The sequence below is a fragment of the Tauraco erythrolophus genome, chromosome 4 (assembly GCF_009769465.1).
Source record: "Tauraco erythrolophus isolate bTauEry1 chromosome 4, bTauEry1.pri, whole genome shotgun sequence".
Classification (NCBI taxonomy): domain Eukaryota; kingdom Metazoa; phylum Chordata; class Aves; order Musophagiformes; family Musophagidae; genus Tauraco; species Tauraco erythrolophus.
This window is the reverse complement of record NC_141468.1, coordinates 29849638-29993816: the sequence shown is the minus strand read 5'-3', so window position 1 is coordinate 29993816 and position 144179 is coordinate 29849638. Positions and strand designations below refer to the sequence as shown.

Genomic DNA, 144179 nt, shown 5'->3' with positions numbered 1-144179 from the left:
GATGAAGAATTGAAGGACTGAAAATGTGTTTTTTGAGTGTTTAATTCAAATCCATTTCTTTTTCACAGTGCTTTTCAGACTATTTAATACTCTAGAAAAAGCATTGCTCAGAGAGTGTTCAAACTGGAGTACACAGCACCCATGGACGACTCACAAATAACCGTGCATTCTTGACAGGACCCATAAAGAATTTCTCAGAAATAATGCCTGTGGGAGGAGAAATAAACATAATATTGTCAAAGAAACAATCAATCATTTTAGTTAGAAGTTCTGATGTCAGTCCTTGAAGTATCACTTTCAAGGAGAATATTCCAAAATCAAAGATCACAGCAGCTACAAGTTCAAGTGCTTCTCATGGTCTCCAGGTATATTCGTTCCTCTCATCTCAGTGTCTATGACCCTCAAGCTCCAGTGCGTGCAGACAAATAAAATTGTTTTCAGAATCAAATAATTCAGTGACCTCATTCTGATCATTACTTTCATAGACTCCCATATTTGAAACAGCTTGACATTTTTTATTGCTGACCTGATTTCTACTCCTCCATTGCAGGCCCAAATGATTCATATAGAAGGGAAGTACTTGCTCTTTCTTCTGTCAGGAAAATATCTTATCTGATTGTAGCTGTAAATCAGATCAAATCTGACAAAACTAAATCAGTTGGCAAGAACAGTTTCCTGGTTAGGATTAAAAAAAAATAAATTAAAAGAACAAAATTAACAAATCAGTGCTATAAAGTCATTGCTAAGATTTGTTGGATACTATACACAGCCTATAGAGAGATCATGCTGGGCCGGCTGTATGTTGCACCTCACATTTGAACATTAAGGTAGTAAGGTTAAAACAATCTGCTTTATGCTGATTCAGGCTGGACTTCAGAAAGTGCTAAACTAGCACTTTTATCTTCAAGCAATCCTTGATAAGACCTTTATTGCATAAGCAAACAAAGCAGTTAAAAAGTCTCAGAAGAGCAGTAGCTGTACATGCTGGCAGGAAGAACAATGATATGTATTTTCTTTCTTTCCTTATGCAGAGTACCAAAAAGTTCCTCTTTTGTGGAAAATCTGAGGTTTTAATTGGGATAGAATAAAATACTTAACAAGAGACAGTGACTTTGCCTCAAGATATTCTGCAGACCCAAAAGGGCAAATAAGGATCTTCTTCTATCAAAAACAGTTTCACTGCAACAACTATGCTTTGGATTTTTTTTTCCACTGTGCCAAGTCGCAAGTTCAACCAGTTTGCTGTACTATCTCACAGTAGGTCCTTGTGATCCAGCAACTTCTCAGCTACTATCCTCCCAGTGAATATCTCTATTTCATATTACCTTCATTTCACGTTATTTTGCATTTTTCTGTTTTGATTCTCACTTATATGAACTTATTTTCACTGCATATTATCAACCTCCCATATTATTTTTCTGTCCTCACAGTTACTTGCAACACATCTTAATTTTATGTAATTTCCAGATGTGAAGTCTTGTTAATATCTTTTAGAAGACTAAAAAAACTAAACAGAACAATTTTATAGCCTATACCTATAAAATAAAGCTCCAGGTTGATCAAACAACTCCATACTTATGGTAATGAAATCAAAGAGCAGAATGAAACCTCCTGAGTCTCAAATCCAACATATAGAAGGCAACAGGTTCAGATTAACCAAAGTAACTTCAGATCCAGGAGCATTTTGATCTAAGCAAGGGTCTTAGAATATCCACCATTACCACCTCTTTGACACATCCTGGTGAAACAGTCATTTCACTGCCCAAGCACCAACCAGCAAAGATTTCTATCTCCAGCCCAGCCAAACTGAAAGAGCTTTCCAAAGGCAAGTGGGCAGCTTCAGAGTGCTGGTTGTATACAGATGCAGTAATCAGCTCCCATCCATGTACTAAATAAAGCAGCCCCCAACTGAAGAAAGAGGTAAACAAGAGACTGGTTTTGAGCTTAGTTACATTAATAGTGCCTTATCACACCAGTAATTGTTGGCATATGCTTTTCAGAAAACAAGGTTATTACATATGGCTTTACAAAGAATTGAAAAGAGAAAAAAGGATGTTTCATTCTGAGACTGTAAATTGATTGTAAAATATTCAGCCAATAATCAACCTTTATATACTGTGGCTGTTTTACTTAACATACTATGATAATAAATATCTTTAGCTCAACTTGATACAAATATGTCTTTCCTTTTGGAAATAAAAAATAACAAAGCAAATTAAAACTATCCCACAGAAGCACAGTCATGTTTGAACATCAATTTGACAGGTACTATAATTTCCCTATTAAGGGACATTGAATATCATACAGGAGTATACTGCTGGAATACTGCAAGAATTCTTCACAGGAGTCATCTGAAAAAGAAAAGTTTTAATACAAGTCAGAGAAGATATTGGAAGATGGACCCAGGCTGATGAATTTCACTGATGCTCCAAAACCGTGACCTTGACTTCTTTCCGTTTAACACACATCTATTATCACTAAACTAGTAACAAGTAGAACTGAAATCAGGATGAGACAGGAGAGTTATCTCTGTAACAGATTTACTCTAAGCAGTGCTATGTCATCCACATACATTTGTATGCGAGTGACAAGAACCGAAGCATGTTCAGTTCTAATCTATGCCTTCCTTACTATTTTATGTCTAGGGAAAAGATGACAGAGGTGTGCACTACAGCCTTTCCAGGTCTCTCTGTAATAGAAGCCATGAATGCAAAAGATGACACACATTTTATTAATCTTCTTTCAACACCTTCTTTCATAACGTATTCAGAGCTTTGCTTTTCCATATTTAAATAGGAAAAAATGGTTTGGACAGTGAAGAAAGAAGGGAGGGGAGAAAGCTTTTCATTCTTTACACAGAGATTTTTTTCTTCTTGTTGTGCCTGATAGTGTTACCAAGAGAGAAATTCATAAAAAGACATAAGCATTTGCTTCTTCTGTAGCATATCTCACTACTGAAGGAATATGCCTTTGACTTAGTTAATCTTCATCCTCGCAATGCTCACCACTGAGGGCTACTGAGGTTTTTACAGTATTATATATATATACATGCATCCCATTTCTTATTACCAGAAATTTGAACCTTGTGTTAAACCTCATTTTTGAACCTGACATAGAACAACAGGGCACACAATAACTCGATAGGCTTTGCTGTTCCAATCCTTAAAAGCCAGGCAGAAAATGACAGGATCTCTCCATGAAGGATGTCTTGCTGCAGAAGGCAGAAACATCTTGTAGACAAAGCTGTTCCTTCTGAACACAACTGGTGATCTACTTTGTCCACTCTAAGACAAAATTCGAAGATAAATGCCCATCCAGATCGTCACAGACTGCTCCAGGAATTTGGCAATAGTTATCTGAGAGATTCTGCTTTCCCCTTCAGAAATAAAGCTCTCATCCTACAAATAGAGGCTTGCAGGCCCTGGAAACAGAGTTCTTAAGGAATCATGAAAGATCCTGTGAATTCATTCACAATAATTGTAGAAATAAAGATTTATTGGTTTTTAGAACAAAGCACAGACTTTTTAAATTCAACTGTCCTTAATCAACACATTATTTTACACAAGTAGGCATCTGCAGCTGAGTAATGCACACAGACACACACACAAACCTATCATCAGCTTCAAGACTGAGGAAAAAAAGAATAACAGAATTTGGGGGGCTTTGCCTCTTTTTAAAGAGCTAAAAGAAATGCTCAGAGGCTTATGATCCATAGGTGCCTAGACAGATCAATAGAAGTTTTACAGAATCTAGGAGAGAGACTTCTTGTCTAGTTAGACAGTATCTCTGGTGCTTTCTCTTCTTCTTGCAAGACTGGGACAAAAACATCATTTAAAACAACACCAAAATTCGTTGCAGTGCAGAACATGATAGTACTTGCAGCTGATCATACTTCTAGTTGCTTTTTAAAATACAGATCTTGGAAAGAAAAAGGAAATGTTAGCTCTGATGAAAAGTAACAGTTTGAGGTTCTCCCTTGTAATTTGTCTTTCTGAAACTGGCTAAATGTTGCTGAGGATTGAAAGCTTATAAAAATTCAATTTTTTGCATGGCTTGTGGGAATAAGTTACCATTCCCAATCACATTTCTTCATAAAGTAGGTACATGGTAAAATTAATATGTTGCAAATGAAATCTGGTAATGTTTAGATTACATTTTAAGGGAAACAAAAAGTGAATAAGCAGGGAGATAACTTCTAGTGTCTCAAGCCTTTGCAAATTAACACTAAAGCATATTTTTGGAAGATTATTTGGGAAGCGTGCTCTTCTGCAAGAACTTCACCTAAGATTAAGAATCACTGCTGCGCACCTTTCGAGGTCCCTAACCATAGACATGAAGGGAAATATCCTTTTAAGTCACTAAAAATACTGTTCAAAGAGAAAAATCATACAACATCTCTGTACTAGCAACTGTTTTTTGCTTATAATATTCATAATAATAAGGAATTTTAGACTGACAATCCCAGAAGACAATCTGCTGAATCTATTCAGTCTTTTCCCAGCAGTTCAGACAAAGAGCAAAAGTATTGTAAAATGTTTTCTTTTTCTTTCCCTCCCTTCCTCTCTCTTTCTCTTCCACCATCCCTTCCCCTTTTCATCCCTCCTTTCCATTTCTCTCTCCTTCTTTCCTTCCTTTCTTCTTCACCTTGAATGTACAGAAAGATGTTGTGGACCCGACACGAAAGATGGCAGGACTCAAGGGAGAATCCTGGCTCCACTTTAAAAGACACATTTACATCAGTCTGGAGCACTTTGCTCTAGCATCTCTTGGATTTCCGAATAAAAGGAGAGTTGATGACTCTGAAATGTAGTTTAAAAATATGCATCTGCATTTGCAAGCATCAGGAAGGACCAGAAGGCAAAGCTGATCACATATCCTCTAGATATATGCAATATCATAGAATCATAGAATGATTAGGGTTGGAAGGGACCTCAAAGATCATCTAGTTCCAACCCTCCATGGTAGGGGGGTTGGAACTAGATGACTCCCTCCACTACACCAGGTTGCTTAAAGCCTCATCCGACCTGGCCTTGAACACTTCCAGGGATGGGGCATCCACATCTTCTCCAGGCAACTTGTTCCGGTGCCTCACCACCCTCTGAGTGAAAAATTTCTTCCTTATATCTAATCTAAATCTATCCTCTTTCAGTTTCAAGCCATTGCCACTTGTCTTATGACTATATATCCTTGTAAAAAGTCTCTCTCCAGTTTTCTTGTAGGCCCCCTTTAGGTACTGCAAGACTGCTATAAGACCACCCCGGAGCCTTCTCTTGTCCAGGTGGAATAACCCCAACTCTCTCAGCCTGTCTTCATAGGAGAGGTGTTCCAGCCCTCAGATCATCTTTGTGGCCCTCCTCTGAGGAGGACATGAAAATCAGAGAAGAACTTCCCTGGGGCACTCAGGTGTCAGGACAGCTTCTGAGCACACTGTCCCTCAGACACAACATCTTTCCCAGAAGAAACACTATGTCAAGATTCTTGCACACAGTTTCCAGATTCTTTGGTTAGAGAGAAAACTAGGTTTAGAGTCCTATCTGATCGGCATTAGGTTTATAAGACCTTTCCTAAAATAATCATTTCCCTGGCATAAGGATAAGTCACTACAGAGTCATATTCCAACAGATACATGGAGATTTTTGGGCCACAAATCGTAAGACTGGTATCATACCACGTGCATCTAATAACTCACTGTTTAGAAGCAGAACGGAGCAAGACTAATTATCTTATAATACTGAACAGTTGATATAAATACTATTCCACTACATCAAAGGTGAATTCATGCAGCAGTTAAGTATACAAATGACTTCTAATAAAGTGGTAATTTTTCTGTACTGTATAAATGCAATCATATTAAACTCAAATCAGTGAAATGTTAATTCCTTTTTTAATGAGCTCCTTTCCAATTTCTGATTTTTTAAGCAACTTTCAGCTGGGTTGTTTAAATATAGTTAATAAGATGAAAAGAGTGTATTTTAATTAACTCAGACAAAATATTCCATTGTATATATGTGAGTTTTTAAGGCAGTGTGAAATAAGATTAGAATTCAGGTTTTACTTTGTTTCTTCTCCTTGTGAGCTCTGAACTTTGAACATAGCAACCTGAGGTGTGGAGAAAAGGTGTTGTATCCCCCTCTCTGAAACTTGTGTTTCTGGGGAAAGCTCTTAGTTTTCGTTTTGGACATGACTGTTGTATTATTGACCAGAACATATTCTTCTTTCTGATCCATGAGAAAACAAACTGATTGAAACTCTTAAGCCTGGTTATCCCATAAAATCTAAATGGGTCATTATGAGCTTCTGCGTTGACTCTGATGTTATGCAAAAGGACAGGAAATTATTTTTGAGGCCCCTTTAAGGCCTGTGTCCTAATTCATAGATACTCTGAATAAAATTGATTTCCCCAAAGCTTAGGAAAAATAACTTCTACCCTACTCACCTCCACCTATTTGCTGACTGCAAGCCTGACTGAAAGCTGGCCAGAATCAGTGGAAATCTTGAAGCTGATTTCAGTGGAATATGCTATTAGGGTCCTTGAATGTGTAATCATATGACCATTACCAATTTAGTAATTAAAAAAAACACGCTTATCAATTCCCATTCTGTAGACTCAAAAATGCCTTTTCTAATATGCCGTTCAGATCAGGCCTCTGAAGGATATTTACTCTTGACTTGCGCCGGCGTAATTGATCTCTGGAACGGGTCCACTACAGAAATAGAGAGAGTAGTAGCTCACTCTTTGTGGTTGGCAGGTTACTGCTGTTGCCAACCATCGGAGAATTCATCAGAGAGAATAAAATTGGGGTATCAGAGAGAGCTGACGGTGTGCAGTGTCTTACTATCTTTTACCCAGCACAATTCAGCTGAAGAATTATTCAAACTAAACTGCAATACATTAGAGCGAAAACTTATTTTTCCACACTCTTGATTTTCTCATGCCATTTGTGTATTAAGATTTAGGATCACTGATTCAATTAAGCTATAGCTTTTATTCATATTTTGCAGCTGTTGGACCTGAATTTGAAGTCCTCCCTGGTCACCAGTTAGAGAGTTTTAATGATTGGGAGTTTGAATGAAGGTCATTATATCATATCCCACGTTACATGCAGGTAATAAAATTCTTTTCCTGCTTTGATTTTAATTGAATACAATCTTTCAAGTGAAACACGATATCAGAAAGGCTTGCTTTGTCTAGATAGCAAAGTAAACGTGGCCTATTATTTGTCAATTTTATTGTCGTTAAATGCTTCCTTGTTACAGAAACTCAACATTGTTTCATTTTCATGCTCTCCAGTAACAGGTCAAAATGTTTTGGAAAATCTTCAAAACTTGGAACAGCTTGCCTGCAAGATGAGAGTCAGGACTCATGCTTTCTTTACACAGCAACTTAACTTTGCAAGCCAGGAAACCTCAGTATTTTCATTGACTCTCAGCTTCCCTCTCTCCTTCAACCCTCATAAAACGCTTTGGTTTAAAAACTACCTTTCAGTCCACAATGTTAGTATTCGCCTGGTTTAGATTCTCAACTAATTCTGAACAGAGGGATATCTCACGCGACACCAGTGCCACAATGACACCACTTTTTGCAGAAATCCTAACAATCGTGATAAGAAGCCCCTTAGAAACGGCTCCTTCTGCTGCCACAGCCAGTTGGCCCCCAGCATCTGATCCCCAGCAGCGCTCTGGCGGAGCACTTGGGTGGCAATCTGGAGCAGGCAAGCAGGTGGGATACCGTGCTCCCAGAGCATCTGCAAAGTATTTGTCAATCAGATCTTTTGTTACCTAATACTTTTAGCTAAAGCTCAAGGATTGACAGCTCTGAACCTAAGCCTATAACTTAGGTAATTCCACATCCACTTGATGAATAATGATGCAGAGCTCCTTGTTTATTTGCTTATTCTGAAATCAGATCTTGCTTATTCTGTGCCCCTTTCTAGTCCTGATATATAACTAATTGTTGGCAGATGTGGCAAGTATCTAGGGCCAAGATATATTTGTTTGCACAGTCTGATTTTTGCGTCTTAACCAGTATCAGGCAATTGCAGCTGGTTTTTATCAAGACTCTGTACACTGTAGACGGTCCACCTGGCAAAACAAGATTTGCCCATGTGATCTCCATATAAAAACTTTAAATACAGGAGTTCTACTCACACAATATTTAAAATTTCTGAAAATGCCTAGTTAAATTAACAAATTGCAGTGAAATGCTAATCAGTGTTTATACATGTTAAAATTGCCCTGTGGTTCATATACAATAGCGTGACAGTCCTATTTGTTAATTTTGAGTTAAAATCTGAACCATATAATAAGAGTGCTAATTCTCTTAGATGGTCTTTCCTTTTTACAAGCTAGCCAGTGTCTACATTTAATCATCTTGTTTGAAACAAAGCAGAAAGCTAGCATTTGTTTAATGTTTGGAGGCAAAGGAAAAACAACAGGAGCAGAAGCAGAAAACAGCATGAATCCAGTTTAGCTAACTAATATCAACACTTCTGTCTTTTCTTATGAGGATCTCACTCCTTCAATATGCCCAGATGTCAAATTCTTCTTTGTGAGCTGTTTTTATGACCTTCTTCAATTTTTAAAAACAAATAAAGGATTAACGTTTGAGGTAACTTATTTACTTTAAGCTATAAATTCTCTGAGCCACAGTAGTACTTGTGTTTTCAACTTCTCATGCTTTTCTATCAGTGGACAAATGTAGTTGACTTATTTCCATCCATCCAAAAATATTTTAGGAGAGTAACACTGTGGAAGATTGTTTATTTGAAGTGGTAGTGAATAATCTGCAAACTCTGGGGCTACATGGTACTCTTCCCTAATAAAGTAGAAAACCTGTACTCATTTGTTTTCTGTGTTTACTCCACCACTGTCAAAAGCAAATCTGAGAAAAGATACAGCTGTTTATGATTTTATCGGCTCATAGGGTGGAAATCCTTCAAGCTAATATGACTGAAAACTAGGTAATTTCTCCTGGTTTTACTAAAACCTATAATTTCACTGATAGTTTCCAAACTCCCAAATGAATTAAAATACCAGAAGCAGGGTCCCAAAATCACAGAAGCAAATAAAACTGTGGAATTAATGAAATATTTTCTTTTTTTTTATCTTGCATCTTTGGTTCAGAGAACAGTCAATATTTCTAATTTCATGCTGGAAAGTCCTTCCCTTCCCTTCCCTTCCCTTCCCTTCCCTTCCCTTCCCTTCCCTTCCCTTCCCTTCCCTTCCCTTCCCTTCCCTTCCCTTCCCTTCCCTTCCCTTCCCTTCCCTTCCCTTCCCTTCCCTTCCCTTCCCTTCCCTTCCCTTCCCTTCCCTTCCCTTCCCTTCCCTTCCCTTCCCTTCCCTTCCCTTCCCTTCCCTTCCCTTCCCTTCCCTTCCCTTCCCTTCCCTTCCCTTCCCTTCCCTTCCCTTCCCTTCCCTTCCCTTCCCTTCCCTTCCCTTCCCTTCCCTTCCCTTCCCTTCCCTTCCCTTCCCTTCCCTTCCCTTCCCTTCCCTATTTGGAGGGGAAAAAAAATTGAATACTCATGGTAAAATCAGAAAACAGATCTTTTACCAGTATATTCCGTACATTTGACAACACCACAATGTGAAAGAAACACTATGGAAATGTCATAGGGTGGAGATCAGGTAGAAAAGTAATGAAAAACAGCTAACAATTTGAACTCTTTTTCAGTTCACAACTCTTCTTCACTGATTACAATACCTGTGTTATTTTCCCTCAACATTAAAGCATCACATAAAAATTGTGTTATTTTAGACTTGAGTAACTTCCTACAGATCCCACTAGGTAGGTCTGGCGTGCATCAGGGAATTGTGATTTCTGTGGCTGAGCTAGGTCCCTGTAGACCAGGACTCATATTAGTGTGACAAAAGAAGGAAGAGTTACCTTCTGCTGAGTCTAGTCGTATAGTCTAACACACAGGTGTTTGCCATCTGCATGCCAGAAAGGACAACCAAGGCAGTCCAAAGGCCACAGTCCCAAAACACTATAGAATTTGTCTTTGTGGTGTTTCCATCATATCATTCCTAAGGTAAAGAAGGTCTCTGTTCTCTCCGCTCCACTTGGCCACAGAGCAAGCAGAGGGCTTTCCCAGTGACCACCCGGAGACAGCTGGCAGCATGGATCTGTCTGGGGAGACAGAGGATCCTTCATTGTGGCTCTGGGACATCTGCAGCTCCTCTGCTTGGTGAACCCGACTTCTCTGCCTTTGGGTTGCCCTGCACTTAGTAGAGCAGCTCTGCACAACATGTACTTTGCCCTTCACATCCCTTTCTGTTGTAGAACATCCCATCTTCCCTGAAACTGCAGTAAGTGCTGCTGAGCTGTGGACTGAGCCTTTCTTCTATTGCACAGTTACAGCTAAAAAGCTGATCTGACATGATCTGCCAGTTCACTTCGATGTCAAGCCCATAGCAAGGGAAGAAATGTTCTGAAATATATGCTTGCAAGGAAAGATGTTTGTCAACCCGATTCCAGTAAGATATACTTTTTGAATTCACTGTTCTTTTTGAATATGATGTGCTTTACGCCTAATTTCAGTTGTCTGAAGAAAAGGGGAGAAGTGCGCTCCTCCTGGAGGCCTGAACACATTTGGCATGTTTATGTGCATAAGCTCTTCACCCCTGGGTGGCTTAGCATGTCTGCCCAGGAGTACTTATTATAAGATGATACACTGGTCTCTGTTTCTAAACCATTAAGTATGATTGTAGGACCACAGCATGTATCTTCACTTTTAATGGATATGCCCCATATATTTCAGCATGGTTTAGAGAATTTCCTCCTTCTCTGTGACTGAAAAATGAACTTGGCTCACTCTTTTCTAGAAGAAAATAATACAGGACCTCAGTAATTAAGTGTCTGACCTAGTGAATTCTTTTTTCTTTCGTGTTTTGTCCACAGTCCATGAAAAATTGATGCTCTCTCAGGTAACATGCTTCTTTTTATCTACATGCAACACATTGATCCCCTTCCAATTTGGAGTGAGCTTGTTCATTCCACTATCATTCCCGAGGTAACAAATGATATTTTCATAGGCATGGTTAGTAATCAATATACACAAGGTACTGTCATTGATCTGAGTAAGACCCTTGATCTAGAAAATCACCAATTATAGCTATTTAAAATATATTCTGCTGGATTAGGTGGAATCCAGAGAAAAACACTGTCTAGGCATTTTGCATAATGGTGTTAAAACTAGAGTGAAATCATTTCATTAGATGGTAATTATACACTGAACTTTAGGCTTTTACCATCTTTAAAAAGAGCTCTCTGAATAGTATGATATATGTCTTGAATTTTACTTATATGTGTACAATTATTGTAGCAAGATACAGAAACCTACATAGAATGTAGTCTAAATTTGTTTCTAACATTTTTTAATTTCTACTTAGTACAAATAATTGAATTTAAATGTCGATATAATTTGGTATATTACGACCTCCTGTACTGAGAAGCGACGGCTTTTGTTTTGAGCTCGAGCCTCCCACACCACTCTGCATTCTGTGTACTCTAGCTGCAGCTATCCTGCAGACACATGAGCTCCTTAGACCTGCAGGGCTCAGGAAAATAAGACTAGACAACATGTATTTCCATAACCCTATACAGCAACACAAGTTATGATAAATCAGCTGCAAGTATTTAACCATATAATTCACACTCACTTTAAAGATCCTTTGCCCTGCCAAAGACGTTTAAAGGGGCTTAAATATAGCAGTGAATCAAGCCCGGTGACCAGCTGTAGCTTGGTATTTCCAAGCTTTTATCAGTTTTCACCACAGCTTTCATGTTATTTTTAGAAACTGGCTGGAGTCAGAACTCTAGCCTGAAGTTGTCTGGGTTTGCAGGGACTGATTTGGCTCCGTTCTCATAGTGGTTACAACTAAATGCATGCCTCTGATTCTGCTCAGGCATTCATCCTACCTTTCTCATCTCCCATAGGCTGCACACATTCTGTACCCACAGACTTGGTTCCAGAAAGGTTGGTAGTCCCCATTTCATTTACCATTTACAGAAGATGCTTTCTCCTGTTTAGCCAATAAATGGCTGCAAGTTTGGACAACGCCTCTGTGATCTGTATAGATCTATACAGCTGGAATATCCACACAGAGTATCCCTCACACATGTTTCAGTACAAAAGAAAGGCGCTTTTAGATTTCAGGGTTATAAAGGGACCACAAAAAACCACACAGCAGCTCGCAAGACAACGAAGGATCTCTTTGAAAAGAGGGAGACGGAAGTTGCAGGGGAACGGGCAAGTAGTTTTGCAGCCTTAACCGCAGGAAAGGAAATATTTTCCCTTTTCAGCATTGCAACAAAAATTCCTACGCAAAAGCCCAGCAACAGGGGCTTTTTGCAAGCAGGGGAATTCGCATATTCTCTCCCTTGAGCATTGTAATAATTCATTACTAGGAAGTGGCCACTGCTGACCACGAGAGCAGTGGTCTGACTGTGAAGCATGGCCAAGGGAACAAGGAGGGTGTAAGAGTCTGAGAACTACCATTCCCATGGGACACTCCAAATGTGAAGCAGATTGATGTTGCCCAAAACAAGCACTTTTTTCTGGCTGACAAACTAGAAACAGTTTTTCAGATCAAAAAGTCAAAATACTTTCATGAAAAAGCTGATAATTTAGGCAAATCTTTTTCTGCTGTAAGGGATTTTTTTATATATTTCCATGGGATTTTTTTGAAAGAAAGCAGGTAAAAATAGCAGAAATTATTCTGCATGCTCTGCATCTTTCAACTATCTTGGATTGTCCAATGACAGATGCTACCTCTCCCATTTGTTTTGCCTCTGTTATAGTCTTGAACTATTACAGATAAAACGGCAAATAGCACAACAGAGAAAGTTAAACTCCACTTCTTAACTTAGACATGGGTGCAAAATCTAGATTGGGCTGAACGAGGCCTAAAAGTTTCCATCCCAGAGCACAATGTAGGGGCTGAGAAAACAAGAGGTATACTTGGACTGCATGTGGAAATGACGTGCATATCATAGAGATGGTGCTGAATGTTTACGCAGGACAAAAAGTCTTCTTAGGAAAATCTGCATGAACGTTATCGAAAGTGTTTTTTCTAGTTTAGTCTCACCATATCTGAATAAATTAAATGTAACCACCAATTAATTCAAAACTCACAAGTTAACCTATCTCTAGAGATTGTCTGCAGCATGTCAGACTTAATTGTTTAGGGACATTGCTACCCAAACAGCTCAGACTCCAAGATGTTGACTTTCACTTTCTTCATCTCAAAGCTGTTGATAGATGCATTTGTTCTGCTGAAAATCGCTGACATGTGTTTGACCTGCCTTTACTACTAGCGAGTTTATTAACATTTTCTGTAATTACATTGCCACCAGTGCACTTCCATTAGCAGTGGGCAGGAGGTGCGAGTGGGCAGCTGGCAGATCGGCATCCCGCTCTACCAGGGCTGGAACATGCTGGGGCTATAGCACTAAGCTGAAATATGCTAATGCTCCCAGTTGCTAGTTAGGTTGGTTGGGGTTTCACTGGTGTGAGAGGGTGATTAAAAGAAACTTTAGAAGGCACTTTTAACAAAAATGCTGATGCACAAAAGGCCTTGGCCTCTGGCTCCAAAGCAGGGTATTAGCAAGACCGATCAAGATCTCCAGAGTTTTACTACATTGCAGTCTGCTTAGGCAGAAGATCTAATCTCTGAGTTTCCTTGACCTTCTGATCTTTTACCTCAAGTGAAAGTCTGTGTTCCATTTTAGAAATGTAAACATTATTAGTGCATATATGAAAGACCACCTCTGCTATACAATGGAAGGTAAATAAATCCAGAAGAAAAGACCAAGGCCTAGGCTGAACCAGCTGCATGTGATGCGAGCAACCAAGTTACTAGAAAGAAAAAAAGAAAGTCTTTATTGGGTTATATAAAAACAAAGGATGGAGAATGTTAAACTAAGAAAATTGAATAGTTCAAAAATGTTTTATAGAATTTAACCTAGATACTGCTTTCAAAAACCTCAACTGCTGACTTCATATGTAAATATATGTACAAACTCTACAGTTTTTATACATATATATAATCATGTGATTGACCTGTCCTATATTAATAAATTTATTGGTATTTCTTACTGCTTCATAGCCCATCAATACATCACCACTAGTTTGGTGGGAAGTACATATATGTGTACATGCATCTATTTAGCTATCTGGATGTCTGTTTACTGTAATGTAAATCTAATGATTGATCTATTTTTCTAATAGCTTTTATTTCTTTACTCCTAAATGCAGACGAGTGTGCAAATTCTGCTCAAACTCCACAAAAATAAATAAATAAATAAATAAATAAATAAAACTAAATTCTTAAATGGGAATATCTAGTACCCCAAACAATGGGAAAGCACAGACTCCCAGAGGAACTACACCATCAGGGTACGGGGTCCTCACACATGCCACTCACAGAGAGCAGCTGTCCCCATCATCCTACACCTGGAAGGAGACATTTAAGGAGAAAAACCAAAGGTGTCTTATCTCAATTTCCATGCAGGCAGCACACTTCCATCTGTCCAGTGCAGACATGTCAGCAATGCGTTGCTGTTTTCTTCTCCTCCACATACATCTACCATTCCCAGAGGTCTGAACGAGTTGACGTGAGGTGGTAAAACCGGCCCTTGTCTGGAGAACCTACTGTGCTGGCTGTGCCTCTTCCCATGATGGTGAGGAGTCCTCACTGTTCACAGCTGCAGTTCTTACGCTGGTGGAGGCTAAGTCGTCGCTGAGCTCAGCTCTGCCAGCCGGCCGGAATAGTCTGGATTTAAGCCAGAAAGAAAAGAGTGATTGAAGTATCCATGATTTTTCACACGTAACAGCTCTTCCTAAGTACTTTTCAATTCTCATTTTTCTGATGCTCATCTCTAGTTGCATTGCACTTATAATACCGAATTGTACTTATAATACCGATTGACTTTTGAGTAACGCTGACTCCCAGCCATTGTGTTAAAAAGTACCTACATGTTTATACTATACTTATCACCATAACTGCATGGTGACAATATCCCAAGTCACAGTCTATTCTACCAGTTTGGCCAAATTCCTCAGCTTAGATTTAATGCACCAGTTTCTTATGGATTTACAGGATTCTTTTTTCAGTTATGCTGGGAAACACTGGGAAACATGCAGAATATTGTAAATACTAAGAACCCACTAAGGCACCTAAGGTGAGTGACTCACTGCAGATAGTACACATAGTGCACAGAACTTGCTCATTGCCACTTAATATATTTCCGAATGTATCATTCTACTGTTATTTCAATTTCTGTAAGAATTGTTTAGGTTCAAGTAGCATTTGTATATTTAATTATGTCACATATCCTTGGTGCTTTTAGATTCAAAACTAATTAGACAACATATTTCACCAGGGTATCTTTCCTCCACCATACAAAGCTCTGTTAATAAAAGGCATCAGCTTGGGAATCTGAGAATGGAAAACTTGTTTTGGATTGAGTTTCTAACTTTTTTCACTTGAGAAATGTTAGCAAATTGCCAGCTGAAGTATGGATTTGAAGAATAGGAAAACTGACACAGTGGCCATCTAAGCTTATTTATTAGTTTCAGCTCTGTTGTGGAGGAGGCAAAAATAGCAACGCTGCTCTGTAAATGCAAAAGATTGCCAGCCAGGTAAAGACAGAGCATTTCTCTTTCCAAAAAGGTTAGCTTCACAAAATATTTCACTCTTACGAGTCTTCTCCGGTCACTGGCAATAGCCAGAAATGTTGTGTGTCTTGCATGTTGTATTAATGAAGCCAAAAGCTTTGTGTGTAGAGCAGTGTGTGCTCTGAAATAGTTGGAAAGCTTAGCCCTGATACCCTGTGGTGCCAGTCGAAAGTGGGGGGAGGAAAGGCAGGCCGCTCTCCAGTTTTAAAACCTGGAAATGTTTTCCTGAAGTAGTGTATGGAATAAACTACTTACAATAAAGGACTATAATACGGCAGGAGTTTTCACTGATAGAGGAATGTGTGTAAGACACCTTGACACAAAAAATAAATCAGCTTTGGCTTCAATTATTAAGTGCTAAAAGTAACGTTCTCAAATAGAAAAGGGTGGACTTCCTGCTTTTTAATGATAAATATGTATGAAAAAAGGAGTGTCACCATGGAAACCAAAGTCTTGCCATAGTTTTTCACACAGGCAAATGTTATAATGGAAACTTGTGTTCATTGCAAAAACAAACAGCTCGAGACTGAGTCAAAGGTAATATTACAGCATTGTCAGCTTCGTCAGCCTGAGTGCCTTTGCAGTTCATTTTCTTTTATCCAAGTCTTCCTGTGTTTCCCATCTGGATTACACTGTCATACTTCAACCTGCTGTCTAAGGTGAAAAGTTTAATATTTTTCTAGTTCAATAAAAAAAAAAAAACCTTTAATAAAGATGAAAGGAAGATAAGCATCCAAAAATGTTTCTCTTCACCTGTATTTAATCATAATGACAAAAACTACTTAAATCAGTTTTAAATATTAAACAAACAACAAAAAAATGAAGTAAAATTAGGGCAGTAATCCTACGGGCATTGTTCTTCATGAGTTTAAGTTCATAAATAACTTCACTATTGTGACTAGTGCCTTTGTAATCAAGGAGATGTTTGCGTGAGCGTTCATTAGCAAGCTCAGCACTTCCATGTATGAGTACAGAAAATACATAGGAACTCACAGATGTCGTTAAATAACATAATATACCAAGAAGGAGAAAATATGAGCAAATGGGACTGCTAACACACAAAAAACACATCCTAAAATGCTGGCAAGGTTTATGACCTCCTGTTCAGTACATTTGTCCCACTGAAAAATTCAGTCTCTTCAGTAAACAGAGATGATAAAGCATGTGCTAATTTGGAAGTAGTGTACTGGAGTGGATGCCTTTCAGCATGTCTCATTTGCCAAGACTATATGCCAATTTGCCAAAACACTTTACCACAGCTGGGCAGCATAATGTTGCTACATCTCACTTTCTCGAAGTCAAATCAAGAACCCGTTGCCCACAGGCAAGAAACACTGTTCTCCCAAGGAGTCCCTTTGGTTTTAACAGAACTCATTGTGTGAATGAATAACCACAGAGGAATGTGAGCAAGAGGCTCAAAATCTGGCCGCTGAATCACCTCTCTGCAAGCCAAGTGGACAGCCTGGGTAAGTAAGGGCCACTGCTGTCTGTGGCATCATTCCCTACCCTATGAACCCACATGTTACAGGACTCTCCAAATATCTTTATGATAACTTGGCTGACTTTCTCTTATCAACTAGTCTATTTCTTCAATACAGCATACGAGTTCTTTGGATTATTATGGGCTATTATTTAAATGCATATTTAAATTTCTGTAGACAGGAGATTTTTTAACCTCACTAGACTACAACTGCTCCATTAAATCTGTTTCAGCAGTTCATGTCTATTTGGCTGCTGCACATACAGAACAATCTGTGAGCAGTTATGAAATTTATTATTTTTAAAATTAGGTTGTGGGTGTATGTGTGTATGAATGACCAGTTAGAAAATATATTAGTTATCTGGCATTTTCAAAATAGCCCTCAACACTTCTCTGCCTTTTAAAGACTAATGACCTGCAAAATTTAATTTAAAAATATTTTTTTAAGTTTCATAAGCTAAAAAAAGCTTCTAATATCACACCATTCCTAGATCTTTCATTTATGTGACATAATAACAGCTGAAACAATTTTCTTCCATTTTTCCTTAAGATCAGCAGCATCTGAACTAAGATTCTATGGTTTCATCTGAGAGAAAACTTCAGCCTTGTACCTACACAATATGCCTAACCCTAATTTTATGCACTGTGTTGTCCCATTGCAGCAAGGGCTACTGAAACAGAGAAAACCACAGTACTACTTTTAGAGCCACACTTAACTTTGCTATCAGGACTACTCTTAGCAGTCAAGTTAAACATGTGTGCTTCCAGGACCTGGGTCTGAGTCTTTTTTACAGGACTGGACTCCTAATGGTTTCATCATAAAAATCTGAATCAAGGAGTTATAAATGAAAAATACGACATAAATGTACCCGGAGTGGCACAAATGGCATCATCATAGTAATCACACTAGAGACTTTCAGGGAGCAAAACAATATAAAATAATTCAAATCTTTCTACTGAGGAAAGAAAAAAAAGAGTTAATTGAATAAAGTACTTCAGAGGATTGTAGCCCACTTATGTTTTCATTTAAATACACATTAAGATTTTTCTAAAAAGGCCAAAGACAGTTTTTGTAACACCACATATGGATGTCGGCAGCGTATGTAAAATGGAAAGAGAACAGTTCATTCTCGTTAGGTTTAGTGCCATATTTTTCTAGGTAAGATCAGCTGTAATAGTGGTATTTCATTGTGATTTTGAACCATTAATTTGCTCAATAAAAAATGCTGGATTTTTAATAAATGGAAACCTCCAAATACATGCATGTTCATGGTCAAGTGCCAAGCATGATTTAAAGAAGGCTATTGTAAGTCTACTTTTATTGTTCTTCATAGACCACCAGGATCAAATAGCGTGTGGCCTACAAAGCAATTAGGCATTTACAAAGGTTTCTCTGCTGCAATAGCATGCTCAGAAACAAAAGAAAATCTGATTTGTAAACAGCAAATACTCAAGGCAGAAATCTGTGCTACAATTCTGCGCTCTTTATAGTCCATAAAAATAGATGAAGATTTTTCATGTGAAAATGAGAGTGGTTATTGAAATTTTCTTCAGGTCATGTAACAGTGGAAATTGTGTACTTGATGATTTTATCTTGTAGAGTGATGAATACCTGGTCCTTCTGCCAGCTGATGACAGCAGGAAAGTTTCATCTCCCTTCCTTGCACTTCTCCCCAAGTTCCAACATCAGGCAAAGCAATCTGAAGCCCAAATGCCACTTTCCTCCAGTCGACCCGTGTGGCTGCACAGAGGAATACGTGCTGCTTCTCCAAAGGCTGAATGAGTGCATGTCATTCACCCTGTCACTCCTGAATCTGGTGGTCTTGGCTCTCCCTGCTGACCAGTTGATGCCTGGCTAGAGCAGGCACCGTGGACGTCTCTTGTCCGTTTTCCCTGCGTGGCTTTACCAGCAGCAGAGCTGCTCTACAGCCCCCCCTGCAGCCTCACTGCACCCCTGGGAGAGCAGCCCTTCCCTGAACCAAGGGCCATATTCTTCTGGTGGTACAAGCAGCAAATAAGGCCTTTAACATAGACTCTGAAGGGCCATCAAAAACTACTGTAGACACACTTTGCCTCAGGCATTGCTACTAGTAGCACCCTTATTCCTTACCATTGTCCTCCATCAGTGCTAAAGACACAGTCTTGTCTCACTGGAGGAATTTCCCTATAAAGTGTTCTTATTAACAGCGAGGCGAGGGGCATCCAGGTAAATCCATACACTCCTAATGCCTTGTCAGAAATAGTCTTTAAGGTGACATCTGAGGGCTGTACAGAGAGGAACAAACCTTCATGAGAACTTGGGCAGCCCGTGCTTCCTATTACTCTCAGTTAAATAGAGGAACTTTAGTGTTTCTTGTAAACACAGACTTGGAAATACAAAATCAAGTAACAGCAATTCAAATTGAAAATCCAGTCTAGCCAGTCAGGAATCTGCTCCACCATACATATTCTTTAAAGGCTATATCCGTGTACAGGCTGAAAGGACTGTTAGGGTCAGAATACATATTATTAAGGTACCATAGTCTGACGAATGGAATCAAGCTGAAAAATACATGTGGCTTTAAATTATTTGTTTATATTCCTCTGAATTTAACAGAAAGTAAAAATTTAACAGGCAGAATTATAGCTAGTATAAATCTGTACAGCTTCAGTGACTGTTCTGATTTATATCAACTGGGGATCTGGCCCACACTATTGCATCGTCAAGGAAAACATTCTGTATTTGCTTGATTACTATACCAAATGCATTTTTTATTATTTAAAACCGAATCTTTCCTTTCCTTTCCTTTTTTCCTTTCCTTTCCTTTTTTCCTTTCCTTTCCTTTTTCCTTTCCTTTCCTTTTTCCTTTCCTTTCCTTTTTCCTTTCCTTTCCTTTTTCCCTTTCCTTTCCTTTTTCCTTTCCTTTCCTTTTTTCCTTTCCTTTCCTTTTTTTCCTTTCCTTTCCTTTTTTCCTTTCCTTTCCTTTCCTTTCTTTCCTTTCTTTCCTTTCCTTTCTTTCCTTTCCTTTCCTTTCCTTTCCTTTCCTTTCCTTTCCTTTCCTTTCCTTTCCTTTCCTTTCCTTTCCTTTCCTTTCCTTTCCTTTCCTTTCCTTTCCTTTCCTTTCCTTTCCTTTCCTTTCCTTTCCTTTCCTTTCCTTTCCTTTCCTTTCCTTTCCTTTCCTTTCCTTTCCTTTCCTTTCCTTTCCCCTTTCCTTTTCCCTCTCCTCTTTTCCTTTCCCTCTCCTCTTTTTTTTTACCTCTCTCATCCTCTCCTCTCCTCTCCTCTCCTCTCCTCTCGTTCCTTGTTGAAAATTTCCAGAAACACAAAATGCAACTTGTAAATAATTTTTGGCTTGGCAAGCTCTCATGTGCACTAACGGTTTACATATTGTTCTGATTAAGCAAGCTAAACATGGTACTAAATATGCAGACGTGTTTCAACTCATGATGACAGCTTGTGTATGATTTACAGCAGTGGCTGCTAAAGGCAATTGTCCTGGTTCAATATTCCTATTTATTTATGCCAGCATTTTGCTGTAAACAAAGCCATTTATGTATCAGATGGATACTGACAGAGAGGTTTTTGAAAGCTCAGCCCCAACAAATCTGCAGACGTACATCCACCCTTTAAATAAGTATTCTGGTATTCTTTAGACTTTTTTGGGTTGAAATCAAACTGGAGAGAGATGTTTCTATGGAAATTCAGAGGTTGTTTTTTGTCTGATTCTCTTTCCTCATAAACAGAAATTTAATGCCAACCCAACAGACTGGTAATATCCCAAACATGAACACAATGCAAATGTGACAGGTAAAGAGTCCCCATAGTACAATTCATATGGGGAAAGAACCCATCTCCAAATATTTCCTTTAAGTCAGAATTAATATTATGGTGATAATTTTGTTTCCTTAGACTCATAGTGGATCTCAGCAACTGTAAGTAAGGTTCCCTTACTACCTAAACAGACCTATACATAAAATGACTGATACTTGGTATGGCCTGGTGAAGTAGGGTTACAGACGAAGTTCAAAAGCCTTATAATCTGCTGTGAATCTGTAACTATGTGACCAGAAGGCAATTTTCTGTTTTGCATAGGCAGAATGGGTACCTTTCATTAACAATGAGTGCCAATGAAAAAAATCTACCTTAGTGAGAAAATTCATGATACTTTCAGCAAATGGGATGAAAATAGACTCTCTCTCTTTCTCTCTCTCACAAGGTCTCCGTGGATATTGGATCCTGGACCTTTGGTGGTTACACAGGAACTATTACACCTAGAGTTCCCCAGGCAAAGGAGTTACTATACACATAGGCTTTTCCCTTTTCTAGGCTGGCAATTGTAAAGCTTAACCTATCTTTCAATAAGAAAGTCACTGATGGATACCTGACCTGATTCTGCCAAGCCAGTGTCAAGACTAGCAACTCTACCACTTTGTAGAGCAGTGAGTAAGCTACCAGCTTGGATCAGAAAGCACAGGACTCTACCAAAGACCAAACTGAAGCCTCTGGAATTAATCTCTCTGCATCAAAATATAAGGATGTTTTCCTCTACCCAATATTAATATCTTTTGAGCTTTTTAATATGCAAACTTCTTTCTGTCCTCTTTTATTTTACAAGACGAAAACCTGTCTCCAGAGCACACATATTCTCCACAGCATCTTGGGAGGGGTCCTTCCTCCTACTTTGGGTAAAATGACCTTCTTGTGGTGCACGGTAGCCTTCTCCTCGGAAGCTATCCTCGGCCACTGGATTTTCTGACAATTGCCACCTTCCCCAGAAATCTCCACCAAAACCATTGTGGGGTCTAACATGCAGAGAAACATCTTCCCCAAAGAAGTAACATAGAATAACTATTTGGTCAGCTCTGCTGCTAAAGAACATCACCTATAAACCTCTCAAGCTGATCATGTATTTTTGTCCTACGTGAATGTGAAAAAAAAAAAAAACAACCAAAAAAAAACCCCTGCAAATCACAGGAGTAAGCTAATTGAAAGCTGTAGCTACTACTGACACCAGGTGAGGGGTCTGCAGAACAAGGACACTTCCAGAGATAATACAATCCTTTCTCATTTTCCTAATTTATAGTAATAGCCAAGCCAGAGTCCAGGAAAAGATGAACTAAAAATATTGGGGTCATGGGTCTATTTAATGCAGCAGTTAGCAGCAATGGATTTACGGGAGAAACTAAGGGGCACATACTCTGGGTCATGAGCTGAAGAAAACACTGCTCTCTCTGTATCACCATTACAGCTGTATCCAGCTCTGGCTAAGGATGTGGCAGCCCTTCCCCACCACTTTTCCACAAGTTTTGGGGAAACTGGGATGTTTCCCCAAACAGACGAGGCAAGGGCTCTCAGCCTTAGCTGTCACTTTGCAGTCCCTACTCTGAAGCAGTGCTGAGGCTCCTTTGTCCCAGGAGATGGGTAGGAGCTACACAGCTTATTGGGCAGACACTTGTACTTAATGCATTTCTTACCCCTGACATATGTCAAAGGCGGCGTAGCCCAGTGGATACACTGCGAGTCGGGAAAACTGGGTTCTGCGTATGACCACTCTGTCTCTCTGGATTCGTTCCCTCTCCGTTCAGTACAAATGGATAATGAATTTGGTCTGTGTTTCCCCTTCTGTAAGCCCTAGCAGTAATGACAGCCCTGAGGCTACAATGATCCGTATGGAACTACTGTAAAGGATGGAGAAATTAACTGCATTGAATGTCTACCAGGATTTCAAAACAAAAATGGCCTCTTCGAGCAGAAGGAGAGGATGAAGAAGATTTCTTATCCCCACCTTCCTTCTACATAATGGAAAGACATTTGCAGTCAGTGGGCTCAGAGGACCATGCAGCCTTCTCAGTCTCCCAAGATTTACACTAGGCAGGGAAGGAGGGACTTCCCTCTCCACACTGAGTCAAGAAGATGCTCACTGCTTGCAGCAAGCTCTGAGTTTAGTGATCTCGTTCTCCTACAGGCTAGTGATTTTAACCTCAGCGTTGTCCTCTCTGCCTTCAAAAACCTATTTCTTTCTTCACTTGAACAACAGAATTTCAACATAAAAGCTGTCGGCTGCACAATCGCCATTCCCCTCTGCAGAGGTAAAACAACGGTGTCTCATCAGGTGCTGGCAGCTTCAGTAAAGTAGGCCAATAGTCTCACAATAATTATCAATCTATCTTAGCGTAGCCAGGGTGGTCTGGCTCTGCATAAACCTTGTAGTAGGAGTACCATGGTCCAAAGTTTGGTCTATTAAACATTTAAACAACATAATTATACTCAGAATTACGACTGCATGATTTTCTGCTACCTAGCTCCTGCACAGCTTTATGTGCTTAGGCAAACTGAGTGCCAAGAGGCAAAATTGGGCAGGCAGCATTCTGCACCCACTCTGGAAAGGTGGGAACAGTGAGGGAGATGGAAGTGGAAAATCAGGTCCTTTAAAATCTTTAGGAGAAAGATTTTTTCTTACTGAACAAGTAATTTGGAATCATAAAAGGAATACTGAGAAGATCTTTACTTTTTAAGACACTGAGTGTGATCTCAGAGGCCTGTACATAAGCAGTAACTGCACTGAGATTTCCAGCTACACTAGAGTGAAAGCACTGTAAGTGAAATCAGAACCCGGACCTGCACTATCATTTTAATAATCGCAATAAGGTATTGTGCGGAGTACGTATTCGTGTTGTAACTCTACTTCGGAGTTTGTTAGTAGGAAATAGACTTCAGCTTGAATTCTTCCAGCACAGCCCGAATGGTGTGATTATTGCCCCATAATATTCACTTACAGTGCCTTCTTGCCCAATTTACAGTAATTTTTGCTACAGCATCTTTTTCCATAACTTTCTGGCTTTTTTCCTTCTCCTAATTTTGGCCAGGTTGTATCATCCTACTGCTACTAATTGAAACCCCTTTGTTTCCCCTCTCTCCATTTAACAGGGGAATCTTCTCCCTTATTCTGACTTCCTTCAGCATGATATTGGCATTGATCTCCTGCAATATGTTCTTCTTTACCTCCTATATGCAACTCCCTGTGCTAAGAAGATGCTCTCCACCTGTCTTCCTCCACTGTCCCTGGAAACTGGAAAGTTTTTCCTACCCCATGGATATTTCTTTTGCCTTCTAGCTGATATCAGTGTGGTTCTTCAAACATGGTTTGCCTTCTTTATGGGGATGTGGTTCTGTTTGCATTTTGTTCTATTTTCTTCCTGTCCTTTGCTTTTATTAATCAGAAGAATGTTACTTTACATAAGTTGGATGATGTGTTTCATCTGTGGAACAAGTATAAGGGAAGAAACATTGTACAGTAAGAACATGGTAAACAATCAAGTTTGATGAGGTTATTTCACAACAAGGTAAATAAGATGATTACCACAGTTAGTATCCCATTTTTATTAAAAGAAAAATGCATGACAAAGTAGAAGTAGTTATACAGTAGTACACTATAACTTTACTGTCAAGTCATTTGTGAAAATATGCCTTTTATTTTTCCCCAAAAGGAAATAGAAATGAATGTAAAAGGGTTCACATTTGCAATTACGGGATCTAAGTATATATACCAGATCCTAGGTGTCCTCAGGAGAGTCTGAAGTATCACGCTGCCTGCCTTTCAATAGTAAGGCGCTTTTTAAGGTAGCGTATTGTTTTATCTGGTCAAATTTTCAACCTTTTGGAAGTCAAGGTGAAAGCTCAAACTTCTTTGCTAAAGTATATCCATTGTGTATTAAATATCCAGGATGATTCATTCAGTCAAGCCAACATCTACTCATCAGCAGGAGAACAAGCTAAGGAGGCATTATATCTTTCTCTAGCACACCACTTAAAGCGAAGCATTCCAATCTAAAAGGCAGAATTGTTCCTTTGAGGAAAATAATTAACGAGCGCGGGAGCGGCAAAGCTGTAACGAGAGAGACCTCTAGTGGCGCGAGCGCCGCGCCCTGCCCGGCCACGGCCTTATGTCCGCGCACCGCGCCGCGCACAGCCGCGCACCGCGCACCGCGCCGCGCACCTCGCACCGCACCGCGCACCGCACCGCGCACCGCACCGCGCACAGCACCGCCGCGCACCGCCTGGCGCGCCCCGGTCCGCCCGCCGCCCCGCGCCGCCCCGCGCCGCCCCGCGCCGCCCCGCGCCGCCCCGCGCCGCTCCCCGCCGCGCCCCGCGCCCCGATCCGCCCGCCGCGCCCCGCGCCCCGCCGCGCCCCGGTCCGCCCGCCGCGCCCCGCCGCTCAGCCCGGCGCTCGCCCCCGGGCGAAGGGCGAGCTGCGGAGCAGGGGCGGCGGGGCAAGGGGCCGCGGTTCTCTGCGGGGTCAGCCGCCGGCATCTTGCTTGCTCCTGCCGCGGGACGGTTCGGCTGAACGGGCAAAAACGCCTTTCGCTCCGTTCCGGGCTGTGATCGACCGTGTTGGGCAGTGGCGCGCTGGGGGATGAGGTGTTAAAAATTAAAAATGTTGCTGTAACTCTCGAGTGACTTTGTTTGTTTGTTTGTTTGTTTGTTTATTTATTTATTGCGAAATACCTCAAGGTACAGCAAATTGGTTTTGTTTTTCTGCGCCTGTGTGTTGAGCCCTCTTAGACTTACTTCAGTGAGTAATTTGGGAAAACAGAGGGTTCCATGACGCAATTCACGTTCTTACTCACTAACACGAGCCTACCCTCTGCTGTCGTACCTTAATAATTCAGTAAATTAACGCCCTCTTACTTTACTTGATTAGGGGAAAGATCTTGCTTATTTTTTTTAATTTCTGTTTCATCTTAGTGGCTCGAATGGCAACTATTTGTCTCAAGCCCTTTGCAGCTACAATCACTATTCAAAGCCTCATCTCACAGAGTCTTCTTTCTTCCTGGATGTAGTGTTACTGCCAGCGGTCCCGTTGGTATCACGGCTGTTAGCAGAGTCCTGTCCACAGGACAGCTCAACCATCATGCCCGACGCAAAGAGCTTGCACGATTAGGCCCAAAGTGTGTGAAATCTAGCAAAAAAATAAATAATAATCCCAACTATTTTCTATTTTAATAAGCAGATTCAAAATATGCAGGGGCAGAGAGAGGGGAGACATGCAGTGTGTATTAAGTGCAGGTTATCAAAAAGAAACTGTCTCTGGATTATGTACAGTTTCACTTGACTGAAGCTTCATGGAAGATTAAGCTTCTTTTGTTCTCTGTGCTGTTTCACATAGATCAGTTGATGATGTGCAGAATAATTTTAACCACATATTAAACAGTGGTTAATCTAAGATAAGGAGATGAGCAAATATGAATAGTGAATAGTGTTTTTAGTGTTAATGCTAATTAGAGATGGAGCAAGCAGTTCATCAGAAATTTGAAACTCTGTGCAGGGTTCTCAAAAAATACCTGTATAAAGATAAAGCCTGTTTACTATCGCAATATTTACCAGCCAGCCTACTGTGTCGTACACATAATTTATAAAGGAATCAATCGCTCCTCTCTAAATTATGAGTACAATGGCACCGAAGTGACTGACTTCTGGAACTGCTGCAGACGTGGAAAATAAAATAGGCAGAAAGTGTTAAAATTCAGGACATTGTGTCAAAGAGTTTTGAGTATTAAACTAGCTGGGTAGTATTTTTAACAGGAGAGGGAGGTGGAGTTCTGGGGTTCTGCCACACATAAAAATAACACATTGTATTCTCCCTAAATTATGGCATTTCCAAAATATTACGCTTCAGACTTTTGCTGGCCCCACAGGAGACCTTTTCAGTGCCTTTTCTCTTGTAAAGATTTAATTGATCTCTTTTGAGCCTAGGAGAGATCTAATATTTTGCAGATCTATTTTTATTTTCAGCTTTTGCCTTAATCCCCTTCATACACCTTTAATTTCTTCATTTGAATTAATTAAGCTCTCCTCAGATGTATGAAGATGATGAGATTTCTCAACCCCATTCATCACAGAGGTTATTCACAGTTCTTTCAGGAATTTTACCAACAGTTCTCAGCAGTTTGCAGCCAAAACCTGTTTGTTACTTGTGTGTAAGTTTTTCAGCACGCCCATGAATCGGAAGAAGGCCACTTTGGAATTTGCAGTGGTAGCATTTATCTTTTTCAATAGACTCTGTTAGCACAAAATTTGTTCATATTGCTTTGTTTTCTAGTGACAATAGGACATCACTGGGGAAAGGAGTAAGTACATAGTAGTTTAAGTAAGCAATGACATTACTAAAACAGGGATTAAAAGCTTGATTCCTTCTTTCTCAATTTATCTTTTTTTTTCATTTTACTTTTTTTTTCTTATTTCTTGTTTTCTTTTTCTTTTTGGAAGATAAAAGACAAGTTAACGGTATGGGTGATATACTATATTATCTCTTCTCAGCCATCTGCTTTTGTGCTCCGGTAAATTTTACTCTTACATGGTGCATCCTCATTTTTCCTACCTCGTACTTCAGACATTTATTGCACGAAAACAAGCCTTATCAATCAGTTCCTTGAATATATTGCTGATGGCAGAAGAACTGTGGGGTCTGCTTTAGTGAATAACTTCATCGTCTTTGCCTCAACATCTCTGATCAGATAGGTGTCTGGGTTGCTTTTCCCACGTAGCTGTACTCCTCTCTAAATATTATTTAGACTGTTGCTGGAAGTGGTCTGCTGCAGAAATGTTTTTGGCACTGCAATCTTTGTGCATAAAATATCTGCTGATCTTTTAAATATGAAAAGATTCATTGCTAGTTCTGCAAAAAGGTAAAAAAAATAAAGAAGAATTGTACCGTATTAGGAACGAGTAGGAAGAAAATAGTTAAGCAAATGTATTTACCAATCATTTCTATAAAGAGAGACACATGGTTTCAATTTTCTTATTGAAATTGAATTATTGGTTTAGGACAGGTTGGCAGAGTAAAACCATTTCATTTGTAGCCATCAAATACTCTCTCCCTTTCCTTTTAATGTCTTCAATGTATCTGGCAAGTTCAGGGATTGTTTTCTGGAATCAGGGGATCACAAACTACAGGATCCTCTCACTGTGATATTTTTTTTTCTCACTTTTTATTTTTTATTTTCTGGTAATACAAACAGATAGGACTTTGTAAACTTAAAACGTCAGAGAAGTCTTTTCTCTACTTTTTGAGTATACTTGTCTTAAATGTCTGTACAGGCAAACAAACTCTGTTCCTATATCGCTTACAGGAGAGGAATATGTTTTTGTTGGGAATTAGGTTACATCATGCCTTACCACATACCTCATCATTACTTGAATAATCAGGGAAAATACCTAGGAAACGTTTTTATCCATTTTACCACTATTACAAATCACCAGATGCAAATATTCCAGTGTAAATATGAAAGAATATCTCAGTAATCATTGAATTTATGGTAGCACTACTGAGCACAGTTTCTCTTTAAACTTCTGAGCAACATTTTGTGGCATTCACAAACCTCTTCTCGTCCGTCTCCCAGGTCTGTATGTACCTCACATGCTTGCATCATAGTAGTGAGATGTTTGCTTGCAAGATATCCGTAGCTGATGTTTCTGAAGCTATTGCTGTTCAGCTTCAGTACAGCCTCTTCAGCACCTGACTCAAATGAAGTCGGTTTTCCTTGAACCCTTCTCCTTGAAGGGTGACAACCAGCAACTGAGTTGTGGTTGCATCCAACTTTGCAAACAAGGTTGTGACCACACACAGAGTTTCTTTGCATGAACATAAACAAAACTGCTGAAGTCCTGGAAATCCTCAGCCACTCAGAGCATCAAATCCTGTTAAAACCCATCCAGCACCATCCACTTATTCCCTCTCCTCCACTTCACTCACCAGTGCCAATTTGGCGTGTATCTTTAGCATGCATCGAAGCTGCACCAGGTACACTCAGACAAGAAGACCGTACACAGTAATTAAAAGAGCAGTGCTCTGGGGGCTCTTATGGAATGTCTGAACCCTAATGCCACTTGATCTGAAAGAGAAGCCTGATCTGAGGTCTTTCGTTGTCAAAGAAACTGGGCTGCTCCTATTGCTATAATATTATCTACAGCTGAATTTTTTTAGCAATGTCTCCTACTTGAAATGATTTCATGTCCTACTAGAAAAAAAAAAACAAACCCAAACCAAACAAACCCAAAATCCCAAAGTCAATTGGGACAAGATCGATGCCTTATTTAAAGTGCTCCTCAGTGACACAGACAGAAGAAATGCTATGCCTAACATTAGACAAGGCAAAAAAAGTATTTCAAAGCCAGATCTCTTACCCTTGGGTGATTGCCTGAGCCACTCTTTTGCTGAGGAGGGCTTAGCGGTTATATCTTTTTCTGAATTTTCACCTAAATGACATCATGCCAAGGAAGAATCAATGGCTATGAGAAGATCAAAATAAAAATGCATTACTCAGGCACACTGAAAAAATGGGAGTTATGCCCTTTTTCTGGCAGATTCCTCTGGTGTTGGTCAGTTGGTCCCTAGTTCCCTACCCTGAGATGCTTAATTCCCCCTCATCTTGGTATAGTGAGTTTGAGCTGGAGGTCCCGCACACCACGTTGTGAAGCCCTGTGCTGGGTCCCAAGTCAAGGTGCCCTAGCCTTCTAGAGAGGGAATAAACAATGCGAGGAGGCAAGCGGAGAGATCCTAAAGAAAGAAGAGAAAGGACATTTAATGAGAATGAACAAATAGTGACAGTTGAAAAAGACTTCCCAGTCTGGGCCAACATATCCCACAAAAGGAAAAGATCTGGCAAAGTTATTACCACACCGGGGTGCAGTGAGCACCATGACTTTATTACCTTACTTTCTTGACTCATCACAACAAATGACATCACAGAGCTGGTATCTAAGTGCCAGGATACAAAAATAAAGTTTTTTATGAAAATAAACAAAAGAGAGCTAGGAGGAAAATAAGATCATGGCTCACAAACATTAGATCGAAGTCTGAAGAGCAGTTTTTTTCAAATGGCTTTATTAATGCCATTCCTTAATGTCTATATGAATAGCTTTTTGTTCATAAACCAGAGAGTGACTGATTAATAAGTTTCACTAGGGAGCAGGAACAACATCATCACATCTTGGCAAACAATCATTGCCATGAAAGAAATGCTGTACAGGTGAGGTAAAATCTGTGTGAAAGGAAAATTGGCTGAAATATGTTTTGATAATCCATATAAAACTTGGGAATTACAAATACCACTGCAGAAACCAGGACTGTGAAATAATTTCCAAATGAACAAAAGCTAGGAACACATTTGTGACCGATTAAGCTCTGTGATTGGTTCTAATATATGTTATCATTTTCCCAGGTAGCTTTAAAAGTATGAAAAGATGAACAAAATGACCATTTCATAATAACATACTTCCTTAGCGTGATGGCTGCCATTTATTATTTATTTCATCAAATACTTCATTAACTCAATGAATGCTTCCAACTTCCAAAAATAACAGGGTTAAAATCTTTTAGACAAAGGATCTGAGAACAAAAGTGAGAGCAAGTCCATTGAAAGTGGGAGAGAAAAATCAAAGAAGAGAGGGATGTTGAATACAAGTCATAATGCAGGATGGTCTCCCACAGCAGGTCTTGCCGGTTCCACAAGCTGCTGTTGTCACCCTAATGCTTTACCTGGCAGGCAGTCCCTGCAGGGATTTCTGAATGTGAGGATGCAGATATGCCTTGTAATAGTAGGCTCCTCTTATTTTTTTTTTAGTATTAGAAAGTATTTTCTACCTTAGCTAGAAGACTGTATTTCTAGGGAATCCTGTCAACGTCTGTTACTTCTTTTGATTTCTATAGAACTTTGGAAATATCGAAGAATTCATAGATCATTTATGCAAGTATATTTAAAAATTCCTTTTTTTTTTTTCTGAATTATAAAGCATGCCCTGGAGCAGCAGAAAACAAAATTATTTGTAAATACAAATTATAGTGTATATTTTCAGTGAAATTAGAAACCTTGATCATATATATTTTCAAAATCTTGAAGAGGGTATTTTCCCTAAATGTCAAAAAAGTGTTTCTTATTTTAACCAAAGGTATTTTCTGTAGCACTTTCTAAATTCAAATACACTTTATAATCCATTTGAACTGTGATGAGCATAAGTCAAAGTAGAAGCTGATTTCATAAACAATTCTGTTTGGTTCATAAGCAGTCCTGTTCATGAAGAGTATGATTCAGACACATAAAACACTCTATTGGAAGCATGAGCAATTCAAAATCTGCCTTCCAGACTGACCCACAGAAACAAAGTTGTGCTGTGAGACCCTTAGAGGGAAAATGGCCACTTGTCATATTACAGTCATGAGTATTTCTTCTTTTCCAGCCATTACTGAGCATGTTTAAGATACTCATGAGCTGTTTTGGCAGATACTTATTGATGCATTTTAAGTCTTTTGTTAGGTTTAGTCTTTAGTCATTTTAGTACATTGAGAACTAATCTCCAAGTCTGTCAGTCCCATTTTGCATTACAAATCATTTGTAGTTTTATAACTGTCATTTCCAAGGACATCTGGAAAAGATGGATTTATGAAAGGTTATCGTGCATTCTAAGGAGGCCGGGAATTAGCATGACTTTGTAAAGGTTCTTGTAAATTGAGCAGCAGCCATCACTGGCAATAAGCTGTTTTCTGCTCTAGTCAAGTGTCTTTATTTAAATATTAAGGAAGAGGTATGACCTTTGGCCTCAAAGATCACTATGATACAGCAATAGCACAATCTATTAGCTGTCAATGAAGTATTATGGCCCTGGCTCTCTCAAGACACCTATTTGTGGACAGTGTTATAATAACCCTTCCATTAGGCATCCCCAAGGCAAATAACCTTGGCTTTAACAGAGTCAGTTTAAAATTCCTTGGAGTAACATTAAGAGAATATCTGGTTTGTGTCAGTTTAGGATCAACTACCAGCATTAGTCCCCTTCTGTAAATTGTAAGTAGCTGTGGATTTATTAGAATTATTTTATACATGCCCACAGGTAAATATTAAATACAAAGGATGTGAAAACTCATATTGCTTTCTACTTCCTACAAGGAATATATATAGATTAATGGACACCTGACAGGTCTGAGCATTTTAAAATAGGATCCATTTTCTACTGTATACGTTTAATTTCTTTCATAGATGGAAATTACACAGTGCTACCAGAACAAAACTGCACCAAAAAAAAAAAAAAAGGAAAAGAAAAGAAATAAATAGAATAAACCAAAACAGTGAAGGTGATAAAAAGTAGTCTAGATAACATTTCTATGAGTTGGTATGCTGTCTTATATCAATAGTTAGATACAGCTAAAATAAGATTTGGGGACTATCTAAAAAGCCCAGAAATTTTCAAATGCTGTGTCTTGTTTGTCTCCACTGCATTTCCTGCTCTTCAGGTATCAGTATATTCACTACTCAAAGTTAAGTCCAAGACCAAGTATTTTTAAACTTATGGGATGCTCAGAACAAGTCTTTTCTTTGAGTCTCCTCTGTTGTTTAGAGAAAATAAATCTGATCATGCTCCCTTAATATCAGCTAAGCTCGTTTGAAAACTGCAGGAGTTTCCCTACATATATAAAACCAGCTAAGGTTGTTTTTCATACCTTCTGCAAAATAACAGCTCTAAAGCCACCTTCTTTCAGAGGTAACAATCAAGGTCAAACTCCATTTAAATACTTTGAAAAATCAGAGGTATCTGCAAGTATTAAAAATAAACTACTAAAAATCCTATTAACATTTCAAATATTTTGGCCAGTATACTGGTTGTAGTGTTTCTTCTGAATCCGGCTTTAACGTGTAAAACAAATGGCTTTTGTTGCTGAAACACAACAATCAATTGAATTGAATGTTGTGAAATTAGAAGAACTTTAGCTGGTTCTGCAAGTACAGCTTCTATATACAACTTTATTTTCTGTTGATTTTTAGCATTAGTAGATCATTCCTTAGGCAGGAATAAAAGCATTTGTATGATGGGAAACTACAGGAGCAGTCCCCCAGTGAGGTTCAGTGCCTGTCCCCAGAAGGGCTTTGATGGAGCCAAGACAGTGATGGATCCCCTCCAGCCACTGCCCCCAGGACTCCTCTGCTCAAGGAAGGTTTACACATTGCACAGGAAGAAAGCACCTGAATTAAAATAACTCAGTGCTAAATTGGCCAGTTCTCTTTGCTTAGTTTTGAAGAGTCTCCTTTCCACCCCCTCACCACCTGCAGTTCTTGACCTCCTTAGAGGGGTTTTATAGGAGGAAGACGTATAAAGAGAAAGAAAGCTGTGGAGGCAGTAGTCTACCATGCTGTGATCCACCTCCTAATGGGTGCATTGGGATTTATCCCCTTGCCTAATGAAGGCAGAAGAGACAACTTCTACCTGGGTCACAACTGGAAATATTCAAAACTCCGGTGCAGATTCACTCTACAGCCAAGAGTATTTGGCTGCTGTACAAATGCCATCACTACCCTGGGCGACGTGGGCTTCAGGAACAATCTTTTCAGCCAGGGAGCTCTGCAATTCCTCAGTAGGTCCTGGCATGGCAGCCAGCCCCTGACAAGAGGAAGAAGCTATTTTGCAGCAGCTATTTTGGCCCTAACATTCTCCGAGTTAGAATCTGTGGGTCCAAAAGTACGGCGCAGTGAAAAATGACCTCACCTTTCTTGTGACCCTGACAAGCTTATTTCAAACCAGTGCTGGGAAACTCCACATAGTTTCAAAGCAAACAATTAAGTTGAGGATTACAGCAGTTGTTTTCAAGTGTTCGGTTCTCACATATTGCACACTGTAAAGGCAATATTCACTGTCAATAAGGGCGCTTGACTTCTGGTTCATTCTCCCTTTAGCACTCCTCTTACAGTGATATTGGATACAAAGCCATTTCCTTTCATAGGGCAATACATGGCAGAATCTAGGATGTAATTTAAGGGGTTCTATTGATATCATAAATTACAAGAAGTCTGCTGAAGCAGTTTATGAATGGCAGTAAAAACCTGAAACTGAATTACATCATTAGAATCGTGCACCACATACATGTATTATTATTTATAATACAGATCTAAGTATCCCTATATTTTATAGACGAGGAAGATGCCATAGGACCTTGTGCTAAATAGGAATAGGACTTCCACTGCCTCTTGCTAGCAGATGTGCTTCAATAATGGAATAGAAGAGTGGTGTTTATGAAGTTACTTCATAAAGGAGAAAAGAAACCCAGATCTCTAAGCTTGGGAAAGTACGATATCACCGCAATGCTTTCTACAAGATCAGTTCCTTGTGCCTCTCTCTGAATAACATCCTTGCTCCACATACCAGAATTGAATTTGAGGAGGACACCGAGGATCTTAATTATTTCAGCACACAGAATCTGTGTCCGTATTTCAGAGTACAGATATAAATCTGATCTGGGCAATAGCTGTCAATCAGATCACTGCCTCTCTGCTTTTAAATTCTCTGGCTCGTACCATGATCTAGCACAAGCACTTTAAATATACAGTTACACAAAGACAGAAAGAATAATAAGAAAGCTGTAGTCTCACAGAAACAGTCTTCAAACGGTCCCAAATCACTTGCTCTCACTTTGCTTAAGAATTTAGTTCCCCAAAACAAAGTAACTCATGGCCTGTATTGAAACTCCAGACATCTGCTGCAGAAAATGGGCTTTGAAGGGGAAAGACCAAACAGGCACAATTTTGCAAATATTTTCATGTGAAATGTACTTACTTCTCTGCTTTACTACACTGCCAAAATAGGACATGAGGCTGATAGCTGCAGCAATAAGCATATTTTTAGTGGCCTATCAAAAAGATAATTTTGTAAGCTCAAGCATAAAAACCTTTATTTAGAAGAAAGTCATCAGTAAAGCCAACAGGTCCTTGATGTAAAGTCTGCTCCCACCAGCAAAGTTATCAAGAGTAAGCCATGTGCACCTCCTGGTAACACTGAAAGTACCTGGAGCCAACAACCATTGAGTATGGAATTTCAGGGGCCTAAGGGAATGAAATACCTATTTATTACTGGATTTCAATACACTGAGGATCAAAACTAAGTTAGTTCCTCTGAAATGGCAAGGCTTAAAGGGCAAATAAGTTTATTTTATTCCCATGCTTTATAATATTGAGGATCAAGATACCTAGAAAACCATTTCTGGCCTTTCAAATAATAGTATAGTTATTTGTCGCCAGTAGAGCATTGGCATTGTTTCACAGCTACCCGTCTGTTAAACCACTGACTGATCAGCCAGGTTCGGTGGAGGCTGCAGCTGGTCCTTGACACGCAAGAGTAGATGATGCTTCTCATACCTGCAGCAGCCTTTAGAGGAGGAAGAGCAGTAAGGAATGGAGGGAATAATATTTGTGTTTTACGCTCCAGAATTGGGCATAGTTTGAAAAGGGAGAACATGATGTGAGGGAGGTGAGGGAGGAGAGGTATTTTAATTTACCCCACCGGAAGCTGCAAATACCCTGAAATAATCTTTCTTTTCCAGTGGGAAGAGATAGGTTCTGCCAGAGCTCAGCCCGGTACTCCCTTGCCTGCTTTTTAGGCTGACATTTGCCCTTGAGCAGAGATCTTCCTTTGGGTGCACCAGATCCCGTTTGTGACATTTAACCTCAATTGTCTCAGGCTTTTCTTTCACTTGCCCAAAGGATGCTCAATCCACTGCAAGTCGAATTTCATGTAATTTAGACTGTAAATTCCCAAGTGGAGACAATGCCCCTTGACTGTTCACTGCAGAAGTCGGTTCTCTGGTCCATGCATACGGTTGACCGTGCTTACCTTACTTTGCAGTAAGACTAAATTGCCTTGTGTTGGCTTGTTTTTCTAGTAAGCTGTGTATGTTAGCTGTCCTCCAGTAGGAACTGTTTTCCAGTGGGAACGATGGAATGGTATTCCTGCAGGGACTTTGAGTATTCACTTTCCTAATGGATCTGTAGCAATGCAGGATTTTTTCTTGGCGAGGTTCCTCTCCCTAATGATGATGAAAGGTGCCTGCGCCACAGATCAACTCACTGATAAAAAGACATTATTTTAAGAATTTTTAGTGTTATCATCCTATGTTTTAAAAAAACACATTTCCTTTGACTCAGCCTACTCCTGGGAGAGTATGTAAAATACTTAGTTAACAGATATTTTTTCCAAATTCTGTATATTAAACTTAAATAATTTGGAATCATTTGGTAACTGAAGGTAAGTCCGTTACAAGTAAATACAGTATACATAAGCGTGTGCTTATGTAAAATGCCTAAAAAGACCCACCCAAAACTCCTGTTAACCACCATTCACAATATTAATGTTCTCCCTGGGTTTGTAGCAGGGAGAGCTCCTGGTCTGTGCTGGGCTTTGGCTATCCTCTTGTTCAAAGTCCCCTCAGGCTCAGGGAGAGGAAGCCTGGAAGGTCAGCAGAGGAGCTCAATCCTATTGCCAGATCCTTGCTTGCTGTCATGAGCAACCAGATTCTGTCACTTCAGTTTTATACTTATGGGTTTTGGACCTGTTAGGTGTTAGCAGGGTCACAAGGTGACCCTGCTCTGGATTTGAGGCAGGGCGATTAGGAGACCTGTGCCAGCTGCAAGGAAGAAATCCAGGTAGAAAGTGAGGCTGGGGAGAAGTGCCCTTCCCTGGAGAGATGGGAGGACAGGGCTCGCCACCAGAGGCTTTGTTCGCTTGACTCTTCTGACGGTGGGACCGGTTGCAGAAAAGAGCAATGGCCATCACTGCTGTCTGTGTTGCACAGACACACCATCCCGGGACATCCCTGGGGTATCATCAGGGGGTGACTTAGGGCACGTAAATGTTACGTGCTTGAACTCCAGAGAAAATAATTTCTAATCCAAGGAGTAAGTTTTTAACATGCAAAATGACTTTGGGAGACCCATTACTTTTTGAATGGTTCCTCTTTTGCAAACGCAGCGCCTGTCTAGGAATGTTTATGTTTTGATTACAGAAAATTAATAGATATAGTATAACCTGAATCAAGGCACTTCACAGAAAACACTGTTTATTGCCTCCTTTCACACAGAGGGATGTTTCCAACATTAATGTATCTGCTAATCAGAGCAATCTGTGATGTAGCTTTCTGGATAACACAGCACCGAAAAAATATGTATTTTTCATAAGTGAGAATTAACATCTTAAATCCCACCTAGAAATCAAAGAGAAAAAGATCTTCAGTCTAGGGTCTAGGTGCTGATGCAAAGATTGCTAAGCTTCCCAAGGAAGTAGGATGATTAGGATAACTGGCCATCCAAATCTTTTGAGGTCTACCCTGCTATACCCTGATATACTCCCATAAAATAAGAGAGTAAAAACAAGAATAATGTAATTTTCTGAGGAACCTACATGGCAGGTAGGGATGCCAACATAACAAAGTGCATGAATGAAATGAGTGTATTAGCCACGATCTTAGCACTAAGTACGTATACTTAGTTACAGGGATCTTATTTAGGGGGAAAATGCAGTTTGGAAAGGAATTGAGATGATACATCTCAGTGATATTTAAAAAAACCCCAAAACTGGTTATTTCTTATGATTTGGGGTACTTCTTCTTATACAAAGTGTTGTCTATCAAACTCATAAGCATATGAATCTCTTTGACTATACTATTGTTCAATCTGCCTGTTCATGTCAGCCTCTTACTCCATTATAATGCTTGAATGATTCACATGCAATGTTTCCAATCCACTTTTCCTATCTTGTGAAACTTTTTAACAAAATGTTAGCATTTGCAGGCACCAGATGTTTTGACATAAGGAGAAGCAATATGTAAATTTTAATCCATGCTAGGAACAATAGCCTGGAGGCACCTTTTTCTTATTACATGAATCATATACTTAACCACAATGTGGTGGATTATATCAAAATCATCGCCACCCTGAATATAGAACACTTGTCTTGTGGTTGCCAATTAATGAAACTGATATATATTTAACTTGATGGGTACCAGTGATTTAACCAATAAGCCTTAGCATACTTCACTGCTGCAGTCTCCTTTATAATTAGACTTTTGCTCTGATTACTATCACGTCATACATTTTCCTCTAATCACCCATTGGTTGTCAGTAAAATGATGCTGACATTAAATCTGTTTTTCTGTCAATTGCCAATATCACTACTTTTAATCAAGCAGTGTATCACATAGTGCTTTTCTATTATCTGAAATAACTTGATTTTATTTTCTGATGCTGTTTATTTAATTGTTAAGTGTCTGATTCTGCAACAGGCTGAGCGTTGCCTTTCTTCAAAGTGAACTGAGGGCTCCCAGTGTCTCACAAAGGAGCTGAGTACCTTTTATGATCAAATTCTAAGTGCATAATAAATATGTAACAAAGGAAAGATTCTTTCCATGGCTAATCACTGAACTTTAAATAATATTTATAATAATATTCTGGTTTAATACTGATAGGGGTGTCTTAATGATTTGATGAAATAAAGAGCTTGGAGAACATCTTTATTACAAATAGAATGCTTATCAGATGTACACAAACAATGAGCACTATTTTACATGAAACAATGAGCTATTACAAAACTATAGCTGAAATATATGTTACTACTCAACAACTTCTGCATCATTTCATGCACAGAAAGCACCAAATATCTTCTGAAGAAAGCAGCACTTTTGATATTAGGAATTCGAAATGCAATCCAAATCCTTACTTAATTCATTAAGTAAGAGTATCTTTTAGTGCCAAATGGTACCTAATTATCAGCTTTAAAAAAATGTTTTACATCTTAAAATACAATATTCTGTTTATCCTAGATTGTCTGGGGAACATCTAGTACATTAAAAGATTTTTGTAGAGCTTCTTAGTGATTTAACTGATATCATCATGCCTGCTAGCAATTTTGCAACATTCTGAAAACACTTTCCATAAATCAAAGCCTTAGCAGCAGGAATAAGCAGATGGCAGGAGACCATATTAAAGAATGTATCAATTATTTTTATTAATGGGAAGCTACTGGATCATGATGTATCATAATGGACTAAATGTTTAGCAGTTGTGAAGTGTTTTGTCTGTTAGGTATCTCAGATGTTCTTAGCGGATGTTATTATATTGTCTTGTGGTGGCATTCTTTGAGAGATTGGATAGTGAAGTTTCACAAGGGACATATAAAGAGATGTTTTAATTTCAGTCCTTTAATTGTATTCATATAATAAACATAAAATACCAGCATGTATAAAACGTAATTTTAAAAAGGTTGCATATACACTGCGTGATAAAGTACATTCTGTCTGTATACACTGACTTAGAAAACAAGATACTATGTGGTTAACAATGAAAAATAGCAATTATTATAAAAATATTCTACAGTCTCATAATAGTAATGTAAATGCCTTTACTTGTCTAAGAGACTTAACATAATTTTAAATTACAATAATTTTACATCCTCCATTCATATATACAGCCCTATTAAAGTCAAAAGGTATTATAATAACAATGTTCTTATTAAGATTAAATGACTGAATTATATTTAGTTATTTTACTCTATAAAGCAACTGTGTTCCTGTTTGTTAAAACTGTTTGCACTTACTGTAGCTTTTCACACTACCCACGCTATACGCAACGAAATAATTTAGGTTTCTGTTCTTAGTATAGTATCTATATCCATTTCATGAATTAAACAGGATGTTAATATTTCAACTCCCTTTCCTTTTGTGTAATTATCAGTTGGCTGTTTTGTGTATTCTGTAGGAATATGTCCCCCAGCTTTGAACAGCTGCTACTGAAAACAAGCAAGAACTTCTCATTTAATACATCTTGACAAAAATAGCAAATTCCCCTCACCCTCTGTCCTGCTCGAGGTCAAACTCTGTAAGTCTTTAAATTCTTTTCTAGGCCCACAGCCACAGATATATTATGCATCTCTTTCACATGATTTCATTAAACAGATCTCTGTAGGAAATAGCTAAAAAAGCGTATTTTGCTTGCACCATGTTTTAGTCCAATAAAACTCGCACGGACAGCAAAGAAAATCTGCCTGCGGAAGGACGTCGGGATTTGTCCCTGTAGTCATGAAATCCCTTTTGTCTGTACAAGCCAGTAGGACCAGGCTTTGGTCTGCTCTAACAGCCCTCCCAGCTTCACCGCAGCCTCACCAAACCTGGCGTGACAGAAGGAGTGCTCACTCCAGAAAGTCTGGGACATGGCTTCCAGCACACACATCTCCTAAATGCCCTCAGTACCACCTGTTTGTCCTCAGAATGTCCTAGATTACTGCTTCTTGCACCCTGTATCACCACCTAATTTCAAGGATGATGCCGAAATACAGATTATAGTTACTAGCGAAAATACTAATTACGGTTACTTCCTACTAGACAAAATGTAATACATTTAGTGTTTTGGGCAAGGGGGTTGGGGATTTGGTGTGAATGAAGAGAGCTCAAATGTGTTTAATGATAGATGCAAAAGACCCATTCACTATCTTCTGTTAAGTTTCTCATGCAGGAAGAGAGAAAAAAATTGGTGCTTCAGACAGAAGAATGAAAATCATCTTTAAAAAATTTAATGGATGCAGTATAATGTTTTTTTTAGAACAGTGCTTATAAAAGTGATGAAATTCAGAATGTTATTTAAAGTCAATATAGTTCAGAAGTATGGTCTAACTCCCATGTAAAAGTTCAATGGGAAAATCGTGTAATACATTCATATTTAATTTCTTTTTCTCCATTATGAGCAATCCACACTGGTGTATTTAAAACTAATGTAGTAGAAACTACAGTACAAGGAAAAATGGCATTTGATATCAACCAAGTATCCCTTCCTTTCATCAGCTGAAATGGACAACACACATCCTACACTAGACATAATGTGGGCATAAATGTTACTTTTAATTCATCGTATTTTGTATTCAAATGTCAATATTAGCTAGTCTTTGACAAAGCTATGACAATGTGGTTCCTCTTCTAATAAGCTTAATTTATAGAAGCACTCCAATTAAAATGCTGATCAGTCCTATGTTCGATTACCTTTGGTTAATACTCATTTGTCTTTCCATTCCTTTCTTCCGTGCTAAAGAAAAGAAAATAAAATGACTCAAAGACTGTTTGTTGTTGTTACTATTTTTAAACATGCAGTGGAAGCATATCGTAGCCTCTTCTGAGGGTCAGGTGTGTGCTCAGCTGTCTGGGACCCCACACATACGCAACAAGAAGATCAGTTTTGCTCTGTTCATCTTACATCCAAACGGTTTGCATAGGCTTATAGAAATGCTTGAGTTTCCTAAAAACATAAATATTCTTGCAAAATTGGATATTTGATCATCTTTCATAGGCATCCAGATGTAATTTTTTATTCCATTACTAACTTTCCAATTAAGAAACCATCATGAGACTATCTGGGTTGGTCAGGAATGGGCTAGGGCCCTGGAGGAACACAAACCTCACAAGAACTGTGAGGAGCACCCAGATATCAATAACAGAAGAGGCAATAAGAAGAAACAATTTCTCTGTTCCTGGATAATATGTTTAAATACATTTAAAACTGAAAGCAAACAATAATAATCTATTTTAATCTCTTCTTGCTGTTTCCAATTCTGCGTCACTTCTGGGGCATGAGGCAGGAACAGTGATAGTAAAATTAATACACACTTTTGAAACATATTTTGAATCGTTAGAGAAATCCCTAATGTGATCTTTTGGCTCTGCTTGAGGAAGAGCTGTGAAGAACTTGTGCCAGTTTATTTTCCGATGTATTAATATTACAATTAGGATGATTGCACTTAATGTCCTCCAGGAACATACATCACTTTCCAGAATTTCACTATGTATAGAAATGATATGCCTTCTACCTGCCCTCTAACTGCCAAGCCTTTACTGAGTCATCAAAACACATTTTCCAAACGCCTCCTCTTAGCAAGTTAGTTATGAGAAGCCGTGCATCACATTCCGAATATCCCCTTTGGTTTGACAAGTCTTCCTTTTCAGCCTTTCTGTAGTGAATCCAAAGCCAAATTTGTAATTAAATTCTCTTTGTCTCAAGAGTATGCAATGGGAATCTTGTCATTTCCCTCCATTTCCAAATGGATCAAAGGCATGCGTATGGATAAAGAACTGTGCTGCCAAAGGACACCGAAAGTGTTGTCCAGAAGCACACTGTCGTGTCACTGAATTCTGATCTCTTCCATACAAAAAAGGACACAGTCTGAACATTCTTGGAATAAGCAGCTGGCATAGCACTGTTACTGGTATTGCTTGTTTTAAATTGTGCTGACTGTAAGATGGAGTATCTTTGTTGAGTCTTGTACATCCATACAGTCTTTCTGCAGACACGTCATATCTTTTTCTGTCTGAGTTCACTTGAGTCTCTGTCATTATGTTAGTTTCCATTTTTCTTCTGTATAATTAAAACATATATTAAAAGTCTGTTCTTTTTCTACAAATGAATTTTTTAAAAAAACGCTATTCCGTGAAAAGCTTAATGGATTTTCTCCTTTTAAAGAGAAGCCTACGCAGTTTAAATTTCATGCTCACTTCACTTGTGCGAAGGCATTACTGTCTGTTTTTTCAGATTTTAAAACTTGTAACATCTCTATAGTTCCCAGCTTAAATAGTTCCCTGTTGCTTCACATTTTGTAGATTTTTTTAGTTATATTAAAATAAAAAAGAAATTGAAAAATTACTAAAACTCATGTTTATAGCAGATAATAGTGAATGCAGAGTTTGAATACACTTCTGTAACATGGGTATTCCTTTTGTAGTAATAATTTTCATAGCACTGTAAAAAGTCAAGTAATGACAGTAAAAATATCCCAGTGAAGAAAGTTTTGTGCAAATGTCAGCTGTGAACAGGGGGTGTGAATGTGGGGCAAAGTGATATGAGTTCACGTCCATTTCATTTTCCTGTGAAATAAAGGCTGATTTAAACCCTTTTCGTGTAGTAACTTATCTTCACAGTGTCTCTCCTTATTCGTGTTTAAAATAAGCACAAACACCATGCTTACATTCAACTCAGACTTTTAGCAAGTGGTTTAGAGAAGTATGAGGCCCTTTCTCCTTTTATAAATCATCTCCATCATCTGTGCTAAAGCTGCTTCTCCTGCTGCTCTCTTTCGATGCAGCTGGGGACGTGGAGGACAAGAGTGGGTCTGTTCCAAATGGTGACACTGTGTCATCCAGCAAAATTTCCTCTAGTCGTTGCTCTTCTTTTAAAGCTGCGCTGAAGGACAAATCTGTGAAGTGTGAAAGTGGATCAGAAAAGGCTGTAGATCCATCGCAAACATCAGAATTTGGTCCATGTGCCAGAGGCATTTGTTGAGAGTAGTCTACAGAGTTCTCCTCTGGATAAGACTGTTGTTTGATGACCTGTGCGGCTAAATCGACAGCACTGACCGAAGACATGACTGGAAGGCCATGTGCACGTGCCTGGATCTCTAGTTCCTAACATTTCAAAGAAAAACAGTTAGTTAATGACTTTGAAAGACAAAACAGTGTCTTCAGAACTATTGCAATAAGTACAAAGTTCTTACATGCAAATTAATTATACCTTTTTGTCCAGTTGTGGGACTACAGTTTAAAATACAAAATTGATAATCTATGAAAATTTACCTCTTCAGTGTTTTCCTTTTTATTTCCCCTCCTGTTGTTGAGCAACTGTCCTAAAGGAACATGAAGTAGGACAACCTCTCTAAAACCATTGTATGTTGAACCCAATACGGGTGACAGAAAAACATTGCAACTTTTTAGTTCTTTATCCGCTGCTATCCAGAGAAGCAGAACATACTTTACTTGGTGATGCTTATGATATACAGATATATGAGTAAATTGCTGTATATAAGACGATTGATGTTATGTCTATCTCATCTTCATATGTATGTCTATATTCAAATCTTGCATTTCAAGTCATGCAGGGCTGTATTCTGCTGCTTCATATCACAAGCAGATATAACACAAAATTTGAAATGGTTACAAAGGAAAAACGAAAATACTGAAGGGAATTTTGTATCCTGTATTGATTTTTGGCTGCAGGGATACACTGTTTTGTTTCCTTTTTGTCTTTCCCTGGCTGTAATTCATACATAAGGAAATTGGTTGTACAAATACTTTATTAACTTTCCATGTATTTCTTTATGTAAAGTCTACTTATCAAAGGAATTTCCTAGAAATCTAAAAAATACCCCCTCCCCAATATACACAGCAATAAATAGGGAAAGCCAATTCATTTTTAATAAACGCCATTTGGGGAAAAATGATATAGATTAATAAAATTTGATGAGGGATAAGTACTGAGAAAGCTTTGTAGTTCATGACAACGCTTTTATACAAACCTGAATTCGAAGTAGAAGTCTTCTGTTAGCATGCTCTAATTTCTTCTGCCTGTGTTCTAATTCTCTGGCTCTCTGTTGTTCTTTTTGTAGCCACTTGATGTACTCCACTGATGCTTTTAAAATAGTTCCTTTGTTCCAGCGCATATCACTGCAGAATGTAGAGATAACCTTTTCACAATTGTGCATGTCAGCAGAATTCATAAGAACTTACAAAATCTTTTACATTAATATGAAATAATGATTTACATGACTATTATTCACTCTTAGATATTATTGCTTCTGAATGGAAATTTTAATAGAATAGTTAAGAAGCCCTTATATAGTAAAATTAATCCCAGAATGAAAATAAGTGTCAAAAGAAAGTAATAAAGTGACTTTTTGTGGGAGAGCTAAATGCAATATCATGATTCTACCATTACAGTTTTTATATTTTTAGTGAAAATTGCTTTTATTATTAACTCTAAGATTAAAATCTATGTGCAGTATTTCTGCATTAATGAACTAGGAAATATACATTACTGAGGACTTAAGCCTAAATTTTTAAAGATCATTTTGAATATACTACTCCTTTTACCTGACTTGCTAATGAGGTTGCTTTTATGCTTGTTGAGAAAAAAATGGTCAGTGCTGAATGCCACTCCTCATTGATGGCAGACCAGACAAATCGCACTTTGGTAACCGTAATGGAATGACAAATACCCAGTTCAAAAATCTTGAAACAATATAAACCAAACTAAAATCCACAGTTACATGCAGACCCCAACTCAAAATAAAAGCCTTGCAAAAAAATAAGATTAAACCTGTCCATCATTCAGGAAAAGATCGATTAACTTCCAGCTTACAAGCAGTCTTACTAAGAACAATACACTTGTTCAAACGCATCTGTTCAAGGGCTTTCATGTATCCCTTTATCAACTTTCCATGTATTGCTTTATGTAAGGTATTGGAGGCCTTGGAACAAGAATTAAATTTGCTGGAAATGTTTAATTTCTAATAAAGTTCAGTATTTTATGATACAGGATGGGTCTGTCTGCTGCGTTAAATACAGATGGAAATATCCAAACTATCCACTTCACTGCAAGATGGCTTAGACCAAGAAGAAGATTGGCAGAAGTTCTGGTCCTACAAAGCAGCCTGAGAAGGAAAGAGCGATTGAAACTGGTAAGAATCTGAGGTTGGGAGTGACAAGCAACCACCTTAGTGCACTTTTTTTTTTTTTTTAGTACCTATTCCAAATACATATGTGCTGGCATTTATAGAGTCAAAAAGAAATATAAATCATACTCCAGTCAATCATGACTTTCTATTATTCTTTGGTTGCTTTAGGTAGTAAGACTTGCTCCTACTCACATGCTCACCTGTGGTGAGTAAAACTGTTATCTGCAGTGGATTTGTTGGAGAAGTGTCTATGCTTTACATTCAGCTTCTCATAGTAAGTGCCTAAGAACTTTGCAACCTTACCCCAAGGCTAAGCACTCTTAAAGACTTCCATCAAGGCAGTTGTCTTTCTACTGAATGTATAGGGCAAAAGCCAGGCAGATATAGGGTTCAGGGACTCAGATCACCTGGCCTTTCCTCATGCTCTGTACTAGAGATAAAACCTTATGGAGCTGATAGCTTTAAAGATGCTCAGAAGAATATACAAAATAATTTGTGATAAAGCATCACAGTATTTAACCATACCCTAGAATTTAGATCATTTACTAGACATTTAGGAGAACCAGCTTTTTGATCAGAGAAGGATTGAATTCACATCTCTCCTCCCTGGGCAGCACACAAACCACGGGTCTCCAGCATACTGGGACCTCCCCTCATCTCAGTGATGTGGGCCAGGAATGTATGGCTTTCAGGATTAGAAGGTGAGGAGTTGAGAGAGAAAATAATTATTGTCTCAGAGCCCTGCTGTCTACAAAGCCAAAACATCAGAGGCTGCTCCCTGAAGTGGGTATATGTTCTTATTTAGACCATCCCTGGTCAATAAAACTAAAGCAAAGGTGGGAGTGGGCGCCAAGAGCAGAACCTATCTCCCTCATGACAGCTGAATCATCTCTTGGCAGTCCCTCTGCCTCCTCCTTCCTCTCCCTGTACTTCTTGCCCAGGTGGGAGGATAGAACGTTTTCCTGCCAGCATCCCATGGACTCCCTCCTAGGAGAGGACTTGAGTCTCTTACATGTGGGATACCTGTGTTCAAACTGTAAAGGTTAAGGAAGTTTTTAGTACACAGGATGCTTACTTTCTGGACAAATCTTCGACTGCCTTCATCACATTATAATCTTGTTTTCTTCAGACTTCTTTGGAAAGTTAGTTAAAATACTGAGAAGTCCCTATTTATGCCTGAATTGCGGTGGAGTTTGAAATGCAACAAAGTGCCTGTCTGTCTACACCATAGCACTCCTGAATAAATAGGAGCAGCTAAAAGTAGGAGGACAACAACATTTCAAACTGGGAATCTCCACTGCCATCTCACATATGAGCTATATGTGCTATATATAACTCAGAATTACAGTAGGTTTTTGTTTAATTTCAAGTGAAAATGACTGATTTAGGACATGTTCATGGCAACTTTGAAAAGTGCTACAGTAATAAGAAAACCTATAGCATAAACTCTGGAGAAACACAATCTGCTTAGCCAAGGGGGATCAGCTCCTCCTAGCATGTAATTAAGACAAAACCAAGCTAGTTTTGGATTGATGGTTCGAGCATAAAAAGGTAGTACTATGAAATTAGAAATTAATCCATAGCTGGTAAATGGTAATAATTAAGACATGTAACAGCAGGAGAAAAATACGCGTATATCACATATTTGGCAAATATTTCATAGTGATTTCACAAACAGTTTCATGTCAGTTATAAAATGTTATGAATTCAAAATGAAATTCAAATAATATTTTTGGTTATTTTTTCTGATTGATATATGAAGAAGCCACATATTCATGACTGTATTTGGAATCTTTTTGTGATGAAATTTATTCATGTAACATTTATTCATAACATGTTGTTCATGTTGCCTTGATAGTCTGAATTTTTACGTATATGGTAATGATATTTTTTCTCATAAGTTGAAATAAATCTTTGCTGAAGGGCCAATTCGTAGATTCAAACTGCCAGAGAGATGGATCTGGTTGGTTTCTTCATGAGATACATATGTATAGGTATCTCTTGTGCTAATATTAGAAATTTGAGAGGCAAAACTATCATGGAGATCTAGGATGAAAATGCTGTGGTTACTACTATTACTTAAGAGACCCTGTTATTTTATGTGTGTGTCTGTGTGAGTGCCTGTATCCCACATGTTCTACTTCTGTACTCAGAAGATATACATATACTGGTTGGTGTCTTCTTAAATGAGGAATATTGAACTTAAATATTCCAATGTTTGAAGGCAACAGAGCAAAGGATCAGCTGGTGACCTTAGAATTCAATATGTCTTTTACTCCATGTCTTTTTGTTTATACCAGGAGCAAAAGGAAACACTGAAGAAGTCTGTGCTGGTTTCACATTGCAGATGCTCTCTGTCCATTTTAGCCCAGAGCACCATACAGCAGTCACAGAATAGTGCTATGGAGAAATGGAGGTTCTATGCAGATGTTCAGGATTGGAAGAGCAGCAACATAACTAGTGAGCATGAAGGCAAATGCGGGGAATAGCACAGGGGAGGTGATGCAGCAATAGTCTGCAATGCATCTAGCTCTGTTTAGCAGGCAGGCAAGCAGGTTCATCTATGATAGAAAGAAAAAAACACCTCAGCAAGTGAAAATGGATTAAATCCAAGCAGAGCAAGTGAGTAAGAAAAATTCAGCAATTCTCTGATCGGTTATTGGTTTTCTGTTATTTTTATGAAAATGCTGAATTCTAAATTGGAGGCAAATAAAATTATCAGAAAAAATGGTAAAAGTGACACTAGGAAATAGTGGTTTTTGCATTTTAAAGATTTATATATTGTGTTTGCTCAATGTATAATACGAGACAAAATTTGAAATGACCAGGCTTACAAACCCATTTGAGAACCTTTAAAAACTGAGCAGCTGCTGGCAGTTGTTAGTCATTTTATTGGAAACTGCTTTATAAAAACAGAGAAATCTGTCGCATTTGTAACTGTTTTGAACCTACAAAGTTTGATATAGATCAACTTCTCTTTGGAGATGGCAGGAATTCTTTTTTTCATTTTACTCTTTCACTGCGTATTAATTCCTTTCCTTTTTTTTTCCTTATTCTTCATTTTTATTTTATGTATGTAATGCTCTGTCCTGTAAATACTGGAACACATGGGAGGCTCTACATGTGAAACAAGTCAGTTGAGAGCTGTAAGAAGTTTTGCAGGTCTAGTCAGCAGTGACTCTTCAAAGGATGATTGTGTCTTTGTCTCTGTGTGTGCGTGTGGTAGGATAATTTGAAGTTTTTAGCAAGCTAAACATACGTTATCTAGTTTAACTAACAGAGGTCTACCACACAACATGATTTGCATGGAAAAGTAGCAAATTTTATTAGTCTTTCATCCTTACTTCTTGCTAACTTTACCAGCTGAATCTCTCTACAAATCTCAAATGCCCAGGCCAAAATGTGACTCTCACCTAGGAGAGTTTCTCATTTAGGAGAAAAGAAACCATGAGACTGATCTTCAGCTCACTTCCACCAAGGTAACTTTGTTGAAGTCAAAGGAACTTCACTAGTTTACACAAATTGAACTCCTGTAAAAAGGATGAAAGCATGTGATCATCTAAGATTAGAACTAATCAACGAAAGCAGAGTTTGGGAGAGGGTGATAGTCACAGTTTGCCAGCCACAGAACAGTTACTAATAACAAATATGTTTGTGAAGTTGAAACTGTTTGCAGACCATTTCTTTCCCTATTTCTCAGAAATTAGCTTTAAACCATGCTTGCTCAAAGAAGAACTTTGAAGGACTTTGTACTTGTTTTGATGACCTGCACAATTACAAAGTGTATTCTTCTGAAAGGGGCAGCAAGTTTCCATTTTATAATAGCATGAGTGTACACAAGCTTTTCCTTTACAAGAAACGTGGCTGGCTGTTAGCGGGTCTATCCAGACAGCAGACAGAAGGTCAGGCACAGGCAGATGCAGAGAGCGAAGAGAGAGTGAGAGCAACCCACTACTTCTTGCTAAATCCTCGGTAGATCTCTTAACATCCTGATTCTGTAGAACAACCAGAATTCTTAAAGGAAATATATTTTTTTTCCCTTAGCATTTCTCACAGTTCTTGTCCGGCTACCATATAACAGTTCTTGCGTAGGCGTTTCTAGACTCTACCACAACATGAAGTCCTGTTAATCACCAAGAGCTGGGTTCTGAAAGGCAGAACACAAATAACTATGAATGGAAAGGTAGGTATATTTAAAGGACCAGGTTATCAGTTTTTCAGCAAAATATGACTGGGTATTTGGGGCCTTTTTTAATTCTATTTTTGAATTATGCTGTGTAACTGTTTTGCATTTCTGAATCATCTACCACTCGGATATCTAAGCATTGAAAATTAAACAAAAGAGTCAAAGTTCTTTGCAACTTATACTTATCTCTATTTTCTGATGCTGATGAAGTGAACTTAAAACACCCATTCATTTAAGCAATGTAATCCACACTTTTCATCATTAAATTAAAAAAAAAGAAGGTGAAAAGAATAGGGATTTAAGCCAGTCAAAAGAAAGTCCCTGCGGAAGCTCTGCAGGAGCCAAACAAGTTCACTATATAACTAACAAAACAAAAGTGAAATAAAAACCCCACACACCACTTCTAAGAAATATAAATCATAAAAGGTTTCCAAATAGCATCAAAAATGTCCTTTTCTGTTCCTGAGTCTAAATGTAATCTTCTTGAAGCAAGCCATCTGGGACAGGCATGCTAACCACAATGGCTTAGTTATACTAGTATTTGCTCTTCAATGCAAAGGCTGATTTGCTTCACTGTCATTAGTCCAAGCATCAGTAAGGTTTCTCCTTTTACAGCTAAGTTCCCACTGTAAGAAGAATATTCTGAAATCAATATATGAGGTGAAAATGCTATGTGTGATAAAATGATACAGATAAAGTATTGTAAGAGATGATACATCTCTTTCTTTCAAAGAAGAAGAGGGCAGATTGGGGGCACAGTAAGGAGTAATGAAGGAAAAAGCAAGAACTTAAAGAGAGGGTAAGGACACCGAGTTATGATTTGGCGACACAGGACCATACCAGAAAGAAACAATAATTTTGATCTGCTCAACCAACAAAACAACATGGTCAAATTAATGTATTTCCACCTACAAATACAGAAAAAAAAAAAAAAAAGAAAAGTTTTTACACTTCTTTGACTTAATTTAAGCTGGCACCAAGCTATAGCAAAATTATATTGTAATTTAGTTTTTCAAAAGCGTCTCGCACAGTTTGATGCCTCTTTTTCCTTAACACGAAATTGAAAGCTTTTAAATAAACCTATTTTCAAAAGGAGTACTGATTACCAGCCTTTTGAAGACAGTAGTCCTCAGAACCTGAGACGCTTAAGTTCACCTCATGCTTTTGTAAACATAAGCCACTTTGGGACTGTCCCACTGTTGAACTCAGTCATGGGTTTGCAGACTAAAGCAAGAAAAGGTGAAGTCTTCAGGATCTATACCTGAAACTTTTTCATCAGGCAACAACACTAAAATCTGTGGGTAAAATCCATCATCCACTTACTGGAGCAAAATTACAGGTCCAAATCATTCATTTTAAGAAGAGCTTAAGTGATTGCTCCAGGTATTAATGTTTTCAATAACTTCATAAACTAAACCTGAATCCAGACCAAAACATGTAATGGAAACACCTCTGCAGGCAATCAAAAATCACAACTAGAATTTGTACCTCATTCCCATTTCTAATTGCAGCATAGCTTGCTTCCGTTATTGCTTTATAGCTGCAAACCAACAGTGCCATCCACTGTTTTTCTGAGAAATCTTTCAATTATTTGCCCAAATGGTCTTGAATAGTGAAAGATGCACCAGCAAAATTGAAACTCTTCTACCAGTCTAAGTTTGTAATGGATTGCATTTGGCCAAAACTTTATTTAGATACTTAAAGCACTTCTTACTTTAACTCAGCTGTAATACCTAATTCTATATTAATAACAAGAACATGCTCATTTGTCTAATCTTGGATGGATGCAGTAGAAGGAGCCGAGTCAGTGAATTCTCTGAAATAGATGCAGTATGTTAACTTTCTGTCTGGTGATTTCACTCCAAGTGGCTTGTTATGCCAAGCTTGTGCTTATGTAGGTTTCACACAGCTTTATATTGTTATAGAAATCTTTAATAGAATCAAAAGTTTCTTAAGCCTAAGGAAAAAAAAAAGGCTGAAATATCAATAGATGTTTTCATTTGAAGTATCATGCAGGTCTGTATTGACATGCAAATGATAAAGACAAAATCTGTATAATCAATTTTATGAGAGTCACAATCACGCTAGTGCATGGTCTTAAGGCTTCCCTGAGCGACATGAGAAATCTAACACTAAAGTTCAGCATTAAATATCACACTGAATTGTTATTGCTAATCCTGCAATAGGCTTTCCTACCGAGGCAGCTTTTTTTCATGTTGATGACAAATATAAGCTTCAAGGGAATGCAAGAAATTTAAGCAATATGCATTTTGTGTCACTGTAAGTATATACATTAGTATAAAATGCTGTTATTATAGCAATTATAGCAATTATTATTTTTATCCTTGCATTTTAGAACTGTTGTTTTCCCTGTACTGAGTGGAGGACTTTAGAAAAATGCTCAGTCTACAGACTCTTAAGCTGATTTTTTTTCCTTAGGCAGAGGGCAGACAGTAACAACGTGCATTTTGTCTTATCCCACTAGAGGGCCCATGGAAAGGTCTGAAAGCATCTGTCCTTCCTTCAGAGACACCACACAATTGCTCACAGGGACTTTCTTCTTCTTTACCAAAAAGATTTTGTTTGTTTTTTATTTGTTTTTCTTTTTGTTTCCTTTTTTTCCCCTGAAGTGGCAAGCTCTCTTAACCACCCTGGAATTGCTTTCATTTTATTATCCTTTCACATAAATTTTCCCAACAGGGACCAAAAATCTGTCAAAGGTTTGTTACTTTGACGGTCTGATCTGAGCCATCTGAGCCAGTGACCTGGCATGGAAGATTTTGTATCCCATTACTCAATCCTATTGGCAGTATATGCAATTGTTTTTTTTTTTCCCCTGCGTTTAAACCATAAACATTATTATAGGAAAGACCATTGAACTCACGGATCATTAGACTTGGGGATGAGTGTGCCAAGCTCCTTGATTCGGTAATTAATATTATACCTTCTTCTTCTCTCAACTGTTAAAAAGAAAGGGTTACTATTTTTATGGTGAAATATTCTTGGAGAAATTCAACATAAAACATTTTCATTTGTTAAAAATAAGTCAATCAGTGTACAGAAAATTTCTTCCTCCAATAGAAGTCCCAACATGATCTCTTACCTGCCTCTGACTTACTTTCAGGACAAATTCCGTAATTAGCACCATCTCTGTATCTTACCGTACCTGTAGGTTTCTCTCCTATTTACAACTAAATTCCGAGAGAATGAAATAGCCACATATTGTCTAAATGTGAGCTAATATTTCTTTTTTTAATAATGTTTATGCATCCTTTCTCCACCATGCTCCTACACTACAAAGTTTTCAGCTCAGTGGAGTTTGCTGATGATCTCAACAGCAACATTTGACATAAGACAACTGATAAGACAAACATAAGACAAATATTTCATATTTTTGCCGTAACACCTGCTACAGATTACGGTTAACAACTTTGTTATCCCTTATCTACTTCAAATCACAGAGAGGACATAACCGCAAGCAGATCCCTTCACTGAAACTGAGACAGACTATGTACCAGAAACACTTCATCCTCAGCACAACTGCTTCCTCCAATGACGGACAGCACAAGTGCACTTATAGTAACTTTTACAACACACAGAAAATGAAGAAAAACCACATTTAAATAATAAAATATTTTCTGTATTTAAATTTATGCTTCTCGTAAGACAAACTATGTATGGTATTTTGTTTTATTCGCAGTTTAGTTAGAAAGAAAAATTGAAGACAAGCCTCTTGAAATTAGTTCCCCCTCTCTGTGCTCTCAGTCCACTTTACCAGCACTGGACTGGTATCCAGACTGATGTGTGTGCCCCTTCTCTGTAGAAAGGGTCTCACCTTCTTACTTCCCATTTCACTAGTTCAGAGAGAATTCTCCCTCACTATTTGACTATTTTTTTCTCCAGCTTCTTTTACATGCAGAAATCTCACATTTTCTAGTGAGCAGGGCCAAACGTCATCTCATCGCTTTGGGGGATTTCTTGTGTATACCCATCTCCTAGGTAGCCTAGTTATGATAAGACTGAAAGACAATGTGGAAATCCTGTATGAATGGCAGAAAGTTCTTTTTCTACCAGCAAAAAAAAAATGTTTTGAGGAGGAAGAAGGATGAATACTGTAGGAGTTCCATTGTGGTACTGCTATCTGTCAGCAACCAGCAGTGATGTGCTACTGGCGTGAAGTTGCACTTCTGTCCACTCCCTCCACGTTGTACTTTGACTCAATCCAAACCTCACTGAATGGACAGGATTCAGCTTTGGTACATTACTAGCATTGCATCAAGTTATTTCTGTTATCCTTTGCTTCTTGGAAGACTGTACCTTGGGCTTGATGTGCTAATGCTACTATATTCTGACAGACCAGAGCTCACCCATGTAACGCAGCCTACAACATGAATACATGCTCCCCTCACCACTTATGGAGACATGCACTTAAAGTTTGATGTCCTAATTTTGAATATAAATACAGATAGCCAGTTCTTAGAGCCTGGTAGAGCTAAATTAGAAGTGTGCAGCCAAGGGAAGCCTGATGGGTCTTCTTATGTTGAATTTAACCTTCTCACAGTCATATAAGCATATCACTTTCAGTCTCCTCACAACACAGATCACTTTTAGTTTCTTACTTTCACCAATACATAAATAGATTTTTTCTTCCTGTCTATGTGAGGTTCTTAGGTTTGTTCCTCAGTCAGCTATTTCCTCCCTAGCCAACTCCAGCTCAGGGAACTCCCTAGGTGTTATTAAATACCCTAGTGAAATGCTCTGCCTTGGTGAGACATATTATATTGTCTTACTCTCTCTAGAAACAGGAATTTCATTCAACAGATTAAAGAATTTCAGGTTTTGTAGTCATGATTCACATATTCAGGAGACAAGGTTATAATCCTCCTGAGTGTACTGTTAAGTGACCCCTTGCATCCCATTGGCATGAATGTATAGGAGAAGACAGTGAATGTACGCACATAGCAACCAAGCAATTTAAAAGATGTATTTCAGTTATATTGGCAAAATATTGGCAGAGCAAAAAGAGTTATTGAATATGCATTAACTATACAGTCATATGTCATAATAACTGTTATTTAATTAATATTTATAATGTGGAAAATCTCTGCAATGGACTCATCAAAAAGTAGCCAACTAAACATTGGCTATAAAATAAGGAAAAAAAAAAAAATTCTTTACAAGTGGACACTTAAAATATCATTCTCTTTTCTTTTCTTTTTTGTATTTTTTTTCCTGAAAATCAACTCCAATAGTTTATGCTAGTGAGTTAGGGGGAAATTTTGAAGCTTGGAAACATGTTTCAATAGAATTCTCCTGATTTATGACTGTTGCAGTTCCAGTGGTATCCTGAGTTATCAGTAATATTTCAAGTACTAAATTATACGAAAGCCAACCAGAAAATTAAACAGCATAGACAGGATGATCATGTAGAAAACAAACATTACACCCTTAATTCTTTGAAAAAAAAACAATAACAAAACCAAAACCAAAATACATTTAGTAATGGTTTGAACTCTTGCTGCTACAGGAAGAAGAGGTTCTATTTCTCAGATCTGAATCTCTTCACATGGTTTCATTGAGGATCCAGTCTTTCAAAAGTCACGTTTTTCTAATTCCTTCTTGGTATGAGGAGGTACTAGAACATTTCTGTAAAAATGTGGACATTAATTCAACCTGAAACATGAGTGTTTGCAAAAGTCAGGTTTCGAAAACTGTTTTTTCAGACCATCTCTAAAAAAAATGGTGCTTGTAAAAGAGCATTAATAAAGTCTTTTATGTAATGCATTAATATGTCCAAGCCATCAGATAGTACAGATATCTTCAGAGAGAGTTTGTTCGCTGAAGTATACACCTATAGCCAAACTAGAAAAGATGTTGCATGTCTGTGTGTCATCATCCTGACATACAGCCTTCAGCTCAGTTTCTGGTGGTGAAAAACAGTTCTCCAACATGTCTTCTGTGTTCAGGAAGGACAATCTCAAAGCCAAAATAAACAATGGAGGCAACAGTATGTTCTGGCATCCCTAACGCATGCATGTGCTTGTCTTTTGCCATCTCACAGTTCTGGACAATTCCACCTGCCACATTTCCTAGTCTGGCAAAAACTCCTCATTCCAGCCCAAACAAGACAAGCAGCAGCTGCTCTTCTCTGCACTTCAGAGAAGATGTGCTAGCAACAGGCCTGAAAATCTACATAGTCTATCTGTAATCCACAAAAACATACAGACAGAAATAAGGATGCTTTCTGGAAGTAGCAGAAAGTCATCCACAGTGGTTGCTAGCACATTTTATCAGTGGATGTATAGCTCCAGGTATGTAATTTCATGCAAGTAAAGCCATAAATCCCTCTAAGATTAATGCAATAGCCAGAGAACAAAGATATAAATAAAAGAACAAAGATGTAAATAGTGGCTATTAACTAATTGCCAATTTAGGTTTAAATTCGTAAAATCATAGAATATGGAAGGGACTCATAAGGGTCATCGAGTTCAACTCCCAGACTACTTCTGCTGGAAAAAATGGAAAGGAGAACTGGAAAATGTAATTGCTTTATTCAACACTTTCCAAACATAATCCTTCAGGTTTTTAGTTTCAAACTACTCTTTAGAGGGAAAAAATGCCTAATTTTATGGACAATCCTCTTTTAGCAATAAAACCTTTTTTTTTCTATTCTGGATAAATTAAAATGTTGTTTATTTCTATGTTTAATATTTAGACACTGAACTATGAATTTCAGTATGTTCTAAGCCTGAACCACAGAAGACTCTTCCTCTAGAACTGAAATGCCTATGTCTGTACATGGCTGCACTGTTCTTCGTAAAGGAAACAGAAGTGCATCCCAGCCTGCAGAGGTCAGGGGGCTTGTGTATCAGAGCAGAGTCAGAGCGTCATGAGTCTCACTCAGTCCTGCCCTGATCTCCTTTTGTGACATACAATTTCCATAACTTGAAATGCTTAATTAGCATTATCTAGCATTTTTTTATAGTTTCCCATCACCCATAGATAGATACAGCCTCTCACTTGAGTGCTGCAGTACGTAAGGTGTGAAGACTTTGGATTTTTACTGCTGTTTTTTTCATCATCTGTCTCCTTTCTTGTCTGTTTTGCACTGTAATTCTTAGAGACAACATCAAGTAAAGTATGCAGGATACATACACGACTGTAGAATAAAAACATAGTAGCAGGAAAGAAAATTGAAAGAAATATGGAAAGAAATCCATTATAACATGCTAAGTATTTTGAAAGACAAAAGTCAAAGACTGAAATTAATTTCAAGGAAGAAAGCTGTGTGGTTGGCTGTGTTTGCAGACTGAGTTCAATTTGATTACCTTGGTAAGATGCTGATCTAGAAGAGCAGAGACATGGTAGCTAATGTATATTATTTCTGCATTCCCTATACATTCCATTTAATAAGAAGGAAGATGAACATATACTTACTGAGATTGTGGTTATCCTTTTTTTGTCTCTCCTTTGCCATTGCGCGTGTATCTGCTTCTGACAGAAAGTAACATTTATTAAAACGGTCTTTAAGTCGCAGTTCCAATACTTCTTTCATGTTTTCAGAATGGCCTCTTGTCACCAAGAGCAACTTTCTGGTCTTTTTACTTCATTACTCTTTTTATTATTAAAAACAATAATAATAATATCAATAATGTTTTTGAAATAATAATATTAAAATAAATATTTTGTTATTAAAATAATAAGATTTTCTTATTATCCTGTTATTAATATTTTGTTTATTTAAGCAAGTCTGGCAAGTTACTTCAGATTTTTTTATTGCACTTTTTTATGTAAGAACGTAGACATGATATGGAGGAGTATTTTTCTCCAATTTGATGTATTTCACATCAGGATAAAACTTACAATACACTAATGTGAATATGGATTTGTATATCCCATAATGCAAGAGTTAATCAGATTTGTAAGTTATTGAACAAACTCACTGTTTCCTCTGAGTGACACTAATAAACTGTACATGGTTGTTAGCATTCTTTGGATTAATTGAATGTAACTTTTAAAGTTGTTAATCCACTAATATAGATTTACCTTGAATAGCCTTATTGTAAGGTTTTAAAAGAACCATTTGTTCTACTCTGGAACAAATTTAATGGATGATAATTTATTTATACCATTGATCCAAAGCCAACATGTAGAAAAATCCACTATGTTTCCTAAAATAATTAGATTTATTAGAAGTATGGTGTTCATAAAAAAACATGGTTTCTGAGTTGCTGAAGAGGAGAACAGAAAGAAAACATTTCTCCTTAGTCTTTGTTCTTTTCCTTAAATGAAACTACAAACTGCAAAATTCTCAGGAATTTAGTTATGGACATCTATTTCTTGAGTAAGATTTATTAAACTTTTAAGAGAAACACTATCACTTCTGAAATTATAAAATACTAAAATCTCAGAGTTCTTTACCTGTGACTTCCCTTTTTACTGGTAGATTAGCTGGGCAAGAAGCATTTGTGAGACCCATATTAGCTGCTGCCATTCCCTGGTCACTGTTATATATATCCAAAATGCTGCTAGATAGCTTGAGGGGTAGGGGGAGGAAAGAAGAATAAGAAAAAAAAAAAAAGTAAGTTAAAAAAAATAAGTTAAAGACTTAAAAGATAAAAAAAAACGTAATTCAAAGAGCAAGCTTCTTTGAATATGAGTCTGGTGTTCTTTAGAAGGAGGTATGTATATGTGTCTAAAGGGAAAGTTTGCCATTATGTAGTATTAAGTAAAATTGAAAGTGAAGAGTCACAGTCTGCCACTGTTCCACAAGCAGCTTTCTAACTGCTGTTTGTGTGGGTTTCAGATGCAGAGTGGTGGCAGGATATAGCCCCCAGTGCCTGGTTTTTAATTACTTCGACGTAGTGTTTTCCAATAACAAGATTACCACAACTGCACTTCAAACATGAATTAAGTTGAAAGTAAAAATAACCTTGCTGGTTTTGACCTGTTCCCCAGTGATTTTTTAACCACATTACTGAACTCTGAATTGGTACTTCATAGTGTGCCTGGTTTAGCAGTATAAAGATTCAGTGACCCAGTTAGATGCAATAGTTGCAACAGAAATAGAAGAATATGTTTTAAGGAAGGAAACTGTGCTGTTGTCAGGATAGACCAGATAACCTAATGGTTTTAACATGTATATCGTATATGATCATGTATACCATTATCTTTATTACCTACAAAAGGTAATATAACATTATTTAAGTAAACCCATTGAAGGCACTTAAAGAGAAGTAAGGCTAAAGTATGTTTCTACGGTTTCCAGATGATTACCTAAATATTAATTTTACTTTAATAATTTTACATATCTGAAACAATCGTAAAATATGCAGAAGTTTAGTAAAGAACAGTTCAGGCTTTTCTCAGTTTCTATGACTACATAACCAACCTTACAACATTGATCATTATCTTACATATTTCTCTATGTTCATGTGAAAACAGCTGTAAAAAGAGTCCAAGTCCAGATCCACAAAAAGATTTGCATTCTTATTGCATTCTAAGGCAATAAGAGTAACATTTTTTTTACATTTTATCTTGCATAAAAAGTTTGTGCAGACAATTTTTTTTTCTTTTGGGGCCAACATCCAGGACTCAGCCATTAAGTTTGGGTCCACTTGGCCAACAAAAAGAAGGAAAAAGTGAGTGAAAAAAGAGGAAAATTGTGAGTAAAATTACTGACTTGAGACAGAAAATAATGAAAGAAAATTAGGAGTTATTTAAGAAAATTGCTTTTCGTAGACAAGAAAACATGTTTTTACAGATATGGACCCATGGATCTTGAAGAACTCTGGAATTTTTCAGGCAGGTCGCCAAGACACCAACCATAGGTCTGCTGGGAACCAGTATTTTTTAGATCCTGATCATTTCTCTTCTTGTAGAGACTGTGAGATTCACAAGTTATTCTGAATGGAGACACTCTCCCAATGACTTACTCAGTGTGAAATTGTTCCATGGCAGTGATTGCTGGACTTTTTATATTAAATCTGAATGTTTTTTTCTAAATTAGCTAAAAATTTTATCAAATTGTCTGAAGCAATCAGAAATTTTTTTGAATACACATAAATAACATGCTAATTTTTGAAGTACTTTGTAGAGGTTTACTAACTAGGAGAACTGACAATTCTTAAATACCATTAGAAATCACAACACCAAGTCAGTTTTGAAAATCTGCTTACATAGTTGATCTCTCAATGAAAATACTTTTTTAAAGAATGTTTGGAATTCAGTTGAGTACTACTCAAGAACAAGTTATGTTTAATATGCAGGATTTGAACGCTAAGCGCATTCACACGTTAAGCACCTTTGTTTCATTCCTGAGTGGTAAACTGACAAGTATTACAGAATTCACTGCAGCTTTAACTTTCCATTTTCTTTGTTCCAGGGATAGTATAACCATATTACAAGAGTGAACTCATATTAGCTCTAGACACATATTTAATAACTTCCAACATTCATGTAAATTAATTTGGCTTATTGAAATGATACGAATACAGAATTTTTATATTTAGTACTCATATAAAAACTTGAGAGTCATTGTGACTCCTACACTGTGGTTTCTCAACTTGTTCCAGTAGACTTTGGATAAAACTGTTAGGTGGTTTAGACTACCGCTTTTTGTGAAATGCTAGGAAATAGTAACCGCTGAAAATAATATCAAATAAATAATATATCAAAGGAGAAATGCATATTTATCATATCTTACATTTTCCACACAGCTGTGTACATGAGTTCAATAACTTGCATGATACTGGTGGAATCTTTTTAATTTATAAGATTATCAATATCATTCATGAAAAAAACAGAACTGTAAACCACAGATTGACACAAACACATGAGATTCATCAGTGATTATTTCAAATTTTCAAGCAGTATTTCATTTTCTCCTCAAAATATAGTTAAATTTCTTTAGTCTATTCACAAAGGTGTGAATTCAAACAACAAAGCCCAAATCCAAGAGGTCATGAGTGGCCAGCTTAGCTGGTAATGACAAAATAATACCAAAATGTTGCGGAAGTTTTCTGGCTGCTACATGGGCTACTACAATAGAAAGCACCTGTGCCTCGTCAGGACAGGTGCTGTGAGTCACGTTGGTCAGCCGGAGACCACGTGACTCATGGATGGTTAAAGGCGGGGCACTCCCAAGAGGGAGTGGGGCAGTTCCCTCCTGGAGAGTGGAGTGGTAGGAGCCCCTGGAGAGCTGTGTCTTGAAGCTCTCTGTTAGAAGCCTTTGATTGCGGTATAGACCTTTGGAGCGAAACAAAGCCTTCTGATATACGAGGGGAATCACAACAACCTTCTGGGTTGTGATTCCTGAAGAATGAGATACCAGCGGTCCGCGGCAATTGGTGACCCCGATGTGATTCGGTGAAACGTGAACCGTCTGGACCTCAAGGTGAATTGTGGTGGTGTTAAAGACCAGCAAAGTTTAAGACCAGGGGGAGAACTGCTGTTTCAACCTAGACACCTGGAACAAGGTGAGCTGTTGGGAGCTAAAATGGGCCAGAATTTTGTCAAGGAGAATCAGACCTTCACTTTCCTTAAATCTGCGGGAATGGCTGCGGGGGCCAATATAAGTAATGAAGATTTATATAATTTACTTAATTGGGCAGCGGGACACGAAGACCTAGTCAGCCTTACTTTCACCTTTAACCTAGGACTTTGGAAAAAGTTGGGATATAAGCTACTTTGTGAAGTAGTCCTTGGAAAAAAGGACTTAACTGATACTGACCTGCTGTGTACATGGAGGACCTTGGATAATATAATTCAAAAGGGGGTGGCAGAAAAGGAGGAAGATGAATTAACAGACTATGTATCAGCAAGTGAAGGGTATGAAGGAAACAATGAACTGTCTGAAGGAGGACTGGCCCCAGACAGTGTGGACAGCGAATTAGATGTATCCTCACTGTTCACGGAGATCAATAAAGTTGCGGGGACTATGCAGGGACTCTGCCCCACCCTGCAGGAGATATTGGAGCGCCCCCCACCCTTTGCCCGAGCAGCCCCCCCTTCCTCCTCAGGGTGTGTCACGCCTACGGCTCCGCCGCTTGATCTAATGGCCCCACCCCCGGCAACTTCATATCCAGCAACATATATGACACAGGTACGAGCCATGCAGCCAGCACTAGTGCGCCAGGCCATGACAATGCTGCAAGGAGTATCCCAGCAGTTAGCAGCTGTGGTGGAGATGTTGCAGCAGGCCATGACCCCCCCCCTGCAGCAAAAGAGATTTTAGGAGAAACCTCCAAAGCAAGTGACAGCTCAGCTGGGGAGTTACCACCGGTTTCTCCACCAAGGGAAAAGTCGCTAGAATCTGTCTGTTTATTGGAACCAGACCCCTTGGGAACCCCTACAGCGACAGTTCAACCTCGTGACCCAGTCCGTTTCTGGAACGAGGTAAAAATGAAAGCAATGGAGGCTGGGGACTGGGACTTGGTTCAAGTCTTGGGGTTACCAGTCAGTAATAAAAAATTATCCATGATGGAAATGGGGGGAAGGCTGAGTGTATTCCCTGTGGAACTGGCCCTCCCGGGTTCTAACCAGCCCAATCAACACTTGGGCTGGTCATGGAAAGTCATACAGGATATACAAAAGGCAGTAGCACAATATGGGCCAAATTCCCCAGCAGTGACACAATTATTGCGATTGCTAAACCTAGAGATATTGGTGCCGTATGACTTTCAACATCTGGCTCAGATTATGTTCCAGCCAGTACAACGCTCCATTTTTATGAGCACTTGGAGGCAGTTGGCTGATCGTCAGGCACTACACAATATACAATTACCTCAAGGCGACCCATGTTATGCCGTTGGTACAGATGTCCTGATGGGAACGGGTCAAGTATTTAGCAATCCGGCAGTACAAGCCCAATGGCATCCCCAAGTTCTTGAGCAGGTCAAACAAATAGGGATGCAGGCCCTCATGCGCACCACAGAAATGGCGAAACCCCAAGCAAGGTACTCCACGATCAAACAAGGGGTCAAGGAGCCTTTCCTACAATTTGTAGAGAGATTACGAGGGGCAATAGAAAAACAAGTATATGACAGCAATCTACGGGCCCTGTTGACAAAACAACTGGCAAGGGATAATGCCAACACTGATTGCTGAAGAGTTATTGAAGTACTGCCAGGGGACCCCTCTCTAGAGGAAATGGTCATTGCGTGTGCTAAGGTCGGGTCTGTAGAGCATGAAATGACTGTACTAGCCACCACCTTGATGGCCTCATATAATAAGAAACTGAAGTGTTATAAATGTGGAAAGATGGGCCATTTTGCAAAAAACTGTAGATCAAGGATTTACACCAACGGCCGGTCAAAAAATGACAACAGAAGAACTAAGAAATACGTGACATACAGCCCTAGCAAGCTCTTTGCGGGAGCAATACGGGAGCCGCAGACCAGTCCAGAAAAGAGCCCTGAGGGAATGTTACGACAACCCTTTGAAGGAATGTTACGGCAACCGCAGGTTAACCATCAGGAAAAGCAGCCAGAACAGCCAGGGTGGATGTATCCAACATCATCAGAACAATGGATATATCCACCGCCAACTTGGTATGATAAAAAAATATAAGAATCACTTCCTCATGATCCTAGTCTTAAAGGTATCCGACACGGTGGCTGTACATGGGATTGGAACGTTAAGAACCCCTAAAGGTCATTAGATGTTTTTTCAAAAAAAGAGGGGGAATTGTTGCGGAAGTTTTCTGGCTGCTACATGGGCTACTACAATAGAAAGCACCTGTGCCTCGTCAGGACAGGTGCTGTGAGTCACGTTGGTCAGCCGGAGACCACGTGACTCATGGATGGTTAAAGGCGGGGCACTCCCAAGAGGGAGTGGGGCAGTTCCCTCCTGGAGAGTGGAGTGATAGGAGCCCCTGGAGAGCAGTATCTTGAAGCTCTCTGTTAGAAGCCTTTGATTGCGGTATAGACCTTTGGAGCGAAACAAAGCCTTCTGATATACGAGGGGAATCACAACAACCTTCTGGGTTGTGATTCCTGAAGAACGAGATACCAGCGGTCCGCGACACCAAAACACCTGAAAGTTCAGAAGTGTGTGAGAGTTCAAAAGAGGGTGAGTAAACTCAACTTAAAGCCAAAGGCAGGCATTTCAGTTGAATTTGATTACACAGTTGATGAAGGTGCTTCCATCTAACTCAGCTGCCTGGATGGTCTCCAGCATTTTCCCCCTCATCATTTGGCAATTTTTATCAGTCATTTGGAAAGCAGAGTCTTAACTCCATGTGGAGATGATGAAAATGAAACCCAAACCCAAGACATTCATTTACTGATGGCTACAGTCCTATAACCTTACTAATTAGAATAATTCACTTATGTGTTTATCACTGAAAGTGTCAAAACCAGCGTTTTGCCGCACTATTAAAGAGAAACTTTGGTCTAATGTTAACTGTCCTAAATTATTCTCCAGAACTTGGACATCAGAGAATAACCCTATTCAACAGCACTGTCACAGAGAGCCTACAAAATTCTCACTCATTTACCTATCTGAAAGCACTAATTTCTGGGCTGCAGAATCTGCCTTTCCCATTGAAATATTCACAGGTGTGACAAATATGACCATTTTTAATAATCCATAGGAAGACTTCTCTTAGGAAATAGAGAATGGCAGGTTTGACCCTCCTTAAGTCTGTCATCATCTCTCTCAGTGCACTGAAGGGCTGGATAACAGAACAAGCAGCTTACTCATCTGGCCATAAAAAGGACACACAAGAAAGGGTTCTTTCCTTCATATCTACATCTCTTCCAGACTTCAGTTTGCTGTCTCCCTTCAGCATTTGTCTGGGTGATTCTGCTCAGTACAAAAGCAGTTGTGCCAATCACACTATTAATAGCCTCTTTCTTCCTGTGCGTTTAGTAGAAATCTCAAGTACGTTGCAGTGGCCACGACAATGGGTAAGTGGCTTCTTTGTGGACAGAGCAGCTGATGATCTCCCTTTGACACTGTCTTCATTCTCAGTTAGCCAGCACAGCATTATCACACTTACAGAAGGGCAAAGTGGGTATAAAGCACCAGTAAATTAGACTAGCTTTGACAGTCACTGTTCTCCTACAGAAATGGTGACACATGGGAAAACCTGCTATGAATTAGTGCGTGAGGAATAACTCTCAATGTCAGGATTCAGGATCAGGAGAAGAAATAGAAGGTGATTAATCTGACCTGTCTTGGACACTTGGAGTGAACTGAATCACCTCTGTTTCTTCTTACTGACTCCGAAGGAAGCCTGGGGTGACTGCTGCAGGCTTTCCACATGTACCTTCTCATGAAACCTCACTGTGCTCCTAATGTGAAAATTTCCAAAGAAACTCTTACCTTAAAAATCACATAAGAGAAACAAAGCAAACTAGACTGGATCTTTCTTGACGAATATTCACATTTCTCATTATGGGGGAGTTTTAAAAATAGTGACAGTGAAAGAAAAGTGAAAAACGTATCAGACTGTTTTGTTGAAACTCTCTACTTGAGCTATCCCTGCATTTACATTAACCGTGGAAAATCCCAAGGAATTTCTTTGCTAATGTTACTGAACGCTGAGAATAACCTTAAAAGAGAAATTGGAAGATTTTTGTACACTATGAGGAAAGATACTTTTTTCATTTGTCAAAACAGGAAGCTCTTTTAGAAATTTAGGCATCTGGGAAATAACTGATTTTTAAATTACAAAATTAAAATATATATCATAATATATTATCAAAATGGTGTGTCAAAATACATCTAGTTGTTTGGATATGCACTAAAACTCCATATGTCAAAATGTAATTTAATTCTTATAATGTCCTGTAAGTGGGAAAAGTTTTTGCAGTACTGAGGCTTCAATTATCTTCTAGTTCTACATTACAAGATAAATATATACATTGACATAATCTTACAAAAATCCAATGCAATCTTGCTAAAAGTACAAATCATTTGCAATGACATAATTACATGATATGTCTACAATGATGATCTTACAATTATATAGCACTGTCAAACCTGGTGAATCCCAAAGCACTTTAAAACTCCAGCTGATTATACAGTGTCAAAAGCATGTTCTTGCTTTCAGTTTAGAGATGTGGAAATACAGAGATTTGGGTATAAAAATTCCTAAGTCCCAGGACATAATCTATTTATCCTGCAGGTATAGTGAGCTATATTGGTTCGCACCAGGGTTTGTCTGAGAAGTCCTGGTAAGTCACGTAATTTCCAACCTCTCCGTTCATGATACACATATTTATGTGTCTGAGAATTTATATGCAAGTGACTTGTAAGGGGTGAGCCCATGCATAGTAAAAATAGCAGTATATAATTAGCCGTTTTTCCTGCTTCTAAAATGCAGTCAGCTTTGGACAAAAGATTAACAACCTTTAACACAGCAAATGGTTAAGTGGGAATAACCAGTGACAATGTGGTACAGGAAGAGAATAATACCATATCTAATTAAAACTGCAAGGAGAATTAAAGAAAGCAGACTGTAATTAACAAAGTTAGCATTTGGCAAGGACACTGAGGTTAACGTTCTTTTTTGTATAAAGTGTCGTGGGATCTTCAATGCCTGTGTGCAAAGACTGGAACATGAGAATTCCCATTTACGGGGCTCAGTCCTGAAAGACACTCAATTTTGAAGTTTAGACCAATTATAAAAGCAAACTTCAGCTGAAGTACCTGAGCGAGTGCCTGGCTTGAGCCCAGCAGCACCTTGCAAGAGCCTATGACCTTGTGCTTGCTGGCAGTGCCCAAGACAAGTACTGTAAAGGTCTCATCCAGAGGAGTTTGTTATATTCAGTACTTGAGTCTGCTCTGTACGCAGGAGCATGTGGCAGATAGTAAGGGTTTGTTACTTGCATGGGTGTTTAGCAGTGGACAGCTGTGATCACAATTTGTGTTCTCTGACACCAAGGTATGCTTTTTTATTTTTTAAGGAAAACATTACTAAGCCAGGAAAAACGTTGTCTCTTTAAGGGAAATAATGTGGTATTCCAAATCCCATAGCATGGCACCTATTGGTAAACATCACGTTATTTCAAGGAAGGCTTAAACCAAACAGCATTTCCATATCTTCCAGGAATGGAAGAGAAGGATTCTTAATACAATAATAAAATATATCTGGATTTGGGTTGCCTGTACCTGTTCACCTGCAGTCCCTAGACAGTTCTATGTCAAGATAGCGTTCACTTATTATTTAATTATTTTTCCATTTTGGCTAATCTTACCATGATACATTGTCTAACAGTAACATTCAAGTCTGTAAGGATCTCCTACTGGAAGGTGTCCCTGCCCATGGCAGGGGGTTTGGAACTGGATGATTTTTAAGGTCCCTTTCAACCCAAACCATTCTATGATTATGTGATTTTATGATCATAACTCTATCACAGTCAATGTTGCACAGCTAGAAAATAACAGCCCAATCCTCTTCCAAAGTCGGGTAGATTTTTCTTAATTTAAAGATTCAGCTAAGTGTGGTAATTCTGCATCTGGACCTGAAAGCGTTTCCTGGATATTGGGTTCATTTAACATATCATCACACAATCTGTTTCATAAACCAATAATACTCTTTCTAAAATCAATCAGGTTCCGCATCTCCAATATTTTTATTTGGAATATGTTCCAAAAGTTGAATGATCACAAATTATTGTTAAAAAACTTTCTATTTCCATTCCTAGACAAATTGTTTTTTGGTTTTGTGTTCCTTTAACTTATATAGTTCATTGTTTAATATCCCCATGTGATTATTTTAAGTTACCATATCTCACTTAAGCCTTTAGTTTGCTAAGTTTAATAGGCTTCTTTACACAGACTTCCCATGCTATGATATGTCCTAATAGGCCTCTGTCTACCTTTCCTGCTTTGAATTAGTTTTTCTGAAGGTTGGAAACCTTTATTTTGTCTACAGCATTCTGAAAGTTTTGTACCCAGTGTATTCCACAGTGGATATTTCCTTGTGTGTCTTGGAAATCTCTCTCGTGATGGATCCTAAGATCATATTTATCTCCTTTTTGCAGTCCCATCATTTTGATGGCTTATAGTCACCCTCTAAGCAACTAATGTAACCAGATCTTTCTCTGTCATCTCCAGTTAATGAGCTCTCAGCTTACTGCAGACATTCCTGTTATTAGTATTTAAATGAATGACCTTGCACTCAGTGCTATTACATTCCTTCCATTTATACTATTCTGTCATCACAGTCATATAATTCTTCCTCTATGATATCCTCATCCTCCTTTGTGTCGGCAATACTTTCTACTTTTGCTACCTCAGTAAATTTCATCAGCATAAACATATTTTTTGTACCAGGACCACTAACAAAATATTAAATCAGGGTTGATTCTTGGAGAATTTCATTAATATCTTCTCTTTTAACAAAATCGATCATCTCTTTAGCTTGCCTCTTAACCTGAAAAGAATTCTGTTCATTTACTTTCTATATAATCTATATTGCATTTTATTAATATGCATTCATAAATGAGGCTACAATCAACAAACCTTGGATTTGCAGCACTAGCTAGAAAGACTAATTCCAGTAGCAAACAGCTTTCCATACATCCAAAAGGATGTCGCTAATCATTTTTACAAGAGTGTCCACTGATAGGACAAGGGGAAATGGGTTCAAGTTGAAGGAGAACAGATTTAGATTAGATGTTAGGAAGAAATTCTTCAATACGAGGGTGGTAAGACTTTGGAATAAATTGCCCAGAGAAATTGTGGATGCCCCCTCCCTGGAGGTGTTCAAGGTCAGGTTGGATGGAGCCTTGAGTAGCCTGGTCTAGTTGAGAGGCGTCCCTGCCCATGACAGGGAGGTTGGATTAGATGATCTCTGAGGTGCCTTCCAGCCTATGCCATTCTATGATCATGGAAGTGATGGAGGTTATATGCATTTTTAAAGAGCAGATACCCTACATGTTCTAGTTACCTAAAACGGCTAAAGCCTAGAATAGCAAGAGCTTTTCACCAAAGACATCTGAACTATCCTGACAGGTCAAGACAATTCATCAGCTAGCCTGTTTTCCCTTGAGAGGCCTGAGAACAGGCAGCGAGATGGACTGTCTTGTTAGTGGAGGCTTATTTCTAGCTATCATTTCTCTCAGGGTCTTATTTCCTCACAGTCATATTCTCAAGCCCACGTGTATGATCAGAAGGGTCAAGATGCCCTCAGAAAATATGGAAGTCAGGACCAGACTGCCTCTACTAGAGGTCTTCATTCTGCCCAGATCAGAAGAGTTAATGGAAAAGAGGGCAAGTGGGAAGCAAGCTGCAGGAATATTCCTGCTAGCAGAAACTTCCTTTGCTACCCTCTTCTGCGGTTAGTAACTGCAGACATGCAACTCACCAAGTGTGTTTATATGTCTATATTTCCTGCAGTTAACAGAAGTATGACATACATCCAGAGCAGTTGCTGTGCAGTACAGAGAGTGCTGAGGATCATTGGCCCTATTACACGTGGTCAGATTGCCTGTACTGCACCTACAGACTTGGTAAACTCAAATAAAAGGGAAGCATAATACACGGTGCTTTGCTAGTCACGAGGAGAAACTATGTAGTTGCCCAACCTGAAAGGGTGAGTACTATATCTGCAAGACAAAATTTCTGTTAGTGCTTGATAAAAATCAGTACTTGCTCGGACTGAATCTAGAATAAAGTGCTCACATGTGAAATATTAGTACAATACTTTATTATTCCTCCCCTCCAATATATCCCACTGAAATAATGTTCTTATGAACCTAATTGATAGCATCACTTCAAAGAACAGTTTTGTAAAATGAGGCTACTTCTTCTTAGCCACGAAAAAATATGTTAGCACCTGTCCCTCTCAATGTAGTTCTTGCTTATTTATTTTTATTAAAAAGCAAAGCAGGGATTTTACAAAGTTTTTATACTATTATCCCATGTATGCATCCCAAATGTAGAAATCTAGATTTGGAACTGTGCCCATAGTTCGTTTTACACATCAAGTAAAAGTTGTTCAGTATTTGTGTTACTAGGGTACAAAACATAAAAAATGCATACTTAATTACTTGTCGTTTCTTTCCTGTTTATTCATCACAGGTAAACAAATCTATTTTTCAGTCTTTGAAGTTTGCAGATGAACTTCAAAATCTGCACTGAATTTGGCCAAATAGTGAGTTGATCAATAATTATATAACCACCCAGTCATTGCAAATTCCTTTTCTAAATAGTAATATCTGGTATAGTGAAGTGTTTCCAATTTTTGACAAGGGTAAAACTGGAGCAATTCTTTTGTCTTCAATATGTGTTTTAGTAAATTATGACTTTTTATCTAATTCAAAGGTATTGCAGACAGGCTGAATAATCTTGTGGGTCAATACAAGTTCTGTACTCAGAAGAGTGGAGTTCAGCCTCTGGCATTCTTTTGCAATTGCTGCGTTGCTAGAAGTTGAACATAAGCTATGATATCCTTTCTCTGTATAAGGATATGTTTACACTGTCAACTGTTGAAAAAGTTGTGGCGCACTGGTTTTAGAATCTAGAACAAGAAGATCCCATTCACAGCTAAATCTTTTAAATCCTTTTGTAATTATAATAAAAAATACTTATATTTGAAAATAGATGGTCTTTAGTAATAACTAATACCCAAAATGTCCCTGTTCCTCTTTGATTATTGAAAAAGAGCAGCAGAAAAGCAAATGCTTCCCTTTTCAGTCTTGTTTTCCTTTGAAAAAATTGTATCTCCTTCTATATTTATCTTTAACATGGTTCATAATTACACACTCCTCAACCAGGGACTTAATGTTCAGATATATTATATTACATATTATATATTATGCATGAAAACTGGTTCATTTTTTATCTTCAAATAATGATCATCAAGCTGGTTCATTATTCATCAGAGAAAAATGAACTCTGTTCATATTCCCAGTTACAGTACATTCCTGCCCTGATCATATACATAGAAGTCCATTGTCTAGATAAATGTCTGATCAAATATGACCAAGCAAAGGAATTTTCTGGAGAATCAGTGTTTTGCAGGAGAGTTCTGTTCTTTCAGTTATCATCTCTTAACTATACATTTTAGCTATTCTTGGCTTTTCTGGTTACAAAACTAACATAACAGACATAGACCAAAAGTGAAGTGGTGTTGTGACACTGTCAACATCCAACTTGCAACTGGAAATCAAAGGTCACAGGAATACTGCCCCACTATACTCCAGGCTCTGAAATGCAAAGATGACAATTGAGTGACAACTTTGTTAGCTGTTTTACCAAGATTATTATTTCACTAGTAACACTAGCTGATGCACTAGTTCCTGGTTCCATCCAACAACTTCTGTTTCTCTGGCTACCGTATGTAAACGCATACAACAAACCATTCAAATTCTTCCTCTAAAAACAATGAATAAACTTCAGCACAAAAACACAAGAAAAATGAAAAATTGAGGCTGAAAGACAAGTGAAAACATAATTTTCTCTTAAATATAGATACTAACATCTCTATTACAGTACTTACATTTTATATAAATATTATATGCTTTACATTATATCCTCTTACATTTCACATAACAGCTAAGTATCTGAATACATTACAGTAAGTTATTTACTGGTTTCTGTGTTGTAGTGTGTTCAGATGTATTAACATGTATCCTGTAGATTTTTGTTTCAGTGGGAATTCCTTTCTGTAACAGCTGATTTCAGATATATTCACAAGTGGTTTTTTACAATGTAGATATAAATGCATACCTAACTACTTCATAAACTACTGTACCCATATATTAAAGGTCATAGAAGGCCTTGGCTGATGGAGAAGGACGTGCTAAGAAAATCAATTATATCTTTCAGGAGTGTATTTCTCAAAATAGCCTTTGAGAAATCTTTGTTTGCCACAAGTTAGCTTTATCTTGCAGTTAAGAAGCTTGACTGTGCCTGGAGAATAAAGTAAGTGGCCACTGTTGTGTCTGACCTCACAAGTCTTTTATTCAACCTATGTAAATGCCATTGACAAATTCATTAAGTTTAGTTCCAGAACTGATCATAACCTATATGTTACAGACTCCAAGGACCTTAATGTAGCCTTCTCTATTACTTGTTATCTACTAAGGACTTCAGGTCTTACATTGCTGTATACAGACAGCCACACGCTGCACATCAAGACTTTGGGATAAGACAGAATCGAGGATCTGCCTGGTGATCCAAACAGCAGGAGTTTGCTTGCAAATCCTGATGCACAGGAGCTTAGAATTAGTGAGGGGTGCATAGTAGTAGAATTAGAAACTTGTTTTATCTACCCTTTTCTCTTATCTCTGTTCAACATGTGTCAAGCTCTGAGATGAAGACCATGTTTGTAAGAGGTACTTACATACAAACAACTGTATATTTGAGAGTAATACTTCCATTTATGTCTATTTACCTTCCCAGAAGAGAAAACCAAAGAGGAAAAAAGGAACTTTTCCTTCGTTTCATAGTTATGAACAAATTCACTCCAGTTGCATGAATCTTGAGTCTCCTGGCTCCCTTCAGCCAGAGAGGTCTACCCCCAAAATAGGGAAGGATTATTGGAAATTGCGCTGTTACAGTGTTAGAGACAGAGATGAGCTATTTAGGCATTTTGCACAGCTTTGAGGTGCTGTAGCTGTGTAAAAGTGGACCACAGTTCTTCTCAAAGACCCAAGGTATTGTATGTTCTATGTTATGAAGTCGTTTTCTACAGCATTAGGTAAATTGCAAACACTTGCACCCAATATATTTGGAGAACCTAGAGCATGCAAGAGAGCTGTACACTGCCCATTTCAGCCTCAAATGACTATACTGTGTGAAATACTGAAAACAAATCTCCATCTGGCACCTGTATGACATTCAAAGCAGCAGTGGCAGTGATAGCAAAAGACAACTCCAGCTGCAGAAAACAGGCCTGAGGAGTTCTCAGTTTGTGCATTTCATTGTTAGTTCTCTGCAACTGAAAGACACGATTTACTATCTAGCACCTTTATACTATTGAAGAAAGACAAAGAAAATATTTGCTCACCAGTTTTATTTTTGAGGAGTCTATTATTTCCTCAATAGCTACTGACTGTTCTTTCTCCTTCATTTTTCTTTTTCGTTAAACTTGGAGACAATATCAGGAGTGCTAGGCAGAAGCTGATATACTTAGGTGAACTTTGATTCTTCCTTGGACTTTAAGACTAATCTAGTGTAGAATGTGATTGACAAAGCATTTTCATTGATGTTATGCAGCCTTTTCAAGTTACCCAACCAAAGCAAATGAGGTTGTTAATGTTTACTCTGGCCCTTTCTCTAAAATGGTTTTGAACTTTAGCAGATTTTATAAACTTACAAAGGCTGCCAAACTACTTCAGTATTCACTAAATAAAAAATACTCATGATTATGCAGCAGGGGGCTGCCTAGATCAGCAATACTATAGGCAACTGTAATGGAAACCTGGTTTTATTTCGTAATTGAATAATCACAGCAATTATTGAATAAAATACTTAGGAGGATACCTACTTGAATTTCTTTTTCCTGTGTGATTTCTGGGAATGGGACAGACAGCAGTTCTTGTAATCCATCTATATGATAACCATCAGTATTTGACAAATAATTAATACAAATACAAATTATTAATGCCATGATGAGAAAATGTGACCTCAAAGACCTTGTAATAGCAGTGAGATTTCACAGACAGACTGCATTCTGCTTTTATCAATAAATGGTGTCTCCATAAAATCAAATGTTAAAAAATCAAGTTAATAGATCAGCACTTCGTATCTGCTGTAGTTAACAGAATCCTAAAAATTAAAGAAGGAAAACATTTATCCCGTCCTGTCCTGATCTAACCTCCAGTCCGTGCCTGTACAACACCAAGTTTTTTCAAATGCCAAAGTAGCTGACAAAATTCAAATGAGCCTCAGGCAACCGAGGATTGTCTCCATAAACTGTTTCCCTGTAAGGCTGACAGAAGCAGAGCAATCCCAATGGAACTGACTCCAAAGTGGACCGGAAGCAGACTGTAGTTCCCAATCTTAGTGAAACAGCACGCTGTGAACGTACGAAACGAAGCGATGGGCGTGAAGCAGCGAAGCCCTCGCAGGATCCCTAGAGAGATGGTCCCTTTGCACAGTGTTCCCTGTGCTGCTGCCATTCCCTGCACCCGGCAGGCCCACCGGCTCAGCTAGAAAAATCCCTGCCTTTCAGCATGGCCGGGTGCTTTTGCTTCCCCTCTCTCCCCCAGTCTTTACAGCCAGTCAGTTACAGAGGCCTTTTAATGATTTCACTAGAGACCCTTTTATCTTACAGCAATCTGAGGTCTTGAGGAGGGAGCAAAGCAGATGTGAAAGCTGAGAAGAATCTATCTACATCTTTCCTTGTTACAGTGCTGGGCAACACGGAGCTCCTTAGCGTGCAGAGGGAAAGAGTGACTGTCTTGAATTTAGAGTCCTATGGAGATGGCCCAGTAAACGAACAGACCACGGCAGGTAGTTCATTCTTTCTTTCTACCCTTATTCAGATCTGAGCTGTTCTGTTTCTTCCTACACCACCAACCAGGAGACGACTAGCAATGGGATCTGTGGGACCAGCTGCACCTTAGCTGTTGCTTCTAATCATAACAAATAATGATAGATTATTATCCAACGTAATGTTTTAATGTTATGTAATTATTCTCTGATTATCTAATAATTAAATCAAGTTTCAACTGAGGAGCAATTCCATTAAAATGGCACCAGTAGCAATAACTTACTTTTTTAATTCTTCTTTTCCCAGCATACAGATACCATATACAGCAAGTCAGATTCAAAGAAGGGCTGAAGACATTTGGTTAGATTCACCGATAGACAAGATTCCCGACAACAGATTCATTGTTTGTGACAGCTCTAAATCTCTGAGGTGATGTGAACTTCAAAGTACCAGTGACACCATAATGATTTCAGTATGCAGTTAGAGCTGGAACTGTTGAAGGAATTCATGCTGTTTCAAATCTTTAAGTATTTCTTTCCTTTAAAGGAAAGAATAATTTTGGAAAATTTTTGCAGATTTTTTTTTTGAAGTAACTTGTTTTAGCAGCTATTTGTTCCAGTTTGTCTAGGACTACCAAAGCTATGCTATTCCCTGAGTGAGAAAAATTCTTCAGATCACACTTACGGTGCTTTTATCCATACATAATAATAATACCTGTGCTTTCTATTGGTTAGAAGCCATTGCTTTCAGGAAACATTCCTGCTGGCAAGCTCATTCAGGGGAATGATTAAAGAAAACATTTCTTAAATGTTATGAATAAATCAACATAGAAACATCTTTTCTTGGCTCTATTTACTACTGGACATGGTAAAAAACAACCAAAAGGTTTTCCATGGATAAGCTTTCTATTTTCTCCCAAGTGATCCAAAAAGAACTACTCCATTTCGTTTAGTCATTCAATACCTACTACTCTAGAAAGAGTGAGCCCACCTGACCCAGTAGATCACCAGTTGGGCCACAGCAGGGCGTTTTTTTGAAGTCCAGTTTTATGGTAGTGCTCTGCCCCAAGCACAACTCTGCACTACTCAGCTCCCACCACCAGCCATCTAATTGCTACAGAGTCTCTCTCCCTGGGCTTCTTACAAGAATACTTCCAAAATCTCTTGTTTTCTTCTGCGCTGGAACAAAAGACAACTTAGAAACCTTGAAAATGTTTACAAAATGAGATTATTTTCCAGCCTATCCCATCCAGCACAGTGCAAGAGAAGCCTGTGCCCTTGCAGAACATTAATATCCTCTCATTTTATTCTCATTCCAAGCCAATCTCCTAACGCTTTTGATGTAAGTTTTAGTGGACTGCATGTCAAGTAGAGGACATTATCCCAGTAGCTGTACAGTGATTATCTGGGCTACTGCAGTTATTTCTGAATGAAAGTACTGGTAAAATGCCAAATGTTTTCATAGAGATCACTGTTATGCTTGCTAAATTACTGGATTTTCTGGTGAGTCCTAAGGCTGTATACACATATTAGCAAAACAAAACAACACTTAGTAACAAGTAGAGGTTCACTAGGTCACACTGTCAAATCCAACCCTGAAAAGCACAGAGATCTTATTTTTTAACTCTGCTCTTTTCTGGCTCTCTTCACTGTGACTAATGCTCTCCATATCTCCCTTGATTCAGCATGTTTCTTCAACTTCCCTTTTTCAGATATTAAAAGGAACATGGATCACAGCTTTTTAGAACTTGCCTCAAACTTTTAACGATGGTGTCATATATTCTTTACATTAACAGATCTGCACATCTACGTTTCTTATGTTCTGAACATTTGGAAGCTAATAAACTTTAAATTCATTATAGAATGTTGAATAGACTGTGAGGATTTTGAATAAAGATAAAAATCTGATAAAATAAAAAATGTTTATTTTTCAAATGTCTGTCACCATATCTGACATACATAACATTATTTAGCTGGCACTCACTCATATATTCTATGTTTCTTTTTTTAATGATTCTTATAATGTCAGGAAGAAACTTGTCACTTAATATGATATTCAGAGAAGAAATGTATTTCTTATAATGTAAATAAATAGGTTGCTGTCTATTAGCAAAGAGTTTCATAAGAATAAATTATGACAAGGAAAAATGACTTTAAATTGGTGTCATCTTCAAGTTTTCTTTATTAAATCCTACCTTCTCCATGGTGAACAAACAATTTTCATTAAGTGATAGTTCATAAGAATGGTTATGATTCTATTTCAGCTATGTTTTCTGGACAAAGATATAACTGAGTTTACGAATACTTTCAGAAGAATCAAGATCTCTTGCATACAGGGAGGACCTAGTCTTATATTTTAACTCAACTTCTAAAAAAGAATTACAAAAAATAGGTTTCTACCATTAGGATACTCTTAAAAGCGATAGAAACACAGTCAGAGAATTTCCTACTTTGAGCAATTCTTAAGTTGCCACACAAAACCAGAGGGTTTTATATAGTTATGAATTTGGGCCAAACACAATAAAGCCAGACAACCCACTCTTCAGAAGCTGTAATAATTTTAATGAGAGATGGAAGAATGCTCTTGTTTTCACTTCTCTGATTCTACTAATACATGACTGTAATTCATTAATTCGGGGTCAGACAATGAGTCTCTGAGCAATTATTCACATGAGTGGTCTCATAGAATTCAATGTCCTCATTTAATGTGCCATTAAAATGGTACATGGGTGCATCTAACTAAAGCAAACATTAATTCACTGCAACACACAACAGGTAACACTGCAAAACCTCTAATGTCAGCCACTATCTGTTGAGAAAAATTAGAAAAGAGAATGGCTTCATGAATTGGCTTGTTCAAGAAAAGATTTTGCTGAAAAACCTCTCCATGTTCAGAAAACATGGACACTCAAATTTTTTCAGAATTTTAGAGAGACTGCTTTGCACAGTTTGGGCAAACTCAAGACAATGCCAAGAAGGGAAAAATCTAAAATGCAATCCTAAAAGCATTTAAGCATTACACTGGAGAAGTGTAAGGAGGAAGCAAACACCAAATCGACCAGGCACATGGGCTGGTCTCGCTGGCAATCTCACCTACTCTATATTAATGGCAGCCACCAAAGCCAGGCAGCTTGTGCAGAAGTACGTAAGAAGTAATATGAATCTCTGTTTAAGTACAGCACAACCCCAGTTCCTGTTCTCATGTTGTCACATTCCTGATCATGTCTTCTAGTCTGACACTGTTGTAGCATATGCATTTTTAACTCAGATAAACAAAATGTCATAGAATCAGAGAATCATAGAATGGTTAGGGTTGGAAGAGACCTCAAAGATCATCTAGTTCCAAACCCCCTGCTATGGGCAGGGAAACCCTCCTGTGATGGTGAAAAACTGGATCTAAAGAACATATTTTTTACCTGTCTATCTTTCTTGCTTGTGTATCTTATGACCAAAATTTTAGGATGTTACCTGAAAGATGCCATAAAACCCTGAGTCACAAGCTAAATGCCTGAAACCACCTCTTTCTGCACATTTCTTCCATATGTTTTTGGAGTACACATTGCCAAAAGAGAAGACAGAAGAGGTAGAGACACTGCTTGATGGCTTCCACACTGGAGCAGTTCCCATGCCTTGTTGAAGGCAGGCTTCATCTTACTATGATATTGCACAGACAGATTTGGAAATACGCACTATTCCCTGGCCTGCCTAGCAGCCTGGTGATTTCCTCAGCGCAAACAAAAATCTAAACACAATTACCTGGCACATAGGCACCGCAGGGGTCTCAAATCTTTGCAAGAAAGATACCAGCTAGGTCTAAAAGTCACTGCGCATTTTCTTGCTCATCAAGAATAGGATATTCAATGCATTTGAGAGAGATATGTCCTTCATGGCTGAATATAAAGGCTAATGAGGCTGGAATTAGCATAGATTAACATTATCCAGTTTTAAAAGATGTTGCGGGAGTGTGAGTCTAATCCAAAACCCAAAATTCATGCCTCTCATCACCATCCCACTGTACCACACCTGAAAGGATCCTCCCCTGCCTCATGTTAATTTGAGCCAAAATATTAATTCACTCCCCAGGGAACATTTATTTGCTATGTTCTGTACTGAGATATGTATAAATCAGACTGACTGTATTAGTTATCTAGCTGGCACGCAAATGCCAGTTATTCATGGAACTATTAATTGCCATTAATACTGGACTGTGTAGTGGGCAACACAGAGGCGTAGAGATCTTATGTCTTAATGTATTTTTGTAGCCTGTGATGTTCTGTAGTCAGAAAAAGATGTTCCTCCAGTGGGTGATTAAGAGCAAGAACCTGACTCTGTATTCTGAAATGAAATTTGTAGACTGTCAAAGCCTGTGAAAAATCCTTCTACCTTGACCAGAGGGAAGTTTCCCTTTATCAGTACCCATTTTAAGACTCTGAGGACAAAATTTGTGGAAAATGATTGTCAAGATAAATCAGGGTTGAGAGCACAAAGAACACACCTTATGTAAACTGTATTGCATTACAGTTATTGATAGGTGTTGTTTTCACAAATGATAATGCTTTATGCATTATTGTATCCAGAAAAGGTCATTCTTCCTCTTTAAATGTGTAACGTATATGAAAAAGTAAGTAGCCTTTGTTAATCGTCTGTCGTTTCTTTACAAAATGACATTAGATAATTATTACAGTTTGTTACAATTATTCCTGCAAAGCATTCAATCTGAAAAATGACATTTCTCACCTTTTTTCCTGAAATTACTCACCTAAGTTGCCTTTATGAAAATCAAGAAATAGAGCCCATCCTTGCTTCAGCATAAGATGCTGGAGAAACTACTACACTGTGGAAACTATTACATGAGGAAGCTTTGACTTTTTTATATTAAGTAGAAGGATATTTAAGCAAAACTTTAAAAGGCCTCCTAGAGTCTAGAGACTCCCTGTATCCATAGTCCTGCATGGGAATTAGTGCCTTTAATGGGTTATGCATCAGACCTGGTGCTGGGCTAGAGCTCCAAATGCTGTTCAGACCACCTAAAACAGCGGTGTCCCATCACATTGGAATCCTTCCTGTAATATATCTTGTCAAAAAGACAAACAACTGAAAAGAAAAGAGAATATTCCACTGATAGTACCCCTTTAGCATCTGAAGTGCGACGTGCTCAAATCACTCAATGAAATTCACTATTACAAATAGAAATTCCACAAAATACTTACAGTTCTTTGCATTAGTAGAGGAGTTTCAGAACAACCTATCCCTTCGTCATTAAAACTTGATTCCATGTTGATTATGTCTTCAATCACCTCTTCCATCTGATAAAATAATATTTTAAGACCAACCATTACAAATAATAATGGAAACAATGTTATTCTGAAAATACAGGGGAAATGATCTTGAATGTGTATTACATCAATAAAACTGAATTTCAGAAGTTTATACCTTAAAATGCAAATAATTCAAGCACTTTTACACAATATTTACACTTCTACTTCTTGTGAAAACAGTTTTTGTGGTTTAGCAAGTTACTTCTTTCCTCCCAAACACCAGCCTATTCCCCTTTTTTAACCCCTTCTTGCAACACCAAGATCAGATGACAGGAGTGCATTGCTAAGCTGTAACAGTGATCTGCCACCTTCGTCAAATGTTTCACATCCACAGTGTATTGTTACGTCGGTGCAGGAAGGCTGAAAGGAACCTGTGGTTCTGCAAGAGTGTGAGTCATTCAAGATTTGGTGTTACACACTGCCCTCAAGATTCAGCAAGCAGAGGTTTGTGTTGTGTTTGGCAGTACATTGAATACTTCTCCAGTCAACCTTCTGATCTCACTTTTGTTCTAATCTGAATCAAAAAGCTACTGAAGCAGATGGAATAGCTAATTAATTACTTGGGATGAAACAGTGAATACTTTGCAGGCATATAGACACAAATAGATTTGGACAAGGTAGAGCATGAGTTTTCAATGATAATTTTGGGAAAACAACTTTGGGAAAGATTCCATGATGAACCTGTCACTGTTCACTCTACCGTTGGCAGGAGCAGTTGACTCATTCTCTGAGGCTTTTCAAGCAGTTCTTGGGAGCTGTCTGAAAAGCTGTAGCTGAAGGAGAAGTAGAGGGTCCTATGCAATAAAAGAAAGTATCACACAGGACAAGGACCTTTCAACACAGACTTTTAGGCCACGTGGCCCAGCACAGCTCATATGCACACTCCTCTCCCTCTCCAAAAATCAGACTGTGCTGTCCAAGGGCTTGTGCCCAGATTTATTTAGGAAAGTGCCGTCTGGACCAAAAGGATTATGGGAAATGTCAACAATTGGGCAATATGAATTAATACAGTTCAGTGCACTGACCCGTGTGTTGGCTCTGTATAATAATATATACGACTTATTTTGTATGATGCATTGCATCTGTATAATTTACTTATTGTATTTTTTTTATTATTTACTTTTTTGTATTATTTACTTATTTTGTATTATGCATTATTTACTTATATTATTTACCTACAGCCTACACTGGACCACAGGGCACAACTGCAACTAGGAAATTACACTGTGCCAGTCATCTCCCTGAGGCTCTGGGATGGGATTATTCAAATTATTGGAGTGGTGCCTACAACAACTTTGGCCTGTGCAACTATCGCTGTACCAGTCTTCAGCAGGCACAGTTCAGGAGAGTGGTTTACAAGCAGCTGTCTGGCTCTCGAGGACAGAGGGTGGTACTAGGGCAGGCAGCAGTTGCTCCTGGTCAGGCACCCAAGCTACCTGAGAATGGTTCCAGCATGCTGCTGCACTTGACAGCACAAAAGAGACCACAGAGACCTCCACAAAGGCCATCTAAAACAATCTTTGCAGACCAATGACTTCAGTAATCCATAAACCTGACATAAAATGTCAGTTGTCAGTGCAGAAGGAATGGTAGGACCACAGATGAGCTCTCTGGGAAGTGCTGGGTTTATTTTTTTCAGTTTCCTCATGTTTAGCTGCATAACATTCAAATGCTTAAATGAGTCACAGTGTATTTCTAAGATTCCTCTGTTTCGTTAAAGCCTAAAATCTGATACAGTATCTCCATTTCTTATTACTGTAGAAATTCCCCTTTTACCTAATAAGAACTCTCTCTTGAAATCTACTGAAGTATTAAAGGCCATAATGATCTACATCTCACACTGGCTGAGAATCTGACAATGTATAATAGCTGTACCTCTATTAAAATCGATGGTGGCATTAAAGTTAGCATATCTATGCCAATTTTCCCAAGATAACCCATACATAAATACATCAGCTAACTGAAAAATGAATGAGCAATTCTTTCAGTTACATCTTTAAGGTAATCAGTATTTAACTTTGTTATGCAGCTAGGATAATACTTTTAGACAGAAATAACTCTCATCTGGAAAAAAAAAGTTTTGCATTGCAAAGCACATTTGCAGAAAATGTACAGCAATGTATGACACATAGATAAAAAGATGCAAGAGTGCATTTTAACTGGCAGTAACTTAGAAGCCTGATCATGCCATAAGCCCTTCACAGGCATTCAAGACAATCATCCACGTTATCCAAAAGGATTCAGGAAGCCAGTGCTGCAGCTGGAAGCCCCATGAACATGGGTCATGTAATGTTTTTGTAGAAGTACACAAAGCCCATTTCCCCATTCCAGTCACCAGCCCGGCCCTACCGCATTTTCGTGTTCTCCTCCAAGGGCCAGCAGCTTCGTAACAGGGCTTTCTGGTGCACCAATATCGCTGACTGGAGGCATGTGTCCGTTTCTTAAAATTGAGGTCACTCCCATGGGCTGGATTGTGTGGGAGTGGGACAGGGAGAGCGTCTGGCTGGACAGCTTGGTATCGAGGGTCAGGTACTGCTTCACCTGGTGCCTCTGGCTTTGCTGTATGTGGTATCTAGACTGATTTTCCAAGTGTGTTTGTACCTGGGAGGGAATGGAAGTAAATGCTAAAGTTTCAAGTTACTGGTACCAGTATTTGCCCATGTGTTCACTTAAAAAACATTCAAAACAATAGATTCAACTTTAATAATACTTGGATAGAATTATTATTAACCTTAAATCTTTTTTTTTCAGTTTTTCACCCTTACACATTTCTTATTTGTGTACTATTTTCCCCTAACACAGCCAAATAAACCTTCTGAATAATTATCAAAGAAAAATATAGAAAAGACAAACATGCTCCTGAGAAAAGACCAGAAGCATGCTACACGTTTTTCTCTTCTTATTTAAGAATAATCTCTGTTGAAATCACTGATCATTACAATCAAATCTACACGCGTATATGTACTCTAAATTAATATCACAGTGGATATACTCTTTTGTATTTGAAAAGTAAATAAATGTATAAAGAAAAATATAATCCAACCAACTTCAAGTAATATCAATAGCAACAGAAACTCCCTCATACCTAAACCCACATTTAGCTCACCTTGTAATTAGTACAGTCAGTCAAATGAGGCATTGCTGCACTTTTGGAAAAAAAAAAAAAAAAATCACAAAATAGAGTCCAAGCTATAGTCCTGGATGTCTTTTCACTGTCCTCAAACCGCACAGTCTTCTTGAAGTGCCTTTTGAGGACAGATCAGTTTTTGAGTTGGTAGGACTTTATAAACTGAGTGGTCATGCCAAAATGGCTAATTGAGTAAGACTTTGGGCCATCCTTTGATTACAGAGATTGACAGTTGCTACTTCAAACAGCTCCCATTTCAAATCAATGTCACATTCCTGCAATTTAACTACCAGTGGAGCGCTGCATACACAAACCTTACTGTCATTTCAGCCCTGTGGCTTTCTCCTCTTCTTATGGCATGCCTGGTCACAAATTTCTTGCAATAAATTTTTCTCAAGGGGCCTCTGTGTAAGCATGATTAATATTTGCTAAATAATAGTAAGACTTGCTTTGCAGTCCTTCTTCCTCCCCCAAAAAAATTTCAGTCATTTAAACAAACTTCCCTTAACATACATAAGCAGAGATAAATAGCCCATAAAAGGGGTTTGCATTTAAATTAGCTATATTTTTATACAATATTGCAGTACCTACTTTGTTTTTAATCATGTTATGGTGACATGTCTAGAATTATTTTAATTATGTTTCCTTAAACTGATTTTCTAGTCATCTAAAAAAGATTAAGCCATGCAGTAATGAATATAATATTAATTATTTTGATTTAAGCCTTAAAGTTATTAAATAATATTCCATTAATATATTGATATAAAATCTTAAATCTGTTTAGATTTTCCCTGTTTTATGTAAGGAAGGTGTACATCTCATGTAAGGTTTTAAAAACCACATGTGTATTTAGGATTTACTTAAATCATGATATTACTTGTCTTAACTGAGATCTTTGTGCTAGTTAGTTAGTATAATGTAGTGTTAATTCAAGCTCTGATTTGTCGTCCTTAAGGTCTCTTTCAAACAAACCATTCTATGATTCTATGATTTTATTATATGTCTAAGATACATGTAAAACCATCCCAAATCAGATCAGATTCTTATGCATTTGTTTACTCCTTCATCTCCAGTAAGACTAAAGCTCGTATTGAAAGTTAGACAACCAAGGTGTTTCTTAAATTAGAATCCAAACACGAAATCTACTGCATGCCAGTTTAACAAGAGTGTGGATCTCGGGTGAGATGTAACATGCTGAGGGAAAGAGAATATGTGTCGTTATATGGCCAGTGCAGAGATTTGCTGTGCACCCTTGTTTTCTGCTGCAGCTCCAGAAGCACCCGCAGACACTTCGTGCTTGCGCTGAACTCTAGGGTCACTGAATGAATCCCTACAAAACCAACACTACCCAGAACTTTGCGCTGCCTAAACTGATGAAGATCTCTTTCCAGCAATGCAGGGCACTGCAATCAACAGCTTTGAAGACACAGATTCTTTGCATGGCATAAATGGGAATGGGATCAATGCGTAGGCTACAAATGCATCTACTACATTTCAGCCAGCTACTTTTTTCTCTTAAATGAATCTGATGATGATCACTCCATAATCAGCAATGAATTGTTGTGTTATAAATTCTACAAGCCTAACTGACGAATGAAATCCAGAATATCAAATATCTTCAATTATATGGCAAACATAAGAAATTTGCAGTGTCTGAAGCCTGTACTACTTTGTTTTAAGTTTGTTTTTAATAAGGAATTTTAATAAGGAGGTGGGTTCTGCCACAAGAAGATTGCTGAAAAGTCAATGGCTTTCTTTTTGCTTTCTCTGGACTTCAGATCGCTAGTGGCAAGCTGAAACATTTGTGCAGCCCAATTTCCTAGTGAACCACTTCAGGGCCATTCTGCCTGGGTGGGGAAAGGATCTCTGAAAGACAATCAGCTAACTGCTCATTAAATAATCAAGTTTATCAAGAGTACTTATTTTGCATGATATTCTTTCAGTGCTTATATCCTGTCAGTACTGCCTTGAACTTCCATAAACAGGAAAATAATTTAAAGTTTCTCCAATGGGACCTGTTGCTATGGTTTTTCAAACCTCTCCACTCCCTTTACCGTGCCAGTTACAGTCATTACAAAGCAAAACCACTGAGGCTAAAAAGAGATTTATGCCCTGATTTTCAGAAAGTACCTAAGGTGGCAATACTCAATCATCTTTATATATCTAAATAAGTTTTAGAAGTCAATGCTAACTGATAACAAGAAGTAAAGCATTTTTGAAAGTCAAGACACTGTGTAAAGACAAAGCAGAGTTGGACTCTTATTTTTATAATCATGCTACTAATGCATAATAAATGGGGAAAAAAAGTCATGCTATGCCAAAGGAATACTAAGATTGCAAAGTCAAGCTCTCAACAATTAGAAATAATAGTTAAAACTGCCTGTGTAACATGTATGAAATAAGAACAGAAACTCAAAACTTAATAATTTTATGAAACCTGATAGTCAAGTGTCAAATATCAAGTATGATCAGTTTATTCTCCACTGGGATGCTGGATGACTTCTGTTATATCAGTATTATTAATCTCAGTTTAGGTTTTCTGAAAAAAATAAATTAAACTCTTTAAAATAACTATTCGTATAATTACAAACATTAGACATTGACTTGATTTTGAGCTTCTTTTTAATGGTGTGAAAAGAGTGGCTAAGCACTGGCATAGGTTGCCCAGAGAGGTTGTGGAATCTCCATCCTTAAAGATTTTCAAAACTTCACTGGACAAGGACTGAGCACCTGCGAAAGTAAAAGACACTTAGAAATAGCCAGGGAAATTTGAATTTGTAATCTAAATATTGAAACTCTGGATAATCTTTATTAAATCCAGGAAAAAAAATTATATCAGTTTAGGAGTTCAGTGAAATAAAGGCAAAAAGCGAAATAACTGGAAGATCACTCTCACACATAAGTAATTCCACAAGTAAAAAAGCCTAGAGCAACATGCACTTAGATGCTTAGAGACCTTGACCATATGCATATCTTAGATTCACTAGATAAGGTCCCTCCACAGAAAATTGAAAAAGAAAAGATTTTTCAGAGTAGAAGCATCCTTATTTCATTAAATAATCCCAATATGGTATCTTCCAGCAGTGCTGGGAAATTAATTTTCTAATTCCTCATCTTTTGAGAAGCTCTCATAATCTGTGAGAATATTTTATCAGAGACTACGTGAAATTTTAAGGTAAGAGGACCTGAATCTCTCCACTCCAGGAGTCATCCCATATGTAAAATTCTTAAAGCTTCTTTGGATCAAGGACCTGCAATGTTGATGCTGACACACCCTTTACTGCCACAACAGTCTGAATATAGGGTTACTTTCTTTTTTCCCCTCTCTGGTTCAATGAATGTCTAATCATTTGTTTAAAGCAACACAACTCTAAAGGAAGACCCTGAGACAGTTTTCAGGGTAGAGTATCCAAGAAGCTGGCAACTCCATGGAATCTGGGTTCTCATCTCTGACACAAATTAAGCAGTATGATTTGATAAAACATCATATCTTGTAGCTTTCAGCAGACTGTTTTCTATTAAATGTCTCTCTGCTTTCCCTTTTTTTTTTTATGAAACGGATGACCTTGCTCATTGATATGCCTGATTTCTGGGAATCTCTAACAGAAATAGGCACCCAGTGGCCACCTGATGATCCAGATCCTGACACAGACAAGCCTGACACAGCCCAGGACTTAGTGTTGTCCTGCTGCCACATCTGCTCTAGCTCTGGCTATAGTCAATGATCCAATCCTTCCTGCCAAGAGCTCCTGAAGTTATATAGGCTGACTATTGTGTGTGCAAGTTCTAGCAAGGTGATAAATTTGTGCAGATGAAGTGCTGGTTCTACTCCCAGGCATTCTCTTGCAGTGGTTGTTGCCATGCACTTTAAGTGTTAATTATTTCAGATTATTTGAGGAGTCAAGGACAGCATAAAGTTGAACAGCAAACAGATTATCCACTCCCTCCTAGGCACTGCTTTTGTCTATTATCTGGCTTTCCTAATCATGGTGAAATAAAAGGCTATTCAGAACCAGAAACATCAAGCATACAGGGAGCCAAAGAATCCAGCCCAAACTCAAATATTTTAATTCCACTAGAACAAACTAGAACAGAATTGAACACTTTGAGATGGATTTTGTAATCCAGAAAAGATCCCAATGCACATGTAACTGACTGTACCTATTTCTATTTTATATCTCAACGACAAGCCAGTTCTGAGAACAAGAACATAACAGTCTTTCAGAATCACAGATGTATATTCAAACTTCTTCAATTGCTCTTTCTAATTTGACCACACATCATCATGTTGTAAAACCGTGGTAGAGTTGTGTAACATCTTTTCCCACATTCACATGGATTTTATTTTCATTTCTAATATATTGCACAATGGCATAATTAGACCTTCAGTAGTTTATTTACATAAACTATTCTACTTTCATATTTACTGATAAGAATTTTTTTCCATTAGTAAAAGAATACCTAGCATGTCAAAAGTAAGAAAGAGAAAGAGGACATATTTAGGAGACCTAAAGGAGACATGAACAATGTCAATGCTATTCCAGTAAGTAGCAGCACTGCATCTTGCATTGGTATTCCACTAAGGGCAAGCAGGTGATACCTGTACTCCCAGGCTACTTAGCCCAACATGAGTCTTGGGAGAAATAATAGGAAAACTGAAAAGAGATTCAATTAATAAATTATTAAAAGACAGGAATATAATTAATGCTAGTCAACACAGTTCTGTGCAAAATAAGCCTTGTCAAACAAATCTACTTCTGTTCTGTGATGAGATTTCAAGCTAGGCTGCCAAAGGTAACGATGTAGGTATAATACACTTCAACTTTTGTGTGCCTTTTGACTTAGTATCATTCAATATTCTAATTAAAAATATAGCACTACACAATATCAATAAAGCATGTTTTAACAGGATTAAGAATTGTCTAACGAACACGCATAAGAAAGTAATCAGCAAAGGATCAACACCAGAAAGGGAGGCTTTTCAGTCTTCTACTACTCAACATTTCCATCAGTGATTTGGGACTAATGAAAAATAAAACTAACTAAAAAGAATAAATATTTTTTAGACTAGTGTTCTAATTGAAAGAAAATATGTTTTTAGTCAGCCAAATACACATCTGCATACGGTGGAGGAAGAAATACAGGATGCAACAATGGAGAAAACCAAATGGAGCAAACGCTGGAAGCAAAGAGCCTGTAAAGAATTTGGGGTGGTAACAAACCAGCAACTCAGTCGGAATGTCCAAGTGAAGCTACAGCAAGAAAGGGAAAATGGCATCAAGGAAGCAGGGAATAGGAGCCCGGATTTACTATGCTTTTATTTATGGCTCAGGAGAGATCATTAATGGAATCCTAAAAATATTTCTTCTTTAAACATTTTTAAAACACCGTTGAAAAAATTGAAAGTATGCAGAAAAGAACTATGGAAGTAACTGGGTAAAAAGGGTATTTCAAGGAAAGTTTAAAGAAACTCAGTTAAGTTCTTGTTGTCAAATTGAAATCTGTGAAATTTGTGGGAGATGCTGAATGCGACAGGGTCTTTCAGGTAGCACAGAAAGCACGGCAAGAGCCACTGGCCAGAAGCTGATGTTAGGCAAGCTCATATCGGAAATTATGTGAATAAACAGTGACATACTGGAAAGGAAATGCTCTAAGTGCTGTTTTCTTCAAACCAAGGGTCAACGACTTTCTAGAAGAGATGCATTAGCCGAGATATACTTTTTTCAAACATATTCTTGAACTCAAAGCTGAATACTAGGATAAGAACTGAATGGTATACAAAAGCTTGTGATTAGAGGAATTAAAATGTGTGATCTAATAGCTCTTTCTGTGTTTAATTTTTATAGATTTTTGGATCTCAGAACTGGCTATTATAATAGCAATCCTTTCTTTGATGAAAATTCACTCTGAATTTAATAAATGTTTAAATCTCTGCTACAAAACAATATGCTTAAATATGTCCATAGTATACTGGACAGAACTCAGTAGACTTCATTACAGTTCACCATTTATGCTAGAATTTAATTTCTTCCAATATTTTTAATAGCTGTTGAAGTACCATTTCTCATCTTGATGGGATTCCATCATTTATCATCAGTCCTGAACACAACTGTTTGAGTTATAGGTCTTCATGTTCTTTTCAGCCACTGTACCAGAAAGTAAGCATCTAATTACGAGCTTTTTAATTATTAAAGTGTTCTGTATGTACCCAAAAAGTCCATTCTAAGATAAGAAACACAGTCACAACACAGACTATTTTAGCTCTATTTCTAAGGACTTTCAAATAGATTTTAAGGGTTAGAAAAAAAAGCATTTTTAGTGATGAAACCATCCTTTTTAACTTCTATTACAAATGAACATCAGTTATTTGTTTGTCCTGCTCTTTCTCTTAAACTTTTTGAGAAAATCATATTTGTGAAATTATTTCATAATAAAATGAAATTTCAATTTAACTTAGCAATTATACGCTTCTGATCTATCTTGAAAGCTATCACCAAATAATGTAGCTATTCACTTTAATGTTTAGTTTATAAAAGTGTGTGTGATTATGTCAATTAATTACTCAAGCTAAACACAATAATTAATTTTTAAATGTGAATATTTTTCTTACTGGAACTTTGATCTGACTAGATGAGACCTTCTCCATTAATATGCATGACAAGAATACAAAGCAAAAGACATCCAGTCTGGCAACTCTCAACCGTGTTTAGTTGATGCCTTGTAGTAGCTTTCAAGTTAAGAAAAAATTCTCATGTGACTCTAGTGCACTATTTTTCATCTTATTTAACCTTTGACATCATATTCATCAGAAACTTGGGTTCTTTCAAGGGTGAAGAGACTGAAGAAGAAACATTTTAAAGTTCTTTGACAAAGGCCATGTCTTCAACAATGACTGCTGCTTCTGTATTTTGGTATCTTGATGTCTAAAAATAGCTGATAATTATAAATGTGGAGTAAGATGGGAGCAATTGGAAATTCTCCATCACACTGCCAATCATTATGAAAATCAAGAGGAATGTGGAAGCAAAAGAACTGCAGAAGAGACTTTGCAGAAACCAGTGCCGGGCAATGCAACTTTCTCTGCAAAGCATAGGCAGCAGAAGAGTATTTCTCTCAAGGAAAGAAAGGCAGCAGAGCTCTCAGGGCTGTAGCTATTAGAGGCTAGATCTTACAGCCAGCCATTTCCTGTCAAATCCCCATGTAGACACGGGATTCTGATAGCATTTCCCCATTGTGATATTCTCTAGCGCTCACCGAGCATTGCTGGAGCTCAGTCCTTTCAGGTATCCCTCTGCGCTAACCTCCTTGTGCAATCAGAAATTAGTTGGGGGAAGCCAACTACCTGCACAGAGCAGCTACAGAGACATTATCAAAGCCAGCACTTCCATTTGTGCCGGTATACCTGAGACACTCTTGGCTTCTTAATTGAACTCCTGCAGTTAAGATACACACGGCTCTGATGGCTCCTTATCCACCACCAGCTTGACTTCTGAAGAAAGGATCCCTAAGGTCCTAAGGCCAGCTTGTCATGTTTTAAAATAACAATGAGTCTCGATGACTTTGTGGTCTTCACTGGCAGAAAAGACTCAAGTTTTTAACATTGCACTATAAAAACAGCCTATGAAGTTAAGCAAAGCAAACTACAAGAAGTATTTTTACAAAACTATCCTTTTGATTTAAGTTAGAATTTAAGCTGAAAACCTAAACTGTGAATAAAACCAATCACTACGGTTAATAGACCACATAAGCATAACAATGGACCACAATCAAATTAGGAAACCCTGGCTAATATCCTTACTTTGACTCTGCACAGTGACCCTATCCATGCTCTCATTGATTCATGAGATCTGTGAATATAATAAATCTTTACTATTCCAGTTTCTCTTTATTGTCAGTGTTATTAAAGCACAGTGAATGCGACTCTTGCATTTGAAGGATGGAAAGAAACATTTTGTATGGATAGCTAGGTTTAAAGAGCTAGGTCCTGATACCTTTACTTAACTACTTGTCTTTATCTCCAGAAGTCATTCAAATTAGGTCAGCTAATAAGATACTATTAGAGAAAAGAATATCACACATGGATTCAAGGAAAATCAGTTTTGAATATGGAAAGTGCAATCATCTGGTTTTTAGTTAAAAATCATCTTCTAATGAACTTCTACAAGTGCAGTTTGTTCAGTCCTTGTAGAAGAAATAAAATAGTGGCATTAGAAGTTCTTCTGTATTTTGCACTCAACTGCAAAAACTAGCACAGATCCATAAAAATTGTGATTATAGCAGCATGGGAAATCCATAACTAGAATGATGTATTTTATTCAGAGATTCAAGATTTTCTGACAAATATGGTAAATATAAAAGAAATCTCCAAAATATAGGTTTCATATAACATAGGCTGATAAAGGGATCAGGAGCAGTGAAAATGGTCAGAATTTTTAACTATTTAGCTTCAGATTAAAGCACTCAGAAAAGACAAAAGATGGCAGCATTATGAAGATCCATATAGTCTATTTTGTTATCCATAGGTAAAATCTCCAAAATCAATGAACCAAAAGAAGATAACTGGTGTAATGGCTACGTTAGTAAATTCCTGAATAGTTTCAAAAGACTCTGATTTGTTCTTTAATTTCTAATTGTTTTCATGTGACAACTATAATTTTCTTCCATGTATCTCACTTTAAAGGTTAAGAGAGCTCACAGAAAAGTCAGCCTGAAAAAGCATGAAGAAGGAGCATGAAGCAATAAGTTTCTCATTTGCTACACATTTTTTTCTGGCTCCCCAGACAAGAAGACACTGTATCACTTGAGATGCAATGATGACAGTAACATCCTTCCTGTTCAGTTACAGACAGCAAAACAATCCTAGAAGCTGAATCTGAAAAATGTGTTTTCCTATTATGTAAGGATACGGACACCAAATATAATGTGGAAAATGTACTGACAGTAAAATTCTAAGAGGAGAAAGTGTTACCTGACATTTAAGTATACTGATATTTCTGAGGGAGGGGTATGTCTTTTTGTCCTTACTTCTTCGTTCCAATGGACAAATGATGTTTGCACACAAATACCATTTATAGTGTGTTTTCCAATACTGTCATGTTTTGACAGCACAAGCTAAAGAAGAAAAAGGCAAAGCCTGAACACAAGTTTACCTCCAGCATGCTATTCTTCAAAAATAGAGTAACTGCAAAAGATTTAGTGATTTGGGATAAAACCACTGGTTTTGCCTATTTCTAATATTCATGGCTGTTTGCCAAGTAATCTATATCAGCTTTCTAAAAAAAGTGAAACTCATTGGTTGAAAAGCACAGTCAGATTGTTAAAAGTGGTAACAATTTCACCACCAGATGACAGCACTGCTTATTACTAACCCCTTTTTGTGTCTTTCAGTCGTCCCTCATTTTGAAAGCAAACTGTACAAGGTATGCAGCCCCCAGCCCATGCTCTGTAAGAGTAGAGGAAACAAAGCTGGTGGCATAAGGTGGTTTAGTGAAGTAGTCACATCAGGGAGGTTAATCTGTTGGACAAGTTATTTTAAGTCTGTGAAGGGTTATAGCTTCTGTAAAGACACAAACAAAACCCGCTTCAGTCTAAGAAATGTGCTTTCTATTGCTTTCCTCAGTCTCAGAACGATAAAGAGGCCAAGGGGGAAGCTTTCAAAGTAGGCATCTTAGGTTCAGCTTCACAACATGATTTTTGTGAAATCAAGGCAGCAATGTCATTTTGCGCCTGCTTAGGATCTGGCCACAAAGTGTGCTTTCATACAAGGGAAGTACATTGGGTTAGCTGACAGTAGGAGATGACATTTCCAGCAAAACCACGTCAAGGACAGATATAAGAGAAAAAAGTAACAAAACATATTTCATATCAGTTAAGAGCATTTTTTAAAATCTACCTGGTCCATTTTGTGTTCAAAGATGTTTTATGGCTGTAAGTGGCAACGAGTCTAACCATGTTCATGCTTTAGGATGCTGTTAGAATGCTGTTCTTGGGGTTGGGAAACATCACCTTCAGTACTTGAACACCAGCTACAAATCAGTATATTCTTTCAACAATAACTTCCACTTATGTTCTGAGTAGTAACAGTGGATTTACAGTGCAGTAATTATGTGGTCCTTGAAATATTTTAATAATTTCATAGGATTTATGTTTGTCACCATTCATAAAATGAGTTAAATAAAAAGCCTAACCGTTAGTGAAAAAGAAATTTTAATGAATAAATATTTTACCTAAAATTGTATAATTTAGTTTAAGGAGTCTTTTCTGAACTATAGTTTTACATGTTTGAGTCTGAAAAGATACTTCTCAGTCTAACACGGATGAGTATCTGCTAAAGAGGAGAAGGGAAGCTGAGAATTCATTCAGAGAACACTTACAGAGTGCAAGGCTCCAAACACTGATGTTTTACTGTACTCCACAGTTGACTGGAAACCTCACAAAAATAGCATAATTGGTACTTTCAGTACTGAACTGAGCAAGCAGTCTTGCCTTTTGACCTGTATTTAAACTAATCTTAGTTCACAACATGTTCCATTCAGTAGTAACTCAATTAGCCAAAGGAAAAAAAAGAGACTATATTAATACCATTCCTAATGTACACCTCAAAATTCAGTTTCTTTTAGAATTACTTAAATTCTGAAATCAGCCTTTAAAAACCTTTAGAACAAGAACTGCTGTAAAAACACCACAAACATAATCAAAAGGCAACTTAGCAGAAACAAGTACTTGTCCTTCAGCATTAAGAGTTGTACTTTACAGCATTCACATTTCATTTCAGCTACAACAAACATTTATGCACCTAGTAGACACTACAGAATAGGAGCTGGAGGAGTGATATTAGGGTAAACTCAAACTACTCAACAGTTTTCAGACAATATCACTAAATAAAAACATGTTAATTAACAAAAGATGATTGATTTTACTGGAATTAATCAAGAGAAACTCCCACTTGGTTTAAATGAGAGTTCTGTGTGAATATAGAATTAAAGATTACTAGTGGTAAGTCATTATTAAGAGCATTAATCATGACCTGTATTGTACAGAACAAGTCTTTCAAATGCAATGGTTCTAATGTGGAAAGGAATGTACAAGTTAAAAATAAGTTAAGTTAGAATAGCCTAGAAAAATGACTGTCATGGCTGCGTATCTGTGTGAAATCTTTCTGCCCTCAAAATGAATCTTTTTTTAATTGAAAGTAAGAATACTTTATAATAACTGTATTTACTTTCAGCAGGAAAACATGTCACTGTTTGTACTGCAACAAAGTGGTGTGCTGTGGATGTTAACACTATGATTTAGCAAGTGAATTTCTTAGTATTAACACATTTATTTAATTATCAAGTGAATGAGAGAGTTGGGGCTGTTCAGCCTGGAGAAGAGAAGGCTCTGGGGTGATCTTATTGCAGCCTTCCGGTACCTAAAGGGGGCCTACAGGAAAGATGGAGAGGGACATTTTACAAGGATATATAGTGATAAGACAAGGGGTAATGGATTTAAACTAAAAGAGGGCAGATTTAGATTAGATCTAAGGAAGAAATTTTTCACTCCGAGGGTGGTGAGGCACTGGAACAGGTTGCCCAGAGGAGTTGTAGATGTCCCATCCCTGGCAGTGTTCAAGGCTGGGTTGGATGAGGCTTTGAGCAACCTGGTGTAGTGGAGGGTTTCCCTGCCCATGGCAGGGGTGTTGGAACTAGACGATCTATGAGGTCCCTTCCTACCCTAACCATTCTGTGATTTATCAGCATAATCGATAGGTGATGTTATGGCAAGAAGGCAAACAGCAGTGTCTTTGCTCTGCCTTAAGAAGGTGGCAGATAAAACTGTGATTCCATCACACATGCAAAATAAAGCAAGAACCGATTAGCCTGATTTTCATCACATAGTTGAAGCGCAGAAACATTATGTTGCCAGCATACTTACCCACCGGCAGTGGCTGGAATTCTATCAGTTTTATCATCTCTGCAAAACAGCATCTCCCCAGAGCCCAGGTACCCAAACACAGCAGGGTGAACAAGAAAAGACTAGTACAAATCTGGCCATGAATAATGTATATCGCTGTTTGTGTATATCCAGCTGGTTCGAGGGAGAGAAAGGAGAAGTGGTTCATACGGGTATTTCCTTAACAACTCGGGCTGGAATTTCAGTTAAAGAAGAAATGATACGGCACTTTTAAGGAAAGAAACTTCCTGTCTGTGTCTTAAATGCATTATAACCTGAAGAATAGGTGCTGAAAGAAATCAATAGCATAGTAGCATGGCCATGTTAGCAGTTTCCTTCGGTCTCTTTGTCAGTCTGTCGCCGCTATTGCCATTCAAAAGGCCACAAAGCCTAAACACAGAGGCAGAATTCTTCCTATTACAGTCTTTTATTATTATAATCTAGAACGAGCTAACTGTCTTCAACATCAAACACTAGGGTTGTTCTCAACCCAGTTCACAGTCTGAATTTATTCAGCACTTTTTCAAAGTACTTAAACAATTTACTGAGATTTACTTGTGCTCAGCACCTTTTCCTTAGCTGTATGCAGAGCGTATATGTAAAATGGTTACATTTTGGTAACACTTTTTTTTTCCTCAGTCAAGTCCAGATTTTATCCTTTCGTTGGTGGCCCTCAGGGCCATTTCACTGAATCAATAGATGCATAAATGTTTGCCGGAGTGAGGAAGGCTTTCTCACAGAAAACTAACAGAAAGAACAGCATAGGTAAATATGGCCTCAGACTTTAGCCGTGCTGGTCTCCGAGCTGTTTACCTTGTCCCTCCTTCTTTGACCACAGCTGCACGAGTGCCCAGCTCACTGTTACGGTCAGGATGGTCTCTGTAATGGGCAAGGGTATCTTTCCCTAAAGATTATGAAATCTCACTATTTGAAGGTCAGAATTCCTGCTGTCCCTCTCCACAGCTGGATCTCCAGCAGAAGAATTTAGCTTGTAACATCAATCCCTGAGTTTAGCTGAGTTAGCTCAGCTAAATTTAACCTGTATTTTCAATTCCTGAAGCAAGATTTTCGTGCTGACTACTAAAGTTTCGTTTTCTTCTTACTTCTGAAGGTACACTTTACATTACTGTAGTTTTTCTCCTTTCAAAAACATTTATAGCGCAGTTAAGTTGAAATTTACATTTGACAAGGCAAGTGAAAAGATCCTTTTCAATTACATCACCACCCCCTTTTCTCCTGCACGAAGATCTCTGTAAACCTTGAATGAGAAACTAAGCCTAGCAGTATCAGTGGAGAATACCCAGCTCATCTGAGATTTGCAGATGGCATTCTCCTCCTATTTCCAGGAAAGTTTTGAGGCAGTGTTCAGGGTAGGGGGAAGAGCAGGAAATGCTGATTCAGGATGAATAAACGCAAAACAAGAACTGAGTTTAGCACGGTTATGAAAGAGGATAACACTATGACTAAGAAAAATTAGAAAAGTTAGACCAACTGGCTATATTATGCTGATAGTGTAGGTAGGAAAAAATTCGAGTTTGATAAAAGCTGTCAGAAAACTGAGCAATGGAAAGAACGTTAATTTCAGTTTCTACTTAAAAAATATTTTGAGTATCCCTGTATTCCTAGACAAAATACTTGAAACTAAAAATAAATCCCTTCACCAAGAAAAAAGGGAGAGTAAAACTGTGAAAGAAAAGAAAAATGAGTCTGTCATCATAATGAAAACTAAATAGCCTTAAAAGAAGAAAAGGAAAACCAAGACAAGGCAATTACACAAAGTGAGAAGTAGACAAAACAAAAACAAGCAGAGAATGTTGGAACATGATATTAAGAAGAAATTTAGACCTTATTCCAGTTTTCTAGTGGATAGTTTACTTAGGTGCCAAGTCTAAAACTGGCCCTGGCAATAAGCAGCAAGAAGCAGTGATGCCATAATAAACATAAAGGATTGGAGCTCCCAGTTTGGCACAAGAAAATGTCGTGGTTGGTTATGTAGAAGAAATGTTTAACTATTAAACAAAACAAAGAAATGGAACACGTTCAACATAGAAACAAGCTTGGATGCAGAAAATCCCAGTTAGATCACTTTCTGTATTTGCACAGAACAAAGGGTCCTGATGTTACACCTGAAGCTGAAGAGACCACAGGAGTCCCTCAGACAGAAAGCCTCTTGCCAGCCTGAGCTGGGGATCATACAAAAGACTACCAGCAAAACAAGAAACACTGTTAATCCCCACCAGGCTTTTGATCATCTTATGGATCCAAAGTAGACTTGGTTGTTCAGTTGCTAGGGTTTTTTTCATTGGCAAATTTGAATCAAACAGTGAATAGGCAGGCAAATAATTTAAAGTTTTAACTGCTTCATTAAAGCAAATCCCAGTAAATCCTCCCTCATAGACAAGAAGACAGTACCAGGAGTACGGTTTCATTGTTTAGAGGATGTACAGAGAAACTTATTTGAAATAGATTTTACATCAAAATGTTCAAGATGTGTGTCCACTGTGCAAAAACTGCCATGGCTGGGAGGGGAAAGGTGTCTTGTGGAAGAGCAGCCTTAGGGCAACAGCTAATTTGGCTACTAACCATTTTTCAAATAGAGAGGAGTGAGGGACCAGGGGTTTATTTTTGGCTGAGAAATCAGCAAAAGCCACAGAGCACTCCGTAGGAAACATTTCTTCTCCCAATCCCAGTGTACAGATCTCAGTTTCTGTGTACCGGATGTTTAGTAGTCCTAGCATCAAGACTTCAATAATATGAAGTGTGTGTTACAAGAGAGATGAACATGGCTATTACTTTCCTATTATATTCATTTGTTAGTTTCCTAATTTATTAGTCTCGATCTTAAACCCACCATCATTTTTAAAGTCCACCATCTGGGAGGTCTCATATAAGACATTCTGGGATTCTATTGAGGTGACAGATATAGAAAAAAGTCTTTGCATACAAGCAAGACAAGTTAAAATTATTCATGGTACTAGTAACTACTGTACAGTAAAATTCCAAGTCTTTTTACTGTAGGCTTCTGATCTGGACACCATCTCTGAAGAAAATGTGTGAAGAGTAAGCAAAAGAGAAAGGCAGGTAAGAAAGAGGTGAAAACAGAGGATTGCAGCAAAAAATGGCCTGCACAGCAATAGGAAATAGAAATCTACATATAAGCCTTCACATACAGAGATCATTCACACTCTGTTCAGTGGCATAAATTTCACATTTTGTTTCACAGCTGTGCAGTAAAATCAAGCAGTATTAAAATAGAGTATTGCAGATTAGAAGAAAAAAAAGGATTATTTGAGTTGTGGCCTTCTCTAATAGTGAGCAACAGAAGTTGAAGGTCATGTCTCCATCCTTCTGAGTCCAAACTCAATAGCTTTAACTACACAGAGAAGACAGAAGGTGGACACAAAAGCAGTAGTTGAAGAACTAAATTACTTAACAACTATTAGTTGTCAAGAATCACTTTGTTCTTTCTACTTTTTCTGTTCCTCTGGAACTTTTTGTGATTGCATAGTTTTTGATTCAAATAGGTTTTATTTAACCTACTTATTTCCAATTCTCAAATTTCCCATTAGCTAATTAGGAGCTTACTTTGTCTCTACATACTTCCATCTCATTGGGGGTGGCATGGGGGGGTGAAAGTGAGGGGATTGTTTGTTTTTGTTTAATCACTGCTTATTGCTACAAGAATGTCTTTATCCTTGCTAATACCTTTCTAGATCCTGATCTTGCAACTACCTACACTTTTCCCATTTTATCCTACGAAGGGCTTTCATTAATTTCAGTGAATCACTCACATGGACGACTGTTTGTAGAACTGAAGCTTTACGCAGTAATTGTCAAGGGCATCCTGCGTTATTGAGCTGTGAAAGGAGTCCTTAAGAAGCTTGTCATTCTGGTTGTATGACAAAGAAGTCGTATTTTACGCCTATTTACATTGCTGGGAATTGATCATAAAAACCTTTTAAAAGGATTTGCAAGTTTCAATGTATAGCTATAATGTATTATGAAATCTCATCTTCCGCTCTTGAAAACAGTAAAAATTTTGACTAACCAAAGGACATGTGTGTCACAGAAGAAGTGAGATGACAAGCTGACATTCCTTGGCTTAAGTTAACATTCTTTAATCACCAGACCATGTTGTCTCCGCTACGTTGAGTTCTTCCTGAATGCAGCAAAACAGTCATGCCATTCATAGGAAAACCACTCCTTCCACCACACTTACCAGTAACTTAAATTGCAGTGGATTGGCACTCAGGAGTTCTGTGTATTCAGTCCCTATGTCCCTATCCTTGCTATATTTTCCCTAAACAGCCTTGAGCAAAATATTTAATCTATTTTCCTTGATAAATGTGAATAACAATATTTATTTATGGCTATTACTATAGTTTTTTCATTTTGGAAAATCTTAGGGGCAAGGATTATTTCAGTTCCATTGGGACAATGACACCTGCTCTTCACTGTGACTTTTAGTTGAAACATCTCATCTTCTGCCGCTACTGCTACTAATCTCTTACTTATTCCCAGTAAAAAAACAGACTAAGTGCTTTTATTATCCAAGATAAGACATATGTCTTTGAAGCTAAATATAAAAATTTGGTCTTTTCTCTGGTACGATAACCACTTAATCTGTGTTAGTAGACTGATAGTTTATGGACAAGACTAGACATGCAAGTATTTTCTTAACAATATAAGATTTGTTCTCCCAGAGTTCCTGTAAGAGCCTATTAAGAAATAAATTGTTGCATCACAAGAAAATTCACTGTAGCCTAAGTTGGTTTTCTTTTTTTTTTTTTAACTGATGAAATATGTTTGCTTTAATATGTTTGCAATGTAAACACCCATGCAGGCTATTTTTTCATCTATAAAGGCTTGACAAGAGTATATAAAAGTCTGGATATTCCTTTTCATTTTGTCCCTGTATTGATAGAACTTGATGTTTCTATCCTTAACTAGAAATGTCTTGTCTGCTCATGTTTATGCAAAACAGCTTTTTTGGAGGAGAAGAGGTACTGTAACATGAGAAGGAAACATCAAAGGACTAGTGGCAGCATCTTAAGGCTTTTATCAAAGTAGTGAGGGAATGCATTAAAGCAACAATATATGTAGCTTACAAATGATAGGACTATCAAATTCAACAGTATGTCTGATGAACACAGAGGACACGTTTTACATGCATTCTTTGTTTTAAAAGAAAGATTTGAACAGTGTTTTTTCTTTCAAAACTATGAGAGAAATATTTTTAAAAAAATGTAGACTCGGGTCTTTAGGTTATGTCAATCAATGCAGCTGCAGTGGAGTCAAAGGCAGTCAAGCCCTCTTACACCTAATGATAAGTTAGACTTTTATATTTTTTTAAAGTCAGTGCCTTCAACACAAAAAAAAAAAAATATTTTGGACTTATTATTCCTCTCCACTTTTGTACCTATATGAGAGTTGAGGAACAGAGTGCCAGAATATGGTCTAATGAATAAAAAGCATAGATAGTTCTAGTAGCTCAGTATGAGTCTTTTATAAAATGGTGGAGCATGTCTACAAAACGTCTTTCTGTCAACCCTGCTTCCCAAATGTATTTCATGATTCTCTGTCAGTTTCTCTTATTAGGAAAATGTTATTCATCGTTTCCTGTTTATCCCTAAAACTTGCATTTAAAAAGCTTTGTTTATACAAGTAGCAGAACCACCACCATGAGAAAAACTCCAGAACAGAATGAATTATACACAGTCTCACCTCAACCCTAACTTCAATCCCTGTATGGAGTACATCTGCCTGTTCTGTTCAAATTTATCGCTTTTGCATCTTACCATAGGAAAAAATATAGATTATAAATCTTCCCAGGAAGACATGGCTCCTCTCCCAGCTCTGCAGTAGTAGTTGGCTATGATTATCAGCAAACCACAGGCCCAGACACCATGATTGTGGTCCCAGCAAGTCCATCAACTGCTCTTAATATTTCATCAACACTCACTGACATTGAGTATGCCACAAGATTTCATATGGTGGGCAATAATAACTATTCACCAGTTTTACAACTAAACTGAGAGTTCATATAAAGCTATTTCAGATAGAGCTGGGATTAAAACCTAGTTCTGTTACATATGTGTGCCTATTTATATATATATTTTAAAAGCCTAGTCTCAGCCACAGTGTCAAACTGAGAATTTTAAAGTAGACCTGCCCCTCATAGCAGCAAGGCAACATACAGAGAGGCATGGGAACAAATAATTTCCATAATAAGAGAACTGGCTATTTAGTTCATGAGAAGAGTACCTGTGAAAAAATGCTCTGGATCTAGTTCTTGCAAATTATTCCTGCTGGGTCATTATTACAGCAGTTATGTTTTCTGGAACCATTGAACCCAGGTCAATAAGGACAAGGAAGAGATAACAAATGTTCAGCATCTCTCTACTCTCTCTGCATGTCTGCTTCACCCCTCAGCAAAGTGCCATGAGTGTGTCGCTCTGTGTAGGGGGATGTAGGGATGCTAAGCAGCTGCTTTCTATTGATTTGCAGCTCTTACAACATGTTCAGTGGATCTACAGACTGTAAGTTCACAGACAGCTGCTAATCCATGTGGAGGTGAAAAGTAGTGGATAAAAATTAGTATAGGGACTTGGAAATAATGCACAGAATCACAAATCTCAACTGCTGGAGTTTTATGGCAAAGCACAGAATTTAGGAAAAAAATCTTATGATTTGTCTTTATGGTGTCATTTTTATTTGCTTTTGAATATGAGCACTCTCTTTCTCAGTATACAATGTGACAGTTAGGGCACGTTTCAGGCTGGCAGCAATGCCTGTACGGCCAGAGAGCAGAAGACTCTCTTGAGGCAGGAGGCCAAAAATTAGCAAGTAGTTACTATTCTTGCAGGCATAACTCTGAAGCTCAGGGAAAAACCAGGACATTTACTTGTGTGCATCAGGTCCCCAGACTGATTAATGTTCACTACAGCAGAGATTTATGGATCTTTCTTTCTAATAGCTCTTCCGTGAGCCTAATATAAGATGATTTTTGCACATCCTAACTCTCTTATCACAAGCTCTCCACCCATTTATACTACTCAAAATGTCAGCAGGCCAAAGCCGTCCATTGTACCGTATTATTTTTTTATTAATTGCATTATAGCAGCACTGTGAAGTGGTGATAGAGCACAAGGAAGGAATAAAGTGGGGTTCCAGCCCATCATCACCACTTATATCTAACTCCTGTCATCCTGGCAGCCCAGCACCTGTAAACCTGCTTGATCCACGCAGCTGCACTGCGTGCACACTCAGTAGCTGTGTCTCTCCTAAGAGTCTATGATATACCAGAAACCCCTCACGCTATACATTTAGGAAACTCGACTGTATTTTTGGCTCTGCCCCTCGTCGCATGTTGCTCAGAAGGTGCAATCAACCAATAGTTATAACCAGTAGCTTTACAATGTGGCAGATATTCGGCTTTTTGAATACGACTGGAAATTTTTGAGTTCCCCGAGTGCAAACCTGATATTGAAATAAACTCTGAAAGTCTTGTTTCTGTAATACTGGTAAAAATCCAACATATAAAAACCTCTTTGTTAAAACTCAGGAAGTCAAAAGGGCTGAGAAATTTTACAAACACCCATTTCTGTCTATTGGAGAGCTTGATTAGGATCTCACAGATTTATGAAAGAAGTAATAATAAATACAGCTCTGAACTAACAAGAAAGAGAGCAGGAACGAGAGACAGGGAATACACGTTCAGTGCCTATTAATTGCCTTGCTATATGGTCCTCCGTGCTTGTGGGAAGTCATGTTTTAGAAACATTCATGCAGATTTCCAGCAGAGAGCATGATACCCTTTTCGGTAGGCTTACCCATACACCTGCAACAGCTAATGAAATAATGTCAACTTTTTATGAATATTCAGAGTGCTTTTGTTAATAAAAAAAGAGAAGGCAATATAATAGCCAGCCATTATGTAGGCTGGCACCAGCTGTTCAACATTTCTAACAGAAAAAAATAATTGTGTGTGAATTGTATTGCTCATGAAAGTGAGACAGATGTAGGAAGAAGGCAGGCAGACACCGCAAACACCTCAGGCCCCACCTGGAACACCAGTTATTCAATTATCAGGGCTTACCTCTACAGTCCATGCAACCTTATGCAGCATTCGCACAATAGGACTACGTGGCTAAGGACTAGTTAATCTACATACACAATTTTTCAAACCTACAGCACATTTGTAGATCTGCATATTTCAGTGTAGGAATTCTGAAACAATAGCACTCTAAGATCAAGGCCAATAAAAAACAATGCTGTCTGGGTTAGTTTAGATCCAAAATTTCATGTAAAGTTTCATATTCCTACAACAAATACATCAACAGATATGTGGTTTTTAAACACATCTAAGAGGTGTGGTAAACATACAAAGGCACAGTTGAAATAAACTGTAAGTGTGGCTCCTATTCTTCTACAGAAAACAGAGCGGATAAGCTGCTGTTTATGAAAAAGGCTGTCTCCAGCAGTCTCACTTGTCCTGCAAAGGATGGTTTTCATTTTTAGATAAGGGAAATCTGAAGTCAGCTACATAGAAAGGTGTAGCTATTATACAGATGAGCAAGCAGTGCCAAACTTGAAGACACCCGCTATTCCTCTCTCCCTCCACCCTTCCTTCCAAATGAAAGCTTTGTCCTTTCTGTTCATTCAAAAAAAAATCTAATAAACAATTATCTATAAATCAAAGTGTCTATTATTACTGGTGAGTTTGTCTCTTATTTTGATGGTTTCTGCAAAATACAGGGCCTCTTTTCAGATCCAGCTTCATCATATCATGGCATTGGTAACAGATCCCCCAACAGGAGATGACCAAGCTGTAGGGCAGGTCAACACAGCTGGCCTTAACTCAACTATAAAAGACAAAATCTCCTTCCCATCTTTCTGTTCCGTAAAGAATGAGTAACTGAAATCATAACTTTAAATGGTAATTTATAGACAGTATATATATAATTTACAAATACATATGTATGTATTTCTCCCTGCTTCTCATATATGCCTTCCTATAGATAGGCAAACACACAGAGAGCTTTTAAAGTAGAAGAAAAGACTTCCAGTTTATTTCAAAACTCTCCATACACTTGAGTTTCTTATTATATTATCTTAGTGGCTTCAACATATATTTTTTATATCCCAAAATAAAAAAGTGAGGTCTGTTATGATTAGTGATATTTCTAAACTATTTTTCCCCTCAAATTGAGACAAAAGTCTGCCTCCTTTGTGTGCTTCAAACTGTGAGCTTGGTTCCCTGCTCGCTCTCACCGCTTCTCCATCAGTAGGACTCTATAGAAGACAGCAAAAGCTCTCTCAGAGCAGGGCTGGAGGAGACGGCTCTACTAATTAGTGCATAGTCACAATGAAGAAAACTACAAAACATGTCTTTAATGAGCATAAGACATATCTAAATAAACCACATCCAAATATCTGAAGCAAATACAAAGAGTCACTAACTCCTCATGCAGTCAAAACTTTGAGGTGCGTCAAGCACTGTTTAAATTCCTATCCAGTGCATGAACGACTGTGTAGGGTTTGGTTGCCGGAGCAGCCTTACCCACGACACCAGTGAAAACAAGATGCAAAAACTTTAAGGGCTACTTGAACGACCCTAATGAACAGACCACAATGGAAATGAGATTTTCTTCTCCATTGTGGAGTTTCACAGGATGCAAGCACACTGTTGGTCTTCATCATGTATTATACATGGGGCAGGACACTGATTGACCCATGGAAATAACAATCCTGACATCACTTCATAGAATCATAGAATGCTTTGCATTGGAAGGGACTTTAAAAGGTCCTCTAGTCCAACCCACCTGCAATGAGCAGAGACATCTTCAACTAGACCATGTTGCTCAAAGTCCCATCCAACCTGACCTTGAATGTTGCCAGGGATGGGGCATCTATCACCTCTCTGGGTAACCTGTTCCAGTGTTTCACCACTGTCATTGTAAAAAAAGGTCATCCTTATATTTAATCTGAATCTACTGTCTTTTAGTTTAAAACCATTATCCTTTGTCCTATTGCAACAGGCCCTACTAAAAAGTCTGTCCCCATCTTTCTTATAAGCCCCCTTTAAGTACTGAAAGGCCGCAATAAGGTTTGCCTGGAGCCTTCTCTTCTCCAGGCTGAACAATCCCAACTCTCTCAGCCTGTCTTCATAGGAGAAGTGCTCCAGCCCTCGGATCATCTTTGTGGCCCTCCTCTGGACTTGCTCCAGCAGCTCCATATCCTTCCTATGTTGGGTACTCCAGAGCTGAACACAGTACTCCGGGTGAGGTCTCATAAGAGCAGAGTAGAGGGGCAGAATCACCTCCCTCGACCTTCTGGCCACGTTTCCTTTGATGCAGCCCAGGATATGATTGGCTTTCTGGGCTGCCAGTGTACATTGCCAGCTCACGTCCAGCTTTTCATCCACTCCTGAAGTTACAGGTCAACGCATTTCACACAGTTGATGGAGCAAAATATTCAAACTCATATCCTTTGAGAGATATGTTTCACTTTTTCTTCAGGATATTCAGTGCACATGAACTGATTCTTACAAGTACGGAAAATCATCACCATGGAAAGCTATATATAAGCCACTATAGACAGTGGCCACTCTCAAGAACACTTCTGTCTAGGTTTCTAAATGTGAACTTAAAGGGACAAGTCCGGACATAAAACAATCTTAGCTTAGACATTAAAGACCATGTGCAGACATAGTACACAAAGCTAGCATTAAATACATGCTTCTGCTATCCTGGACGTCTGTTCATGCATCTGGGGAGTAAGTGTGCTTTGAATTTCTTAGTAAAAATTAAATTAATTAGCATGCTAACTGTCACAGATTGAAGTGACCTGTAACATGAATTGCATGATAGTATTCATTAGTTTTTGTTTTGGTTTAATCCTGCTAAACCTGAAAATATGCACACTTAGAAAGAAAAACAGAAAACGTAACATTGACATTCAAGTCAGAGAATAAAGGCCGTTACAGGAGAACAAAGTTAGGATCAGTCTCTGAATCTCTTTTATCCTGGATGCAGGTAGCAGCTTCATGTTCTGTACAGACACAAGTACTTTAAGAAAATGAGAGTCAGCAGAAAGAGGAGTCATGTGTTGATCTTTACCACACAAAGAGAAGGATAACTGGTGCACACTGATGAGAATTCCTTTGGATACTACATACAGTGACTACCTGGCTTCGTTGAGCTCTTATGCATACTCTCAACCTCACTGTTGGTTTTTATGAAGATTGCAATAGTTCAGCTATTTATTAGTTCTTATCATGTCATATTACCCTGGTCTCTGTAGAAGTAGTTAAAATATTACTTCTACCAATTGTAATTATATTTTCTAGAGGTGTTAGTGTAATGTGAAGAGCAGCATGTTTGTCCCGTCTCATCAGCAGAAGAGACATTTTTTCCATGCTCCAGTTGGATCACTCCTGTTTAGATACTTATTTTTTGTGGAAGCCACTAAAAACTGATTCCTAAATACACTCTAAGGACCATTGTGGATCTGTGTTTTAATCCTGTCTCATGAACTAAATATATATACATCCCTAATCAGAATTTGGTTTGGTCACTTAAACTTGAGTTCCTATGGGTTTTGGACAAATCAAGCTCAGTTTAGGCAGCTTAAGCTAACATAACAATGAGAAAAAGTAGTCCAACTTATCTATTTGTCTCAAATGGTATCCATTTTCAGGTGTTCAGGAAAAGGAAGGGAGATTATATGATCATGAGAACAGCCATACAGACGATACAAATAACGATGGGATTCACTGAGCTGAAAGATAGCTACTGGCAACTTCCACCTGAAAGTTAGTGATGGTGTAATAGAAAGTTCTGAATAGGAGCTCTCTGAAGATGTTTTACTTTAGTGTTCCATAACATTCAGCTACGAATGTTCCTCACTTGCACAAAGTCTGCACATCTATAGTGATGAATTCCACTGTCATATGAAGTTATGTTCAAAAATCTTAAATAACGATGTTTACATAATATTTTTATTTTCTTTACACCTGTTTGATGAAAAGGAGGAAAAAGCAATTTTTTCATTTTATTTCACTCAGACTTTCAGCAGCTGCTGAATATATAAGCCTTTGAAGCTATCTTACTTAATTCAAGAAAGTCATTGATGTTTTCCAAATATGAAATCATCATGGTCCTCATTGCCACACACTCTTGGTACAGCTTCCTAACATACAAATGTAACATAATTTCTCCTCAGCTAAAATTTAAAATAAAATCTAATTGCAATGGTTTGAATTCAGACATAGCAATGTGGAGAAAAATAATGAAGTCAATAGAATTAATATGAAAGAAGAGCCTTAAAATTAAAGCTCTGTGAAAAAAAATTATAAAAAATGTTTGTGCATAAAACCAGTCAACTTTAAATAACATTAAAACAAACAGAAAGTAAATTGTTTCAATTCTTTTCTGACATAAATAATTATGGTAATTCCAAAAATTGAATTTACAAGAATTCAGTTTTATCATTATGTATGAAGTTATATTATTAACTGTAACAGCAAATCTACAGTTTGAATCTAACTCTGTAGAAAGGCTTTTTATCATTTAAATATGATTTGAGGAAGGGGGAGGCTCTCCTGCATGTTACTGTGTTCTATTTCATCTTTAATTTAACCCTTTGAGCATTTTACAGAATAAACAGGAGGCATGTGCATCAAAGAAAAAGATCAAATTGAATTAATTGAATTTGATTAAAGAGACGGAGTATTTCAACTTGCTATCATGTTAGTAACTGTAAAGATAAACCAAAAATCCTGTTGGTGTTTATAATTAGTTGGACATCTTTTTTCAGGGCTTCACTATAAAGCAGAGAACCTGCAGACCTTATCAAACATCTATAGGCAGTAAGGTAACACATATACTCTCCTTACCTGTGGGAAGTGATAGGCACTTCCAGAATGCTTTACTCCTCAGAGGAGACAGCTAGTATTTAGGTTCTGGCTTTTTGAGAGATCCTTTCAAGAAAGAGTAGCTTACTTTCCAGCTGCTGAGCAGCTCATGGGAGCTCTGAGCAGCAAACCCAATATCATCCACTCTGAGAGGGAGCAGAAAAACCCCCAGAGGCATTTAGCACACATGCAGCAGAGTCAATTCCCGGTGCCTGTGGCTCCCTAAACAGGCTGAGAAACAGCTCCTCTTTCTGTGGTACCAGCCTCACACCTATCACCACCCATCTCAAGACATCCCTCCTTGAGTGGGGTCTCAAGCCCCCAGATACCAGCAGCGGGAATTGTTACCCTAAACATCCTGTAACATTTATAGAAACAGAACAGAAATTTCCAACACTGCAGTGGAAAGACTTTGTTTTATCATCATTAAATATATTAATGCTAATGAGCTACAGATGCTGTCAATTATATAGTCTTGGAGTTTTCTCACACAAGTAAGGTAAATGACCATCCTTATCTTTGCATGCTGATCACATTGGCTGAGATCATGACTTGCTATAACTCGTTTCATTAAATCCTGAGATATAGTAGCTGAGTATCTGGATCCCTTTAATTAAACTTTATATGGCATCATAATTTATATAACAAAAATTTGAGCTGTCTTCACCAAAGTTCTGCAAGAAAGAGAGCCTAACATTAGCAATTAAAACTGAATAAAGGCCACCCTTAGTTTGAGTTGACAGTGGACTCCAAGAAAAAGTAGTCTGAGTCATGTCATTATTGCTCAAAGTCATTACATTTCACTGTCTTATATTTAGAATTTTTTTTTTAAATAGATGTCAAGCCCAGAAACTGAAGATTGAGGGAAATTCAGATGAAAAATAACATTGAAATTTTTCTTTAGAAGACTTATTTTAGAACAGAGAGGCAACATTTTCTAGATTCACAGGTTAAATTTTGTTTAAGCAAACATCTGGAATGCTGATGTTTTCAAATATTGTCATCATTGTTCTTTTTATTTCATTCTACAAATCATTCCTAATTCTCATCTTTTGAGTCTACCATCTCATTCATGTTTCTGTTGGTTGGTGAATTGCCTGATTTTGAAACTATTTTCTTTTTGTTTGTGCATTCCCTCCTGTTTTCCTAATGTGGAACACAACTAAGGTTGAAGGCTGTCAATACAGTCCATTGACCCCTTGTATTTACATTCATATATAATCTACAACGCAGCTAGAGCAATCACATTTCTGCAAAAAACAAAACTGAAAAAATATTTCATGCTTACCAGTTGTGTTGGTTACATTTCACCAATGGAAATTAAGCAGAGAAAAAATGCAAAATGATCTAAAATGTATTTCCACATTTCCAACCTATAACCCGTTCTGAATTTCCACCTACAGCCCTGTCATCATCAGCTTATATAATAATCAGAAAAAAAATAACATTTCCTTTCTCTATTAGGACATTTTTAAACCACTGCAAGTGAGAGCAGCTGCAGTAAAGTCCATTGCGTAACTGGTTTGCACTGGAACTGCGTTTGGCTCACTCCATCCACAAAACTGGCCCTGAAACTGGCTGCAAAACAGGCTGAACTTTTTTTTGAAGGTCTGATTATCTTGCAAAACTTTCGTACTTCCTTTTTCAGCTTAGGCTGTGAAGCGTGAGAAGTCTCCTCTCATCCTTACTTCTCCCCTTCCCCACCCTCAGGCTTTCAGCTATTGCTTAAGACTGACTTAACAAGGAAGTTTGGAGGAACATGGCAAAATTAACAATATACACTAACTTCAAATGAATCCAAGCTATATGGTGAGGAACTTTGTCTCAGGACAGCAAGAGTGTATTCCCATGCAATGACTAAGGGTCTGGGTCACTTCGGGCAATTCCTGCCCCTTCTCTGTGCCATCCTTTTACTGCCCTTTTGCTTGCCTTTCCTAAATAAAAGACAAACTCTTCAAGGCAAGCCCTACTCCTTGCCATGCATTTTTACCCAGGTGGGATTCATCTCACCCAAGTTTAAACACTTCAAAGTTAGACATCTCTACCTGAGAAGATCCTCTTGCTGGAGAAAAATCTCCAGGAGGTGATTTGTTTGTCCTTCCATAGACAGCCAACTAAGGACTGCAAAGAGGTCTCCTGAGTTCTCTCTTCTGCTCTGTTTGTTCTGAAGGCAACCTGGCGTTAGTAACTCAGGCTAAGGCATTCACCTTGTGGACATGGATATGAGAGCAGATGAAGTCTCTCTAATATAGCCTGTGTGGCCGTTTAGACATTTAATGCAACCCTAAGTAAAGTTTTATCTGAATTTGGTTGGACTTGCCTTAGTTGAGCAGATTTACTCTTCATTTCTAAGTCACAATTCATTAAACACTCAAAAAGGGGAAAATTATTGTGCTGCAATATCTTGCTTCATCTCTTAAAGCCTTAGCAGTACATTCAGCCATGCAGGCAGGTGAAGAGGGAGATTCCACTTACGCAAGGTGGGGCGGCTGGATTGAACACCCCCTGAAGAAGAGGCTTTGAAACATCACGTGAAACTAAGGAAAATGACAAGTATTTTCTACAACATATGCAGCCTGAGACTTGAGAAGCAGCTTCCCCTTAGCCTACACGTAATTTTTTCCTGAAAGAAGCAACAAACCAACAGGTTTTGAACACACCTATATAGTCTCTGCCCAGATGAAAAGTTAATAGGTCCCAATGGGTATGGCTGCTTGATCAGCAAGGTTATTTTGCGCTTGGCTGTGCCTGGTTTTGCAAGCGCTCCTTTACTGAACCGTGGTATAATTATCACTTGCAGGAAAGAGTTTGTTCAGTTCCCATCCTCGTGCTGACAACAGCCTGCAGCCCTGTGCTGCTTACCCTGCTTTCACGACTCAGCAGAATCCGTCCCACTGGAACAAGGCCAGTTACAGGCAGATGTGACCACAACATTGCCTGGCCCAGGTTACCTATCATCTAGATGGGCAACATACTGGTACAGTCCCAAGAAGCATTCAAAAGTAATAGAATGACCATGAAACAAATCCTGGACCTCCGTCCACTTGCTCACCACATACTGCTTCAAGGTGGCTTTGCAGCACTCCACTGACACAACCCTCCTATGCCTTTGTGCAAAAGGATACTCACAGAGATCTTCCCTTTTTCTTTTGGTGCAGGGAAAACAACTGCTGGGGAAAATTTACAGTTTTGTGCAATGGCAGTACAACTCTATAAAGATGAAGCAACTTAGAGTGATGGATTAAAACACAACACACCAAGACAAAGCACAGCTCAGGGGTCACCTTTCCTTTTACTGACCTGGTCTAGAGACTTCTAATTTGCACCTTCGTTTTCTTGAATAGGTTTGCATTTACAATTGTGTACACGCTGACACCTGCATTCATCCAACGTGACCAGTTACCCTGGAGTAGAGTATGTAAAAGCATCCCTAGTAAGCAAGTGTTATTCCCCAAGACTGGTGGTCGCATTTGTCTTCCACTCAGCAAGGGTGCTGGGTATTCTTGAGAGGGAGCATGCAATAGGTCAATATGAAGAGAAAAGAATGGCTTCAAATTTAACTTTGTTACCGTTGTCTTTTGCTGTGTTTCTTCCATAAAAATGCATGTCAATTCCAGAATACAAGTTTTTGATTAAATTAGGGAATCGTGTCCTGATTATGTCTAAAACAGGTGAGTTGATTGCTATGTGTTAGATCTTGCTTCTTCATGACAACTGCCTTAGCCCAAATGTCAAACTTTTAGAACAACTCAGATACGATGAGCTAACTAGGAATAGCTTTACGATATGGGGGTTGGACTAGATGACCTTTGAAGGTCCCTTCCAGCCCTAACCATTCTATGATTCTATGATTCTACGATATGACTTGGGATAAACGAGACTGGATTTTTTTAATTTACCTTGATTTAAAATTAAGGATCTAAATTAGTACTCAATCCTGTCAGTTGCCACAGTAGTACCAGAATACCTTTGTGTACAGCTCTCTAAAAGTCAATTTCTCCCTCAGCATTGCAGGGAGTATGTTGACTTTGATGTGAAATTGTACATTCAGGATATTCTTGCGAGAAAAACAAAAGTGACTCAGGAATGCCAGTTGCCACTGATTTATTGTAGACCATGCTCTTAAATCACTTTCAAGCTTTGAAAATTCATCTACACTTTGGACATCCAAATTTGAGAGATTTGTCCATGACTGTGGAAGCAAAAAGACCAAGTATGACTAAATTCTTGAGATACCAAATAGTAATTATAGGTTTGAGGGACAGAGGGGCGTTATTGTTTTTTTCCTTAGATCAGTGGTTTTATTTTTCCTTCCCTTGGGGACAAATTGTCTATAATTAGAATCAAGTTTTTATGGTGGAGGGCTTAATTGTGAATGAATACAGCTGTTTATACATCCATGCACATGGACTTAACATCTGTACAGACACAATTCTAAAAGTCCCCATAGTTCTAAAAATTATTTCATAATTAAATATAAAATGGATGAGGGGAAGGGGTAAACTGCATAACGGAAGAGTGTGGTGTGATGTAAATACTATTTGAATACAGACATGAAATCGTCAGCAAAATGTCCACTGAACCCAACAGAAGCTTTGTGAAAGTAAGCAGTAAAGAGCATGTACTGTTTTATATAGCACAACAAATTTAATTTGATAAAACAGGGAAATGAAATCTTCTTGTCTCCTCAGAAAGCAGTTTATTAAGTTAAAGCCGGTTAGCTATGGTGCAACGCTATGGCTACAAAAGTACAATAGTTTAATTGTAATGTGGTCCAAATCCAGATGGCATTGAAAATATCTTTTTAACCAACCAGTTCCTGCCACAAAGATACACTGCAAGTTCAATGGCAGTTAAAATATGAGCATTAAAATCAATTATTAACGACTACACAATTCATCCCTGTTGTGCAGTTGCTGCTCTCACACAGCCCCGCCGGGAAGCAGGGTGCTGCCCTGTGGGCTGTGATGGGTGCTCGGGCTCTCCCCAGGGCTGCCACCACCACTGCGAGACCCTGCACCCACTCCTGCGGTCTCTGAACCCAGGCTAGACCCTGCCAGCTGGCTGTTCCCACTACGGAGAAGCAGAATGATCCCTGGAGGCAGGTACTTGCCTGTCCCTGTACTCACCCAAGCTCCTTACCCATACCGCAGGTGGCAGAGGGGACCAGTCGGCTGGAGGCCAGTAATGCCGAGGGAAGCAAGTACCCAGGGGTTTCACAGATCCTGCTTTCCTTCCCATGAAGGGTGGGAACAAGGTTTGCCTCTTAAGGAACTACTAGAAATTTGGTTCTATATTTGGCTTTCGATGGCTGTTAAAGAAGATTGCTCACAGCAAAGTTTGCGTAACACCGCCTTCCTCTCACAAACAAAACATGCTTTTTGGAAGTGAGGTGGAAATTTTAGCTATTACTTTAACAGTTTCAAAATTCTCAGAAATATAAGAGAAAACCTGCCCCAAAATATGTAGCATAATAATATTCCACGTACCGAGACAAAATTAATACAAGATGAGATGTCTCTTTCATCACAGCAGGGAGACTGGAGAAAAAAAGCCGTGAATACGGATCAAGGTTTTGGGTATTTAAAAGGGCAACTCGGGTGTATGTGGTGTTGAAGACATGTTTATCTTGGATTGAGATTAGAAAGCTCTGTAATCAGGATTGACTCTTGTAATGCAATGATTTCCTCCAAATTATGAATAACTTGAAATCACACTGAGTCCCTTAAGCTTTTTTGTTGTTTTGTTTTGTTTTGTTTTTTAAGTAGTGCCTATATGCTAACGTCTTGAGGGAGGCAATTTTGTCTCTTTTAAGCCTACTTTTTATAAACGCTGTAACTGCTATGGGTATGTTTGAATCTTCGGATTCAAATCCTTTCAAAGGTGGGAGTTACATCCCCGAGTCATATTCGGGAAACGCACGTTTCTCTCACACTGTGTTATTCTCTATGTAACGTTAAGGTAAAGGATTCATCTAACCCTTCATGAGAGTCAAGAATTGAGATACACAGGCAATGACAAATGAGCTACAGCTAGTACAGTATTTTCCTGTTTTAATTATTCTTTACTTGAAAGATGCTAAAACACTTGGAAAGGTCTCACACTCACAATCAAGTTTTTGATGCATTGCACAAAACCAGAAGCCAAGGGGGCTGAGGTTGAAACAGTATCTCACAATTTTTAGTAATAATACTGAAGGAAGTTAATGGTGCCTCTGATCTCACCAAGCAAGAAGGAGGTTCAATATGGTAAAAACCATCAGAGAGAAGTAAAACAGATACTGTCCACCTCAGACACGGGAACAGACCTGCTTTCTCTTAAAGCTGCTGAAGATGCTGTTGCTATTCTCACAGCATTTCAAAAGCTAAAAAAACCTCATGGGACCTGCGCTTGCCTTCACCTGAGATGTGAAGGTCTCTAGGCAGAGATCACCTAGCTCTCCACAGGGCATTTGAAAAGCTGAGATGGATTGAAAGATCCACAAACAAGACAACTTCTACAGAACTTTTTTTCATGAGAAAACCTGTTTGGACCTGCAGCCAGGGAAAATTCTGGCAAGTGATATAAAACCATCACGGAGAAGATCAAAGTGGCAAAGGGGACAGAAATGGAAGGCTTGGCCTTAGGGGAGAGAGTTAGGGTGAGAGTTAGAGAGAGAAATGGATGAGATTCTTCTTGGTTGGCCAATGAGACATTAACAGATAGAGCATCTAATATAACATTTTCCTAGGTGTCCTCTGTGGTTTCTGGCTTCCACCTCACTGATTTCCATGAGAAAGGGCTCCTCGGGACTCTGTTCAGCATCCCTGTGCCCTCCAGCATCCTGCCATCCTTTTCCCTGAGACTCAGAGGTGATTCCTTATTCTTTTGTTTAAGGAATGCACTTCGTGAGAAAATACAAACATTATTGATAACGGAGGTTGGCTTCTTCCCCTTCCCAAGCTATGAACATTTCCTTTTTTCATTATTATGGAAATAACTAAATTAAAATGTCGTTATGGTAATATTTCCCCACTACATAAACTTTCACCTAAGAATCTCTAAAGGCTTTATCATGGTAAATACTGTCATCTTTGAGAGACACAGTTTAGCAATAAAATTCAGGAACACAGATTGTACTCTCTGAGTCTGATTACTGCCATCCTATGCTTTTCCCTTTCTGGCACCTAAAAATTAAAAAAAAAAAAAAAAAGTTATTTTCTCTCTCAGACTCATTTAGCCCTTGTTTTACTAATATCTCAGTGAGGCACTGTGCAGTGGATAATAGGCCAAATACCACTCTAACTGAAGATAAAGAAAACACGTCTTAGAGGAGTCTGGATTTACAGCCTTTGAGATATTTGAGTACATGATATCAGCTGAATGAAGACCCTACTTTAGAAAGCATCTGGTTTTTAGTCAGAGACACCTAAGTGTATGCTGAAATGCCTTTTTTTCAGAGAACAGTGACTTGAATGGAAGCTCAGAAACCCCCTGACCCCAGGTCAGCGTGGATCCAGCCGCTGGGTCTCTTCCTATGAGAACACTAGGCAGAGACACCTCTTTTCAAAGGAGGTCAACCTGACCTTCAGCAACCAAGACTCCCCTCTCCTTTCCAGCCTTTATGCACTTTCTATCAGAAAGCAACGCAATACATATATTCTAATTCTCATCTGCTAAATGTCCTTAAAAGCCTGGAGTTGTTTCTGTTCTCACTAAAAGACAGGAACTGAGTGCATTTGAGAGACAAAACTGTCCCTCAGCTACTCTTCCTCCGCCTTTCCCATATATGGTTAGTTCTGCTATCAAACTTAGTTCATTTTCAGTGTATAAGAGTAATTTTCATCATCAGGGATAGAAAGCACGACCACCCTGTGTGTTTCTGAGAAACTTTCAGTGGGATACTAAGGGTCCAAGCAACTGTCCAGGTACATTCAGCTTGCTGCTGTTTCTCTGGAGAGGAGAAGGAGTGGATGTCAGTGCCAGGGGTGCAGCTGCTTGCAAAAGACAGGGAAGGGGAGCAGGGAATAGCCTTCTGCCACTGTCACTTCCAGGAGAGAGGAGGAAAACAGGACGTATCTGCTGGAAAGGATTACCTCAAGGGGGTCCAGATCCCACATCCCAGCCTGGGATCCAGACTTGTATCCAGCTCCTATCCTAAATAAAGACAGGCTTACTTTCCTAGTCACATAAAGAGGAGCTGTTTAGATAAGACCCCACATCATAAATGCATTGTGATACCCAAAGTGAGAACAGCGCTTTTCCCTGCAAGAGCAGCTGCTCTTTTATGGAGGTTTATAGGTGAGAAAATGGAAAAGTTTTACATTTCATTTAAAATTGAACCACAGAGCTTTCTAAATCAATATTGGTGCCCTCAAATCTCAGACCAGAAAATACCTGTCAAAGGAAGAGAATGACTGTTCTCGTCATCCTAGCCATCAAAGTTATTTTGATCAAGTCTGTGTGTATTTTTAATAACGATTTTCTTTCTCCCCCAAAGTCTTGTTATTCACTTGAAGGTAAAATTATACAAAAAGAGAAGCAACTTTCTGAAAAAGTGTGAGAACCTCTGGGACATGATCAACTATAATTTTATTAACTCAGAGTCTTGAATTATATGTGTGACAAGGCACTGTGAGTATGGCTGTTCATGACACAAACAGTTTTTGAATACGTATTTTAGCAACATATAACAGTGGCAAGAGTAAAATAAATTACAGTTTATGGTTTGTTTGCCATCTTTAACATTAATTATTGTGAAGATGATATATTTATGGCATCCATGTCCCAATGTGAACAGATGGAAAAGACTTCCTCAGTGCTATGAAAATCCCTCATAAGAACTAGAATTGGAACTTAAAAGAACAACAATCCTGAAATTATCTCAAAGTGTTTCATATATCGTCCAGAGTCATACTGAGATTTACACAGAAAACCTCTGCTAAAACCAGCTGGAATCAGGGAGAGGGAAAAGCAAACATTCTGACTAACATCTTTGTCACACTAGGTTTGCAGCATTGTTTCCAGAGTTAAGAGGTGTTCTACTACAAAAATGTAATTAAAAAAAAAAAAAAAAAAAGAAGTGTTACTTAGAGTTTATCGAAAACAACTATTCAATTTAGAATATGTGTTAATAAAGCTTTTCCAAAACCGGAATACTTTTGTCCATGACACAGACAAAGTTACAGATAAGGCATGCATTCTAATGGATGAATCTGCATGACAGAGCAACAAAAAGCTACTGCCCATAGATCAGTGAAAACATTATTTCAAACAGTATGAGTGCATTTAAAGTGGGGGAGGTTGCTGGTCAAGCATCATATTTATAGCTGTATTTATACTCTGGTAAATCATACATTTATTTGAATATTTCATGTGTAATTGTTATTCTCAGAAACATGACTAAGAACAAAATGAAATACCACAAGTTGCATCAGAAACTTTTTATCTAACTTTATTATTATTATTCCAGATTCTACTTTATGGTTTTACAATTACAAAATATAGTCCTCTTGAAATTAAATTCTGCACAAAATTTGTTTAAGCTGTTTCAAAAAGGCAGTGATGTAATGGAGAGCTGAATCTGACCTGTAGCACTTAGGCAGCCAATATTTGCACTAGCAACCACCTCCTGACAGACTTGTCAGAGACAACGGGAAGTTTTTAGATTGTTGTCCGTAAGTATATAGAGCACAATTTGGTGATTAAAACATTTGCATCATTTTTCGTATTTGCTATGAACACAAATTCAAAATAGCATCTCTTAAAAGAAAAATAATTTTACATCCGTTTGTGCTCATAAACATGCTTCTAGAATTTAAATACTACTTGTACTTCTCAAGTTTCTCAAATACTAAACCAAAAGGGTAGCATTTAATCACAGTGCCATATAGATTTTAACTGTAAATGCAATTGCATTTAATGACAGCAACAAAATAACAAACAACATGTGCTATAGCCTGTAAGTAGGGAGAAACAGTCATGGCAAAATGAAACAGCAGAGCAAAAATACACATAACTCGCTCATTGAAGATGACTGCTCTAACATTCTGTTGCTTCTTCTATTCTTTATGAAAAGCTATTCTAATTAATGAAGTACATCCTGATCAGCTAAATCAATATCTTACGACAGTATTTACACTAGAAACAAAACAGAACAGTGGAGATTTCCCTTCTGATTTTGGCCAAGAAAAACTCTCAAACCCCCAAGTAAAGTTTTGCGGATCAGGAAGATATTCTTACACATTAAAAATAATTAATTTTCCTTCTACTGCAATGTCGCCAAAACAGGGGAGAAAAAGCCTCCAAACTGTCTCTGTTAATATGCAAATAATGTCAGGTACATGTGACACATGATGTCAAGAATTCTATTTCATTTCTTACAGCTGAAGGAACAGAGTATAGATGATGCTGCTATAATAGGGTTTGAAGTGGAGTTATACATACCTGCCCATACCAACTGTATTCCAGCATTGTAACCTCAGAGAACACCAAGTCTTAGAAAACTCAGAGCAAATTCGTGAATACCAACTGTTTCATGTAAGACAAAGCCTATGACTATGCTGCTACTTTCCCTTTCAAGGGAGTGTGCTACAGTCTACAACTTTTTACTTAACCACCAGCACTGCTACAATCATAGCTTTGTTGAAGTGTTGTGCTCTTGCAGCTAAAACCTGTTGATAATGAACCTGAACCCATTATTTTGAGTCAATGAATTGAAAGAAATAGGGCAAAGAATGAAAGCCACAGGGCCAATTACCAGCATTCTTTGATGTATTACTTGCTAGCACCCACCAAATCACTTTGTGTCTTTGTCTTGATCCCCTCTGTTATTCATTAATTATTCTGGAAGGGTTAGAGTTCAGATAGCTAATTGCACAGACAGTCTTACTTGGTGGGGATTCTCCCTACACTGACACTTTCCCCAGCTGTGCCCAGCCACCTTGTATTATGCCAATTAATCCAATTCTTGGCATTTTTGTACAGTTCTCCAGGTTCTTTTAAAGCTTTGCCTAAAATGTTTTTCACTGAGGCTTGTACAACAGAGGCTGAAGAAGATTTATGAACTGGACAGATATTGTTTTACAATTGTCTTTTTCACTCTTTGTGGAGGTCACTGGCCTTAGGGACCCTGTTTTCCTCCCCACATACTTGTGTCTTTATTTACAAGCATAGTGTCTGGCACTTTTATTGCGTATGTAAGAATGAGAATTGTTTTAGAATACTTCATTTCTCTTGTCCCTGTCCCTCCCCACTCTTCATTTTTGTCAGCAAAGATCTTCGTTGAATTGAGAGGTAGATACTGCTTTATAGCTTAAGAGTCAAATTTTAGGAACAGTCTTTTAATTAACAGAAGGATAACATCTCATTTCTTTGGTGATATTAGCTTCAGGAATACTTCCATGTCCAAAATTTCATAGCAAAAAGAAATAAATTGTAATCATAAGAATAAAAAATAGGGAAATAAAAACTTTCTGTTCAGTGAGGTCAAAGCCCAGGCTCCTGTTCAAAAACTCAATAGCTTCTTCGTGGGCTTTCAGTTTCAGAAAATGCACACTTAGGACTCTCTTCATTTTCACCCAAAATGAGAACAATGAAATCTTTTTCCTGAGTTTGGCCACTAATTCCATGTTTGCTATTCTGCTGCCACAGATACCCACATTCCTGCTCGTACGACCTTAGAAAATTAGGAATTTGGGACAATAGCTTGGGAGCACAAATCAGCAGTGGCACAATTAGGTCCGAGCCTATTCACAGTTAGGTATACTCTACTTTTCAAGTAGTTCCACTGCAGGTAATGTCAGTAATTCTAGGTCCTCATAGTCACTGTCATGTGGCTGGGAACTGTGAAATCAATGGCTGTACATGAAAAGCTGGAAGCTAAAGAAAAGAGGTAAAACTGGGTCCTCAGAGGGTACTCAGAATCAGTGTTCACAGAGAAGAGATCCTTGAAGAAAGTGGTCACTGAGATAAACAGAATACAGCAGCCACAGAGAACATGCTCTAATTATTTTAAATCATAATATTAGGTACTTAAGTAATTAACGAACTATGTAATTATTGTTTTTCAAATATATCAGTTAGTTTAAAACATTGTGCTGCAGACCGAAGAGTGCTTAGTAAAATTTTACCCAGGGAATGTCATCCTCAAATTACTCTGAACAGATATTACAATAGTTAAATGTGAATATGGAAGTCCAAGGTAGGGAAAAAAGAAGATTTTGTAATAAATCTTTTTAAAAACGTTAGCAGTGTTTTAGCACTTCAGGTGATCTGACTGCTAATCTCCATTTGCAGATAACAGAAATTCAATATCCTTCAAGCAACCAGGTCAAAAGAACAGTTCAATAATTACAGGAGTCTTATATAAGAATCTGTAAAACACCCAGGAGCATAGGTTAGTTGAGGAAGATTAAAGAAAGAAAGTTCATTTATAGATTTCATTTTTCTGCCACAAGAATCTAAATAAGCTTAAGACGATGTTTCTTTCCCTATACAAAGTCCAAACAGAAAGTTACTAATCACAGTTCTGTGAAACGAGTTATACTTTGCATATATATTCAGAACCACACAAGCTCCATCTTCAGGTGAATGTTGTGCAAAATATTTCTGTTAGTCTAAACAAAATACTGTCTCTGACGTCACTTCTTAGACTGACCTGTTGACTGGACTAATGCAAAATTCATCATCCATGAATTCATACTTATTAAGCATTCAATTTCAAACTTGATTTCATAAGCTACGTTAACATCAAAACTAAAAAACAAAGAGTTCTGTGAAGTAATTTATTTTTACATAGTTGTGTCCATGCATAAAATATGGATCTTTCACACTCCATGACTTGACTTTTTCCTCATTAAATAGATCAAACATAAGGTTTCTGTCTCATTAATATGTAATTCAGGTAAACCAGCTATCAAGTCATTTCTCTTCAGAGAAATGTAGTTTTGTAATACCTGGAAATGAAGATAGTTTATAGAAACAGGAGAATGTTATCTAACTGTAAAGTATGAGGGTACCTTGAGTCAATGGTGCAGAGATGGGCTTGTGATACTACAAAGTTAAAAATTCAAGGCTAAAATATCCCCAAAGAATAATTATATCAAATCCATAAACGGCCAATATTGGGTTTGGAAAATCTAGCATCTGATTTAGAATCATAGAATCATAGAATCATAGAATGGTTAGGGCTGGAAGGGACCTTCAAAGGTCATCTAGTCCAACCCCCCTGCAAGGAACAGGGATATCTCCAACTAGATCAGGTTGCTCAGGGCCTCGTCCAACCTGGCCTTGAACATCTCCAGGGATGGAGCATCCACCACCTCTCTGGGCAACCTGTTCCAGTGTTCTACAACTCTCATGGTAAAAAATTTTTTCCTAATATCCAATCTGAATCTACCTCCCTCTATTTTAAAACCATTACCCCTTGTCCTATCACAACTGGCCCTCCTGAATAGCCTCTCCCCATCTTTCCTGTAGGCCCCCTTGAGGTACTGGAAGACCGCTATAAGGTCACCCCGGAGCCTCCTCTTCTCCAGGCTGAACAGCCCCAACTCTTTCAGCCTGTCCTCATAGGAAAGGTGCTCCAGCCCTCTTATCATCTTCGTGGCCCTCCTCTGGACCCTCTCCAACTGGTCCATGTCCTTCTTATGTTGGGGGCTCCAGAACTGGACGCAGTGCTCCAGGTGAGGTCTCACGAGGGCAGAGTAGAGGGGAAGAATCACTCTCTCGACCTGCTGGCCACGCTCCTCTTGATGCAGCCCAGGACGCGGTTGGCCTTCTGGGCCACAAGAGCACATTGCAGGCTCATATTGAGCTTCTCAATATGATTTCTTAATCTCTTGATAATGTTGAATATATCACACAAGAGGAGAAGCCCCCTCATATTGTGTTATCAGCAGCTGTGCTGAGGAACACCTTCAGAAGGTAGAGGAGGCTGGGAGAAGCTCTACTCCTCTGGGATCTAACCTCAGAGAGCTGCTCACAACAGACTAACCACAGCTCAGCAAGTAGCTGCTTTCTCCCACTGGTTTTCCTCTCTAACTTGAAAAACGCAGCTGGCGTGACTCCTTACATTGCTGCTAAATAAAGGCAATATCACACAACTCTCAGCTGTGGGGGCTTCTGACTACGCAGGTTGACACCCCACTCATAGCATTTAAAGCAGGAATAAAATAACCCACTTAGAGCAAAACAGTGGAGAATTTGCAGACTCTGTGCACCAGACAATCTCTATTCATCAGTTTTCTAAATTTCTAAATATTGCTTTTCTACACTGAAAGATCCAGTCACAGAGTCCTGGTTTTTAAGGAAGATCTAGTTGTAACAGAAATATTTCAAGGCTTTCCATAACCCCCAGCCCCACTCCTTGAAGTGAGGCCCAGTGCTGAGAACAGCTCTTTATTTCAGCAATATCTTTATTTTGGATATAGCTCCAACTGTATTTTTAATGTAGAAAAGTAAGACATTGCCAACAGCACTTAAACAAACATTAAGTATCTGCACTGAATGATTACTGCCATCCTCTCCACTTTTTTCTGTATTGCTGGATTTGACATTGACACTTTAGAAGTCTGAGATTCGCTTTCAGTCAATAAAGCCCTTTCTAGCTGTAAGGTCCTTAAGGAAGTGGTTCACTATGTCTGTGTAATGCTTTGCACACTGGGGCACTGATCTGGTTGAAGAAATCAGAATTATCCAATAACTTCTGACTAAGAGCTCTTTCAGTCACGGCGGAGGCTTCTGAAAGTGCTCTGTTGCTGAGGTCAATAGCAATTCCTTACAACTTCCCCAGAAGCAGCCCCGTGCAGAGGTCTCCCAGAAGTCCCATCTCATGGGTGGCAGCTAAGTTTGGAAGTCTTCTAGACTACTTTCTCTATAAATAAAGCAGCATGAAACATAAATTATTTCCTCCCTGAGTAATCAGGAAGAACAGAAATTCATATGTGAATAGGCTTATTACAGCTTACAGCTTAATATTTGACTCCTAAATCAGAGCACTTTAATAAAGGGACTCCAAGAGCTATGACATAAGCTGAACTTGCACTAGATACAGAATACAACAAAAAACAGAAATAAGGGTTGATTCCCTACAAGACCAATTGCTTTGAACTTGAAGAAAAACGCAAACAGCAACAAAATTTCTTGGAGAAAAAGTGAAAGTTATTCTCAGCTAGATTCTTAACTGTGTGTAAATTATGTTGCCCTGGTGGTCTTAAGTCTGAGTATCTGAACTTCCTATGAACTGAGCATCATTAGGCTAAAACTGCCTGTTTTTCCAAAGTGGTAGCAAATTAAATATCTTCTCAGTAATACAATAAATAAGATACATTAATGATAATACCAACCTTCCTCTTAAATTCATTTAAAATGCTGCAGTCCAAAGTTAGCTGTCTGCTAAATACAGCAAGAACATTATATGATTCTGAAACTAGTCACATTAGTGCATCTTTCTTCTTTCAGTAATGCGATTCAGAAATTGAGCTTTTTCCCTGGCAATTGCATCTTATTTTTAGATCCTCTCTCTTAGCTAATAAGCCGTATATCTTGTTTTAACCATGGTGAAGGCCTACCATTCTGTTTTTAAAACATTTCCATTGATTAGGATCTTTTCCTGAATGAAAATTACAGGAATAATAACAATAATAATGATATTTATTATTATTATTACCTTTTCTACGTTAGAGGAGCTTATGACATTTCTACACTGCACAGGACTTAGATGAAGTAAATGAGGCACCTCAAATTTTCAGAGGAAAAGGCTGTCTATTGTCACATGGGGAACATTGTAAGCACAGCAACTAAGTACAAAACCTGGTTCAAAATTTAACACACAAGTCAAAAGCATTGATTTGTTACACTACTTTAACAACCTGCAGTACAAAAATAAACACAGAGGATCAGCCCCAAAATGAGGGTAAGCTAAAGAAATATGATAAGTAAAATATAACAGTTATCCTTCTTCTCATGAAAATGTTACATGCACATGGTATAATTTGAATATTGCATATCAACAAGCTGGTCCATGAATAGTGAAACTGATACAGTGCTGTTTCCCGTGGATTTCTGTTAAAGCTTCCCTTCCCAGGACTCCCAGTTTCCCTAGGTTGGATTGTTTTTCATGGTAACTGCACTGCACCTCCCAAGGGTCGATCACATCTACTGCCTGGGAAGGGAGCCTGCAGCACATGGACTCCTGAGCCAGAGCCCCAAGTGAGCCCGAGAGCCCACACACACCACCTGCCCTTGCTCATAACTCTGCGGAGTCATTAAGAGCTTTCCTTCCCTGTGGTACAGTTTATGCTTTTTTCCCTACCCACCTGTGGATTTCCATGACACCTCAAGGCACTTCTGCAGAAATTGCTCTGCAGGTTCAAGAACTATTGAGATGGAAGGAAAGAAAGGTTGATGATGAGCAAACAGATGGCAACTGCCATCAAAAATTGCCACATTTCTTTAAGAAGCTGTGCTAAAAATGATCAAATATTGCTGCCTTGGGAAAGTGATGGATGTCACTTTGAAACTGAGCCTCCTGGAACACTGCTTCCCTATAAGCCATATTCAAAAGTTTCTTATTTATTTAATACAGCTCAACTCAAAGAAGTGCCACAGACTTTATCTCCATAGGAGGTAACAAAAGAAAAACTGGAGTTCAGTAGTGTATTTCCTTACAAAAGTGAAAAGCAAATATATTTATTGAATCTGATTTTATAGAAATTTTAGGGGGGGTTACCCAAAATAAAAAACTCTCAACTGATTTCAAAGAAGTTACGAAGCCACCATGGTATCCTTCGAATCCCAGAAAAGCTACAAGCTACAAGACCACATCTACAATAATACAAAGATATATATAGAAGTAATAATACTCTTTAAACAAATATTATTATTTTGAAAAAACTTTGAATTTTCTCATAATGTGAAGAATTCTTGTGGAACAAGTCTGATGTTAACATTAACTGAAAGGGAACAATAGATATGATTGAGAATATAACTTCAGTGTTTTTAATATGTAGCAAACAGCAGTGAGAAAAGGTAGAAAAGTTTTAGGCATGGGCATGCATAGGAGAAAAAATCTGAATCAGTTAAACATTGATATTAAAAATACTAGGAAAAAAATCCCTTGAAAATCAAATATGAATCATTCTACACTAAACTGGATTTTCAAGTTGGAGAATAGAAACTCAGACCTTTCTACCTATTTAATTTCTGAAATATTAGGATTTCTTCAAAACACATACCATCAGTGTCGTGTAATCTAGTTGTTGACAAATAATTGAAATTATAGTGACTTGCTTATTGAAACACATTGCATTAAGATGTATACTATATTTGCTGAAGTCTTGAAAAACACCAATTAACACTTCACCTGAGAAAATTCCCTTTTCAGTGAGTATTTCAGGAATACTTTCTGAAAGAACTAACACGCATGAGGAACTTCAGAGCTGCAAAGAAAGTCAATGAACCGAATGGCTGCATACCGCCAACAATGGCAGCAAGGAAATCGCATAAGAGACTAAAAATATGCTTATATTTAGAGGAACTTCATAAAGCTATGAAGAAAATCCACTTTCATCTTCCAACTGTAAAAGAAATAAGTGCAGAAAAATGTAATTGGTAGTGCAGTTCAGGTTAACTACATGGATGTTGTTGACACATCAGAGACATTTAGTTATTGCTGTTGAAAGAAGAAAATTATATATTCACCTGTTTGCTGCATAATTTGGTACTCATCAATTAAATGAAGTAATGGAGAATGCATTTCTAAGTCATGTAGGCATTTTTTAGAATCTCAGCTTACTGTGCCTCATCTAAACATCTGATCTGGGAACACCAGATCTAGGAGTTTAATTTTGAATGTCTGTCTTCTGCAACAGTAACCAGTGGGTCAATTCTATTCACCAACTTTCTTTTTTTTAAATAAAAGTGTGAATGTAGTAAGTACTGTGCTGCAACCACCTTAACAACAACCATGTGTTACTTGTTTGTTTTACTGCCAGGTGCTATGTGTGAGGGAATCTTTACTTCAGTGATGAAACTATTGTTGATCCGCTAGGATCAGCCAGAGATTAGACTCTTCAGTAGCAGACATTTGGGGCCCTAACTGACTGCTCATATGCATATTTACAGTGTCTTATACATTGGAGTGATAAACATGAAATCATAGAATCATAGAATGGTTAGGGTTGGAAGGGACCTCAAAGACCATCTAGTCCCAAACCCCCTGCCATGGGCAGGGACACCTTCCACTATACCAGGTTGATTGAAGCATCGTCCAACCCAGCCTTGAACACTTCCAGGGATGGGGCATCTACAGCTTCTCTGGGCAACTTGTTCCAGTGCCTCACCACCCTCTGAGTGAAAAATTTCTTCCTTATATCTAATCTAAATCTCCCCTCTTCCAGTTTAAAGCCATTGCCCCTTGTCCTATCACTATAAATCCTTGTAAAAAGTTCCTCTCCAGCTTTCCTGTAGGCCCCCTTTAAGGACTGGAAAGCTGCAAAAAGATCACCCCGGAGCCTTCTCCAGGCTGAACAGCCCCAACTCTCTCAGCCTGTCTTCATAGCAGAGGTGTTCCAGCCCTCGGATCATTTTTGTGGCCCTCCTCGACCCAGTCCAACAGCTCCATGTCCTTCTCTTGGAGACTCCGGAGCTTTTGACTTTTATCTACACTTTCACACATTGACGCATACATACAGAAGATATTTTAAGCAAATGTATGTATGTGTGGAAGAGTGATATGTATATTTATATATTAATTAATACCAAATAATGAGAAAAAATGTTTGTCAAGAGCCTACCCCTTCTAGTAGATTGTCTTCTTATTCTTTTGTCTTTTTTGAGAATAAAGACCAGTTAAGCCTCATTTCTTCTAAAGCCATGTTCCACAGAGAAGTGTTCTAGTATTGTTTTTTGAATCAATGGGCATAATGCAGAGAAAGAGGTTTCTATCTGCAGAGGATCATCACAGTTTTAGAAGCAATACTGCTGTTATCACAAGAGTGGCCTATTAACTGTAGCACAGCAGTGAGAGAATCACTTCTGAAATGTCATCAGCACTTCTTTTAGTAGAAAGTGTGCTTAAAATAGCCCTGTACACATGAACATCTGATTTGGTATAAAGATTTCAAATAAAAGTACAGAAAAGTTTTGTGGATTTGTTTGGGATTTTTTTTATATATGTGTTCAATTTTATTTGCACAGACACAGAGCTTTAAAGAGTTTAATTCTCCTTAAGTTTTGTTACCTATGGTCCAAAATAATAAACTCCATAGCACGTTTTTTTAGTAATGATTTAAATACAAATCAGCAGAGTGTCTGCTCAGACCACATCTCTTGGAAGTATCACTGGCTAGAATGCTTTCAAAATATTTTCACAGTTATTTTTCTCTTTGACCACAGAATGGTCCTTCTTGTAGCCCTAATAATGTTGCTTTTGTGGACTCAAAGTAAAACTCAGTAAAGTCAAATTGTTTTCAGTGGGCTTTGGAATTAGTACCAGATCTTTCAGTTTGCAGATGGCAATCCTTTCCCAGTCTACAGGGAAGCTGTATTTGTTTCATTGCAGAACTACTGTAGAAAATTGTTTTACATTGCGCATAATCCAGATAATTAACACACAGCATCTAACATGAAGTATTTTGTGTTAGATATTGGAAGACATCACATTTACTAGTTTGTCTTGTCCTACTTCTACCGGTGGTCTGCACCAGAGGAGCAGAAGGCTGCAAGATGAGAATACTGTCAGGCAGGTCATAAAATTGTCCATATCGCTGTCCTAAGATACGAGCTTTAGTATCTCATAGTCATTTGTAGAGCAGCATTTGTTGTAATTAGTGCTGATCCTACTGGGAAAGAATGAAGTACATATTACTGTCTTGAAGGCGAGAAAAGACTTCATGCTTCACTTGAATGCAAGAGAAGTGGACTGAGTCTCTGGAGGAAGATTATCTGGGTTGCAAGAATGGCTCAGTGGTTATCTGCAGCACAAAGACTTCGAAGACTCTGGTCCAATTTCCTACCTGAACTTGGGTCCCTGGATAATTTTGAGCATTTATCACAAATGACATTCATCTCTAACAGATAATTTTCTAGTCTAAGTTAAGAAAATGTCTGTCTTTTGGACAACAGCAAGAGAAAGGATCTCCAGAAAGTGAGTCACTTTCAGATACCTCTGAGAGACTTAATATAAAGGCAGGATTTTTGTGGTTTGCTTTTTTTTAATTCCTGTGCAGGCTCGTATTTCTTACCATTGATCACAGAGGGAGATTTGGGTAACTAATGTTAATTAGACATCTATTATTTACATGACTAAAAAGCTGGATCCATTTAGGTGTTTGTGGAAGCTAAGCCTTATACTATGAGGAACTGAATTTGTATCTCTGCATCTTAAATTTTCTACTGTAAAATGCAACATCTTCCTCACAGTGAGACTGTGGGGGGTGAAACTTTAAAATTTATATGATGTTGTCAAAATGTCAGTGGTGGCCAGAAGACTGCTTAACATAAATAGATAGAAAAAGTTGCTGGAGGCAATGAGCCCCAACCCTCAAAAGGTATGAACAAAATGTTTGTATTCTAATGTTGTTGTCATTTTTGCTAACTAAAGGAAAAATCTAGAGACAGGACTAAGTTTGGAGTTTGAATGAATTGGATAATACTTTAAGCACTCTTATGAAATGTATTTTAACTATTAGTACTATCACTTAATCCACAAAATCCACATTTTCAGTTGCATAAAGTGGATTGCATTGCTTATTTGTATTCAGTCCCATTGAATTTTTCAAGGCAAAATTTTCAAGGCATTTTTCAAGGCCAAATTCTCACTAAGTCAGTTCGAGGTTGTTGTGGCAACATTCAATTTTTTTCCGTTCTCTATGTGTTAGATACCATAGCTTATCTCAAGACCTAATGCAACCTATTTTTAATTGGTCACAACCTTTGGCCTGTAACTGTAATCTACCTTGTTTAGTATTAAAAAAGTAGGACACAGTTCAATTATTTATGGTTTAGATATGAAGAAAATGTGGAGTCTGTTCTTCTTTAGAACTATGTTCATGATTCATAACAGCTCTAATGAGCGTTGCAAGCTTATATTTATTATGTGGGTCTAATCCAGTTTTAGTTTCATAATCTTTGTCAAAAAAAAACAAAACCAAAACCAAAAACAAAAACAAAAAACAAAACAACAACAACAACAAAAAAAAAACCAGAAACAAAAACAAACAAAACCAAAACAAACAAAAACACTAACCCTTCTCATTTGCTTTAGAAAGCAATTGAGATCTGTTCTGCGTAAGGAATTGTTTATGACTACAGTTGTACTAAAACACCTCAAAAAGTTCCTAAACCTACATGGACCCCAGTTTTGGTCCAACCTTGCAAGGTCTTTCAATGTAACAAACTCTACAGTAAATAAACAAGAAATATTAATGGAAAAATTGTTGTATAAATAGGCAAAGTTTTTATTATCTGTACATTGGTCTTAAATCACAGTGCACAGAGTGAGTGTTTAGAATCAAGTTTCTCATTCTGGAATCAGCTTTGCTACCATTGCTAGTTATGCATTTTGACCAAATGACTTGTTCAGACTATCTGCAGTGTTCATGTGATGAACAACAATTTCAACAGAAAAAATAAGCAACGATTACCACATTTTATCACATCTAATGCAAAGCGAATAGTTAAGATACGATATTGATAGCTGTGTCCTTCTTGCTCTGCTGTTTTCAATGTTTTTCTCTCTGCCTAATTTTTCATTTCTTCTTTGCTTCCTTTTGCTGTTTCAATTTCTTTGCTTGTTTACTCTGACTTCCAGCATTACTTCTTGTCATTTTTCTTCCTCTCAGGCATATTTTTTTTTTTTCTGGTATTCATGATATTTCAGCAAGATACGGTTCTGAGAAATATAGTTTTTACTACTGTGCTGCTGGAACGATTCCTGTGTTGTGGTCTCTATCCAGTTTGATCTCAAATCATTGATTATAGCAGTTCCAAGGATATAACGGTGAATACGCGCTATGGATATGATTAAAGCAAGAACTTGTAATTCCCAATGAAAAAAAATCAGAATAGCGAAAATAAAATTTACAGAAATTCTTCCTTAACTGGTTTTCCAAATATTCTTTAATCAGGGATAAAAATTATTTCCAAAGCCACGAAGTCACTGGCCATGTTTCTTTTAATTTCTTTGACCTTTGGACAAATCAACCATTTATGTCTTCAAACAACTTATTTTAGACAAACAAATGTACTTGTTTGGGGATCTGAAATCTAAGGGGTGGTCTTTGTCCTGGGTGGTCTTTGTCCTTGTTTTCAGTCATAAGCAATTAATCAACTATTGTGTGTGTATCTTATAAGATGTTCTGCTTTAAAATCACAGTCATTTAAAGAGTATTCAAATCCAAAAAGTCATCCAAAACTGTCACACTTCCCAGTTATCTGCAAAAGGCTAAATGGAAGACTTGAAACGAAATAGCTCCTGGGTTAGAATCTTGCATGCTGTATTAGCCTTAAGCAAAATTTTACAGTGTAGCTACTTAACCTACAGGCAAAATTTCATAATGGGAATACTGAGAGACCTGTAGCTATAACCAGTGTTACTGGGCACCAGTATTATATTTCATTTACACTTCTTACAAAGCAATTTTTGTTAATCTTGCTGCATGAATGAAAAATCTCATCCCATAGTCTCCAATTCACTACCCTCATGAACTCATAAAAAGATCTTTTAGCCACTGCTGTGATTTTCGAGTGGAAATGATAAAATGGCAAGAGTTAAATATTAATATTCAGTTCTTGCATTGTGCCTTTCTTTGATACCAATTACAACTTGAACTTCACCTAACTCAAAAAGACTGCAGACTTCACTCAATTAGCAGTAATAGGATTAAAACATAGCTTTGGAACTGAAGATTTAAATAGGAAAAAAAACTTGGCAAATGTACACTACATGTACCAAATTAATCTCAAAATAAATATGCAGCCCTGGGTGAAACAAGTGGAATGTGGAATGCCAGAGGAGGGGGGGTTATTGTGGGGTTTTTGCTTTCTTGACAACCTCTGCAGGTTGCATTGCTTTGAAAACTATCATGGCTGTAGAATAATAGTGTTTTTTCTTCCTTGAGGTTTATGGACAGTAGAAAAAGTTGCTACCATTCACAACAGGCATTTTCCTTTGAAAAGCACCAAAGCCATTTCTGTCTGTTATATTTTTCTCCATTAGTAAATTTGCTTAGTTCTCAATTTTCTGAAATTTAAGCAGTCCCACATATGTAAATTATTGCATTCAAATAGCTGTCTCCTGAGAAAGGTTGCATGTGCCCGTTTATAAGTGAAAAGTGTCATGGAGATCAAAGCTATTTTTCTATACTATAGATTTGAACAGCAGATTTGAATTTGTAGAAGAGAATTTTTGTATTATTTTGCCCACGCTGAGTAATTTGTGGTTTATTTTGTATTTGCATTTGATGGGAAACGAATTATTTCATTTTCATTGCATTTTGAGTATCTGCCTCTACAGTGTATGATACAGTGCCCGAAACTGGAGATGCTTTCCATTTTAAGAAATACATTTGACTTCTGAGATAAAATTGAAATGTCCTAAAATTCCCTATCAAATTAAAAATTTCTTGACCTCAGTTATAAAGAGCTGTTTGTATCCTTTTCTCAGAGGCAAATATGAAAGATTTACAATATGTTTTACTCCTCAAAAACTCATATAGCAGGACATTTGAACTATAGAGATCCAGGACCAGGTGTGAGTCTGGACAGATGGAAGTGACACATGCAGGCTTTTTTATTTCCTTCCAACTAGTGGAGAAATCAAGCCCAAGACCAGCCATGGGTTTCTGTTGACAATAATCATGTGCTTTATTTCTGGAAAAATGCACTTCAGGAAATACCAGAGAATGACTATATGTCCTTTTTCAAAACAGTACAAGAAGATGCTACAGATATATGGAAATGAGCATTAGTGGTTGTGTATTTCCAAAATCTGGTTCTTATATTATGACAGATAAGAACTCCATAAAAGAAAATAAAAGAAAGAGTAGTACTTTCACATGTAAAGCTGATTACCCAGGAAGGTTGTTAAAATCTGCTTTGTGTTTAAGTTCACTAATAAAAAATTTTCATGGAAGTGGATATAATAGTAATCAGTATGAGGAAAGAGAATGTAGTCAAGATCACAACATGCCAGAGATCAATGAGGGTTTAGAAGAAACAGGGTTGGCAATAAAAGAAGCAGAAACACCATGATAGAGATACAGAGAGATACCTCAACTCACATGGTCCTCCAATTCTAACACTCCAGAGTACCAAGAAAATAGTCTGTTCAGCTCGAAGCCTTCAAAATAAGTAAAAAGTGTGCAATCTCTTGAATCAGATTGGCTTCAGCCTCTGTTGTTTTGCTGGACTGCAAGTAATCACAGACAAATCATGACATCTTGACACTATTTCAATTATATTTCAGTCTGATTTCAACTACCTGTAGAGGCTATCTGGAGTTTTTGTTCATTTCAATCTCTTTGCCTCTCACTTCAACAAAAGAAGTTAACCTGAAATCAATTCATCTATAAATTGCAAGGATTCAGTCTGGTTTTTGTAGCACACATTTTTAATGTCCTGTCTCTGAAAAGATATTACTTTCCTAAGTTTTGAAGTGCTGGCCTCCTTAGGTCCTAGATCTTTGCTCAGAAAATAGTGTACAGAAGAAATTCAATTATAACGCAGCTTTAAATGAACCTAACCCTATCTGGCACTGCTCAGAAAGTAGGCAGGACACTTAATTAGACAAGATCATCTGCCTCATGGTAAAAACATACTTAGCTTTTGGGGATGGTTGGAAATAATTTTGGATGAATGCGTGAGATGCATTTCCACTATCTCAGGGCTAGTAAATGGCATTTGAGATGATCGCAAAATTCTGCCTCTACACAGCTGGATCACAAGATAGCAGAGAGGTCTCTAGCATATCCCAAGTTAAAATCTCACTATCTTTTTTCTAGAGTTTGATTTAAAATGCCTCCTTTATAATGAAGAGGATCTCCTAATCACCTTCTCAGGTCTGTCCAGGTACGGAAGTAACCAACACATGAAATAGACAGGCTGTAGAAGTTGATCTGGACAGATTTGGAAGTGATAAATCCCACTGTGGTGAGGGGAGAAGGAGACGATGAACACATCACACAGAGGTTCCAGCCATTTAGAGATGGTTGTCATTCTTTATGTAGATTAAGGGACTTGCAGCTCTGCATTCCTATATTAATCCAAAAGCCAGTCATTGTACAAGCTGCCAGAATATAGGCTTCCAAATGCTGCACTTGTGATCAGACCCTTGAGCTAAACGGACTCCCATTTCCATGCCAGATTTTTTCTGGCTCTGCTAAGTTAACTTTACATGACAAATAAGTAACATTTGATTGCAAAAATCTTTAGAAACCATTTGAGAACAAAAAGACCAATAAATGAGGGCAGTTGAAGAGGAGTCTCCCATGCAGCGATCAGTGTATTTGTATATTGGAAGAATATAACCATATGAATATTTTTCAAAATAAGAAAGTTCTTATAGTAAGAGATAATAGTCAAACTGTTGGACAATTTGCACATCTGATTTGCTTAAGGAGATCTATGCAAACTGCAGAGCAAAAAAACTAAGGCTTACAGAATAATTCATGAGGACACAAGGTTTTTTTTATTTTTAATATATTAATAAAGTTGAAAAGAAAATAAATAATCTTGATTTTTCTAGAGAGGGAAGAGTATCACAAACACTACAGGAACTTTGCCCCTAACATTTAGTGATTTACATATTTTTTATAAAAGTCAGAGTTGGTTTGAAGTCACAAGAAGTAGACCAACCACTGTTAAAATGATTACTTCTCCCCTGTTATGCCTGGGTCTGGTCTATGCCATCAGATTTTCACTTTGATGAGCAATATAAAATTCAGACACAATTTCCAGTTAAAAAGGAAACAGTTTCTGCCGGGTCTTCATAACAACTAACAGCTTCTTCCCTTAATTTTTTTTTGTAACTCAGTGACAATTCTGATATCCAAAGTGGCAACTAATTGCCCTGACAATTAAATGGTAGTGCCACAGCACAGCCTTTATGCATTTGTCCTAATAAATGTCAGATGAAGCTCAACTGCTCACTTCAGCAGATGCTAATTTAGACTGAATACTGCCAGCTATTCAGAAAGAGAATTTTTTCTTTAAATAAGATTAATCTCACAAATGAAGTGTGAGCTTCCTTCTTGTAACAAAGGCCATTGGTTATTCATTAAATCTGAATTACAGGTTTAACAAACACTTGCATAAGAATCATTAACATCATCTGTTATGTAATTACTAATGTAGTGTATAATGCTTAATATCTCAACAGTCAGCTCTCTTCGAAATTCAATTGCTAGAGCCCTTGTCATAGAGACTAGCATTGCTGTTTCAAAGCACTTTTTTCCCTAGTGACCCTTCAGCTTGACTACTTCTTACCTGGCTGCCATTTGTCAGTTCAGGAACAGTATGACTGTCAAGTATAGACTTATATCGGACTCCTAACTCCCATCATGGTTCCTACCTTTCCACCAAAGTCAATAGAAACCTGGGAGTCCTGTTATGCTGTTAATCCTGGGCCAGCATTTCAAAAAATTCTGATCTGCTTTGCAAGTCTGTGGAGCTGATTCATTTTCTCTGTTGCAGGTGACAAGGAACTGAACCTCCTTTCATTAACGCTGGAAAGCCTGCACACCCTCAAGGTAGGCCCAGCAGTGTTTCTCTACTCTACAGTTGCAAAACCTTTGTTAATTCCAGTTGAGACCTGTTAATACTCCCCATGGGAAAAAAAAAAAATCTAAAAATTGCTTATCCCTTCTTGCAAATGGGTTCTGCCTCTATTTGCATCACCCGTTTTGAAATATACACTGAACAGAGCGTGGCTGTCAAAAAAGAAGTTTTACAGGACCCTCTCAAGCTATAATTTTATTCATAAAATTGATATGCTTGGGAATGGCGGTGGGCACTGAGCCCAGAAGTCATGGAAGAGCCCTTATTTTTGTCAGTAAATGCTTTACCAACTGCAAGAAGACAATTATTTGCAAAATGCTGATTGCGAACTGTGCAAGGACCTTACAACTTCCAAATCTCACTGAGGGAGAGCACTAATTGGCACAGGTCAAAACTCTACCAAGAACTCTTCTAAGAGTTGCTGAGAGGATGGCTGCCTGAACATATCCTGGACATACTTAAATGTATAAGTGTGGACAGAGAGCTGACTGCTGTTAAGAGTTCTGAGCTGAGAATACATGCAAAGAAATCAGGAGATCCTGTGATAAAAGTATGACTATTTTTCTTCTTCGACCTGTCTTCCACACTTCTTGGCTTTCTTCATACAAAGAATCTCAATACACTTTAGACTGAACCATCCTAACAGTAGACAGCTTTGAGTCCTTAGAGAATTGTTACCTGTGATTCTAATTTTGAGTCAAAAATGAAATTTTGATCCAGCATTAATGCTTTCTTCAGCTGATGAAGGTGGTGGACCTGCTGAACTTACTCTCTCAGTTGCAGTAACATCAGTGATTTCCATGCTACAGGAATTATCGCACAGAAGTAGGTCAACAGCTGTGCTCAGATGTGAAGAAGTGTGTGCAAGAATAGACACAGCAAAAATAAAGAGGTCTAAAAAAAATGACAAAAACTGATGAGGTATATGGGAGGAAGAATGGAGACTGTGGATTTACACACTGTAAGGTTAAAAAGATGAAGTGTGTGAAGTTTGAAAAGGAGAAGAAAAGAAGAGATATTATAAAAGTCTACAAAATAATGAGTGAGTCTGAGAATCCTACACGGATCTCTCTATTTATTTCCCACTTACTGGTATCTTTTGCTCTCCATTCTGCTCCTCCTCTTTCCAGATCATTCAAAATGTGTTTTGCTCTCCTTCCCATTTCCCTTTTACCTCTTATTTCTTAATCCCTTCACCTCATTTCCACCTTTCCTCTTCTCTATGAAATCTTTGTCATGATACAAGTATCAATACCAAATATAAGGATTGTATTAATATCAATAAATGTGAGTATTACATAAAAATAAGAACATTATAGCCCATAAAAATCAAAAGTAACATATTTCAAATGACTGCCATGAAACAATCTATGTGAATTCAGCAAATACCGACAACTCTGCTGCTAGAAACTGCTTCAGCAAACAGTTCAGGGAGACTTAAAAAGCATAATAACCTCAATTACTTTACTTGTGGTAATTTGACATAAAATTAAATTTTAACCCTCAAGCATCAGTTCATAAACTAATTTTAAAGAGGAATCAAGAGAAGGTTTGAGACTTCTATCCTTTCTCTGAAGCAAAAGACACAGAGGTGGAATTCATTTGACTTTATGTGTATGGGAAAATGAAGATGCTTACATCCAGACTAGTTATCTAGATTTTTTTTTCAGTCAACAGGGAGAAAAAAGGCACTTTGAGAGTGTGATCCAGCTTTCTTGAAACTAAATGCCCAAGATAAGCCTGATAAATCGAGGCTTAAAAGGGCCTACTTGCCCCACTGCCTACAAAAAGTCGCTAAACCATCTAGTTCAGATTTAGACACTTGTTTCAGAGATGGGGAGATCCCAAAGCAGGCATTCTGAAACAGATTATTGACCTGTATGGATGGCTGATCTATTCTAGCTTAAGTTTCTTTATGTTCCTGCATGCTGCTAATATATCATTTACACAGGACTCGTGGCCTGGAACAAACACCTAAAATGGAATTACAGAGCCTACAGAGGCAGATACCTGGATCCGAAAAGGATGTTCTTTGATATATAGTGCATCTTCATGCTTGCAAATGATATATTTTTGTGGGAGTAGTAAGACACTGCCATTCTCTTCTCCATTCATACTGTCTCCTAATCTGTCAAAAATCTATCAAATTATGTGCTTGTTCACCAAAAATCAAATCCGCTTTAGGAAATGTTTCCTCTGTTGTATGAAATGTGAGGAGTCACTGAAAAAAACAGAGGACATCAAAACAGGGACTGGAAAGACAGCAATGTAGCAGATACTGAGTAAATGAAACTCCCTACATAGGAAATATAGGGCAGACTGCATAGGACTTTTAAGTACAGCAGATATTTGTAACTTTCAGAATACCATAAAAAAGCCATGACTTCACTCCTTGTGTGGACTGGACTTTTTCTTTTTTAAAAATAAAATTTGCCTACATAAAGATTGAAAAATGGTAAGTATTAGCATTAAGCCCCAGCAGCTTTAAAATAACTATTTCCAAAGGAAATGTGTCCATTCATAGACATGTTTGTGATACGCTTACCTCCAAGCTTCCTCAGTGTCCCAGGTCACTGCCATAGTATTATTCTCCCTAGTCACTTTTACAGAAGATCACAGTAGGATGGGGATTTTAAACTGGTTAACATACAGATCCTCATGCAGTTTTTCCCAGTATATACATAATCACTCTGGCCTCACTGGGAGCTATGGGAATGTATTTAGCAAATATTTACCTTGTAAATGTCTAAAGTCAGGTGAAAAGATTCTTATCCAGGGACTCCAGCTTCATCTTCCAACCACTGTCCCCTGTGTACCTTTGCTGTGTATATTGGAGAGCCTGATTTCAACATTTTGGTATTTCTACGGCTGTTGGTAGATTTTCTGCAGGTCACCTTTAAACTTCATTTTACACTAGTTAAACAGATGGTGCTCCCCAAATCTTTCATGATTTAGATCTTTATATACTTTAACGATTCACTGGACTCTTTGACTAGTCCTTAGCTTTTTACCAGTTTCCTACTGGATCTGGGGAGATCTGAATTGACACAGCATCCAGTAACATTCAGACCAGCCCCAAATACACAGGTGCATGAATATCCCTGGTCCTATTCAAGGGTCATCTATTTATTTATGTATATGTATTTTTAGATACGCAATTTGATTAATTATTTTGCTGCAATGCTGCTCTGGCAGCTCATTTCCAGTTGATCAAGGTCTCTGACTCCCAAGTCATTGATAAAGCTGTAGGTTCCCAGGATAAAGTCCCCCATCTTGCTATGGCCTGATAGTGCTTTTCGTTTTCTGGACATGTAGTTTTTATACTTCTCATTAACACACATGTTATTTAGTTGTGCACACAGTTTGACAGTTTGAAAAGCCCATATTATTCTATACCAGCGGCATTTTTTTTGGACTTTTCTACTCCTTCAGCAAAAAGTGACTTACACATGTAAACTATTTTCAATAGTTGATTATATATTTCTGTAGCACTGGGCCAAGAACTCATTCTTATTCAACTCCAAAGGACTATGTTGAAATCAGCAATGATCCTCCATTTCTAAATCCATTTTCATATCTGTCAGTTAGTTTATTAATCCAATTGCTGCATGGAAAGTTAATTTGCCATGGGTACTAACCAAACACCTTGAAAAAGTCTGACTCTATTATATCAGCAATCTTACTTCTATCAACCAAACTTGAAACTGGATCAAAACAGATACAAAGTTAGTTTGACAAAATCAATATTCCATAAGCCGCATTACTTTTCTTTCATTCTTGGTTAAGCAAGTCCCATATCAGCTGTTCTTTTGCTATTTATGATGAATAACCTCTTAACTCTTAAAATACTGCCATAACAATGGTATTCTTCCAGACATAACACCTTACCACCAGAGAATATCTCTTCTTTTTGTATGTTTCTATTTTCATGACTATTTCTGTTTTTAGCAATGACAATTACTATAACAATATTGCTCTTTTTACCTAAAAGTTGCCAATGGTCTTTACAAAGGACACGCACAATCCTGATCGTGTGAACACACAGTCTGTTACTGACAGCAAAGAGGGATGTCATGGAGAAGGGAGAGGCTGGAAAAGGTATATATATATATATATATATATAAATTAAATAATTTAACCTCCACTCAAATGTATCCATTAAAGAACAACAGAGAGAACAATATAAGTAGCAACCAGAAATCTTAAATAAATTATTTCCTTTGATTAATTGCTTGAAGAATAAAAGACACTAAAATTTCCTCCAAAACTAATATTTGATAAAAGCCATTCCTGAAAAAAATATTTTCCTTCAAAGGGTGTTCCTAGTCCTTATCTAAGCTGAACTTTGACTAAGATACTGGAACACTCCTCAGAAAAGGGCATAAACATGGAGAGTAGGAATGTGGCCTTTGCCCACTGACTGAAGGATGGCATTTCTCACTACACATTGCCCTTCACCTCATCAGGCATTCATTCAAGACCAGAAGTCACACTTTTTGAGTCACAAATGACATCCTACTTTCTTCTGGATTTTCTTTCAAAATCTCTAATCCAACTGTTTGCTAAAGCTAAAGTTTCTTAATTCATAGGGCTTACAAATACCACTAGAGATAATCTGGTATCTTTTGTACTTTCTCTGGTATTTCTATAGGTTAACCTGCCTTCCTGGAGAGTAGAGGTGACTCCCCTTGATCAACAGAGAAATCAATCTGGATTTAGGTTTTGTGTCATAAAAAGAGGCGTCAGCATGAGACCTCAGACTTCAAATTGTCTTTCTTAGATCTTTGCTACCATTTTTTCTAAAATACCAAACTAACCCTTTCTTGCTACCTTTTGAAACCGATGATCTCAAAACAATGTTTTCAATGGTGTTTTATGATAAATCTTCACTCAAGGTGGATTCCTTGTTAATGCTAGCTCTGCTTTAAGATTTTTTTATTATTTGACTGCCATGGAAATGTGATACATCTATCAACACCAGAACTTCTGTGCATGTAAAAAAAATGCAGGACTTTAAGAAAGGCATGGTGGTCTGTCCTTACATGGTGTTAATGCAATGTTCCTACCTTGGACATAATAACCCCTCAGATATTTATAACTACTTTATTCTTCCCAGTAAAACCCTTTTCGCCTTCCAGACAGACAACAAAGGACACATTGGCTTTGCTGTGAAGCCTCCAGCAGAAAATTTACTCAATCGTAAGTCTTGCCACAGAGCAATAACACTCAGTCTTTAATGGCATGCTAGCAGCCCACAAATGGGTGAAAAGAAATCATATCTAGAAGTCAACCCACCTATAGGAATATAACTTAAAACACTGCTACTTAATTATGGATTTGGCATGATTTCTTGTCTAAAGCCTGAAACATGTCTTTGAAAAAATCCTCTGGTGATTTGATCTTCTTTTAGACCTTTTGGAGATGTTGCTTCCTGTTCACTCTGACTTCTGCATGGGTTAATTGGTAGCTTTCTCCTTTTTTTCTACTTCTATTGTTTCTCTCCAGCAATACATGACTTTCCACATCTTTATTGTCATTACTTTTTTTTTCCTCTCCTCTTACTTGATTTCTCATTTTTCCTCAGTCCTTCTCATTTCCCTCTCTCTCATTTCCTTCACCATTCCCTCTCCCATCCCCCACCTTGCTTTACTTTTCCTCAACCCCTGCCTTACTTTTTCTCCACCTTTTCCCAATTCTTTTTTCCTAGTGATTTCCAACCTGCAAAGAAGTTCTATCCCTACAGGCTCTTCAGCACCTTTTGATCACTCGCTGGCCTCTGCAAGCAAGCTCCTCCAGTAGTTCTATCTGTCCTAGTTAACCCAAAGACTCCAAAGGGGTTGAGATGGACTTGCCTTCCAGCAGAAGCAAGAAGAGGGTTAGCACTGCCCTGAAAGTTGAAGCAGAGGGGGTCAGTTTGCCAAAGCAGGGAGATTGGCAAGAAGACATGGTGCCAGCCACATGTTGCCTCATTTATGTTCCCCCAATTAAAGCAGCCTGTAGGGAAAGTAGCATGCCACTGCAGTGCGCTGGTGTACAGACCCCTCTGAGTGCTTGTTAGCGCTCACCATGCTCAGCATTTCCTCTCACTGATTGATAGGACAATGTGTTTGTGTACGGCAGAGAGAAGATTCATTACAGCACATTAGCCAGACAGGCAGGCAAATGCCCGTAGGGGCAGAAAAGCTGTGAGGAATAAATAAAAACTTTATTATTTTTCTTAAACTTCTTTTCCCCAGGCTACAGTGAGAAATCCTGGAGGAACAGGAGAGCAGAGGGAGCCCAGAAGAGAAAGGGAGTGGCAAGAACTGGAGGGAAAGTTTATTAGCAGTCAAGGAAAGGTTTAAAATATTCATTGTTGGATTTAGAGTTTGGAAAGTAGCTGAATCTTTACTTATCTTTTTCTTTTCCTTCCCACTGGTAAATGAGAAAGAAAGGGTCAGTGCATCTCATACCAAGCTATCAAAACATTCTTGATGTAACAGCTCTGAAATCCCTACCTCGTTGCTCCACTCACTGCAATTAACTATTTCTCAGTTTTAAAAATAAAAACCAAACTAGTTTCAGCTTTTATCAACAGCTGCCACCATGTGGTATCTGAAATACCACAGTTGCTTCCCATTCAAATAGAGAGAAGCATGGTGGCTAATCTGTTCAGTGATGGTGTTTAAGCACCCGTTCTGCAATGCACAGCTTGCAAGAGATGGCATGGCTGACGAGTGGCCACTCTGCACCCCTGCGCAGGCCCTGCTGAGGCTGAGGAGTGGGCAGCCTGTGCGATATTGCCCCTGACACTGTGGCCACTGTACCAAATCGCTTCCCCACTGCTTATCCTCCGAGCAGGGAGACCACTATCCAGGACCACATCAGGCTGTTGACAGCAGTGCATGAAAAATATGTATTCCCAAACGGTTGATGCTAAAAACATATCTGCCGGACACAGATTTACCAAGAGGCAGCATACTTTCTTCCAATGTCATGAGAAGTTGCCTGCTCTGTTGTGGGACAAGGAATCAAATATGGAGATGCTGGGCCCTATTCCTGCTCACCCCCAGCTGGACCTCAACCTGTCTGTTGCCTGGAAATACAGCATGATGTGGAAGGAAACTCCAGAGACATTCCACTATCCAAAGGGAAGATGGAGTATAAGTTGTCAGCCATAGATCTTTAGGGAGTTGATCCTAAGATTAGTGATTCAAGGAGCATGTTCTGAGGCAGAATGGTGTCCGGGTTTCAGCTGGGACAGAGTTAGTTCTTCTTTTTAAACAAGACGTAGTTAGTTCATACCCTGGCATTTGCTTGCTTGAGCCCTACATATTTTTTAGAACTTCTTAACTTCAACAGCTTCACCCCTCACCTCCCTCCTGGATTCCATTTAAGTGCACTTCAAAAAGAGTTAATTACATTACAATTAAGAATCACTTCCTGCGAATAACACAGCATTCATAAATCTGCTTTGTAAATATCTGTTGGTAATATAGGTACCTCTGAGATTGCTGGAGCTTTGTCTGATGAAAAGTGTGTTCCCACCGGAAAAAATCCATTGAACCCAGGACACTGTGAAACTGGCAGATGACACTGTGAATAATGTGCATGGGCTTCTTCTTGAGGGTGCTTCTCTGTCCACTCTTGATCCTGTAGCTTTCCTCTGAATCGAAACTGTGGTCCAGTCAGTTTCTGCAGCATCGCTTTATTTCTTCCTTTTCCACTATTAGCAGAGCTGAAAAAAACACTATAAAACACACACACAAAATAGAAGCAGCAATTTAATTTCTTGCACAACGTACCTCTACTATTGAAAAAAAATAAAAATCCTTAAATATAAAATCAAATTAATGTTATGGTTATAGGATGCCCATAAGAACACAATCCCTGACATATTACTGGCAAAAAAAAAAAAAATAAAAATAAAAAAAGATGAGAAGAAACAGTTGGCATTCAGTTAACAATCATGTTTGGAGGTTTGTGACTGACTTTGTTATTCCAAAGGAAGCCAGGTACCAGTCTCTTGGGATTAGGTACAAAGGGGAGAAAAAAGTGGACATGTATGAATCTCAAAGGTAACTGCTGGCTTAATAAAACGGTCTGTTTTCTGTTCACCCACTCTTCCTCTCAGTGTGCAAGTACATTAAAATATGTCAAAAGGAAAACCATTTGCTGGGGAAAAATAATTCAGCTGAAAGTCAAAATTTCCAGCTGGTGTATTGCCTTGGTGTGTGCAAGTGCGCTAACAAAGTGACCCACACATCTCACTGGATGAAAGTTGGTATCCTCATTAAAGCAGAAACAAACACTTGAAAATAGGAACAACTGCCAGCTAAAAAAAAGGACCACAATTGAGATGAGAAGCCTTCATTTTTCCACATTCTCTTTCCTACTTGCTCTATAGCAGATACGATGGATATTTAAGTAACCTCTTGAGAAGTAATGAAGGTAAAACTGATTCTGTATGCAGTAACCATTCCCGTTTGCTGGAGGAATTGCGTTGCTAACAACCATCCACATTATCATTCTATGTTTAGAAGAAGAAATATTTTCGCAGTCTGGTTTCCAAACAGCCACAGACAACACAAGAACTGGTTCCTGCAAAGAGTAACCCTTTCAAAAGCGAATAGCTCTGGGGAAGAAAACTTTGTATCAAAATTACTCACGCTAGAAAGGGTTTGTAGGATCAGCCTCCAACCCATTAAAATAAAAGCACATTTATACCGGTGTATACTGCCTTTGCCCCCGAGGAAGCACGATGAGGCTTGAACGCTATCACTAATTCACTGCAGTGTGAGCATTTTTTGTAATATGGACAGCATGAGACATGAGACCTCCTATTCCTTGGCCCAGGCCCTGGCAGAAAACATTATCAAATAAACAGAAAGCAAAAAGAGGGAAGAAGTATAGCATGATGTGAAAGCCACTTTTTGTTTGTTGATGACATGATTTTCTCCGGAAAAAAGAAAGAAGAGTAAAGAAGTTTTCCAAAACCTCTAATGACCACAGCAAAGTATATTATGATGAACTGTCTGAACCACAGAATCCCATCATAGGTGAGGTTAGAAAGGACCTCTGAGGACCATCTTGTCCAACTGCCTTGCTCAAAGCAGGGTCAGCCACAGAACATTGCTCAGGACCTTGTCGGGTTTTAAATATCTTCAGTGATGGAGACTCCACAACCTCCCCAGGCAAACTATTCCAGTGTTTGAGCATCTTCACAATAAAAAAAAAAAAAAAAATCTTATGAGGAATTGAAATTTTCCCCATTTCAATTTGTCCTTATTACCTCTTGGCTTGTCACTGGGCTCAGAAGTGCCTGGCTCCACTTTCTTTACTGTTCCCTCTCAACCAGGTGTTTATACACATGAAGAAGATCCTCCTGAGCCTTCTCTTCTTCAGGCTGAACAATCCCAGCTGTCTTAGCCTCTCCATGTACCTCAAAGGCTCCAAGCATCTTTGTGGCCCTTTGCTGGACTCACTACAGTATGACCATGTCCCTTTCACACCAGACAGCCCACAACTGGGCCCAGCACTCCAGCTGTAGCCTCCCCAGTGCTGAGGAGAGGGGAAGGATCACACCCTTGACCTGCAGGCAATGCAATACTGTTCCTGACACACCCAAGGAGACCGTTGGCCTTCCTTGTTCCAAGGGTACATTGCTGGCTTGTGGTCCACCAGGAGTCCCAGGGCCTTCTCTGCAAAGCTGCTTCCCAGATTGCCAGCCCGAGCCTGCACCAGCACATGCAGTTATTCCTCCTCAGGTGCAGGACTTGGCACCTCCATTGCTGAATTTCTTCAGATTCCTATCACCCTGTTTCTCCAGATGGTCCCTCTGAAGATCAGCACAATCATCTGTTACAGCAATCGGTCCTCTTGATTCTCTCTTGTCTACAAACTTGCTCTCTGCCTTATCATCTAGGTTACTGATGAAGGTTTTAAGAAATATTGGACCCAGTATTGACCCCTGAGGGACACTACTAGTTACTGGTCTTCCGATAGTCTTTGTGTTGTTTATCACAACACTGTGAGCTCAGCAGTTCAGTCAATTTTCCATTTACTTCACCATCTACCATCTAGTCAATAATTCGTCAACTTGCCTATGACAATGCTATGTGAGACAGCTTTGACGACTT

The 144179-nt window shown here is 38.1% G+C and overlaps 1 protein-coding gene across 1 annotated transcript; it reads right to left on the bottom strand.

Annotated features, from left to right (window-relative positions):
• Nucleotides 1–43004: 43004 nt before the first annotated feature.
• On the bottom strand, nt 43005–141744 carry TFEC (transcription factor EC). The gene is made up of 8 exons (XM_086609824.1): nt 141544–141744; nt 81677–81928; nt 79220–79315; nt 58038–58152; nt 57054–57110; nt 52501–52576; nt 44273–44420; nt 43005–43385 (listed from the first exon to the last, which is right to left on the bottom strand). Exons 1-8 carry the CDS (start codon nt 141742–141744, stop codon nt 43005–43007), a joined length of 1326 nt encoding a protein of 441 aa, XP_086465950.1.
• Between the last annotated feature and the right edge of the window lie 2435 nt (nt 141745–144179).

What these genes read in the sequence shown, in the direction of transcription:
- TFEC (XM_086609824.1), bottom strand. Translation starts at nt 141,744, where the DNA reads ATGCTGCAGAAACTGACTGGACCACAGTTTCGATTCAGAGGAAAGCTA. An exon ending in AGTAAAAAGGGAAGTCACAG is followed by an intron (nt 57,111 to 58,037) that starts GTAAAGAACTCT and finishes ACTTTCTGTCAG; the next exon opens with AAGCAGATACACGCGCAATG. An exon ending in GACTTCTACTTCGAATTCAG is followed by an intron (nt 43,386 to 44,272) that starts GTTTGTATAAAA and finishes TTGAAATGTTAG; the next exon opens with GAACTAGAGATCCAGGCACG.